Source organism: Natator depressus, chromosome 6 (genome assembly GCF_965152275.1).
Source record: "Natator depressus isolate rNatDep1 chromosome 6, rNatDep2.hap1, whole genome shotgun sequence".
Lineage (NCBI taxonomy): Eukaryota > Metazoa > Chordata > Testudines > Cheloniidae > Natator > Natator depressus.
In genome coordinates this window covers 11384863-11516225 of record NC_134239.1, presented here as the reverse complement: position 1 = coordinate 11516225, position 131363 = coordinate 11384863, and the positions used below count along the sequence as shown (strand labels likewise).

General features: G+C 50.2%; 1 protein-coding gene, 1 long non-coding RNA gene and 1 pseudogene across 3 annotated transcripts; 2 read left to right on the top strand and 1 right to left on the bottom strand.

The window, feature by feature from the left end:
• The first annotated feature begins 49848 nt into the window (after nt 1–49848).
• On the top strand, nt 49849–81425 carry LOC141989687 (uncharacterized; annotated as a pseudogene).
• A 4558-nt stretch (nt 81426–85983) lies between these two features.
• Nucleotides 85984–97355, bottom strand: LOC141988629 (uncharacterized). 2 transcript variants are annotated; one of them, XR_012639794.1, is made up of 4 exons: nt 96542–97355; nt 95960–96173; nt 92739–92790; nt 85984–88344 (listed from the first exon to the last, which is right to left on the bottom strand). It is a non-coding gene; the product is annotated as an uncharacterized LOC141988629 (long non-coding RNA). The 2 variants fall into 2 exon arrangements; XR_012639793.1 differs by lacking the exon at nt 85984–88344 and having other exon boundaries at nt 90279–92790.
• Nucleotides 97356–106145: 8790 nt separating this feature from the next.
• On the top strand, nt 106146–130753 carry LOC141989686 (uncharacterized). Its single transcript, XM_074956622.1, is given in 8 exon segments — nt 106146–106974; nt 120327–120415; nt 120906–120980; nt 122488–122604; nt 125417–125533; nt 128274–129274; nt 129277–129345; nt 129347–130753. Coding segments are annotated over 8 exon segments (2274 nt in total). The 5' UTR covers nt 106146–106282; the 3' UTR covers nt 129461–130753.
• The last annotated feature ends 610 nt before the right edge of the window (nt 130754–131363 follow it).

The following is a 131363-nucleotide window of genomic DNA, read 5'->3' as shown; positions in this document are numbered from 1 at the left end:
TAGAGGAAATTTCTTCCTGTCTCCCAACAGGCAAGTTCAGTTCATACTCTGAAGCAGCAATATCTATGACCCGTCTCAATTTGCTTTGGGGACTTAGACATGGCAGGTGTCACCAGGTGTCACCGTTACACAGACTTATCAGTTCTTTTGCTTAGGATGCAAGTATTGGTCAACTGCACGGTTGTTAAGTTTATGATGTTCATTCTTTTTGGGGAGGTGGGGAGCTGTAACAAGCAGAAGAAGAGTTTTCTTCCTCCCTTATTTGCTCATGTGCTGTTTGGAACCAGCCCTGTACCACGACTGAGGTGAGGTAGGTAATGCAAGTAAACAAGTTACAACTAAGATTAGCCCCAGGCTCTGTAGCCCTGAGTTCTTCAACAGGAAGCCGAACTGAAAGAGGCTGTCATTTGACACTACTCAGCCATGGGGTGGCACATGCCAGGGGTGGCATCAAGGGAACACACACATTTGACAACTATGAGTAGAGATAAATTGGTCCTTACCCAAGGAAACGAGGGCCCGGTAATTCCTCAGCATCTGGTCCCGGTACAGCTGCTTCTCTGGCCGGGACAAGAGCTCCCACTCCTCCCGGCTGAAATACAGAGCCACGTCCTCAAACGCCACCCGCAGCTGCTGGCACAAGCGTTACACACTCAGCACCCTCCGCTCCAGCCCCAGCCCGGGCTCTCAGCAGGGGACGCGGGCTCTAGGGCAGCGGCCCCCGGGGAACCCCCAGCCCAGCAGCTGTGACCCAGGGAGACCCCCCCGCACAGCCCCCCGGGGACTCGGGCCCTGCTGGCCGGGGACAGGAGCCGCCCTCGGCTCCCCAGGGGGCTCTGGGGCGGGGCGCTGGGAAGGGCCCGAATCCCAGGGCAGGGACCAGGCTCCTCCCCCGGCCGGAGTCCCCGCCTCCGCCCCAGGCCTGTGCTCGGCCCCGCTCCCGCCCCCGGCTCGGCCGCCTCGGGGCTCCTCGGCCCGGCTCCGCGTGTCCGCCCGGCCCGGGGCCCCCAGCGCCGCTCCCCGGCCCCAGCGCTCCGGCTGCGGCAGCCCCCAGCCCCGGGGTCACTAGCGCGGGAGGGACCCGGCCCCGGCCCCCCTCGGCCCCAGCCGGGACCAGCCAGTGCCCGGCCGGGGAGTCCCCGCCCCGCGTCCTACCTGCGCCGGCCCCGCTGCAGCCATCGCCGGGCTCGGCTCCGGCCCCGGCCGCTTCCTCCGCCCGGGCAGCGACTTCCCGCCCCGCGGCTGGTGCCTCCCCGGGGCCGCCTCCCGCCCGCTCCCCTCCCGGCCCCAGCGCCTGCGCCGCCAGCTCCAGCAGCCGGGGGAGGCCCCAGCGCAGCGACCCTCCGGCCCAGCCCCCCGCCCCCGGACGCCTGGGTCCCGAGTCCGGCCGCTGGGGGCGCTCGCGGCACGTGTTCCCCGGGCGGCAGGAGCCCGTAACGGGTCAGCCCGGTCCCCGCCCCTGGGCTGTGCGCGGGGCCCCGCTGTGCCGTGGGGAGCTGGGAGCAGGGCAGGTGGGTGTTGGTTGTTGCTAGATTTCAGAGTAAGAGCCGTGTTAGTCTGTATTCGCAAAAAGAAAAGGAGGACGTGTGGCATCTTAGAGACTAACCGATTTATTTGAGCATAAGCTTTCGTGAGCTACAGCTCACTTCATCGGCTGCATACTGTGGAAAGTGTAGCAGATCTTTTTATACACAGAAAGCATGAAAAAATACCTCCCCCCACCCCACTCTCCTGCTGGTAATAGCTTATCTAAAGTGATCACTCTCCTGACAATGTGTATGATAATCAAGTTAGGCCATTTCCAGCACAAATCCAGGTTTTCTCTTCACCTCCCCCCACACAAACCCACTCTCCTGTTGCTAGGCTGTGTGAGGTTGGTGTGTGTATTTGAGGAGATCCCCCCCAGGCTGGGTCTGGGGTGTGGGTCTGAGTGGTACAGGAAGGCTGTGTGATGTGAGTGGTTTACAGATTACAACGTGACTGTGGAGTGTGTGTGTGTGTCACAGTAAGACAAGGGTCTGGCTGTGTGATGTTGGTGTGTGTGTTACTTCCAGGGGATCACACCCATGTCCCTTCCCAGCGCCCCGGGGAGGGCAGGTGCCCCATCAGATGCCATGTTCTGGCCTCGGTGCTGGCACTGAAGCAGCTGCCCCTGCCGCCCGTTCATTGTGCCGGGCCCTGCGCACCTCAGGTGCCCCCCCAGCCCGTCACAACAAATGGTCCAAGGTGAAGCACATCAAGGGCCTGCGGGACACCGAGTGCAGCCGGCTCTTCCAGAAGCTCGCCATGCTGCTGCGCTTTACCCGCAATGCTATCGTGGGGGGAGGAAGGGAAGGATCTTGTGCGTGACACAGCCCCAGCCAGAGGGAGTGCTACGGAGCCCTGCCAGCTTCCCCGTGCCCCACAGGCCCCGCTGCAGCTAGAGGGGGCATTACAGAGACTTCCCAGCCTCCCAGGACTTGACAGGGCCCAGCCAGAGGCTGTGGCTACAGAGCCCTGCCAGCCCAGCCTTGCCCACTAGCACTGACCCTGTTGCCCCTAACCACAGCACCCCCTAACCTCTGTTAACCCAAGGCCAGCATCCTTCTTGGCTGCTGGAGGAGAGGATGCTGGTCTGAGGGGTAGAGTCTCCCCTTCTCATCCTTTCTCCACTGGACCTTTCTTCTGTTTCACAGCACCTCCCCTATGGTGGCTGAGTCTTTCCCCATCTCTCGCAGATGTTTCGCATAAGAGGGGGCAGCCCAGTCTCTGTGGTTCAGGCGGCCTAAGATAACAGCTAACGGTGGCTGAAGAGGGGAAGGGCCCTGGAACAGGTAATTTGGGGCAGGGAGGGTCACCAGGAGCCCCAGGACTCCTGGGTCTCATCGCTACCTCTGCAATTGGATAGTGGGTTACAGCAGGGGGGGCACCTTGTTTCTATTCCTGGCTGTAGGAGGGTAGTGGATCGTGGTGGGTTAAAGCAGTGGGGGCTGGGAGTCAGGACTGCCCTCAAGTGGGGTCCCAGCTGTGCCTCCCTTGTGACGCTCCATCTCTGTCCTTTGCAGCAGGGGGACCCAACCCTGATATCAACACCAACCTGGCCAACCTCACTGAGCAGTGCCGGAGCATGGTCTTGACCAAAGCATCCACTGAGGTGGCCATCAAGGGAAGGGTACGTAGCTGCGTCCTGCCAGCTGGGCTCATGGGCTGCAGCCTTTTTGAATTCTCTGGGTCAGACCAGACCATGCCAAGGTGTTACAGGGAAAAATGAAAACCATCGTAAACCTATATGTTCCCCCTTCACAGGACGCAGGATCTTGTACCTGGTATCAGCGTCTATTGCTGTGGAAGCAGCTGGTGATGTTGGTCCCATCCTCCTTCCAGTGTAGTGCAAGGAAAGAGGACAGAGACAGATAGGTGTTCCAAAATAATATAATAACATTTAACATTCCTGTGATGGGAGGAACACGTCAACAGCCCAACACTCTAGCATTTAATTTCAGAAAGGGGAACTATACAAAAATGAGGGGGTTAGTTAATTAGAAATTAAAAGGTAGAGTGAATAGAGTGAAATCCCTGCAAGCTGTATGGACACTTTTCAAAGACACCATAATAGAGGCCCAACTTAAATGTATACCCCAAATTAAAAAACACAGTAAAAGAACTAAAAAAGAGCCTTAAGAAACAGTGAGAGATAAAAAGGCATCTTTTAAAAAGCGGACATCAAATCCTTGTGTGGTAAATAGAAGGGAGCATAAACACTGCCAAATTAAGTGTAAAAATGTAATAAGAAAAGCCAAAAAGGAGTTTGAAGAAAAGCTAGCCAAAAACTCAATAGGTAATAACAAAATGTTTTTTAAGTCCATCAGAAGCAGGAAGCCTGCTAAACAACCAGTGGGGCCCCTTGGACGATCGAGATACAAAAGGAGCACTTAAAGACGATAAAGTCATTGAGGAGAAACTAAATGAATTCTTTGCTTCAGTCTTCACGGCTGAGGACGTTAGGGAGATTCCCAAACCTGAGCTGTCTTTTGTAGGTGACAAATCTGAGGAATTGTCACAGATTGAAGTGTCACTAGAGGAGGTTTTGGAATTAATTGATAAACTGAACAGTAACAAGTCACCGGGACCAACTGGCATTCACCCAAGAGTTCTGAAAGAACTCAAATGTGAAATGCAGAACTATTAACTATGGTTTGTAACCTGTCCTTTAAATGAGCTTCTGTACCCAATGACTGGAAGATAGCTAATGTAACACCAATATTTAAAAAGGGCTCTAGAGGTGATCCCGGCAATTACAGACCGGTAAGTCTAACGTCAGTACTGGGCAAATTAGTTGAAACAATAATAAAAAGAAAATTGTCAGACATGTAGAAGAACATAAATTGTTGGGCAAAAGTCAACATGGTTTCTGTAAAGGGAAATCAGGTCTTACTAATCTATTAGAGTTCTTGGAAGGGGTCAACAAACATGTGGACAAGGGCGGTCCAGTGGACAGAGTGACCTTAGATTTCCAGAAAGCCTTTGACAAGGTCCCTCACCAAAGGCTCTTATGTAAATTAAGTTGCCATGGGATAAGAGGTGAAGATCCTTTCATAGATTGAGAACTGGTTAAAAGACAGGGAACAAAGGATAGGAATTAAAGGTAAATTTTCAGAATGGAGAGGGGTAACTAGTGGTGTTCCCCAAGGATCAGTCCTAGGACCAATCCTATTCAACTTATTCATAAATGATCTGGAGAAAGGGGTAAACAGTGAGGGGGCAACAAAATGGCAAATGGAATTTCATGTGGATAAATGTAAAGTAACGCACACTGGAATAAATAACCCCAACTATACATATGATACGATGGGGGCTAATTTCTTTACAACTAAGCAGGAAAAAGATCTTGGAGTCATCGTGGATAGTTCTCTGAAGACGTCCATGTAGTGTGTAGCGACAGTCAAAAAAGCACACAGGATGTTACGAATCATTACAAAAGGGATAGAGAATAAGACAGAGAATATCTTATTGCCCTTATATAAATCCATGGTATGCCCACATCTTCAATACTGCGTACAGATGTGGTCTCCTCATCTCAAAAAAGATATACTGGCATTAGAAAAGTTCAGAGAAGGTCAACTAAGACGGAGACTAAGGGGGTATATGCTCGAGGTATATAAAATTATGAATGGTGTAGAGAAAGTGAGTAAGAAAAAGCTATTTACTTCTTCCCATAATATAAAAACTAGGGGCAACCAAGTGAAATTAATGGGCAGCAAGTTTAAAACAAAGAAAAGTAAGTTTTTCACACAGCGCGCAGTCAACCTGTGGAACTCCTTGCCTGAGGAGATTATGAAGGCTAGGACTATAACAGGGTTTAAAAGAGAACTGGATACGTTCATGGAAATTAAGTCCATTAATGGCTATTAGCCAGGAAGGATAAGGAATGGTCTCCCTAGCCTCTGTTTGTCAGAGGGTGGAGATGGATGGCCACAGAGAGATCACTTGATCACCTGTTAGGTTCACTCCCTCTGGGGCACCTGGCATTGGCCACTGTCGGTAGACGGGATACTGGGCTGGATGGACCTTTGGTCTGACCCAGTATGGCCATTCTTATGTTAAAAAAAGGTAAGTGTATGTAGGTTGGTTTACAATAACTGGGGAAAAGGGGAAAAGGAAACACAACTGTCATAAAACCTAAGCAAACTGGGATCACAATACAAGGAGCTTGAAGCAAACGAAAATGATAAAATCCCCTAAAGTCCTGCTGCTGTCAGATGCTTTCTCCGGACAGGCTGGGTGTTGGAGTGCGTCGGACCCAGGACCTACTGCCCCCAGACCTGGTGATGGCCCGAAGGGAGGAACACTGGATCGTGCTGTAGCTGGACTTGGAGCCAACGGCAGGGGTACGGCCAGGAACGTGGATGGGATGCAGCAGGTACATGGATGGGATGGATGAGGATGAGTTGTCTCTCAGGATTCGCTGATCCGTGGTCTGAGGACCACGTGAACGCCACTGTGCTTGGCTGCCTCTGTGATGGACAGCATTGTGGTGATGTCACGCAGTTCCTTTTAACAGTTCTGTGACAGGAAAACCTGAGGTAGACTGAGGTAGTCAGTTACAAAACCAGTTCATTGTGGCCTGTTAGCTGCCCTTTCCCACCAAAGTTCAAAACGGCGCAAAACCACCACCACCCAGCTGAAACAAGATGGAGTCTTGTTGTTTGTGGCAAAGAGACACCATATTAAGTGTCCGACTCCCTATTGGATAATCGCCATTTTAGTGATTATGAGGGGATAACATCATAAAACCTCATTAAAAACGCTATAAAATCACAAGATACAACTATATTAAAACGGGGCGTTTGGAGCCTTGAATGAGGGAGCAAGGCTGGGCTTGTAATTATGGTGCTGGGCTGGACTACAGGACTCATGGTTTCTATTCCTAGTTCTGCCACTTGGTCCCTCTCTGACCTTGGGCAAATCACTCAGTCAGTGGTTCTCAACCAGGGGTAGAGATACCCCTGGCGGTATGCTGAGGGGGTACACCAGGCAGTACACCATCTCATCTAGAGAGTGGTCTAGTTTTACAACAGGATACAAAAAAAGCACTCGCAAAGTCAGTACAAACTAAACTTTCATACTGACAATGACTTGTTTATACCACTCTATATACTATACACTGAAATATAAGTACAATATTTATATTGCAATTGATTTATTTTATAATTATGTGGAAAAAAGGAGGAAGTCAGCATTTTGTCAGTACTAGTGTGCTGGGCGACTGGTATTTTTATGTCTTATTTTGTAAGCAATGGGGAGGTGGGTGAGGAGGCAGCGGGGGCCAGGGCAATGGGAAGATGAGGGGAATACAAGTGCAGTTCCCCTGAAACTGACAATATTTTATTTCATTTTTTCTTAAGACCCTCACCCGGCAGAGTACATGAATGAACTTAAATCCAAGCACTTGAGCAGTTCCATTGATTTCAGTGGGACTACTCACATGCTTATAGTTGACCATATGCTTAAGAGCTTGCTGGATTAGGCCTTAATGCTAGAATATATTATAAGAATATATTATTAAGAACTGGAAAGTCACACAATTCAACTTTGTAACGTTAATAGCATAAGTGGGTCAGTTGTGAAGCTTTGATCCAAATTCAAGCTCCTAATCTTCAGATCCAAACCCAAGTCACTTCACAAGAGTGTTGGGATTTGAGTTCTGAAATGGGCCACCATAAAAAGAAACCTGAGCTGTGAAGTTGAAATCTGTACCTGGATCTGACTTTCCTCATGTTTCTGAGCGGTCTGGATTCTGTGTCCTAGTTTGGGGCCCATCTCTAGTTAAAAGTGAACTGTAAAGAGAAAATGGAATTGTAGGCAGGCTCAGATAGGTGACTGGAATGTCTCTGCTCACTGGGCTGGGCACAGGAGATTGAGCACAGAAATCTGTTTTAATTTACGTTCCAAAAATTCTTTCAAACCACTCCCCTCCTGCCACGATACCTGTTTTTCCAGCTTTGCTATTGATGCCCCATGTTCAGAATTCTGTGATACTCTTTACAGTGTGTATGGTAACACCCATTCATGTTCTCTATGTATATAAATCTCCCCACTGTATTTTCCACTGAATGCATCCGATGAAGTGAGCTGTAGCTCACGAAAGCTTATGCTTAAATAAATTTGTTAGTCTCTAAGGTGCCACAAGTCCTCCTTTTCTTTTTGTGATGCTATAGATACCAGAAGAGAGACATCATAGTCCTCAGGAGGGTTAGCATGAGATTTCTGATACTTATGATGCCCAAGAGTACCAAGCTTTCCTTGTAAATCCAGCAGAGAGAGCGGATTCAAATGCAGAGGGGAAATAATTGTATATGGTTAAATTAGAACTGATTCCTGACATAATGATTGGGTGCTGATATTATCACAAGAGCCCCAAAACACCATATTAAAGGTTTAGTTTGCAAATATCTCTGTTCTTCAAATCGATACAGTACATCAGTGCAACCCAGAGCTGCTTCATGTGTAGCTCTCCTTTAGAACAGTCTCCGTTCTGCTATTGCATAGCTTCGTAAAACATGACATGGGGAAGGCCAACACTCACATCCAGGTAGATCATCAACCTACTCCTCTGTGCCAGGAGCAGGAAGGCCTCTGGTTCTTGCTCTCTTGGTAGCTGGAGCTGCTAAGTTGGGGGTGCAGTGGGCCCTTGGGCCACCCGTGGTCAGGGCAGTCAGTGCAGAGCAGTGTTTACCAGTTACCAATCCATGAGAGGACCGTATGATGTACCTGTATGGCACAATAATTCTTCAATGAATCAGTTGATTCCAATGCTTATTCTCTGGGGTTCAGACCCTCTGTTCTCCCCCTGAGTTGAGAGAACCCTACCCTGATTGTCACATCTGTCTTTCAGGCTCTGTCCCAGTCTCTCACACAGATATATCCCTCAGCCAGCCCAGCTCAGGGAGCCGTGGGAACAGGTCATCTCATCCTGTCAAACCAAGCAACATGGGTCCCATTGAGGCTCAGATGGAAGATCCCATGCACCTCCTGGAGGTAAGAACCGTTCACTTGTCCTGCCACTTGGGGCCCTTGCAACAAACGGAGCTCCTGCTACATAACCTGGTTGGGAGCTTTCCCTGTCCCTGAATCCTGGCCCTGGTACAGAGACCTATTTCTTATCATGATATCCTCATTTGATTCTCAGAGGATGTGTCCAGGATCCTGGAGACTGTTTCCTGCTGCTGGAGGTTTGAGCAGGGAGAGATCACTCACTGTCACGACCCAGGGGCCTTCAACCCGGGTCTGCAGGGTTCATGGGAGCAGCCACACTCCAACCCTCCACCCAGAAGCCTGCTGAAAATTGCTTACCTTGGACCCATGAAGTTCAGACCCAGTTTGAGGCTCCACTCCTGAGGTCCTATTGGGGAGTCCCAGAAAAGCTAATTGGCCCCCTGGCCCTGCTTAAGACAGCAGCGGGAACAGGAAGCTGACTGAACACCAGGGCTGCTCCCTGTTCTGGACCGTGTGGTGCCTGTTTCTGCTGCCGCTCCCCTGGCTTGGTTTCATAGAAAATCAGGGTTGGAAGGGACCCCCAGAAGGTCATCCAGTCCAACCCCCTGCTCGAAGCAGGACCAATTCCCAGTTAAATCATCCCAGCCAGGGCTTTGTCAAGCCTGACCTTAAAAACCTCTAAGGAAGGAGATTCTACCACCTCCCTAGGTAACGCATTCCAGTGTTTCACCACCCTCTTAGTGAAAAAGTTTTTCCTAATATCCAATCTAAACCTCCCCCATTGCAACTTGAGACCATTACTCCTTGTTCTGTCATCTGCTACCATTGAGAACAGTCTAGAGCCATCCTCTTTGGAACCCCCTTTTAGGTAGTTGAAAGCAGCTATCAAATCCCCCCTCATTCTTCTCTTCTGCAGACTAAACAATCCCAGCTCCCTCAGCCTCTCCTCATAAGTCATGTGCTCTAGACCCCTAATCATTTTTGTTGCCCTTCGCTGGACTCTCTCCAATTTATCCACATCCTTCTTGTAGTGTGGGGCCCAAAACTGGACACAGTACTCCAGATGAGGCCTCACCAATGTCGAATAGAGGGGAACGATCACGTCCCTCGATCTGCTCGCTATGCCCCTACTTATACATCCCAAAATGCCATTGGCCTTCTTGGCAACAAGGGCACACTGCTGACTCATATCCAGCTTCTCGTCCACTGTCACCCCTAGGTCCTTTTCCGCAGAACTGCTGCCTAGCCATTCGGTCCCTAGTCTGTAGCGGTGCATTGGATTCTTCCATCCTAAGTGCAGGACCCTGCACTTATCCTTATTGAACCTCATCAGATTTCTTTTGGCCCAATCCTCCAATTTGTCTAGGTCCTTCTGTATCCTATCCCTCCCCTCCAGCGTATCTACCACTCCTCCCAGTTTAGTATCATCCGCAAATTTGCTGAGAGTGCAATCCACACCATCCTCCAGATCATTTATGAAGATATTGAACAAAACCGGCCCCAGGACCGACCCCTGGGGCACTCCACTTGACACCGGCTGCCAACTAGACATGGAGCCATTGATCACTCCCCGTTGAGCCCGACAATCTAGCCAGCTTTCTACCCACCTTATAGTGCATTCATCCAGCCCATACTTCTTTAACTTGCTGACAAGAATACTGTGGGAGACCGTGTCAAAAGCTTTGCTCAAGTCAAGAAACAATACATCCACTGCTTTCCCTTCATCCACAGAACCAGTAATCTCATCATAAAAGGCGATTAGATTAGTCAGGCATGACCTTCCCTTGGTGAATCCATGCTGACTGTTCCTGATCACTTTCCTCTCATGTAAGTGCTTCAGGATTGATTCTTTGAGGACCTGCTCCATGATTTTTCCTGGCATCTGATTTGTGGTTGTGATCGCAAGTTTGTCTTTTGCTGCTGATCTTCCAGTATCCTGACCCAGCTGACTCTCGACTCCTGTCATGGGAGTTTGGACCCTGGCTCTGACCAGTAGACCTGACTGCCCTTGACCCAGCCGTGACCTTGACTTTTGTACAATTTCTCCAATGCCCTTTTCTGCTCTCCAGCAAGATACACCAGTCCCTTGGCTCCCAAAGTCCTAGTTGCCCGCTATTCAAGGGCTGAGGGGTAGTGCTTGTATTACCCCCACCCTCACCTCAGCTACTTTTCCGATGGGAATCTCCCTAGAGCAGAGGAGAAATCTGCCCTTCTCCTAGGATCAGTCCCAGCAGTAATTCCACCCACCCTGGCCTCAGCTCAGCTACTTTGTTTACCTGGGGTCAGGGACCACTTTTGAAGCCCTTAGCGTGTGGGTGGAGGTGGGAGCAGAGGTTGAAGCTCGAGCAGTTTCCACCAAAGAGCACCACCCTCTCTTTCTATGGTCTGGCTAGGGCTCACCATCCATCTTGAAGCTGAACACCAGATGGGAGCTGATAGATTGTCCTTGGCGGGCAGTGTTCTGTATGTGACGGAGCTGTGTGCCAGAGAGGGCCAGGAGCAGATGCACCACGCCTGGCCAGGACCGGGCTAAACAGCCTGTAATGCTAGGTGAGTCAAACCACGGCCACAATACAGACACCCTGGGCATCCATGGGGACTGAATCTGGGCCCTTCACTACCAAGAGCACAACTCATTCCAACTTGAGTCATGACAGTGGTGACCCCTGCCAGCCCCTCTGAGGTGGGTCAGTATTATCCCTGTTAGCTGGGGCATAGGGATAGAAAGCAACTGGCTGCAAGGCAGAGGTGAAAGTAAGCCGGTATGCCACGGTACGGCGTACCGGCAAGAGCCGGTGCACCGTAATGGGGCAGCCCGGCTTCCCCAGGGGGCAGTTTAATGGGCCTGGAGCTCCCAGCAGTGGCTGGAGCCCCAGGCCCTTTAAATTCCCTCCAGAGCCCCACTGCTGGAGCCCTGGGACAGTGGCTGCAGGGCTCCGGGAGCTATTTAAAGGCCTGGGGCTCCTCTGCTTCCACCGCCCAGGCCCTTTAAATAGCCACTGGAGCCCCGCCATCGCTACTCCAGGGCTCCAGCGGCTATTTAAAGGACTGGGGCAGTAGAAGCAGGGGAGCCGTGGGCCCTTTAAATAGCTCCCGGAGCCCTGGGGTAGCGGGGGCTCCAAGGGCTATTTAAAGGGCCGGGGCTCCAGCTGCCTCTGCCGCCCCGGTCCTTTAAATAGCCGCTGGAGCCCCGCCGCTTCCCCAGGGCTCTGGCGGCTATTTAAAGGGCCAGGGCGGTAGAAGAGGGGAGCCCTGGGCCCTTTAAATAGCCCCCGGAGCCCCGGGCTCCTGCTGCTACCCCGGTGGAGGGGGCACTTACCTTACAGGGTGGGCTGTGGCTGGCTCTGACCCCCTTAACCCCGCTCCTTCTGCCCTAGGCCCCGCCCCTTCCAGGGGACAGAGCTGGACCCAAAGTACCGGTAAGTCACTCAACTTACTTTCACCCCTGCTGCAAGGTCACACACAACATCACTGACAGAGGCAGGAAGGAAGCGTGGTACTGATACCGGTCCAGCTCCAACCACTAGACTCTTCCACCCACTTCCAAAGTCAGAGAACCCAGGAGCCCTGACTCTGACAGCTAGGCCTTAAATGACAAGACCAACCTCCCTCCCACTCAGGAAGCCGTAGAAGGGACCATCTGCTGAGCTCCCGTTTGCAATGCCACTCTGAGAGACCATTGCTAGTGGGTGCCAAGTGACTGAGCAGGGAACTCCTTGAGAGCCTCCTAGAGACTCGCAGGGGTTTCATTGGGACCCTCTGGGAGCCGTGGAAAGAGTGCTGCATTGAAGAGACTCTCCTGCTCTAACAAAGGATTTCTGTTCTCCTAGACAGTCAGCCAGTGAGGCCAGTTTGCAGAATGCGGAAGAGCCCTTTGGCGATGGGTTGGGGGATTCACCATGGAGGTGTCAGCAGCTGCAGTGCCTGGGGTCCCCATGGGCCAAGCCTCCACTCCTGACACTCCAGGCTAATCTCCCACTGCTCTCAGTGGGGCTTGGCTTTAGCTGCTGGGCCTGCGTGCCTAGACAGAGGACTCAGGTATTTCCATCAGGCTGCTCAATGGCACTCACTCTCCTCCTGGTAATAGCTCACCTTAAGTGATCACTTTCCTTACAGTGTGTACGGTAACACCCATTGTTTCATGTTCTCTGTGTATATAAATCTCCCCACTGTATTTTCCACTGAATGTATCCGATGAAGTGAGCTGTAGCTCACGAAAGCTTATACTCAAATACATTTGTTAGTCTCTAAGGTGCCACAAGTCCTCCTTTTCTTTTCTGGACTAGCCACCAGAGAAAGGACACGGTACATGTGGCCAAGGAAATAGAGAGGCAGTGTTGCCTGTTAATATGGCTCTTGTGGGGGAGCACGGCAGGTTACTTTGGACTAGGTAGGAGCCACATGTCTCCAAACCTGCACATCTCGAGGCTCCAGAGACCTCTCTCCAGATCCCAGAGCTTCCTCAGAGTCCTAAAGAGCCAGGTGGAATCTGGCCTCTCTCCCCCCACCTTAGCAGTCCAGAGAAAATTATTTGTAGACATATTATGTGTCCTCTCCTGCCACACTCACCTGTTGGTGACTAATGCAGTCACAGAGTCCAGGATCGGTGTCATGCATTTCTCTGGGCTGTGACAAGCCGGAGGACGTGAGCTGCAATGGATCCTCCTGTGCGTGGGCTGAGTGGGCAACCTCTCTACTGCCATATCTGGTTTCCAGCCCACACGCACTAAGGAGGAGGTGATGGACTTACCCCTAAGGTGGGGATGGGAAGAAGCAGAGTGAAGAGGTGATCAGAGAGCCATCCCCTAGCATTCCTCCTGGAGTCACTCCAACAACCACCTGGCTCCTTCCTGCCGTAGGCTGCAGCCCCTAGGTTCCACAGGGAATTTCTGAATTAACGCTCTAGAAAGCTGCCTCTGGCTTTCTACAAGCTCTCACGCAGCCCTGTCACGAGAGGTAAGGAATAAGGTCTTGCCTCCCCCAACTGCTCAGGAGGAATTCTCTCAGAGAATCAGTGCAGGGCTTTATGCATCTCTACAAACAGATCACTTTGCGTGGTGGCAGCGGAATCTGGGCAGTAAGGGAGAGGAGTTGGAAATTCTCCATGGGGAGGGGAAATGGGGAAACCCGGTGGGACGACGCCTCTGACTGGAATGTTCGTGTCGCTGGTTACAACCCATTGAGGTAGGGGAGAGAGGGTAAAAAAAGTGGTGGGCAGGGTGGCACTTTCCATTAGACCAGCAGTTCTCCAACTGTGGGTCAGGACCCCAAAGTGGGTTGCAACCCCATTTTAATGGGGTCCCCAGGGCTGGCTTAGACTTGCTGGGGCCTGGGGCCAAAGCTGAAGCCCAGGCCCCACTGCCTGAGGCCGAAGCCAAAGCCTGAGGGCCTCAGCCCTGGGCAGTCAGGCTCAGGTTGCAGGCCCCTTGTCTGGGGCTGAAGCCCTTGGGCTTCGATTTTGGCCTCCCCGCGCAGGGTGGGGGGGACTCAGGCTTTGGCTTTCCCCCAGACCCGGAGCAGTGGGGCTCGGGAGGGCTCAGGCTTCTGTTCCCCCTCCTGGGGTCGTGTAGTAAGTGTTGTGAGAAGGGGGTGGGAGTGCAGTGAAGTTTGAGAACCCCTGCATTAGACACATCATTACCTGTTTTCCGTTCTTGGTTCTTGAGAACCCCAGGACCTCGAATGGATAGGGATCAATCTGCTAACTAACACAGCCCAGCAGATGAACCGTTGCGGGGCTGGCACAGTTCACTGAATCCAAACCAGAGAGCAGGAAATGTTTCTCCTTTTGCAACTGTCTGTGACTTGTGGGAAGAAATTAGGTTAGCACGGGGGACTTCCTAGTGGGAGACAGACGGTGGAGGTCTCAAGTAGCCAGGAGTAAATCGTCCTTGGAGATTTTGAAAAATTATAGATACTTTTCTAATACAAAGTTTTGTACCCAACTAAGGGTGACTCTTGTGGGCCTGCTTGTGGAGGATAAAGAGGAACTGATCACTGGACTGGATGTCCATGGTTGTTCTGGGGCCAGTGATCATGACTTGACTATTCAGTAAGGACCAGTAAGAAGGTTTTGGAACAAATCGTTAAATTAAACAGCAATAAGTCACCAGAATCAGATGGTATTCACCCAAGAGATCTGAAGAAACTCAAATGTGAAATTGCAGTACTAATAAATAACTGTGGTATGTAACCTGTTGTCAGGGTTCCCTCCCCACTCTGAACTCTAGGATACAGATGTGGCAACCTGCATGAAAGCCCCCCTAAGCTTATTTCTACCAGCTTAGGTTAAAAACTTCCCCAAGGCACAAATCCTTTGTCCTTGGACAGTAAGCTGCCACCACCAAGTGATTTAGACAAAGAATCAGGGAAAGGACTACTTGGAGTTCCTATTGCCCCAAAATATCCCCCCAAGCCCTTACACCCCCTTTCCTGGGGAGGCTTGAGAATAATATCCTAACCAATTGGTTACAAAGTGAGCACAGATCAACCCCCCTGGGTCTTAGAACACTAAAAATCAATTAGGTTCTTAAAAGAAAAATTTTATTTAAAAAGAAAAAAAGGTAAAAGAATCACCTGTGCAAAATCAGGATGGAAGATAACTTTACAGGGTAACAAAAGATTCAGAAACACAGCAGAACTCCCTCTAGGCTTTGTTTCAAAGTTACAAAACCCAGGAATAAACCTCCTTCTAGCAAAGGGAAAATTCACAAGCTAAAACAAAAGATAATCTAACACACCTTGCCTTATTTACTTACTCTTTTTGCAATATTGAGACTCATTTTAGGAAGGTTTATAGGAGAAGGAGTTTTCTGACTTGATGCTTCTCTGCTTCCCAAGAAAACACTCAAACAAAGCCTCCCCCTCCCACCCCCCCACAATTTGAAAGTATCTTCTTTCCCATTGGTCCTTTTGGTCAGGTGCCAACCAGGTTATTTGAGCTTCTTAACCGCTTACAGGTAAGGAGGAATTCTAGGCTACCCTTAGCTGTATGGTTAGGACACTTGTCCTTTAAATCAGCTTCTGTACCAGCTGCCTGGAGGATAGCTAATATGATACCAATGTAGAAAAAGGGCTCCAGAGACGCTCCCGGCAATTACAGGCCACTAAGGCTAATTTCAGTACCAGGCAAATTGGGTAAAATTATAGTAAAGAGCACAATTATTAGACACAAAGATAAACACAATTTGTTGTGGAAGAGTGAACATGGTTTTTGTAAAGGGAAATCATGCCTCACGAATCTACTAGAATTCTTTGAGGGAGTCAACAAGCATGTGGATAAAGGTCATCCCGTGGATATCGTGTTCTTAGATTTTCAGAAAACCTTTGACAAGGTCCCTCCCCAAAGGCTCTGAAGCAAAATGGGATAAGAGGGAAGGTCCTCTCTGGGACAGGGAACTGGTTCAAAGGCAAGAAAGAAAGGGTCTGACTAAGTGCTCAGTTTTCAGAATGGAGAGAGGTAAATAGCGGTGTCCCCTGGGGTCTGTACTGCGGGGACCAGTTCTGTTCAACATACTCCTAAGTGATCTGGAAAAAGGGGTAAACAGTGAGGTGGCAACATCTGCAGATGATACAAACCAACTCAAGTTAGTTAAGTCCAAAAGAGAGTGCAAAGTGAGAGTGTAAAGGGATCTCACCAAACGGAGTGACTGGGCAACAAAAAGGCAGATGAAATTCATTGTTGATAAATGCAAAGTAATGCACATTGAAAAACATGATCCAAATTCTACATCTAAAATGATGGGGTCTAAGTGAGCTCTTACAACTTAAGAAAGGGATCTTGGTGTCATTGTGGATAGTTGTCTGAAAACGTCCACTCAATGTGCATCGGCAGTCAAAAAAGCGAACAAAATGTTGGGAACTGATTAGGAAAGGGATAGATAGCACGACAGAAATGTAATATTGCCTCTCTATAAATCCATGGCATGCCCACATCTTGAATACTGGAGCTGGTCCCCGCATCTCAAAAAGATATATTGGAATTGGAAAAGGTACAGAAAAGGGCAACCAAAATGATTAGGGGTATAGAACAGCTGCCGTATGAGGTGAAATTAATAAGACTGGGGGGAGTTTTCAGCTTGGAAAAGAAATGACTAAGGGGGATAGGATAGAGGTCTATAAAATGATGACGGGTATGGAGAAAGTAAATCAGGAAGTGTCATTTACTCCTTCTCATAACACAGGAACTAGGGGTCACCAAATGAAATGAATAGGCAGCAGTCTTAAAACAAACAAAAGGAAGTATTTCTTCACACAACGCACAATCAACCTGGGGAAACTCTTTGCCAGAGGATGTTGTGAGGGCCAAGACTATAACAGAGTTCAACAAAGAACTAGATAAGTTCATGGAGAATAGGTCCATCATTGGCTATTAGCCAGGATGGGCAGGGATAAAAAACCATGCTCTTAAAGTGTCCCTAGCCTCTGTTTGCCGGAAGCTGGTAATGGGCGACAGGGGATGGATCGCTTGATTTTTACCTGTTCTGACGATTCCCTCTGGGGCACCTGGCATTGGCCACTGTGGGAGGATAGGATTCTGGGCTGGCTGGACCATTGGTCTGATCCAGTATGGCTGTTCTTATGACCAATAGAGGGCAGTTCCAACCAGCAATATTTATATTGGGTGCACTGAAAGGGCTAACTTTCCAAAGCTGACCAAAATGATTAGTGAAAGTGGAGAAAAAAATTAAACAGAACAATGTGAATTAAAATTGGGAGCTATTCTTTAAGGAGCTTGTTAGATTGGGCATAAGCCACATTGTATAATTAGCTGAGCTTGCAATGGCCTTCCACTCAACTCGCTGACGTTTCTCCGTCTGCAAATGTGGTAACCATTTTAAAATCTAGATCCAATCAATTACAAAACGTCAGGGAAGATTCTAGGCATCAGTGGTCTGATCATTGTGTTGATGGCAGTAAACAAGAGATTCCCATAGGGCTCCCTCCCTCCCTCCCTCTTCCCAAGAGCCACCCTCATCCTCTCTCCCCTTTCTGCTCCCGCATCCTCTGCGAACTTTCAAAGATGGATGCCTCATCATGGCCTTCGCTCATAGGGATGTTGCCTAGTGGTCAGGGTTTCGGCCCTTCAGGGGGGAAGGGCGCGGCAGATGGTGGGGGAGCCTAGGGCCTCCCACTGGGCTCTGACCTAGGCCACTCTGAGGGCAATACAAGGGGGTGACACTTCCTAACACCCCGCTATTGTCCAAGTTCGCAGTTTATCACAGGAAGCTCTGAAGGGTGTCAACTCACTGCTTGGCACCTCTTCACGGCCAGGCGTGGCATGGCAGCTCTCTCCTTCTTAGGGTGACAGTTGCCTCTGTTACGCTGACAGACCCCGGTCGTCGGTGGGCGGGATCGAACCGGGGACCTCTGGAGCTTAGTGCATGGGCCTCTACAGCATGAACTAAAAGCCCCCTGGCTGTTAGCGAAGGCTGTAGAGAAGACTCGTTTTATCTCTCCCTCTAAGTGGTCTTGGTGCCACTAGCTGGGACACACCACCACACCCAGAAGGAAGGTGTGTGGGTTACATACTTCCCCTAGCTGAGGAAGCGCGTCCTGACCTTCAGAGACTTCCCAGTTGTAATCCCGGACGACCCCTGTAACGATGCGGCCTCTGGCGGGACACTACTGAGAGTCTCAATTCAGGACAAATTGCTTGGAGCAGGGCAGGCACAGCCCAAGGCTGGGGTTTTTCTACCTCTAAGGCAAACCAAACCGGCCAAACAGAGAAGACTTCAGTTTTACCCCACTAGCCCACCACAAGTCACACAAGCAATTTCCCTTGGGCACTGCAGTTTCCCAGAATCACTGCCAGTCCCACTCGTTTTGGGGATGAATGGCTATGAAAACCAATACCCCAATAAAAGACAAAGGGTTCTCTCAAAGGACCAAGCCCCAGACCCAGGTCAATATACTGTGACGGGGCAAGGCCAGATGGCTATAGAAAAGTAGTGGGAGATAGATATATTAGCTCCAGGCTAAACAAATCCCTGGTACCAGGTTAAGTGAAATGGCAGCTGCTCCAGGGCAATTAAGACACCGGGGGCCAATTAAGAACTTTCCAGAAGGCAGGGAGAATGCTAGGTTGATTGGGACACCTGAAGCCAATGTTAAAAGCCTCCCAGTTAGTCAGGTGGGTGTGCCTGTCAGAAGCTGTGGGAGGAAGTTGCGCTGTTGGAGAGACTGAGTAGTACACACCATATCAGCCACGAGGAAGGAGGCCCTGAGGTGAGGGTGAAGTGGAGCTTGAGGGCTGCTGTGGGGGAAGTAGCCCAGGGAATTGTACACGTCATGTTTCTAAAAGGTCAGCTACCATAGCTGATACTATTAGGGTCCCTGGGCTGGAGCCTGGAGTAGAGGGTGGGCCCGGGCTCCCCCCCACCTTTTCCCCCTGATTAATCACTGAGACTGGGAGACAACGGAGACTGTGCAAGGAAGGATAACTTCTCCTCACCTCCCTTGCTGGCTTATGATGAAAATGGCTCAGTAGACAGTGACCCTTGTCTCTAGAGAAAGAAGGGTTATGTGGAGGGTCACAGTGGGCCTCTGAGGCTAGCGAAATCCGCCAGGAAACGCGGGACCCACGGAGGCAAGGACAGAGCTTTGTCACAATACAAGTCAGATCTTACCCACAAATCACGCTGTTGCCAATCCTTTAGAATCTAAAATCTAAAGGTTTAGTCATGAAGGGAAAAAGATATAGATGAGAGCTAGAATTGGTTAAATGAAATCAATTACATACAGTAATGGCAAAGTTCTTGGTTCAGGCTTGTAGCAGTGATAGAATAAACTGCAGGTTCAAATCAAGTCTCTGGAGAACATCCACAGCTGGGATGGGTCATTCAGTCCTTTGTATAGAGCTTCAGTTTGTAGTAAAGTCCCTCCGGAGGTATGAAGCAGGATTGAAGACAAGATGGAGGCGAGGCAGCAGCCTTTTCTAGTCTCTTGCCATGTGGTCTTTGCTTTCTGTGTCCCAAGGACACTCTATTCAGCACGTGGCATAGAAAAACCTTAGAGTTCTGTCCAGAGGCAGGTCCCTGCATACCTTGCTGAGTCACAAGGTGTATCTGCCTTCTCTCAATGGGTCGATTGTATAGCTGATGGTTCTTAATGGGCCATCAAGCAGGCTAGGCAGAGCTGACACCAAATTGTCTGGGGTGTTCCCCGGAAGCAGAGCACAAGTTTGAAATACAGACAGTAAAGAGCCAATAGTCATAACTTCAACTACAAAAATGATACATATACACAGATAGCATAATGAGAATCAGCCCATCATAATCGCTCCTTAGACCCCTTACACGACAACCTTTATACAATATTGCCTGCAAATGTATAACAGTGGTCGCAACAGTGATCTATAGAGTTACAGATTATGTCAATAACATCACAGGAGGTGACACGGCATCAGTGGACTGATATTGGAATACGGCCTCCAGCTTTGTGTCCTCATTTCAAAAACATGTTGTGAAATTGGAGCTGGGGCAGCAAAGAGCCACTAAATGTTCTGCGGGCTGGAGAAAAACGCCTTCTCGGGAGCGACTGAAAGAGCTCGACCTGGTCAGCTTATCAAAAGGAGATTGAAAGGGGACTTCATTGAAGTGCCTTAATGGAGAGAAGCTATTGGGTATGAAAGGGCTCTCTAATCTAGCAGAGAAAGGCATAACAAGACCCAATGGCTGGACAGTGAAAAGAGACAAATTCATATGCCAAATAAGGCACAAATATTCAACAGCGAGGATGATTCACCACAGGAACAAGCTACCAAGGAAAGTGGTGGATTCTCCATCTCTTGATGTCATTTAATGAAGACTAGATCCTTTCTGGAATGTGTTTGCCCCAAAAGTAGCTGTTGTGTCATACAGGAGGCCAGTGATACGCAGGGGGTCAGATTAGATGCTCTAATGGTCTCTTCTGGCCACAAAGTCTACCAATTTCTGAAAAACTGAGTGGAGCATTCGGAGCAGCGTCTGATGTTTTATGGTCTAGCCGGCTTGCTTCCAAGAATGAACACTCCTTGAGTGGGGTGATCCACAGGGAGTAGCTCAAACCTCCAAAGTGCCTGGCCAGCGGCAGGACATTAGCACAGCAAGGGAGGGGTGCGGCAGTGACATCACAAAGGCCTTTTGCAGGACCTCAGACTATTGGTCCAAGGTGACGGGGAGGTAGTGACCTCACAGAGAGATGCTGACATCAGCCAAGCAGGACAGGGGCGAGGGGCCAGGGAAACCTCGCAGACCCCTGTGGCTTTGCTTCAGCAAGTCTTCTTCTCGAGGTCTCTCTTTGAGAGAGTATTAGGGTTCACGTACGTGAGCGCGAGGAGGAACCTCTTTCAAGTTTTCTCCTTTCCTTTTACTGATTTGAGTAGAAAACAGTCGTCCCCTGTTAAGAAGGTAAGAGCCTCCTCAAGTTTTCAGGTTTGAAACTTGTTCAGTCTGATCCATCTGGTGACAGCTGAATTCTAGGTGTGGAAAACACAAACTTAAGGAGGCAGAATTTTATTCCGCACCTAGAATGTTGTCCCTTAGAATCACTGGGGACATTAGGGTTTGTCCTTTTTGTTTCACCTTTTCCTCCATCCCTCCCTCCTTTCTCTTCTTCTCTTGCTTTTTTTGTCCTTTTTCCTGTTCCCCTCCCAACACCAGGAGGGCTGTGTGTGTGTGAGTGTGAGTGAGTGAGTGTCTGTGTCACGGGGGAGAGCTCTGCAGCTCCCACTGTGAGAGGTTCCCCCCAAAAATGTGGGGCTGAAATTGCGCTCGGGCAGTGATCCCCACCAGGCCATCCTTTGGGCTCTCTGGTGAGAACCCTCAGCCTCCCAGCCTCAGTCTCTACCCTGATTGCCTGAGCAGGGGGTTATTGACAGGGAGGAGACTCAGGTCCTTGTTGTTCTCTTTTAAGACCAAGTAAATAAGTCATAACCAGTCAGATGTTTGACGAATTTTGCTGCTTCTCTGCATTAATTGTCTCTGAGCAGTTCATGATTCTCTCTAACATTCCAGTTCTCCTAAAATACTTCCTGAATAATTCCTGTCTAGTGTTTCTGGTCTGGAGCTCATTTGAGAACACTTTATTCAGGTCATTCAATGTATGAAATTCAAGATCCGATGGTAAGTTTGAAAATCAGGGCTCTTGGGTCCTATTCCCAACTCTGCCGCTGACTGGCTGTGTGACCTAAGACAAGTCAATTCTCCTTTCTCAGCCTTAGCTTCTCCCTCTTTCAAGCAGGGATAATAATGATCCGCTCCTACCTACCTCTCGGTGGGTGGAGGATGGGGATCCATTGGAGAGTGTCACTAGGAGTAGTGCATAATAGGAGGTGTCCTATCACGTGTACTCAGATCAGATTATGACATCATAGAATAGCTGAAATATTCTATTTTATTGGTATTTTTTTATTTTGAAATTGTTAAGAGCAGCAACTACTTAGCTCAGACTGAAGCAGCTTATCTAATTTTCGAGATCTAAAGTGTTTCCTCTTTGCATGCGACGAGACAATTTAACACACTGTGACAAACAGGAGATGCTTTTGTTTTGCAACAAAATATTTGTGCAAAGAACTTTCATCCCACTTGTTATGATTTCAAGAAACAAACTGGTGTAGTCTGAATGGGATTTTCTGACAGAAACGGGGGTTTCAATGAAATTTCCCCACCATCTCAATTCCTGGGCTCTATCCCTGCCCCGGGGGGGTTTGTGGTCTGTTAGAACGGGAGTCAGGACTGGTGGCTTCTCTTTCTGGCTCTGCCACCGCCTTGCTGTGTAGGCCCTTGGGTAGGTCACTTCCCTTCTCTGTACCTCAGGCTCCTCCCCATCTGTCCAATGGGAACAGGGACAATTCTCGAACTCTGGGCAGTCGTGAGCCTGAGTGAGAGAAGGGGCGCTAAAGCCCTCTGTGAAGGAGACAGGGGAATTTCACGGTGTTTAGCACCAAGGAATTTTAAAGTTTGCTAAAACGTCTCGTCTGCGGAAACAAGAAATGGTCGGGGCCAAATTTTGTAACCACTGCCTTTTTTAAAGCCCACTCAGGGATGTGAGTCCCTGTCTTTTAGGTACCTGGGGTTCTTTACCAGCAGGAGAGAAGAGGTTCCTGCCTCCATTTTTGTGGCCTTAACAAACCAGGTGCTGTGCCCCAGTTCTCGTCTGAGATCCCTGAAAAAGAACATCTTCCCATCCATTCCCAAGACAGGACCTATCTTTAAAAGGGGAACAAAGAGAACCCTGAGACTTACAGACTAGCTAGCCTCACTTCCATAGCTGGAAAGATATTGGAATATATTCTTAAACAATCAGTTTGTCAGTACCTACAGGATAATTTGGTTTTTAGGACTAGTGAGCATGGATTCGTCAAGAACAAATCATTCCAAACCAATCCTATTTCCTTCTTTGGCAGCGTTACGCAGGGCCAGTGCAAGGATGTTTTGTGCCCTAGACGAAACTTCCACCTTGACCCCCCCATTTCCCCACTTCTTTCCCCTCCCCTCGTATTGCTTCACTACGGTACAAAGTGGCAATGACAACATCAATATGACAAATGTCAAAAACCTACACACGCATAGTCGCACATAAACATACACACTCAAATACTGAACATACCCACACAATTGACACGAAGCATTCGCGAAATGATACAGCAGCACTTGCCAGAGTCTGAGATCTGAAACAACTCCACAAAAATAGTTAGCCTCAGTTGACAACCTCTGAAAACTAGTCAACTTAGCACGATAAACAGCCTGTCTGAACGGGGTGACGGCCGCGTGCAATGGGGAAAATGACATCTCTCTCTCTCACACACACACACACACACACACAAAATCTGGGTACCCAGAGGGGGAGGTTTCCATGGTTGCTAACTATAATGCCTCATGGTGCCCGCTTGTCTCTGCATTGACCAGCTGTGGCTCCAGGTGAGCACTTCCCATAGAAATCCTGAGATGGTTAAACTGCCCCAAGAAATTTAAAAATGTCCTGGGCCAAATGTAGAATGAGGGGGGCAGGCAGGGGTCTCTGAGGCTGCTTGCTATGGGGAGCTGGGGCACCAGCAGGAAGGCTGCGGGGGGCACATGGGGAGGCAGCGGCAGGTACCCAGGTACCCTCAGGCTTTGGGCAAGGAGTCCCGCTCCATCCCGCTAGCGCCCACCTGCAGCTCCCATCTGGTCTCGTTGAGGCCCTGCTCAGCGAAGGGTCCCGCCTTAGGGGGACAAGCCTGGCACACCTTGTGGGCCCACAGGGGCTGTGCTCTGCCCCAGAGCAGGCCAGGCCCTGTGCTCCCTGCCCCAGAGGGGGCTGACCTGGCTCCCCACAGGGCCAGATTAACTTTTTGTGGGCCTGGCGCCAAACATATTTGTGGGCCCCCCTGCGGAATGAAGAGGCCAGGGGTAAGAGCACAGCAGGCAAGGTGGATTTGATTTAAATCATTACTTAAATCACTAGTTAGGAAGTCTTGATTTAATCATGGGTTTCTACATAAAAGTGCATTCATTCTTGTTGGTTGTTATAACCTTAATACATATTCTTCACAACTCAGAGATAGACATAGGTTTCATTTTTACAAGGTACACGCTATACATTTTTAAACCATGATTTATTTTGAAAACTTTTCGGATGAGTTTTACAGCTATATCAGAAAATGAATGATTGTTTGGTTATTTCCTTTATCAAAGATAATTGAAGCAGATATTTATGAAGTCATTGGGAGGTGAACTATCTCCAATTCAAGAGGTTAATCATTAATATTTGGAGGATTTTCTTGCCAGGCTGTATTAGGAGGAGAACACCACCTGACAGACATTTAAATTGTTTTACTTAACTAAAACAACAACGGTAAGTATTCTGGATTTTTTTCTTCAACAGCAAACGTTATATTTTAACAAAAAAGCATATGTCCCTCACTTCTCACATTTATCTCCAGGCTTCTTCTCCTTGTCCAGATCTATTCGGCCCCCAACAATCTTCTATTCATTGAACTTTTTGAAACTTTTCTCTTTTAAAGAGAGGTAAGGGGTTGACCCTGTGTACACAAATTTGCAGAGGGACAATAGGGTTGAGGTCTGTTATTTCTCACCTCTATACAGTATTTATTTAAAAACATTTTTGCTGTTAACAAGCATGTGACTTCTGGAGACACAAATCCACAGTTTGAGAACTGCAAAATTAAGCATCTTGATGGGGGCATTCTAGACTGAGCACTGAATCCCATTGGGTAGATAGAAAAATTAACCTAAATAATCTATACAGAAGCCCCTGGAACCCCATAAGATTGGGTCCCTAATGCATGAACTATTGGAACTCATTTACAAAACTTTTCTTAAACATTACATGAATATGTTGTCTCATACTATAGAATTAGAATTTATAATCCCTATTCCGTGATATAATGTATCTTAATTAATTAATCTTTAAATAGTTTTTTCCCTCAAAAATCCGATTTAAATTCAATTTTTTGATTTTTTTTTTTGAGTCATTGATTTTTATCCACCCTGACAGCTGGGCATGGTCGGGGGGAAGGATTGGTCCTCACCTGGAGCAAGGCAGGAGCCGGGGCAAGATGAACACAGTGGGTCATGGGGGGAGGATTAGTCCCTGCTGACTGGAGCAAGGCAGGGGCTGGGGGCAAAAGTACAGCAGGGCAGGAGCTAGGGTTGGTCCTTGGAGCAAGGGGGCGGCCGGGAGTAAACTGCAAGCGCAGCAGGGCTGGGGAGGGGGTAAACAGGATCCCCCCCACCCCTGTCCACATAGAGCAGGTACCTACCTTCTCCCTGGTTCTAACCCATTCCCTTCGTCTCTCTCCGCACCGAGCTGAGGGTGGGGGTGCAGGGTCTGGGAGGGAGTTAGGGTGCAGAAGCAGGCTGGGGGTTGTGGGTGCAGGGTCTGGCCAGGAGCTAGAATGAGGGAGGGGGCTCAGGGTTGGGACAGGGGGGTTAGGTGTGGAGCGCTTATCTGGGGAAGCTCCCATTTGGTGCGAGGGGTGCAGGTGAGTATGTGTATGGGGGGGTGCAGGAGCTCCCGTTTAGTGCTCAGTGTGGGGGTGGGGATGTGCAGGAGTCAGGGCATGAGGTGGAGGGGCTGGGTATATGTGGGGGTGCAGGAGTCAGGGCAGGGTTCTGGGGGGGTGTGAGGGGGTGCAGGAGTCAGGGCTGGGATCAAGGCGGTGTGTGTGGGGGTGCTGAAGTCAGGGCTAGGAGGTGTGGGGGGTGTAGGAGTCAGGGCAGGGGGCTGGGTGTGTGTGAGGGGGGTGCAGGAGTTAGGGCTGAGGGCCGGGGATGTGTGAGGGGGTGCAGGAATCAGGGCTGGGGTCATGGTGTGTGGGGGGGTGTAGGAGTCAGGGCAAGGAGGTGTGGGGGGTGCAGGAGTCAGGGCAGGGGGCTGGGTGTGTGTGAGGGGGGTGCAGGAGTTAGGGCTGGGGATGTGTGAGGGGGTGCAGAAGTCAGGGCTGGGGTCATGGCGGTGTGTGTCGGGGTGCAGGAGTCAGGACAGAGGGCTGGGGGCATGTGAGGGGGTGCAGGAGTCAGGGCTGGGGTCATGGTGTATGTGGGGGTGCAGGAGTCAGGGCTAGGAGGTCTGGGGGGTGCAGTAGTCAGGGCAGAAGGCTGGGTGTGTGTGAAGGGGTGCAGGAGTCAGGGCAGAGGGCTGGGGGTGTGTGAGAGGGTGCAGGATTCAGGAATGGGGTCATGTGGAGGTGTTGGGGGGTGCAGGAGTCAGGGCAGGGGGCTGGGTGTGTGTGAGGGGGGTGCAGGAGTTAGGGCTGAGGGCTGGGGATGAGTGAGGGGGTGCAGGAGTCAGGGCTGGGGTCATGGCGGTGTGTGGGGGAGTGCAGGAGTCAGGGCAGAGGGCTGGGGGCATGTGAGGGGGTGCAGGAGTCAGGGCTGGGGTCATGGTGTGTGAGGGGGTACAGGAGTCAGGGCTAGGAGGTGTGGGGGGTGTAGGAGTCAGGGCAGAGGGCTGGGTGTGTGTGAGGGGGGTGCAGGGGTCAGGGCAGAGGGCTGGGGGGGGTGGGCTGGGGTCGTGTGGATGCTCCCAACCCCTGTCCCGAGCAGCTCATGTCCTTCCAGGGCAGGAGGTGGAGGATCCCTGTATCAGCACCAGCAAGCTCTCGCCCCATGGGACAGCAGCAGTGAGTGGGACTCGGGCAGCAGCGAGGCCGACGGACGCTTCTGCTTTGTTCCAGGTGAGGAGCCAGGCTGGGCTCAGGGAGGGGTGAGGAGGGGGCTGTGAACCCCACTGACACTAGATGCTGCCACTTTGGTCCTTGGTGCTCCATTGGGCAGGGAGGCAGGAGGGCAGGTGGAGAGGCACCTCCCAGGGAGTCCAGGAGAGTGTGTGTGGGGGGGTGTCTCTTTGCTATGGGCTCCTGAAGGAGTTGGGGGCTGAAGGCATCACTGAGAGGGGGAAGGGTGGGGCCCGATCTGCCCTAGGTCCCGGAGGTGGGAAGGGGGCACATTGCCACCATGCCCCTGTCCTTCCCCTTAGTGGCAGCAGGAGTCACCCTGTCCCCTTCTCTCCCTGGTGCAGGGACCGCCAAGGACTCAGAGGACGAGGAGGAGGAGGAAAGGGTGGACGTGCTGACAGAGGAGGCTGCTCTCAAAAACATCCTAGAGCAGCTCCAGGGCCAAGAATAGGCACAAACATTCCCCAGCTGTGCTGGAACCAAGATTGTCCCGCTCCTTCCCAGCATCCCAACCCCCTGCAGAGGGTCTTGGCCCTCATGCGCCACCACCCCTAATGGGGACCTTTCTCCTCCATGATCTAGGACCCCCAAGATAAGGGTGTTTGTCACACACCAGCCGGGGTCTCCTCCCCCCACAGGCACTGTCCCAGTTCCTGACCCTGCTTGTGTAGGAGTCGTGGGGGATTTGGACAATGGGCGGGTCCGCACTATCCCCCATTCAGGCCTAAGTCCTGGAGCTGGTGTGGCTGGGGCAGGGAGGTCCCTGGCTAACTGGCTCTATCTTCCCTAACCCCACTCCTGGTGGGTGCAGGATGAGGCCCAGCAGCTCATGTTCCTGCACACCATCAACCCCGCGTGTCTCGCTGCACAGCAGAGAGGGCAGGACACACTGGAGCCGCACTGCTGCAAGGCGGCTGTGGTGGAGAGGATTCTGGTGAGCGAAACAGGGCGCCTGGCAGCTAGAGGGTGGACAGAGACATGGGAGGGACAGGGGTCTCCCTGGGCTGATGATCGGGGGATGGCTGGTGCTGGAGGGGCAGCTGAGGGCAGGGATTGCTGGGGCTGAAGATTGGGGAGAAGAGACAGGAGAAATAGTGGGCAAGAATCAGAGGAGTGGGAGGCAGGTGGGGGGATCCTGCTGGCTGCGTGAGGTGCTGGCTGTGTAATCTCCTCATTGGGAAGTGTCAGTGAGGCCCAAAGCTCACACGCTCCTTCGGGTCTCACAGGAGCTCATTGAGGAGCTTCCTGATGATTCTCCACCCAGCGCCGTCCTGGCCAACTCCCTGATTGCTGTGGGCAACCTCAGGTACGAAGACCCTCTTGCCCGGTTCCCCTAACCCTGGTGCTCCTCAGGCCCATGGCTGGGAGTCACTGCCCCTCCCACTCCTAGGTCACGTCCGAAGGGTGTCTCCTCTGTCAGAGGTGGTGGGAAGGTTCACTCTCTCTCCTGGATGCTCTGTTTTTTTTTCCCTCCGGTAACATTGCAATGGGTTTGGGGAGAGGCTGACTCCTAGGATCAGATACAGGAGGGGCAGCAGGGTCCAGGGAACAGGCACCATTCCTGCCCTGCCACTGTCTGTGTGGGAGACCTTGGCCTTATCAGTCCCTGGCTTGGTGCCTCAGTTTCCGTTCTCGCCCGCCTCTGCCTCTTTCCCTGCACTTTCACGTCCGTGTTGGTGCCAGTCCCACCCCTGCACTGCACAGTCTAATACCGGCTCCTCTCTCTTGCCAGCACCATGACACCTGCCCTTGAGCCAGAGCTGGAGACCCACCTCCTTCGAGCTGCCCTGCATGCAGTCTTCACTCTGGGCACAGAGGACACCACCCAAGTCCAGGTAGATCGTGCTGCATCCCGGATTGAAGAGCCAGCTGTCATCCTGCCACGAATCCTTGCGAATTGCCTGCAGTGGGATGTGAATGAGAGAGGCCAGGATATGTGTTTGGGGGTCTCACCAGTGCTTCCCAGAGACCCCCTCTTCCCATCCTGTGGCAGGTGTAGCCCCAGTTTCCCTAACTCTGACCCATGACTCTCCCTTGCTTTGCAGGATCTGCATAGGGTCTTGCCAGACCTCCTGGATGCCATGCAGGGGAACCTGCTGACAAAGTCCCCAGACACCAACAGGCTCCACTACATCTTGGAGGTGAGCCCCATGAGAGGGGTGGGGGCAATTCTCCCTTAACTCTTAGATCCCTTTTCCAGTCTGTCCTCCTAGCTGGGCCCTCAGTGCGCCGTCCTTGGTCAGGCCAGTCAGTGCAATGCAGTGTCAGGTCCTTCCTCCTTGAAGGACAGAGGAAGGAGCTGGGACTTCAAGCCAGAGTTCTGCCTGGTTCTGTTAAGCACTAACCATGGGGCCCCTGGCTGGCTTGGGGAGTGAGAGTCTGAACCCCTCCTGGGAGATCCAGAAGATGGTCCTCAGAGAAGAGTCACACGCTTGTTCCTCGAGAAATAGGAGGACTCCAGAGAATGAGCCCTTGTCTCTGACGGGCCCGAGATGCCTGGGGGAATTGTGCTCATACTCAGTCCGTTCACCCAACCAAGGACTTGAGGAAGGGAGGGGTGAGGGGTCTGTCTCCTTCCTGGTGAGCTTTTCAGGAATCAGGAGTTTAGGGAGGTTGGGACCAGCCCCGACACCAAGTATTGTCCCAATGTAGAGAGACAATGACAAGTTGTGACCTACAAGCATTGTCCTGGGCACAACAATCCCCTTTTAAAGCTCTGCGATCAATGAATCAGGTATTCCACCCTGCATACAATGTCTCAGCCCCCTGGGGATGGGGAGGGGCTCATTAGCACAACACATGCACCTGCCCATTGACCCTGAGCTGCCTCCTTTCCCCACAGCACATTAACTACTGGATCATTTCCAGGGTGTCGCGAGAGAGTGCCAGGGCCATTAGGAGCAGCACGGTCCTGCTCAGATCCACCATCACCTTCCCTGACTTTGACATAAGTGGCCTCTGACCCCAGCTTCCTGACTCCAGGCGTAGGTGGGCCGGCTCCAACGGGCTGTAGGATCTGCTGCTGCAGGGGCTGTGGGTTAGGAGTGCTCCTCCTGGGGAGGCAGAGTCGAAGCAGAGAATGAGCCTGGCTTGAGTCAAGTTCTTCTTGTCCTGGTTAAGTGCCAACTCTCACTTTTAAGGGGACCATGCTCCAGATTCATGCCTTCCTGTCATCCTGGAGCAGCTGGGGAAGCAAATCCTCATGTAGAGCCCTGCCTGCACCCCTGTGCTCCAGGCTTCCTTGCGGGCAGAGACAATTAAGGATCTCGCTCTAGCTCCTATCCTCTAGCATCTCCTGCAGAGGAGCTGAGGGGAAGGAGAGTCCTGGCCCAGGTGGGGACTGGGAGCTGACAGGAAAATGCTGATGAAGTTCCTGCTCCCTCTCCTTTCGATTAGAACTCAGTCAAATTCCCCAGGATGGGTCACTATGTGGCACAGCTGGCTCTGTTCATCGGTGACCCAGCCAAGGACATCACCTGGCAGGCCAAGGAGGCGGTTTAGCGGCTCTACCAACTGCTGCTGCAGCAGAGGGGTAAGGAACCCAGCTGGGAAATGGAAAAGGAGGACTTGTGGCACCCTAGAGACTAACCAATTTATCTGAGCGTAAGCTTTCGTGAGCTACAGCTCACTTCATCGGATCCATACTGTGGAAAGTGTAGAAGATCTTTTTATACACACAAAGCATGAAAAAATGGGTGTTTACCACTACAAAAGGTTTTCTCTCCCTCCACCCCACTCTCCTGCTGGTAATAGCTTATCTAAAGTGATCGCTCTCCTTAGAATGTGTATGATAATCAAGTTGGGCCATTTCCAGCACAAATCCAGGTTTTCTCTCTCCCCCCCACACACAAACCCATTCTCCTGTTGGTAATAGCTTATCTAAAGTGATCGCTCTCCTTACAATGTGTATGATAATCAAGGTGGGCCATTTCCAGCACAAATCCAGGGTTTAACAAGAACGTCTGGGGGGGGGTGTAGGAAAAAACAAGGGGAAATAGGTTACCTTGCATAATGACTTAGCTACTCCCAGTCTCTATTCAAGCCTAAGTTAATTGTATCCAATTTGCAAATGAATTCCAATTCAACAGTCTCTCGCTGGAGTCTGGTTTTGAAGTTTTTTTGTTGTAATATCGCAACTTTCATGTCTGTAATCGCGTGACCAGAGAGATTGAAGTGTTCTCCGACTGGTTTATGAATGTTATAATTCTTGACATCTGATTTGTGTCCATTTATTCTTTTACGTAGAGACTGTCCAGTTTGACCAATGTACATGACAGAGGGGCATTGCTGGCGCATGATGGCATATATCACATTGGTGGATGTGCAGGTGAACGAGCCTCTGATAGTGTGGCTGATGTGATTAGGCCCTGTGATGGTGTCCCCTGAATAGATATGTGGACACAGTTGGCAACGGGCTTTGTTGCAAGGATAGGTTCCAGGGTTAGTGGTTCTGTTATGTGGTATGTGATTGCTGGTGAGTATTTGCTTCAGGTTGGGGGCCTGTCTGTAGGCAAGGACTGGCCTGTCTCCCAAGATTTGTGAGAGTGTTGGGTCATCCTTCAGGATAGGTTGTAGATCCTTAATAATGCGTTGGAGGGGTTTTAGTTGGGGGCTGAAGGTGACGGCTAGTGGCGTTCTGTTATTTTCTTTGTGTAAGCAGTGTCAGGATGAGCTCCACCCTGACATCTGGTGATGAGGTGTGGCAAGTCATGGAAAAGAACTTCAGGGGCTGATCTCATTTGCATAGGCACACCCACGCCACCTAGAATGAGGCCATAGCTGCCCAAATGGTCACCTTGGCTGCTGTGGGATCCCCAGTGTCTCTGTTATTGGGGCAGGAAGAATAAATTGTTATTACCCTGATTATGGGAACTGTGCTTGGAACTGTACTTGGCCTTTTGTTATGATGGAGGGATTCACCATGAACTAAGTAGCACTCGCTAGGCAAGGGTCATGGGTTCCAAAACTCTGTGAATTGAGAGAGGCTGGGGACAAGTATTAATACTTGGTGGCATGGGCCCCTGGGTGACGGTCTTATATGTTAATTGTACTTTCTCCTCTCTCCACTGTGGAATATCAGAGCTAATTTTGATTCCATTAGGAGTCTAGTTACAGGCTGCTGAGCTCACTTTGGGCTAATGGTGCACCAGCCCTGAGACTCCCCTACTACAAACTGAATTCACCTAAGAGCTGAAATCACTGAGTATTGTGTTAAGTAGTGGGGGGAGCCTGAAGATATATTGTGGAGCAGTTTGCGGGACGGCTGGAGTGTCTTGTGGACAGGCTGGTGGAGCAGTTTGTGGGACGGCGGGAGCTGCTTGTGGGACGTGGAGTGGAGCAGTTCGTGGACCGGCTGGTGGAGCAGTTTGTGGGATGGCAGGAGCTGCTTGTGGGCAGTGGAGCGGAGCGAAGCCAAGTGAAGCAGTTCGTGGTGCGGCTGGCGGAGTGGAGCGAAGGCCTATGGAGCTGTGGGGTGGTCAGCTTCAGATCATGTAAGGTGCCCCTTACCTCTCTTCCCCACCCCCCGCATCTCCACCCAGGTTGGGAGGTAAAGCTCTGCAGATAAACTTTCGAACTCTGGGGCTGCCCTGACCAGGAAAAGAGACTTTGGGTGATTTGGGGTTGTTGGACTCAAGAACCAAAGGGAAAGAGCATGCCCCAATTTGTTTGGGGTGGGTTTTTACTCATGGGTTGTGTTACGAATCCCGTTCGTGCTGTTTCCCAACATAATGCCACATTGTTTCTCTCTGTTATTAAAAGGCTTTTGCTACACTCAGACTCTGTGCTTGCGAGAGGGGAAGTATTGCCTCTTGGAGGCATCCAGCGGGGGTGGTATATATTTGTCCCAGGTCACTGGGTGGAGGCTCGAGCCGGTTTGCCTTGTGTTATTGGAATGAATCCCCTAGATATTGAACGCGGCCCTTGTTGCTGCCAACTCTGATGGGCAGAAGGGTTACATTTGTTAGGCCTGTCCTGTAGTAGGTGACTTCTGGGAACTCTTCTGGCTCTATCAATCTGTTTCTTCACTTCCACAGGTGGATATTGTAGTTGTAAGAATGCTTGATAGAGATCTTGTAGGTGTTTGTCTCTGTCTGAGGGGTTGGAGCAAATGCGGTTGTATCGCAGAGCTCGGCTGTAGACAATGGATCGTGGTCAGGGTGAAAGCTGGAGGCATGTAGGTAGGAAAAGCGGTCAGTAGGTTTCCGGTATAGGGTGGTGTTTATGTGACCATCGTTTATTAGCACTGTAGTGTCCAGGAAGTGGATCTCTTGTGTGGACTGGACCAGGCTGAGGTTGATGGTGGGATGGAAATTGTTGAAATCATGGTGGAATTCCTCAAGGGCTTCTTTTCCATGGGTCCAGATGATGAAGATGTCATCAATATAGCGCAAGTAGAGTAGGGGCATTAGGGGACGAGAGCTGAGGAAGTGTTGTTCTAAGTCAGCCATAAAAATGTTGGCATACTGTGGGGCCATGCGGGTACCCATAGCAGGGCTGCTGATTTGAAGGTATACATTGTCCCCAAATGTAAAATAGTTATGGGTAAGGACAAAGTCACAAAGTTCAGCCACCTGGTTAGCCGTGACATTATCGGGGACAGCTGGGAAATGGCACCTGAGAGAAGAGTGTGACTGGGACCCCAGCCAATTTCTCTCAGACTGACCCCGGCTGGAGGATGAGTCTCTCTCTCTCTCTTTCTGTCTTATACACCACCCCCTGCAATTGGGTTGGACCAGGCACACAGCGAGGACTCCACTCACTGTGCAGCCACCAATGGGATTGGAAGGACACAAGCACTGCAGCCAGAATGACAAATGTCATTCTCTCTTTCCCAGGCCTGACCGTCCATGAGGCCAAAGACCTAACCCTGCCAAAGAAGGAAATAGGATTGGTTTGGAATGATTTGTTCTTGACAAATCCATGCTCACTAGTCTTAAGAACCAAATTATCCTGCAGGTGCTGACAAACTGATTGTTTAACAATATATTCCAGTATCTTTCCAGCTATGGAAGTGAGGCTAGCTCGTCTGTAAGTCCCAGGGTTCTCTTTGTTCCCCTTTTAAAGATAGGTCCTGTCTTGGGAATGGATGGGAAGATGTTCTTTTTCAGGGATCTCAGACGAGAACTGGGGCACAGCACCTGGTTTGTTAAGGCCACAAAAATGGAGGCAGGAACCTCTTCTCTCCTGCTGGTAAAGAACCCCAGGTACCTAAAAGACAGGGACTCACATCCCTGAATGGGCTTTAAAAAAGGCAGTGGTTACAAAATTTGGCCCCGACCATGTCTTGTTTCCGCAGACTAGATGTTTTAGCAAACTTTAAAATTCCTTGGTGCTAAACACCGTGAAATTCCCCTGTCTCCTTCACAGAGGGCTTTAGCGCCCCTTCTCTCACTCAGGCTCACGACTGCCCAGAGTTCGAGAATTGTCCCTGTTCCCATTGGACAGATGGGGAGGAGCCTGAGGTACAGAGAAGGGAAGTGACCTACCCAAGGGCCTACACAGCAAGGCGGTGGCAGAGCCAGAAAGAAAAGCCACCAGTCCTGACTCCCGTTCTAACAGACCACAAACCCCCCTGGGGCAGGGATAGAGCCCAGGAATTGAGATGGTGGGGACATTTCATTGAAACCCCCGTTTCTGTCAGAAAATCCCATTCAGACTACATCAGTTTGTTTCTTGAAATCATAACAAGTGGGATGAAAGTTCTTTGCACAAATATTTTGTTGCAAAACAAAAGCATCTCCTGTTTGTCACAGTGTGTTAAATTGTCTCATCGCATGCAAAGAGGAAGCACTTAGATCTCGAAAATTAGATGAGATGCTTCAGTCTGAGCTAAGTAGTTGCTGCTCTTAACAATTTCAAAATAAAAACATACCAATAAAATAGAATATTTCAGCTATTCTATGATGTCATAATCTGATCTGAGTACACGTGATAGGACACCTCCTATTATGCACTACTCCTAGTGACACTCTCCAATGGATCCCCATCCTCCACCCACCGAGAGGTAGGTAGGAGCGGATCATTATTATCCCTACTTGAAAGAGGGAGAAGCTAAGGCTGAGAAAGGAGAATTGACTTGTCTTAGGTCACACAGCCAGTCAGTGGCAGAGTGGGGAATAGGACCCAAGAGCCCTGATTTTCAAACTTACCATCGGATCTTGAATTTCATACATTGAATGACATGAATAAAGTGTTCTCAAATGAGCTCCAGACAAAAACACTAGACAGGAATTATTCAGCAAGTAGTTTAGGAGAACTGGAATGTTAGAGAGAATCATGAACTGCTCAGAGACAATTAATGCAGAGAAGCAGCAAAATTCGTCAAACATCTGACTGGTTATGACTTATTTACTTGGTCTTAAAAGAGAACAACAAGGACCTGAGTCTCCTCCCTGTCAATAACCCCCTGCTCAGGCAATCAGGGTAGAGACTGAGGCTGGGAGGCTGAGGGTTCTCACCAGAGAGCCCAAAGGATGGCCTGGTGGGGATCACTGCCCGAGCACAATTTCAGACCCACATTTTTGGGGGGAACCTCTCACAGTGGGAGCTGCAGAGCTCTCCCCCGTGACACAGACACTCACTCACTCACACACACACACACACACCCCTCCTGGTGTTGGGAGGGGAACAGGAAAAAGGACAAAAGAAGCAAGAGAAGAAGAGAAAGGAGGGAGGGATGGAGGAAAAGGTGAAACAAAAAGGACAAACCCTAATGTCCCCAGTGATTCTAAGGGACAAAATTCTAGGTGCGGAATAAAATTCTGCCTCCTTAAGCTCGTGTTTTCCACACCTAGAATTCAGCTGTCACCAGATGGATCAGACTGAACAAGTTTCAAACCTCGAGGAGGCTCTTACCTTCTTAACAGGGGACGACTGTTTTCTACTCAAATCAGTAAAAGGAAAGGAGAAAACTCGAAAGAGGTTCCTCCTCGTGCTCATGTACGTGAACCCTAATACTCTCTCAGAGAGAGACCTCGAGAAGAAGACTTGCTGAAGCAAAGCCACAGGGGTCTGCGAGGTTTCCCTGGCCCCTCGCCCCTGTCCTGCCTGGCTGATGTCAGCATCTCTCTGTGAGGTCACTACCTCCCCATCACCTTGGACCAATAGTCTGAGGTCCTGCAAAAGGCCTTTGTGATGTCACTGCCACACCCCTCCCTTGCTGTGCTAATGTCCTGCCGCTGGCCAGGCACTTTGGAGGTTTGAGCTACTCCCTGTGGATCATCCCACTCACGGAGTGTTCATTCTTGGAAGCAAGCCGGCTAGACCGTAAAACATCAGACACTGCTCCCAGTGCTCCACTCAGTTTTTCAGAAATTGGTAGACTTTGTGGCCAGAAGAGACCATTAGAGCATCTAATCTGACCCCCTGCGTATCACTGGCCTCCTGTATGACACAACAGCTACTTTTGGGGCAAACACATTCCAGAAAGGATCTAGTCTTCATTAAATGACATCAAGAGATGGAGAATCCACCACTTTCCTTGGTAGCTTGTTCCTGTGGTGAATCATCCTCGCTGTTGAATATTTGTGCCTTATTTGGCATATGAATTTGTCTCTTTTCACCGTCCAGCCATTGGGTCTTGTTATGCCTTTCTCTGCTAGATTAAAGAGCCCTTTCATACCCAATAGCTTCTCTCCATTAAGGCACTTCAACACTTCAATGAAGTCCCCTTTCAATCTCCTTTTGATAAGCTGACCAGGTCGAGCTCTTTCAGTCGCTCCCGAGAAGGCGTTTTTCTCCAGCCCGCAGAACATCTGGGGCTCTTTGCTGCCCCAGCTCCAATTTCACAACATCTTTTTGAAATGAGGACACAAAGCTGGAGGCCGTATTCCAATATCAGTCCACTGATGCCGTGTCACCTCCCATGACGTTACTGACATAATCTGTAACTCTATAGATCACTGTTGCGACCACTGTTATATATTTGCAGGCAATATTGTATAAAGGTTGTCGTGTAAGGGGTCTATGGAGCGGTTATGATGGGCTGATGATAATTATGCTATCTGTGTATATGTATCATTTTTGTAGTTGAAGTTATGACTATTGGCTCTATACTGTCTGTATTTCAAACTTGTGCTCTGCTTCCGGGGAACACCCTCAGACAATTTGGTGTCAGCTCTGCCTAGCCCGCTTGATGGCCCATTAAGGACCATCAGCTATACAATCGACCGATTGAGAGAAGGCAGATACACCTTGTGACTCAGCAAGGTATGCAGGGACCTGCCTCTGGACAGAACTCTAAGGTTTTTCTATGCCACGTGCTGGATAGAGTGTCCTTGGGACAAAGAAAGCAAAGACCACATGGCAAGAGACTAGAAAAGGCTGCTGCCTTGCCTCCATCTTGTCTTCAATCCTGCTTCATACCTCCGGAGGGAATTTACTACAAACTGAAGCTCTATAAAAAGGACTGAATGACCCATCCCAGCTGTGGATGTTCTCCAGAGACTTGATTTGAACCTGCAGTTTATTCTATCACTGCTACAAGCCTGAACCAAGAACTTTGCCATTACTGTATGTAATTGATTTCATTTAACCAATTCTAGCTCTCATCTATATCTTTTTCCCTTCATGACTAAACCTTTAGATTTTAGATTCTAAAGGATTGGCAACAGCGTGATTTGTGGGTAAGATCTGATTTGTATTGTGACAAAGCTCTGTCCTTGCCTCCGTGGGTCCCGCGTTTCCTGGCGGATTTCGCTAGCCTCAGAGGCCCACTGTGACCCTCCACATAACCCTTCTTTCTCTAGAGACAAGGGTCACTGTCTACTGAGCCATTTTCATCATAAACCAGCAAGGGAGGTGAGGAGAAGTTATCCTTCCTTGCACAGTCTCTGTTGTCTCCCAGTCTCAGTGATTAATCAGGGGGAAAATGTGGGGGGGAGCCCGGGCCCACCCTCTACTCCAGGCTCCAGCCCAGGGACCCTAATAGTATCAGCTATGGTAGCTGACCTTTTAGAAACATGACGTGTACAATTCCCTGGGCTACTTCCCCCACAGCAGCCCTCACTTCCTCATGCTCCACTTCACCCTCACCTCAGGGCCTCCTTCCTTGTGGCTGATATGGTGTGTACTACTCAGTCTCTCCAACAGCACAACTTCCTCCCACAGCTCCTGACATGCACACCCACCTGACTAACTGGGAGGCTTTTAACTAGTTTCAGCCAGCCCCTGATTGGCTTCAGGTGTCCCAATCAACCTAGCATTCTCCCTGCCTTTTGGAAAGTTCTTAATTGGCCCCCAGTGTCTTAATTGACCTGGAGCAGCTGCCATTTCACTTATCCTGGTACCAGGGATTTGTTTAGCCTGGAGCTAATATATCTATCTCCCACTACTTTTCTATAGCCATCTGGCCTTGCCCCGTCACAGTATATTGACCTGGGTCTGGGGCTTGGTCCTTTGAGAGAACCCTTTTTCTTTTAATGGGGTATTGGTTTTCATAACCATTCATCCCCAAAACGAGTGGGACTGGCAGTGATTCTGGGAAACTGCAGTGCCCAAGGGAAATTGCTTGTGTGACTTGTGGTGGGCTAGTGGGGTAAAACTGAAGTCTTCTCTGTTTGGCCGGTTTGGTTTGTCTTAGAGGTAGAAAAACCCCAGCCTTGGGCTGTGACTGCCCTGCTCCAAGCAATTTGTCCTGAATTGAGACTCTCAGTAGTGTCCCGCCAGAGGCCGCATTGTTACAGGGGTCGTCCGGGATTACAACTGGGAAGTCTCTGAAGGTCAGGACACGCTTCCTCAGCTAGGGGAAGTATGTAACCCACACACCTTCTGGGTGCGGTGGTGTGTCCCAGCTTGTGGCACCAAGACCACTTAGAGGGAGAGATAAAACGAGTCTTCTCTACAGCCTTCGCTAACAGCCAGGGGGCTTTTAGTTCATGCTGTAGAGGCCCATTCACTAAGCTCCAGAGGTCCCCGGTTCGATCCCGCCCACCGACGACCGGGATCTGTCAGCGTAACAGAGGCAACTGTCACCCCAAGAAGGAGAGAGCTGCCATGCCACGCCTGGACGTGAAGAGGTGCCAAGCAGTGAGTTGACACCCTTCAGAGCTTCCTGTGATAAACTGCGAACTTGGACAATAGCAGGGTGTTAGGAAGTGTCACCCCCTTGTGTTGCCCTCAGAGTGGCCTGGGTCAGAGCCCAGTGGGAGGCCCTGGGCTCCCCCACCATCTGCCGCACCCTTCCCCCCTAAAGGGCCGAAACCCTGACCACTAGGCAACATCCCTATGAGCGAAGGCCATGATGAGGCATCCATCTTTGAAAGTTCGCAGAGGATGCGGGAGCAGAAAGGGGAGAGAGGATGAGGGTGGCTCTTGGGAAGAGGGAGGGAGGGAGGGAGCCCTATGGGAATCTCTTGTTTACTGCCATCAACACAATGATCAGACCATTGATGCCTAGAATCTTCCCTGACGTTTTGTAATTGATTGGATCTAGATTTTAAAATGGTTACCACATTTGCAGACGGAGAAACGTCAGCGAGTTGAGTGGAAGGCCATTGCAAGCTCAGCTAATTATACAATGTGGCTTATGCCCAATCTAACAAGCTCCTTAAAGAATAGCTCCCAATTTTAATTCACATTGTTCTGTTTAGTTTTTTTCTCCACTTTCACTAATCATAGAATCATAGAATATCAGGGTTGGAAGGGACCCCAGAAGGTCATCTAGTCCAACCCCCTGCTCGAAGCAGGACCAATTCCCAGTTAAATCATCCCAGCCAGGGCTTTGTCAAGCCTGACCTTAAAAACCTCTAAGGAAGGAGATTCTACCACCTCCCTAGGTAACGCATTCCAGTGTTTCACCACCCTCTTAGTGAAAAAGTTTTTCCTAATATCCAATCTAAACCTCCCCCATTGCAACTTGAGACCATTACTCCTTGTTCTGTCATCTGCTACCATTGAGAACAGTCTAGAGCCATCCTCTTTGGAACCCCCTTTTAGGTAGTTGAAAGCAGCTATCAAATCCCCCCTCATTCTTCTCTTCTGCAGACTAAACAATCCCAGCTCCCTCAGCCTCTCCTCATAAGTCATGTGCTCTAGACCCCTAATCATTTTTGTTGCCCTTCGCTGGACTCTCTCCAATTTATCCACATCCTTCTTGTAGTGTGGGGCCCAAAACTGGACACAGTACTCCAGATGAGGCCTCACCAGTGTCGAATAGAGGGGAACGATCACATCCCTCGATCTGCTGGCTATGCCCCTACTTATACATCCCAAAATGCCATTGGCCTTCTTGGCAACAAGGGCACACTGTTGACTCATAATCATTTTGGTCAGCTTTGGAAAGTTAGCCCTTTCAGTGCACCCAATATAAATATTGCTGGTTGGGACTGCCCTCTATTGGTCATAAGAACAGCCATACTGGATCAGACCAATGGTCCAGCCAGCCCAGAATCCTATCCTCCCACAGTGGCCAATGCCAGGTGCCCCAGAGGGAATCGTCAGAACAGGTAAAAATCAAGCGATCCATCCCCTGTCGCCCATTACCAGCTTCCGGCAAACAGAGGCTAGGGACACTTTAAGAGCATGGTTTTTTATCCCTGCCCATCCTGGCTAATAGCCAATGATGGACCTATTCTCCATGAACTTATCTAGTTCTTTGTTGAACTCTGTTATAGTCTTGGCCCTCACAACATCCTCTGGCAAAGAGTTTCCCCAGGTTGATTGTGCGTTGTGTGAAGAAATACTTCCTTTTGTTTGTTTTAAGACTGCTGCCTATTCATTTCATTTGGTGACCCCTAGTTCCTGTGTTATGAGAAGGAGTAAATGACACTTCCTGATTTACTTTCTCCATACCCGTCATCATTTTATAGACCTCTATCCTATCCCCCTTAGTCATTTCTTTTCCAAGCTGAAAACTCCCCCCAGTCTTATTAATTTCACCTCATACGGCAGCTGTTCTATACCCCTAATCATTTTGGTTGCCCTTTTCTGTACCTTTTCCAATTCCAATATATCTTTTTGAGATGCGGGGACCAGCTCCAGTATTCAAGATGTGGGCATGCCATGGATTTATAGAGAGGCAATATTACATTTCTGTCTTGCTATCTATCCCTTTCCTAATCACTTCACAACATTTTGTTCGCTTTTTTGACTGCCGATGCACATTGAGTGGACGTTTTCAGACAACTATCCACAATGACACCAAGATCCCTTTCTTAAGTTGTAAGAGCTCACTTAGACCCCATCATTTTAGATGTAGAGTTGGGATCATGTTTTTCAATGTGCATTACTTTGCATTTATCAACAATGAATTTCATCTGCCTTTTTGTTGCCCAGTCACTCCGTTTGGTGAGATCCCTTTACACTCTCACTTTGCACTCTCTTTTGGACTTAACTAACTTGAGTTGGTTTGTATCATCTGCAGATGTTGCCACCTCACTGTTTACCCCTTTTTCCAGATCACTTAGGAGTATGTTGAACAGAACTGGTCCCCGCAGTACAGACCCCAGGGGGACACCGCTATTTACCTCTCTCCATTCTGAAAACTGAGCACTTAGTCAGACCCTTTCTTTCTTGCCTTTGAACCAGTTCCCTATCCCAGAGAGGACCTTCCCTCTTATCCCATTTTGCTTCAGAGCCTTTGGGGAGGGACCTTGTCAAAGGTTTTCTGAAAATCTAAGTACACGATATCCACGGGATGACCTTTATCCACATGCTTGTTGACTCCCTCAAAGAATTCTAGTAGATTCGTGAGGCATGATTTCCCTTTACAAAAACCATGTTCACTCTTCCACAACAAATTGTTTTTATCTTTGTGTCTAATAATCGTGCTCTTTACTATAATTTTACCCAATTTGCCTGGTACTGAAATTAGCCTTAGTGACCTGTAATTGCCGGGAGCGTCTCTGGAGCCCTTTTTCTACATTGGTATCATATTAGCTATCCTCCAGGCAGCTGGTACAGAAGCTGATTTAAAGGACAAGTGTCCTAACCATACAGCTAAGGGTAGCCTAGAATTCCTCCTTACCTGTAAGCGGTTAAGAAGCTCAAATAACCTGGTTGGCACCTGACCAAAAGGACCAATGGGAAAGAAGATACTTTCAAATCGTGGGGGGGTGGGAGGGGGAGGCTTTGTTTGAGTGTTTTCTTGGGAAGCAGAGAAGCATCAAGTCAGAAAACTCCTTCTCCTATAAACCATCCTAAAATGAGTCTCAATATTGCAAAAAGAGTAAGTAAATAAGGCAAGGCGTGTTAGATTATCTTTTGTTTTAGCTTGTGAATTTTCCCTTTGCTAGAAGGAGGTTTATTCCTGGATTTTGTAACTTTGAAACAAAGCCTAGAGGGAGTTCTGCTGTGTTTCTGAATCTTTTGTTACCCTGTAAAGTTATCTTCCATCCTGATTTTGCACAGGTGATTCTTTTACCTTTTTTTTTTTTTTTAAATAAAATTTTTCTTTTAAGAACCTAATTGATTTTTAGTGTTCTAAGACCAAGGGGGGTTGATCTGTGCTCACTTTGTAACCAATTGGTTAGGATATTATTCTCAAGCCTCCCCAGGAAATGGGTGTAAGGGCTTGGGGGGATATTTTGGGGCAATAGGAACTCCAAGTAGTCCTTTCCCTGATTCTTTGTCTAAATCACTTGGTGGTGGCAGCTTACTGTCCAAGGACAAAGGATTTGTGCCTTGGGGAAGTTTTTAACCTAAGCTGGTAGAAATAAGCCGGGTTGAAGGCCCCTGGGTCGTGACAGTGAGTGATCTCTCCCTGCTCAAACCTCCAGCAGCAGGAAACAGTCTCCAGGATCCTGGACACATCCTCTGAGAATCAAATGAGGATATCATGATAAGAAATAGGTCTCTGTACCAGGGCCAGGATCCAGGGACAGGGAAAGCTCCCAACCAGGTTATGTAGCAGGAGCTCCGTTTGTTGCAAGGGCCCCAAGTGGCAGGACAAGTGAACGGTTCTTACCTCCAGGAGGTGCATGGGATCTTCCATCTGAGCCTCAATGGGACCCATGTTGCTTGGTTTGACAGGATGAGATGACCTGTTCCCACGGCTCCCTGAGCTGGACTGGCTGAGGGATATATCTGTGTGAGAGACTGGGACAGAGCCTGAAAGACAGATGTGACAATCAGGGTAGGGTTCTCTCAACTCAGGGGGAGAACAGAGGGTCTGAACCCCAGAGAATAAGCATTGGAATCAACTGATTCATTGAAGAATTATTGTGCCATACAGGTACATCATACGGTCCTCTCATGGATTGGTAACTGGTAAACACTGCTCTGCACTGACTGCCCTGACCACGGGTGGCCCAAGGGCCCACTGCACCCCCAACTTAGCAGCTCCAGCTACCAAGAGAGCAAGAACCAGAGGCCTTCCTGCTCCTGGCACAGAGGAGTAGGTTGATGATCTACCTGGATGTGAGTGTTGGCCTTCCCCATGTCATGTTTTACGAAGCTATGCAATAGCAGAACGGAGACTGTTCTAAAGGAGAGCTACACATGAAGCAGCTCTGGGTTGCACTGATGTACTGTATCGATTTGAAGAACAGAGATATTTGCAAACTAAACCTTTAATATGGTGTTTTGGGGCTCTTGTGATAATATCAGCACCCAATCATTATGTCAGGAATCAGTTCTAATTTAACCATATACAATTATTTCCCCTCTGCATTTGAATCCGCTCTCTCTGCTGGATTTACAAGGAAAGCTTGGTACTCTTGGGCATCATAAGTATCAGAAATCTCATGCTAACCCTCCTGAGGACTATGATGTCTCTCTTCTGGTATCTATAGCATCACAAAAAGAAAAGGAGGACTTGTGGCACCTTAGAGACTAACAAATTTATTTAAGCATAAGCTTTCGTGAGCTACAGCTCACTTCATCGGATGCATTCAGTGGAAAATACAGTGGGGAGATTTATATACATAGAGAACATGAATGGGTGTTACCATACACACTGTAAAGAGTATCACAGAATTCTGAACATGGGGCATCAATAGCAAAGCTGGAAAAACAGGTATCGTGGCAGGAGGGGAGTGGTTTGAAAGAATTTTTGGAACATAAATTAAAACAGATTTCTGTGCTCAATCTCCTGTGCCCAGCCCAGTGAGCAGAGACGTTCCAGTCACCTATCTGAGCCTGCCTACAATTCCATTTTCTCTTTACAGTTCACTTTTAACTAGAGATGGGCCCCAAACTAGGACACAGAATCCAGACCGCTCAGAAACATGAGGAAAGTCAGATCCAGGTACAGATTTCAACTTCACAGCTCAGGTTTCTTTTTATGGTGGCCCATTTCAGAACTCAAATCCCAACACTCTTGTGAAGTGACTTGGGTTTGGATCTGAAGATTAGGAGCTTGAATTTGGATCAAAGCTTCACAACTGACCCACTTATGCTATTAACGTTACAAAGTTGAATTGTGTGACTTTCCAGTTCTTAATAATATATTCTTATAATATATTCTAGCATTAAGGCCTAATCCAGCAAGCTCTTAAGCATATGGTCAACTATAAGCATGTGAGTAGTCCCACTGAAATCAATGGAACTGCTCAAGTGCTTGGATTTAAGTTCATTCATGTACTCTGCCGGGTGAGGGTCTTAAGAAAAAATGAAATAAAATATTATCAGTTTCAGGGGAACTGCACTTGTATTCCCCTCATCTTCCCATTGCCCTGGCCCCCGCTGCCTCCTCACCCACCTCCCCATTGCTTACAAAATAAGACATAAAAATACCAGTCGCCCAGCACACTAGTACTGACAAAATGCTGACTTCCTCCTTTTTTCCACATAATTATAAAATAAATCAATTGCAATATAAATATTGTACTTATATTTCAGTGTATAGTATATAGAGTGGTATAAACAAGTCATTGTCAGTATGAAAGTTTAGTATGTACTGACTTTGCGAGTGCTTTTTTTGTATCCTGTTGTAAAACTAGACCACTGTCTAGATGAGATGGTGTACTGCCTGGTGTACCCCCTCAGCATACCGCCAGGGGTATCTCTACCCCTGGTTGAGAACCACTGACTGAGTGATTTGCCCAAGGTCAGAGAGGGACCAAGTGGCAGAACTAGGAATAGAAACCATGAGTCCTGTAGTCCAGCCCAGCACCATAATTACAAGCCCAGCCTTGCTCCCTCATTCAAGGCTCCAAACGCCCCGTTTTAATATAGTTGTATCTTGTGATTTTATAGCGTTTTTAATGAGGTTTTATGATGTTATCCCCTCATAATCACTAAAATGGCGATTATCCAATAGGGAGTTGGACACTTAATATGGTGTCTCTTTGCCACAAACAACAAGACTCCATCTTGTTTCAGCTGGGTGGTGGTGGTTTTGCGCCGTTTTGAACTTTGGTGGGAAAGGGCAGCTAACAGGCCACAATGAACTGGTTCTGTAACTGACTACCTCAGTCTACCTCAGGTTTTCCTGTCACAGAACCGTTAAAAGGAACTGCGTGACATCACCACAATGCTGTCCATCACAGAGGCAGCCAAGCACAGTGGCGTTCACGTGGTCCTCAGATCACGGATCAGCGAATCCTGAGAGACAACTCATCCTCATCCATCCCATCCACGTACCTGCTGCATCCCATCCACATTCCTGGCCGTACCCCTGCCGTTGGCTCCAAGTCCAGCTACAGCACGATCCAGCGTTCCTCCCTTCGGGCCATCACCAGGTCTGGGGGCAGTAGGTCCTGGGTCCGACGCACTCCAACACCCAGCCTGTCCGGAGAAAGCATCTGACAGCAGCAGGACTTTAGGGGATTTTATCATTTTCGTTTGCTTCAAGCTCCTTGTATTGTGATCCCAGTTTGCTTAGGTTTTATGACAGTTGTGTTTCCTTTTCCCCTTTTCCCCAGTTATTGTAAACCAACCTACATACACTTACCTTTTTTTAACATAAGAATGGCCATACTGGGTCAGACCAAAGGTCCATCCAGCCCAGTATCCCGTCTACCGACAGTGGCCAATGCCAGGTGCCCCAGAGGGAGTGAACCTAACAGGTGATCAAGTGATCTCTCTCTGGCCATCCATCTCCACCCTCTGACAAACAGAGGCTAGGGAGACCATTCCTTATCGTTCCTGGCTAATAGCCATTAATGGACTTAATTTCCGTGAACGTATCCAGTTCTCTTTTAAACCCTGTTATAGTCCTAGCCTTCATAATCTCCTCAGGCAAGGAGTTCCACAGGTTGACTGCGCGCTGTGTGAAAAACTTACTTTTCTTTGTTTTAAACTTGCTGCCCATTAATTTCACTTGGTTGCCCCTAGTTTTTATATTATGGGAAGAAGTAAATAGCTTTTCCTTATTCACTTTCTCTACACCATTCATAATTTTATATACCTCGAGCATATACCCCCTTAGTCTCAGTCTTAGTTGACCTTCTCTGAACTTTTCTAATGCTAGTATATCTTTTTTGAGATGAGGAGACCACATCTGTACGCAGTATTGAAGATGTGGGCATACCATGGATTTATATAAGGGCAATAAGATATTCTCCGTCTTATTCTCTATCCCTTTTGTAATGATTCCTAACATCCTGTGTGCTTTTTTGACTGTCGCTACACACTACATGGACGTCTTCAGAGAACTATCCACGATGACTCCAAGATCTTTTTCCTGCTTAGTTGTAAAGAAATTAGCCCCCATCGTATCATATGTATAGTTGGGGTTATTTATTCCAGTGTGCGTTACTTTACATTTATCCACATGAAATTCCATTTGCCATTTTGTTGCCCCCTCACTGTTTACCCCTTTCTCCAGATCATTTATGAATAAGTTGAATAGGATTGGTCCTAGGACTGATCCTTGGGGAACACCACTAGTTACCCCTCTCCATTCTGAAAATTTACCTTTAATTCCTATCCTTTGTTCCCTGTCTTTTAACCAGTTCTCAATCTATGAAAGGATCTTCACCTCTTATCCCATGGCAACTTAATTTACATAAGAGCCTTTGGTGAGGGACCTTGTCAAAGGCTTTCTGGAAATCTAAGGTCACTATGTCCACTGGATCGCCCTTGTCCACATGTTTGTTGACCCCTTCCAAGAACTCTAATAGATTAGTAAGACCTGATTTCCCTTTACAGAAACCATGTTGACTTTTGCCCAACAATTTATGTTCTTCTACATGTCTGACAATTTTCTTTTTATTATTGTTTCAACTAATTTGCCCAGTACTGACGTTAGACTTACCGGTCTGTAATTGCCGGGATCACCTCTAGAGCCGTTTTTAAATATTGGTGTTACATTAGCTATCTTCCAGTCATTGGGTACAGAAGCTCATTTAAAGGACAGGTTACAAACCATAGTTAATAGTTCCGCAATTTCACATTTGAGTTCTTTCAGAACTCTTGGGTGAATGCCAGTTGGTCCCGGTGACTTGTTACTGTTCAGTTTATCAATTAATTCCAAAACCTCCTCTAGTGACACTTCAATCTGTGACAATTCCTCAGATTTGTCACCTACAAAAGACAGCTCAGGTTTGGGAATCTCCCTAACGTCCTCAGCCGTGAAGACTGAAGCAAAGAATCCATTTAGTTTCTCCTCAATGACTTTATCGTCTTTAAATGCTCCTTTTGTATCTCGATCGTCCAAGGGGCCCCACTGGTTGTTTAGCAGGCTTCCTGCTTCTGATGGACTTAAAAAACATTTTGTTATTACCTATTGAGTTTTTGGCTTTTCTTATTACATTTTTACACTTAATTTGGCAGTGTTTATGCTCCCTTCTATTTACCACACAAGGATTTGATGTCTGCTTTTTAAAAGATGCCTTTTTATCTCTCACTGTTTCTTAAGGCTCTTTTTTAGTTCTTTTACTGTGTTTTTTAATTTGGGGTATACATTTAAGTTGGGCCTCTATTATGGTGTCTTTGAAAAGTGTCCATGCAGCTTGCGGGGATTTCACTCTATTCACTGTACCTTTTAATTTCTAATTAACTAACCCCCTCATTTTTGTATAGTTCCCCTTTCTGAAATTAAATGCTATAGTGTTGGGCTGTTGACGTGTTCTTCCCATCACAGGAATGTTAAATGTTATTATATTATTTTGGAACACCTATCTGTCTCTGTCCTCTTTCCTTGCACTACACTGGAAGGAGGATGAGACCAACATCACCAGCTGCTTCCACAGCGATAGACGCTGATACCAGGTACAAGATCCTGCGTCCTGTGAAGGGGGAACATATAGGTTTACGATGGTTTTCATTTTTCCCTGTAACACCTCGGCATGGTCTGGTCTGACCCAGAGAATTCAAAAAGGCTGCAGCCCATGGCCTTCCCTTGATGGCCACCTCAGTGGATGCTTTGGTCAAGACCATGCTCCGGCACTGCTCAGTGAGGTTGGCCAGGTTGGTGTTGATATCAGGGTTGGGTCCCCCTGCTGCAAAGGACAGAGATGGAGCGTCACAAGGGAGGCACAGCTGGGACCCCACTTGAGGGCAGTCCTGACTCCCAGCCCCCACTGCTTTAACCCACCACGATCCACTACCCTCCTACAGCCAGGAATAGAAACAAGGTGCCCCCCTGCTGTAACCCACTATCCAATTGCAGAGGTAGCGATGAGCCCCAGGAGTCCTGGGGCTCCTAGTGACCCTCCGTGCCCCAAATTACCTGTTCCAGGGCCCTTCCCCTCTTCAGCCACCGTTAGCTGTTATCTTAGGCCGCCTGAACCACAGAGACTGGGCTGCCCCCTCTTATGTGAAACATCTGCGAGAGATGGGGAGAGACTCAGCCACCGTAGGGGAGGTGCTGTGAAACAGAAGAAAGGTCCTGTGGAGAAAGGATGAGAAGGGGAGACTCTACCCCTCAGACCAGCATCCTCTCCTCCAGCAGCCAAGAAGGATGCTGGCCTTGGGTTAACAGAGGTTAGGGGGTGCTGTGGTTAGGGGCAACAGGGTCAGTGCTAGTGGGCAAGGCTGGGCTGGCAGGGCTCTGTAGCCACAGCCTCTGGCTGGGCCCTGTCAAGTCCTGGGAGGCTGGGAAGTCTCTGTAATGCCCCCTCTAGCTGCAGCGGGGCCTGTGGGGCACGGGGAAGCTGGCAGGGCTCCGTAGCACTCCCTCTGGCTGGGGCTGTGTCACGCACAAGATCCTTCCCTTCCTCCCCACCACGATACCTTTGCGGGCAAAGCGCAGCAGCATGGCGAGCTTCTGGAAGAGCCGGGTGCGCTCGGCGTCCCGCAGGCCCTTGATGTGCTTCACCTTGGACCATTTGTTGTGACCGGCGGGGGGGTCACCTGAGGTGCGCAGGGCCCGGCACAATGAACGGGGGGCAGGGGAAGCTGCTTCAGTGCAAGCACCGAGGCCACATCTTATGGGGCACCTGCCCGCCCCGGGGCGCTGGGAAGGGACATGGGTATGAGTGCCTGAAACACACCCCAGGCTGTGATCCCCTGGAATTAACACATACACCAACATCACACAGCCAGACCCTTGTCTTACTGTGACACACACACACTCCACAGTCATGTTGTGATCTGTAAACCACTCACATCACACAGCCTTCCTGTACCACTCAGACCCACACCCCAGACCCAGCCTGGGGGGGATCTCCTCAAATACACACACCAACCTCACACAGCCTAGCAACAGGAGAGTGGGTTTGCGGGGGGGAGGGGGGGGAGGAGGGGAAGAGAAAACCTGGATTTGTGCTGGAAATGGCCTAACTGGATTATCATACACATTGTAAGGAGAGTGATCACTTTAGATAAGCTATTACCAGCAGGAGAGTGGGGTGGGGGGAGGTATTTTTTCATGCTTTCTGTGTATAAAAAGATCTGCTACACTTTCCACAGTATGCAGCCGATGAAGTGAGCTGTAGCTCACGAAAGCTTATGCTGAAATAAATCGGTTAGTCTCTAAGGTGCCACACGTCCTCCTTTTCTTTTTGCGAATACAGACTAACACGGCTGTTACTCTGAAATCTAGCAACAACCACCACCCACCTGCCCTGCTCCCAGCTCCCCACGGCACAGCGGGGCCCCGCGCACAGCCCAGGGGCGGGGACCGGGCTGCCCCGTTACGGGCTCCTGCCGCCCGGGGAACACGTGCCGCGAGCGCCCCCAGCGGCCAGACTCGGGACCCAGGCGTCCGGGGGCGGGGGGCTGGGCCGGAGGGTCGCTGCGCTGGGGCCTCCCCCGGCTGCTGGAGCTGGCGGCGCAGGCGCTGGGGCCGGGCGGGGAGTGGGCGGGAGGCGGCCCCGGGGAGGCACCAGCCGCGGGGCGGGAAGTCGCTGCCCGGGCGGAGGAAGCGGCCGGGGCCGGAGCCGAGCCCGGCGATGGCTGCAGCGGGGCCGGCGCAGGTAGGACGCGGGGCGGGGACTCCCCGGCCGGGCACTGGCTGGTCCCGGCTGAGGCCGAGGGGGGCCGGGGCCGGGTCCCTCCCGCGCTAGTGACCCCGGGGCTGGGGGCTGCCGCAGCCGGAGCGCTGGGGCCGGGGAGCGGCGCTGGGGGCCCCGGGCCGGGCGGACACGCGGAGCCGGGCCGAGGAGCCCCGAGGCGGCCGAGCCGGGGCCGGGAGCGGGGCCGAGCACAGGCCTGGGGCGGAGGCGGGGACTCCGGCCGGGGGAGGAGCCTGGTCCCTGCCCTGGGATTCGGGCCCTTCCCAGCGCCCCGCCCCAGAGCCCCCTGGGGAGCCGAGGGCGACTCCTGTCCCCGGCCAGCAGGGCCCGAGTCCCCGGGGGGCTGTGCGGGGGGGTCTCCCTGGGTCACAGCTGCTGGGCTGGGGGTTCCCCGGGGGCCGCTGCCCTAGAGCCCGCGTCCCCTGCTGAGAGCCCGGGCTGGGGCTGGAGCGGAGGGTGCTGAGTGTGTAACGCTTGTGCCAGCAGCTGCGGGTGGCGTTTGAGGACGTGGCTCTGTATTTCAGCCGGGAGGAGTGGGAGCTCTTGTCCCGGCCAGAGAAGCAGCTGTACCGGGACCAGATGCTGAGGAATTACCGGGCCCTCGTTTCCTTGGGTAAGGACCAATTTATCTCTACTCATAGCTGTCAAATGTCTGTGTTCCCTTGATGCCACCCCTGGCATGTGCCACCCCATGGCTGAGTAGTGTCAAATGACAGCCTCTTTCAGTTCGGCTTCCTGTTGAAGAACTCAGGGCTACAGAGCCTGGGGCTAATCTTAGTTGTAACTTGTTTACTTGCATTACCTACCTCACCTCAGTCGTGGTACAGGGCTGGTTCCAAACAGCACATGAGCAAATAAGGGAGGAAGAAAACTCTTCTTCTGCTTGTTACAGCTCCCCACCTCCCCAAAAAGAATGAACATCATAAACTTAACAACCGTGGAGTTGACCAATACTTGCATCCTAAGCAAAAGAACTGATAAGTCTGTGTAACGGTGACACCTGGTGACACCTGCCGTGTCTAAGTCCCCAAAGCAAATTGAGACGGGTCATAGACATTGCTGCTTCAGAGTATGAACTGAACTTGCCTGTTGGGAGACAGGAAGAAATTTCCTCTAAGGAAGGTTTATTTCATTACTCTCCTGCTTGGGATCTCCTGCGCTTTCCTCTCAAGCAGCATCCGAGATTGGGGCCCCATCATGCCAGGTGCTGTGCAGACACACCTTGACTGAGATCGGGGTCCTGTTGTGCTGTTTAGCTGTTAGCACTCAAGAAAGAGAACTCGGAGTCATGGTGGATAGTTCTCTGAAAACATCCACTCAATGTGCAGCGGCAGTCAAAAAAGCAAACAGAATGTTGGGAATCATTAAGAAAGGGATAGATAATAAGACAGAAAATATCATTTTACCGCTCTATAAATCCATGGGACGCCCATATCTTCAATACTATATGCAGATGTGGTCGCCCCATCTCAAAAAAGATATATTAGTATTGGAAAAGGATCAAGAAAAGGCAACAAAAATGATTAGGGGTATGGAACGGCTTCCGTATGAGCAGAGATTAATAAGACTGGGACTTTTCAACTTGGAAAAGAGACAGCTAAGGGGAGACTGAGGTCTATAAAATCATGACTGGTAGAGAAAGTAGGTAAGGAAGTGTTGTTTACTACTTCTCATAACACAAGAACTAGGGGTCACGAAATCAAATGAGTAGGCAGCAGGTTTAAAACAAATAAAAGGAAGTATTTCTTCACACAATGCACAGTCAACCTGTGGAAGTCCTTGTCAGAGACTGTTGTGGAGGCCAAGAGTATAACGGGGTTCAAAAAAGAAGCAGATACATTCATGGAGGATAGGTCCATCAATGGCTATTAGCCAGGATGGGCAGGGATGGTGTCCCTCGCCTCTGTTTGCCAGAAGCTGTGAATGTGAATCCAGGAAATGGATCACTTGATGATTACCTGTTCTGTTCATTCCTTCTGGGGCACCTGGCACTGGCCACTGTCAGAAGCCAGGACACTGGGCTTTGGTCTGACCCAGTAGGGCCATTGTTTGGTCTGCACCAACATATAAATGAGTCCCTGTCCCCAAAACTTCAGTAATAAAACTGATTCTTTCCCCCCAAACAGGCTATTCAGGTTCCACACCAGATTTAATCCACAGAATTGAGATAGAGGAGGCAGAGCTCTGGATCCGGGATGCCGAGGACTCCAGGGAAAGCTCGGGGCCTGAGAGCCCCTCCCAAGGTGAGTCATCATAACCCAGTCTGTGGCGGTTCAATGACAAGACGGGACACAGCTTTTAGCAAGCAAGCGGCTGGTCTGCTAACAGGCTTCTGCCTGTCAGCTTTCCACCTTCCCCTTTATTCTCTCTCTCCCCCCGCGCATTACATTCTCCAACAGATAAAAGGAATACACTGGCTTTGTTTAACATTCTTATTTACCAATTTCTATCTACCGCGTTCCTTGCTCTCGGGCCTTGAGCCCAGTCCTGAGAGGCTTCCCACGGTTCATGTCATTTGGGCGAGATTCCAAGGTTGATGCCCTTGAGAGGAGCTGTGTGTGCACAGGTCCAGCACAACACTCCGGGTGTGCCCTGAATGTTGCCAAGCGCATGAACCTTGTATGAATCCTACACCCAGTCCCTTCTGATTTACATACCTGCTAGCAGAGGGCTCCTTCATGTAGAAGGCAAAGGCCAAGTGAGATGCACTGGCTGGGAGCAGAAGGGGACAAATGGAGACTGGGAATTAGGGGCCAGTGTTTATCTGGGAGGGGAATGAACCACTGGGAGAGCTCCTCACTGGAAGCCTGTCAGTGGAAATGGGGTGTGACTTTCTCAAAGCTTTGTTCTTGTTGAGCCAGGAGGTAGGAATCACGGGGAGGAGATTCTTTGGCTGGGATAGGCAGGAAGCCAGGCTGGATGGGCACAATGAGCCTGTCTGGCCTTGATATCTGAATCCTGGAAATCTTAGAAACATAGAATTAGAAGGCACCTCAGTAAGTCATCTAGTCCAGTCAGTCCCCTGCACTGAAGCAGGACTAAGTATTATGGAGTCCATGCCTGACATGGTCTTAAAAACTTCCCATGATGGAGATTTCACAACCTCTCCAGGTAATTTGTTCCACTGCTTAACTACCCTTACAGTTTGGAAGTTTTTCCTAATGTCCAACCTAAATCTCCCTTGCTGCAATTTAAGCCCATTACTTCTTGTCCTGGCCACAGTGGATAAGAACAACAATTTATCACGCTTCTCTTTGTAACAACCTTTTATGTTCTTGAAGATTGTTATCAAACCCTTTCTCCCCCTCCCCCGCCCCCCGCCGTCTTCCCTTCTCCAGACTAAACAAACCCAATTTTTTTCAATCTTACCTCGTAGGTCATGTTTTCTAGACCTTTAGTAATTCTTGTTGCTCTCCTCTGACCCTGTCCAGCTTGTCTACATCGTTTCTGAAGTGTGAGGCCCAGAACTGGACACAGTATTCCAGTTGAGGATTCACTTTGTTGACTCACTTAGTTTGTGATCCACTATAACCTCCAATGGTTTTCTGCAGTACTCCTTCCTAGGCAATCATTTCAATTCCGACCATTTCTCCATTTTGTCAAGATCATTTTAAATTCTAGTCCTGTCCTCTAAAGGGCTTGCAACCCCTCCCCAGCTTTGAATCATCCATAAACTTTATGAGTGCACTCTCCATGCCATTGTCTAAATCATTAATGAAGATACGGAATAGAACCGGACCCAGGACAGATCCCTTTGGGATGCCACTCAAGATACCCTTTCAGCTCATTAGAGAACGATAAGAACCACTCTCTCAGTGCAGTTTTGCAACCAGTTGCGAACCCACCTTACAGTAGCTTTGCCTCGGCTATATTTCTCTAGTTTATTTATGGGAAGGTCATGTAAGACGGTATCAAAAGCCTCACTAAATTTGAGATGTGATATCTACTGCGTCCGCCCAGTCCAAAGCTTGTTACCCGTCAAAGAAGGATGTTAGGTTAGTTTGACATAATTTGTTATTGACAAATCCATGCTGACTGCTAGTTATTACTTTATGTCCTTCTAGGTGCTCACAAATAGAATGTTTGATTACTTGGTCTATAACTCCCTAAGCCAAAGGCCTTAGCCTAAGAACAGGGCCTCAGACTGTCACAGTAAGAGAAGGCCCTTACACTGGCAGACAGTGATTTTGATTCTTTCTTTTATACCTCTAACTAGCCAAGTGGTAAAAATACACCTAAATTCTTAGAGTATAGGCCTTTACAGACAGGTCTGAATATCTATATCCTAACAGTGATGAACTTGGAAGAGATGTGGGGTGATGGATGTGATGGGTTGGATCACAGAAACCCCCTTGGGGTTGCCAACTGATGTGCCAAGGCTACTTCTGAACCTGCTTTCCCTGCCCTGGCAGCTTGGGACTTCAGTGCCCTGCCTGGTTTGAGCCAGACCCGCTAGCCTGCTGCAAACCCAGACCCAGGTCTGAACCACGCCCCCTAACAGCTGTAGGCTTAAACTGAAAGCAGCTTAAGAAGTGTTCCTGTCAAGATTCCATACCACCATTAATGGTCCACACTTTGCATAATTACAATAGGCCCTCAGAGTTATATATTATATTTCTAGTTTCAGATACAAGAATGAGACAGTCATACAAATAGGATAAACACATTCAGTAGATTATAAGCTTTGTAATGATACCTTACAATGAGACCTTTTGCATGAAGCATGCCTCAGTTACATTATAGTCACACTCATTAGCATATTTTTATAAAATCATATAGAGTGCAATGTCACAGTGGATTTGAGAGACGCTGAGGGAAAGAGAGAGGTCTCTGTGGTGGGGGAGCATATGAGGACTGCATTTCCCTAGTGGGTAGGACTTTGCAGCAGGATTCAAAACATCTTATTTTGGTTCTAGAAGTGAGTCACTGTAACTCCCCCATGCCTCAGTTACCCCACCTGTGTAACGGAGAGGGCACTGGGGCTGTGAGGATAAAATATGTGTGTGTCAGTGGATCTGGCACTGGGGGGCAGACAAGCACCTGGGTAGAAAGACACTTCTACTGGTCCATAGACCACAACACCTTCTTCTAGGCTTTCTGCACCTCAGAAAATCATACCGAGCCGGGGGCATCCTAGACATTTTTCAGATGGGTTTCATGCCTCTGCCCCTCCTGACTCAAGTTGTGTGCGCTGGTGTTCTCTGGCCCTGGGCACCTGCATCCAGACATAGCTCAGACAGGCAAAAACCTGCTTGCAGCCTGGGAGAACATCCCCAAGTCACTGGCCCTTGGCAGAGAAGGCGCTGTCCTCTCCAGGTTCCCACCCCACCCCCTCTCTGCCACTTCACATCACACGTGACCTCTCAGACTGGAGAAACATGTCCCCGGCGAGCAAGAAGAAAGCTGGGAATGACTCAGGGCAGGATCAGTCATGTACGATGAGTGCGGAGGACGCCATTTTGTAGAGCAGGTCTCCAGTATTTGCAGCGTTTCACTGTAATGCTCTAAAACTGCCCCACGTGCCAGGCAGCTGCTGCTGGGGGCACGAACGCACATGGGAGCCAGAGGAAATTATCCTGTGTAGCACGACTTGGAGTATCCTGGTGTATGGGCTGGGTGTGAGGGAGAGGGGGTGGGATGGCCTTTGTCACATCCCCCTTTCCTCCTGCTCTCTCAGTGGCACAAAATCATTGTCACTTACATTGCTTCAGTGTCAATGCTTAGCACAGCCCTCAGCCTTAACATGGTCTGTGACAGTCTGTAGATCAAAGGCCTGCTGGGTGGCAGCCGTTCACCCCTTCCAGCTCAGCAGTGTCACTGATTGTCTTGTGACACAATAGAGACCTGTTTTTCAGGTTACATCACACAAACCCTGAGTGACTGGTCATCCCCTCAAACCTCCCCCCAACCCTCTTGAGGTTTTAGTTTAGTTTTGCACAAAGAGTGAAACAGGCTCAGGGTAGATGACATCTTTAGAAGGAATTCCTTGAAAAGGACTCACTCCTGCACAGGAATAAGCTACGCTGATGTGAGCAGCTTTATACCAGTCTCAATGTGTCCACGAGGGGATTGTAGATCCTAAACTGGTTTCAAACTAATATAGTTTAAACAGAGCAAATACTGGGGAACAAGAGACGTACTGTCGCCTGTTTTACAGCACAGAACCAGCAACGTGTAAATAAACCCCTCTGATGGAAATAAAACCAAAATCAGTGAAAACAAAACCCGGATCCTGTGTGTTAGCACTTAGTTCTGGATGAGGGCCCCGTTGTGCCAGACGCTGCCTGTATCCTGGGCAGGCTACAATTTAAGCATCGAACAAGACTCAAGAGGTGCATGGCGCACGTGGGAGCAGGTGCTAGGTGCTGCACAAACAGCATAAGGTAGAACCACCCTGAGTCAGGCTGCAGATTTGTGTCAGCATTTCCTATCGGAAATTACGGAGCAGTTGTAGTAAATTTAGTAAGTCACAGGTCACTAAATGTACTGTGACCGCTCCATGATTTTTCACAAAACCTGCCCTCCTCCTCGCCCTGCCCAGGAACCCTCCAATACTGCAACCCTAACCGCAGGCTGATGCAGAGGCGTTGAGGCAGGCTGGAGAAGATATGAGTGGCAAGTCCATTCACTGAAGTTTGCCCCACCTCCCCCACCATCATGACTCGGGGCGGGGGCAAATCTGAGTGGCACTGTAAGTCCGCAGGCCAGGTCTCAGTACCCAGAGCGAGACTTTGGGTCCAGCCCTGTGGGACAGGAGCCACCATTGCTGGGTGAGGCACCCATCCAAAAAACAGTCACAGACAAATGGGGAAATCGCTCCATCCTTGAAATTTTTCCTTCCTTGACAAACCTGTAGCCTTAACTATGAGCTAACACTGGGATTGCCTCTGCTCTCTCCAGCAGGGCTCGGGATACTGGGGGGACCGAGGACACCGTCTGAGTGTGGGGAGAGCGCGGCAGGAACGCAGGATCCCACAGCCCACAAAAGGATCCATGCACAGGACGCAGTCCGTCCCCCGAATAAACTCAGCCAGAGACTCCCCATGGGCCGGTGTCCCTATCGCTGTGCTGACTGTGGCAAGAGCTTCAGACAGTCCTCAATCCTGAGAATACACTGGTTTACGCACACTGGGGAGCGGCCGCACCACTGCTCTGACTGCGGGAAGAGCTTTGCACAGAGCTCACACCTGAGAGCACACCAGCGCACGCACACCGAGGAGCGACCGTACCACTGCTCTGACTGCGGGAAGAGCTTTGCACAGAGCTCATACCTGAGAAGACACCAGCGCACGCACACCGGGGAGCGACCGTACCACTGTGCTGACTGCGGGAAAGGCTTTGCAGAGGGCTCAAGCCTGAGAACACACCAGCGCACGCACACCGGGGAGCGACCGCATCGCTGTGCTGACTGCGGGAAGAGGTTTTCACGGAGCTCACTCCTGAGAAGACACCAGCGCACGCACACCGGGGAGCGACCGCACCGCTGTGCTGACTGCGGGAAGAGGTTTTCACGGAGCTCACACCTGAGAAGACACCAGCACACGCACACCGGGGAGCGACCGCACCGCTGTGCTGACTGCGGGAAGAGGTTTTCACGGAGCTCACACCTGAGAAGACACCACAGCACGCACACCGGGGAGCGACCACACCGCTGTGCTGACTGTGGGAAGGGCTTTGCACGGAGCTCAAGCCTGAGAAGACACCAGCGCACACATCAGGGCGCAGCCGCATCATTGTAACGATTCTAGTAAGAACTTCAACAGAACCAGTGCACTGATCAAGCACCAGTGCACGCACACTGCCGGGGAGGACATTCCGATGCATTGGCTGAAGCAGGAACTTTGCTCGGGCCTCCTCCTTGCTATCACATTAGTTCATTCACAGCCGAGAGTGGCCAAACAGCTGTGCTGTCTGGGGCAAGCACTTCGCTAGATTGGCCCACCTCTCAGCACCCGGTCATGCACCCCAATGCCCTTCTGCCACCTGCAGGGCCTCAAGGGCTTCTGGCAGTCAGTGGGCCTGACACAGCTCCAGCAGATGCAGGTCAGGACATAGTCCTGTCCCCAGGATGCCCAGCAGAGAGATGGGGGGGAGGGGGACAGGGAAGGGGACTTGGCTTAGCAGTGTGTGGAAGAGCAGACAGGTGGAGTGTATTTAGAGCAGATGGTCACAGCCTACTGCATTAGATGGGATCCAACCCGGTCTCTCTCTTTCTGTCCCACACTCACTCCCCCTCTCCCCCTCCCCCCGTCTCAATGGGACCAAGCTAGGAACTTCCCCCACACACCTACCTTGGTTCCAGCCAGAGGATTACTCTTGGATGACATCTAGAGGTGGGATTTGCAGTCCTGTCTCAGCATGGATTGGGCTGAAGGGCAGGACAACCTAGTGCAGGGGTGGGCAAACTTTTTGGCCCGAGGGCCACATCGGGGTGCAAAGCTGTATGGAGGGCTGGGTAGGGAAGGCTGTGCCTCCCTAAACAGCCGGGCCCCCACCCCTGAGGGCCCCTCTCAGAACCCCCGACCCATCCAATGCCCCCTGCTCCTTGTCCCCTGACCGCCTCCTCCCGGGACCCCCCGCCCCAACCGCCCTCCCCGGGACTCCACCCCCTATCCAACCCCCGCTGCTCCCTGTCCCCTGACTGCACTGACCCCATCCACAGCCCCAGCCCCTGACAGGCTCCCCAGGACTCCCATGCCTGTCCAACCCCCCCACCCCGTTCCCCGTCCCCTGACCTCCAGCCCCCCCCGAACCTCCGCCCCATCCAACCCCCCTGCTCCCTGCCCCCTTACCATGCCGCTCAGAGCTGCAGGACTAGCAGCCGCACCGCCCGGCCGGAGCCAGCCATGCTGCCCATGCAGCTGCGGGGGAAGGGGGACAGTGGGGGAGGGGCCGGGGGCTCAAGGGCCGGGCAGGACGGTCCCGCGGGCCAGATGTGGCTCACAGGCTGTAGTTTGCCCACCTCTGACCGAGTGTGTGTGATTGAAAAAAGACTCAGGAACTGCTCATGCCGTCTATTCTAAATAGAAATGTAACAAAGAAGAATTATGTACCTAATGTGTAACAGAGGGCTGTCTAACCCAGTGTTTCTTTCCTATTAAAGAAGCTGATGCATTCACACAGCATGTGGAGAAGCCAGTGTAAACAGTGTAACCAATCAAAATGTTCTCGGGCCCAACTGCCCATGAGGCCTGATGAACTGTGTGACTGGCAGGCGCACAGAGAGAGTTTCCCATTACTCCTGGGGGAATTCAACGCCTAAAAATTCTCCAAACAAAATTTTAAAATTCTGCATATTCTGTTTGTCCAAATAACACAATATAATCACACTGGTTTCAATTATTTTGGTAATTTATTTCAAATGTCGGCAAGTATGTCTGTAACAATACAAAAAAGATTCAGTACTTGTGGCACCTTAGAGACCCACAAATTTATTTGAGCATAAGCATAAAGTGAGCTGTAGCCCACGAAAGCTTATGCTCTCATAAATTTGTTAGTCTCTATGGTGCCACAAGTCCTCCTTTTCTTTTTGCGGCTGCAGACTAACACGGCTGCTACTCTGAAAAAAGATTCCGTTAGTGTTTTTTGACAAATAGATTCTTTACTAGGCATATTAACACAGAACTTTGAGTAAGAAGTCGTGTAAACTACCATACAGAACCATGCCCCTCAGAAGCAGTGCAAAGGCTTGAGGGACTCAGGGGTAATGGAGAAGCTCAGGGAAAGGGAAGTAATTGCCAGGAAGGAGCCTGGGAGTGAAGCAGGAGGGTTATTGGGTGTCTTCCCCCCCCGCCAGCCCTTCTGAATCGCACCTGGAGCTGCAGCTAGCAAGAGATGTCAAGAGTAACAAGAAGGGTTTCTTCAGGTATGTTGGCAACAAGAAGAAAGCCAAGGAAAGTGTGGGCCCCTTACTGAATGAGGGAGGCAACCTAGTGACAGAGGATGTGGAAAAAGCTAATGTACTCAATGCTTTTTTTGCCTCTGTTTTCACTAACAAGGTCAGCTCCCAGACTGCTGCGCTGGGCATCACAGAATGGGGAAGAGATGGCCAGCCCTCTGTGGAGATAGAGGTGGTTAGGGACTATTTAGAAAAGCTGGACGTGCACAAGTCCATGGGGCTGGACGAGTTGCATCCGAGAGTGCTGAAGGAATTGGCGGCTGTGATTGCAGAGCCCTTGGCCATTATCTTTGAAAACTCGTGGCGAACGGGGGAAGTCCCGGATGACTGGAAAAAGGCTAATGTAGTGCCAATCTTTAAAAAAGGGAAGAAGGAGGATCCTGGGAACTACAGGCCAGTCAGCCTCACCTCAGTCCCTGGAAAAATCATGGAGCAGGTCCTCAAAGAATCAATCCTGAAGCACTTACATGAGAGGAAAGTGATCAGGAACAGTCAGCATGGATTCACCAAGGGAAGGTCATGCCTGACTAATCTAATCGCCTTTTATGATGAGATTACTGGTTCTGTGGATGAAGGGAAAGCAGTGGATGTATTGTTTCTTGACTTTAGCAAAGCTTTTGACACGGTCTCCCACAGTATTCTTGTCAGCAAGTTAAGGAAGTATGGGCTGGATGAATGCACTATAAGGTGGGTAGAAAGCTGGCTAGATTGTCGGGCTCAACGGGTAGTGATCAATGGCTCCATGTCGAGTTGGCAGCCGGTGTCAAGTGGAGTGCCCCAGGGGTCGGTCCTGGGGCCGGTTTTGTTCAATATCTTCATAAATGATCTGGAGGATGGTGTGGATTGCACTCTCAGCAAATTTGCGGATGATACTAAACTGGGAGGAGTGGTAGATACGCTGGAGGGGAGGGATAGGATACAGAAGGACCTAGACAAATTGGAGGATTGGGCCAAAAGAAATCTGATGAGGTTCAATAAGGATAAGTGCAGGGTCCTGCACTTAGGATGGAAGAATCCAATGCACCGCTACGGACTAGGGACCGAATGGCTAGGCAGCAGTTCTGCGGAAAAGGACCTAGGGGTGACAGTGGACGAGAAGCTGGATATGAGTCAGCAGTGTGCCCTTGTTGCCAAGAAGGCCAATGGCATATTGGGATGTATAAGTAGGGGCATAGCAAGCAGATCGAGGGACGTGATCGTTCCCCTCTATTCGACACTGGTGAGGCCTCATCTGGAGTACTGTGTCCAGTTTTGGGCCCCTCACTACAAGAAGGATGTGGATAAATTGGAGAGAGTCCAGCGAAGGGCAACAAAAATGATTAGGGGTCTAGAGCACATGACTTATGAGGAGAGGCTGAGGGAGCTGGGATTGTTTAGTCTGCAGAAGAGAAGAATGAGGGGGGATTTGATAGCTGCTTTCAACTACCTGAAAGGGGGTTCCAAAGAGGATGGCTCTAGACTGTTCTCAATGGTAGCAGATGACAGAACGAGGAGTAATGGTCTCAAGTTGCAATGGGGGAGGTTTAGATTGGATATTAGGAAAAACTTTTTCACTAAGAGGGTGGTGAAACACTGGAATGCGTTACCTAGGGAGGTGGTAGAATCTCCTTCCTTAGAGGTTTTTAAGGTCAGGCTTGACAAAGCCCTGGCTGGGATGATTTAACTGGGAATTGGTCCTGCTTCGAGCAGGGGGTTGGACTAGATGACCTTCTGGGGTCCCTTCCAACCCTGATATTCTATGATTCTATGAACCCCAGTCTATGTGACCTTACAGAAGTCCTGTGTGCCCTGCTCTGTCTGTGTCCCCCCCTCATCTTGCATGTTTCCTCACAGGTTGCTGTGAGGAATGCCACTTCTGCTATGGCTGTGAGTTGGCTATCCTCTATTCTGGCACCACAATAGCTCCTGGTGGGCAAAAGGTGTAACTGCAGCGCCTCTCTGACAAAATGTATTTTCTGCAGAGGAAAAAAAAATCTGCGGGGGACATGAATTCTGCGCCTGTGCAATGGTGCACAATTTCCCCAGGCCTATACAGGAGACCATTGTGATCATTTAGCCTGAGCGCCTGTATAACACAGGCCAAAGAACTTCCCTGAGTTAATACCTGTTTGAACTAGAGCAGAGCTTTGATTTTTTTAAAATCTAAACTTGACTTAAAAATTGCCAGAGATGGAGAATCCACCAGGATGCTTCGGAAATGATAAATTGTACATGCATGGTTAAAAGTAGGGAAAGAGGTTTGGTTTTATTTTACCATCTGCCTGTTTAGAAGAGCCTGAAGTTGCCACTTCCCCCTCCGACAGCTCACACTGCAAATGAATTCTCTTTTGTAAAAACAACTTATGCACACGAGGGAGGGAAATGGTTGTGGATGTTCTCCGAGGGAGAGTCAAACAGCACAATGCCTCTTGCAGGGGAGCAGCCATTGCACCAGATGTGCAAAGGTGGGCTGAAGGCAGCAGTAGCCGGCTGCACAGTGTGGGCTTCATCCCCCTAGGGCACCAGCTGCTTTTTCCCTTCCATGAAAGTCTGTCTGATGCTTTGATTGCCCCACCGCTTACACAGTAGCTCCTTGATTGGATTGACACAGCCCACTCTGACCTGTGCTTTGGGGCTGGAGAAGGAAAAAAATGCCTCACAACATATGGAGTTTAGAGGAGGGAGAGTTGTTTGCCTTGGTTTTAGTTGAAATATATTATTCTTTTGAGATAATTTAAAGATGGGGGGCCTCTGTACATCTTAAAGTGCATTACAAAGCAGCTTAGTGTCTCAATCCCCATTTTACAGATGGGGAAACCAAGGCACAGAGAGCCTCACCCAAGGTCAGTCAACAGGCCAGTGGCGAGCTGGGAATGGAACTCTGGTCTCCTGGCTCCCAGCCCATAGCTCAGCCCACTGAACCACACTGTCTTTAAAAACAGCTCTTCAGTGTGTAATGTCTTGCTGTGCTTTTAAATGAAAACACTAAGCTTCACACACCCCTTTGTACAGCATGAAAGAGTAACAGCCCCCCCACAACCTCCCCAATGTCACTGCCACACTGGGCAAGGAGAGATCTGACCATCCAGAACCCCCCAGCTTTTAATGAGATGAAAGGAGGGGGCAGTTCCACAGTATGTGCTTATTGTATGACTGGTAGGGTTGCCACCGGTCCAGGTTTTGGCTTCTGTGTCCGGGTGCCATTTAGGGTTGCCGGGTTTCTTGTTTTTGGGACCTGGTAACCCTAAATGGTGCCCGAACCTTTTGGTTACAGGACAGGAGAAGGCAGCAGTGCTTAGCAAACGTAAAGGAGCTGAGTATCAGAAGGCAAGGGAAGCAAACATGTGGTCTGGTGTTGCAACTAAGACCTGACGCTTCTGTAAGGAGTTGGACGCCATCCTTGGCCACCGCACCTGCACTACCAAGAGCCCCATGGATACTTTGGCGGGGCTGGAGGTGGTGGATGGGGGCTCGAGCCTGAGGACAAAATCATGGACAAGGAGGTCGAGTTGGAGGATGTTGGGGAGCCCATGGCCGGCTTGTCCGGTGGCACGGCAAGTCAGGAATTCTTCTCCACTGCAGAGGGGTCTAGCCAGTCTCAGAAGTCTGTTTGTGGCCCACGTGACACAGGAAAAGAGAACCATGGAGTTCATTTTGAAGTTCATGATGCTCGGTTATACGAGGTAGAGCTGTTCTTTCCTATGTGTATTGTGGAAGTGGGTGAAGAGATAGAAATGTACAAGACTAGCTGTCCTTACCCATAACTATTTTACATTTGGGGACAATGTATGCCTTCAAATCAGCGGCACTGCTATGAGTACCCGCATGGCCCCACAGTATGCCAACATTTTTATGGCTGACTTAGAACAACGCTTCCTCAGCTCTCATCCCCTAACGCCCCTACTCTACTTGCTCTATATTGATGACATCTTCATCATCTGGACCCATGGAAAAGAAGCCCTTGAGGAATTCCACCATGATTTCAACAATTTCCATCCCACCATCAACCTCAGCCTGGTCCAGTCCACACAAGAGATCCACTTCCTGGACACTACAGTGCTAATAAACGATGGTCACATAAACACCACCCTATACCGGAAACCTACTGACCGCTATTCCTACCTACATGCCTCCAGCTTACACCCTGCCCACACCACACGATCCATTGTCTACAGCCAAGCTCTGTGATACAACCACATTTGCTCCAACCCCTCAGACAGAGACAAACACCTACAAGATCTCTATCAAGCAGTCTTACAACTACAATATCCACCTGCGGAAGTGAAGAAACAGATTGATAGAGCCAGAAGAGTTCCCAGAAGTCACCTACTACAGGACAGGCCCAACAAAGAAAATAACAGAACGCAACTAGCCGTCACCTTCAGCCCCCAACTAAAACCCCTCCAACGCATTATCAAGGATCTACAACCTATCCTGAAGGATGACCCAACACTCTCACAAATCTTGGGAGACAGGCCAGTCCTTGCCTACAGACAGCCCCCCAACCTGAAGCGAATACTCACCAGCAACCACATACCACACAACAGAACCACTAACCCAGGAACCTATCCTTGCAACAAAGCCCGTTGCCAACTGTGCCCACATATCTATTCAGGGGACACCATCACAGGGCCTAATCACATCAGCCACACTATCAGAGGCTCGTTCACCTGCACATCTACCAATGTGATATATGCCATCATGTGCCAGCAATGCCCCTCTGCCATGTACATTGGTCAAACTGGACAGTCTCTACGTAAAAGAATAAATGAACACAAATCAGACGTCAAGAATTATAACATTCATAAACCAGTCGGAGAACACTTCAATCTCTCTGGTCACGCGATTACAGACATGAAAGTTGCGATATTACAACAGAAAAACTTCAAAACCAGACTCCAGCGAGAGACTGTTGAATTGGAATTCATTTGCAAATTGGATACAATTAACTTAGGCTTGAATAGAGACTGGGAGTGGCTAAGTCATTATGCAAGGTGACCTATTTCCCCTTGTTTTTTCCTACCCCCCCCTTCCTCAGACGTTCTTGTTAAACCCTGGATTTGTGCTGGAAATGGCCCACCTTGATTATCATACACATTGTAAGGAGAGTGATCACTTTAGATAAGCTACTACCAACAGGAGAGTGGGTTTGTGGGGGAGGTGGGGAGAAAACCTGGATTTGTGCTGGAAATGGCCCAACTTGATTATCATACACATTGTAAGGAGAGTGATCACTTTAGATAAGCTATTACCAGCAGGAGAGTGGGGTGGGGGGAGAGAAAACCTTTTGTAGTGGTATACACCCATTTTTTCATGGTTTGTATGTATAAGAACATCTCCTGTATTTTCCACAGTATGCATCCGATGAAGTGAGCTGTAGCTCACGAAAGCTTATGCTCAGATAAATTGGTTAGTCTCTAAGGTGCCACAAGTACTCCTTTTCTTTTTGGTTTTAAATAACCACTCATCATTAAGTCTAGTGTCTGGGTGGTGAAACAAGGACTGGGATACCTAACGAGGCTGCAATTCTGACTTCTTGTTAGCCAGTGTAGTGAGACAGAAGTTTTACTTCTGTTGCTGGTGTGGCATAACTTATGGAAGAACAACCACCAGTTCTGACATGTGTCTGCCCTATTTCTCAGCAGTTTGTCCTGATTCTGGTATTCTCAGGTGTGACCCACTGAAGCACAGTGACACGAGCACAGGATGATTATCCCCACATCTGCTACTCCGGGATTCTTACACCAACCTCTGCAGCCTCTGGTGCTGGAAACAGGACACTGGAGTGGACACACCTCTGCACTGATCCCGTCTGGCAATTCCCTATGACCCAAGTGATTTGCCCATGGTCACAGAGGCAGCAAGTGGCAGAGCTAGGAATAGACACCAGGAGTCCTGTAGCCCAGCCCAGCACCGTAGCCACAACCCCAGCCTCGCTCCCTCCCTCAAGGCTCCCAATGCCCCTTGGCAGGATCTGGCCTGGCCCATAGAATGCAGCAAGGGCCCCTCTGCCCCCTGAGATGAGCTGGCAGGACCCAGCTACTTACCCCTCCTTTGATGGCGTCCTCATTGGATGCTTTGGGCATGCTCTTTCTCCAGCACTGCTTGATGATGTTGGCCAGGTTGGTGTCGAGATCAGGGTTGGGTCTGCAGGAAGTGTCACAAGGGAGACATGGCTGGGATCCCATTCCAGGCCAGTCCTGGCTCCCAGCCCCTATTACTTTAAACCACCAGCCTCCACTCCTCTCCTCTCCAAGAGCCAGGGGTAGGACCCAGGCATCTTGACTCTAACTATCCCCCTCCCAGAGCCAGGGATAGAACCGAGGAGTCCTGAGGCCCCTGGTGACTCTCCCTGCCCTAAACCACCTGTCCCAAACCCTTCCCCTCTTCAGCCACGGTTAGATGTTATCTTAGGCCGCCTGAACCACAGGGACTGGGCTTCCCCCCACTTATGTGAAGTAGCTGCAAGAGCGGGACAGAGACCCAGTCACGTTAGGGGAGGTGTTGTGAGACAGAGGAAAGGTACAGTGGAAGAAGGATGAGAATGGGAGACACTACCCCACAGACCAGCATCCTCTGTTCCAGCAGCCAGGGACGGTGCGGGCCTTGGGCTAATAGAGGTTAGGAGGTGCTGGGGTTAGGGGCAACAGGATCAGTGCTACTCAAGGTGGATAAAAATCAATGATTTTTTTAAAATAAAAAAATTCAGATTTTTTTTAATTTAAATCAGATTTTTTTGATGTAAATCAGATTTTTTTTGAAAAAATGCTTTTTGAGGAAAAAAAGTTTTAATTAAGATACATTATAGCTCAAAGATATTTCATAATGGAATAGGGATTATAAATTCTAATTCTATAATATGAGACAATATATTTATGTAATGTTTAAGAATTTTATAGTATGAGACAATATAGTATGAGAAAATATATTCATGTAATGTTTAAGAAAAGTTTTGTAAATGAGTTTTGTAAATGAGTTCCATGGATTAGGGACCCAATCTTATTGGGTTCCAGAGGCTTCTGTATAGATTATTTAGGTTAATCTTTCTATCTACCCAATGGGACTTAGTGCTCAGTCTAGAAGATACCATCAGAGATGCTTAGTTTTGCAGTTCTCAAACTGTGGATTTGTGTCTCTAGAAATAACATGCTTATTAACAGCAAAAATGTTTTAAATAAATAAATGATATATAGAGGTGAGAAATAACAGACCTCAACCCTATTGTCCCTCTGTAAGTTTGTGTACACAGAGTCAATCCCTTACCTCTCTCTAAAAGTGCAAAGTTTCAAAAAGTTCAACGAATAGAAGATTGTTGGGGGCGGAATAGATCTGGACAAGGAGAAGAAGTCTGGAGATAAATGTGAGAAGGGAGGGACAGGAAGTAGAAACAAAAGTGAAACTGTTTGAGCAGCATATTCCAGAAGTCTTGAGCTCTTTCTGAGTGTAGCCTTCATTGATTCGAGCTCTACCATACCATTCCCTCACTAGAAGGGAAAACCTATAATGGCAGCAGGCCATAAAAGAGACCCAGTTTGGGAATATTTTAATGAAGTTCCTCTACCTGTGGGTAGGACAGGCATGCGTGCAAAATGCAAACAGTGCAACAGAAATGCAAGGCCTAGCTGCCCGAATGAATGAACACTGGCAATGGGTCACTGAGGCGAGGTTGGCTTATGGGATTGGGATCCCCTGGGAGGGGAGGACCCTAAACCATGGGAACTGTGGTCCGGGAGGGATGCAGGGCCTGAACTGGTGGAGATAAAGGGACTGTGGAGGGGCAGGTAAGGGCAGGGGAGAAACTGGACAGAGGAGGGCGATCCTGAGCGGGATGAGCTAATTCCTGGACTGACCAGCAGGAGGCGCTGCAGCGGTGAGTGCTCGCCTTGCTACAGGGGACGACACTTCGGTTGCACAAGATTCCCTCAGGGTTTTCATAACGCACCCACAATTTGTCACTCCCATGTGGTTAAGATGTGGGAAAAATTGACACCTGATGAGCAAAAGAGAGTAATTTCTTAAGTTGATGATCTATTGGTGCATGGGGACAATAGGTTGGTAGGATCACTGAGGAGGTGTTACAGATCATCCAAGATACCGTATTCAAGGCTAGCAGAGCCAAGGCCCAATCGGGACACCAAGAGGTAAAATATTTAGGGGTCATATTGGGAAAGGAAGGATGAGCCTCAGCTGCACAATGGGTGGAGTTGATTAGAAAACTTCCCACCCCTACTGATGTGGCATCCTTAAGAGCCCTTTTGGAAACTCTGAACTTCTCAAGAGATTTTATTGAAATGTATGCTGACAAGAGTCACCCACTGTATTTTCTCCTAAAGAAAGGGTGGCAATAGTACATTCTGCCGCCTGCCCGCCTCCCTCCCCCACTCCCAGCGCAAGAGGGGTCCTGGGGGTGGCCCCCTGGCCCAAGTTTTAGTTAGGGGCTGGAACAAAAATCATGGACAGGTCATGGTTACTAAAAATACCTGTGACTAAAACACAGCCTGACCTATAATATCCTGAACAAACCGTATGGAATTATGATACACTTTAGTGAATTAAGTTAAACTGTATTGAATTAGGGTTAATATCTTTGGGGTACATTATACTAAAAATGCAGCTGTGTATGCATTATTGTTACCTTGCTCGTACCTTCTCTAGTAGGGAGGCTAATATCCTTCCTCTGTTATCCCACCCCAGAGAGATCTGCATGTACTAGTTCAGACTGGATTCTCTAGGGACCAAACCACAAAGAAGGGTTTTGTGAATAACTAGCCTGGTTTCAAACAGGCTCAGGGCCTTCTTCCTGATCCATCAAATGGACAGGACTCCTGACCCACGCAGAACTTCGGGCCTTAGGGGAGGGCTGGAAGGACTGGGTGCTAGTTTTGAGCTGAAACTGGGAAGAGTTGGTAACCACAAGGAACACAATTGGGCAGGGGTTTGAAGGACTGCTTCTGCCAGAATCCATGGCAGGTTGGGGAATCCTGGTCTTGTTAGCATGAGTGTAGGTTTCTTATTTTTATTTGATTTATTTTGTGTGTTTTCTCTGTAGTTCTTTGTGCCTTAAGAAGAAAGCAGACTTGCTAGGAAATGCTGGGTGGTACTTTATACCTGTCGCACTGCATCTATTAACAATTTCTGAAAAGAAAGTCCTTGGGCAGCCTGTCTGTGCTGGGATAACACAGGGAAGGGAGAACGGTGCAACCTGGAAATACCCCTATCAGAAGGGAGAGGGGCAAGTGTCTTCAGCCAAGAGAGGGAACAACTGGGGAGCTGGAAGCCTGACAGCGGGTGCCCTGGTTGGGCCACTGAGGGCTAATACAAGTGCAGTCACTCTGAACTGACATCCAGAGCCCAGCCTGGCCCCTGGCAGCCTCTCCCTGGGTAAGCTCAGGGGTATGCAACCAGGTAAGTGGTTCCTCCTCCCTCTCATCTGCCACCTGCTCTAGTCCTCCTGCCCCTCTCCACTCCTTGTGTCCTACCCAAGCCTACCTGCCCCAACCCCATGGCTCCTGCCCCCTATATCCTAACACCACTGCCCTAGCCTTCCTGTCCACATCTCCCCGGCCTCCCGTATTCTAGTGCATCTGCATCCTGCCCCTTCTGTGTGCCCCCAGGTCCAGCCCCCTACTGTGGCAATCTGCCCCACAGTGGCCTGCTCTCATCTGTCCCCAGGTCCTGACCCCCATCCCATGGGCCCCCTTCTCTAGCATTCTGCCCGATCTGCCCCCATGTTCTATTCCCACCCACCATCTGCTCCTTCCCTACCGTTTTTCTAGCCCCTCCCCTCTGCCCACTGGGTCCCAGTCCCCCCATCCCATTTCTCACTAGGGCTGACAACCCTTGGGCCTGGAGTTTCCAAGAATTAAAAATTAATCTTTAATTAAAGAGTGTCAGAAAAAGAAATCTACTGGCAACCCCTTTTCTCTCCCAGTGTGTTTCAAATCGCACCGCATCAGTCCCATGTGTCCTTGCCTTAGGGCGACCAGATGTCCCAATTTTACAGGGACAGTCCTGATTTCGGGGTCTTTTTCTTACATAGGCCCCTATTACCTCCCACCCCCTGTCTGATTTTTCACATTTGATGTCTGGTCACCTTACTTGGCCCCGATCCCCACCCTCTGTCCATCCCCTTGTATTACAGCCCCCCACCCCCGTTATGCCACCCATGGATTTCATGCCCCTGCTTCCCCAGCCTCATGTGGGGGACCTTCTCTCTCTGGCTTGTCGCAGCTCCATCTGCACCCCAGGCTGGCCTTCAGCTTGACACCCAGAGGGGTTCGCTCAGGATGGGAGGGGGGGCAGAGGGAGCCCCCAGAGACACGAGTTCCAGCACATGCTGCTCTTGGGGACAGAGCCCCACCGCAGGGCTCCGGGATCCTCGCGGTGAAGTGGGAGTCCGGGGGGCTGGGCCAGAAGGTCCCTGCGCTGGAGCCTCCCCCGGCTCCCCGACAGAGCCGGTGGGGCGGCCGGGGAGGGCAGCGGGACTGGAGCGGGGCGGGGCCTTCCCGGCCCCCTGGATCCCAGCCCGCCTCGTGCGCAGGGAAGCGGCCCGGGGAGGCACCAGCCGCGGGGCGAGAAGTCGCTGCCCGGGCGGAGGAAGCGGCTGGGGCCGGAGCTGAGCCCGGCGATGGCTGCAGCGGGGCCGGCGCAGGTAGGACGCGGGGCGGGGACTCCCCGGCCGGGCACTGGCTGGTCCCGGCTGGGGCCGAGGGGGGCCGGGGCCGGGTCCCTCCCGCGCTAGTGACCCCGGGGCTGGGGGCTGCCGCAGCCGGAGCGCTGGGGCCGGGGAGCGGCGCTGGGGGCCCCGGGCCGGGCGGACACGCGGAGCCGGGCCGAGGAGCCCCGAGGCGGCCGAGCCGGGGCCGGGAGCGGGGCCGAGCACAGGCCTGGGGCGGAGGCGGGGACTCCGGCCGGGGGAGGAGCCTGGTCCCTGCCCTGGGATTCGCGCCCTTCCCAGCGCCCCGCCCCAGAGCCCCCTGGGGAGCCGAGGGCGGCTCCTGTCCCCGGCCAGCAGGGCCCGAGTCCCCGGGGGGCTGTGCGGGGGGGTCTCCCTGGGTCACAGCTGCTGGGCTGGGGGTTCCCCGGGGGCCGCTGCCCTCGAACCCGCGTCCCCTGCTGAGAGCCCGGGCTGGGGCTGGAGCGGAGGGTGCTGAGTGTGTAACGCTTGTGCCAGCAGCTGCGGGTGGCGTTTGAGGACGTGGCTCTGTATTTCAGCCGGGAGGAGTGGGAGCTCTTGTCCCGGCCAGAGAAGCATCTGTACCGGGACCAGATGCTGAGGAATTACCAGGCCCTCGTTTCCTTGGGTAAGGACCAATTTCCCTTCATTTATTCACATCTGTAAAACATTTGGGTTTCCTATGTGGCACCCTGTCACTGAGTGGTGGCAAATGCCAGCCCCTTTCAGGTCAGCTCGCTGTTGGAGGAGAACTCAGGGCTACAGAGCCTGGGGCTAATCTTGGTGTAACTGGTTTATTTGAATTACCTGCCTCAGTCGTGGCACATCCCTGATGGTAGCAAAGAGCCCATGAGCAACCATCTCTTCCCGGAATCCCAGCCAGAGGTTGAGGGCAGCAACTCTGCCTCAGGAGCTGACTCTAGTCAGACAAATAAGGCAGGGGGAAAACACTGCTGCTGCAACAGCTCCCTACCTCCCCCAAAAGAATGAACATAGTAAATTTAACAACTGTCCAGTTGAACAATGCAAAAGAACTGGAATGTCTGTGTAACAGTGACACCTGCCATGACACGTTGTGGCCGATTTGCCTTAATGACATGCCCGAAAATTTTCAACAGCTATAAGGTGGCAAAGGAGCAAAGTTCCCTTCTTCCAAAGTCTTCCCCATGATCCATGTTGCAGGAGACAGTTGGGTAAGTGAAATAATGACCAGAAAGAAGGTGGTGGAGGATTTTCTATTCACCCTGTCTCTTAATCTGAAACTAATGGGTGTTCACTGGTGTTTCTGTAGGAAGGAAGGAAGACAAGGAAATCCATGTCACACAGTTGTCCTATGGAACGTACTGCCACAAGATAGCGTAGAGGCCAAGGTGTTAGCAGAATGGGATATTTCTATGGAACATCTAGAGCGGGGTGGGCAAACTACGGCTGGCCACATCCTGCCCAGCCCCTGAGCTCCCGGACAAGGAGCTAGTCCCCAGCCCCTCCCCTGCCTTCTCCCCCTCCCCCGGAGCCACGCCACCACGTGGGCAGCGCTCTGGGGGGCAGGGCTGTGCACTCCTGCGGGGCAGCATGTCTGGCTCCGCGTGGTCGCCCGGCACGCTGCTCTGAGCAGCTTGGTAAGGGGGCCGGGGCCAGGGGGTTGGATAAGGGGCAGGGAGCGGTTGGATGGGACAGAGATTCTGGGGGAGTGGTCAGGGGATGGAGAACAGGGTGTGTGGATAGGGTGTGGGAGTCCTGGGGGCTTGTCAGGGGGCTGGGGTGTGGATAGGGGTCGGGACAGTCAGGGGACAGGGAACGGGGGGTTGGGGTCCTGGGGGGGCAGTTAGGGTGGGGAGGTCCTGGGGGGGCAGTCAGGGGACAAGGAGCAGGGGGGCTTAGATAAGGGGTGGTTAGGGATGGGGGGGTCTCTGGAGGGGCGGTCAGGGAACAAGGAGCAGGGGGGTTTGGATAGGTCGGAGATTGTGAGGGGGCAGTTAGGGGGTGGGAAGTGGGAGGGGACGGATAGTGGGCGAGGCCAGGCTCTTTGGGGAGGCACAGCCTTCCCTAGCCGGCCCTCCATACAATTTTACAACCCCGATGTAGCCTTTGGGCCAAAAAGTTTGCCCACCTCTGATTTAGAGTTACCCCAGCAAGGCTTTAAACTTGGCTCCCACTGCAAAGTGAGAAGGGTTGTAGATGTTGCCAATTCAGAGTACAAGTGAGAGACAGAAAGAAATCTCCTCTAAGAAAGGTTTATTTCAGGGGTTCCCCACTCCCCCTCTCCCCAACGCGCCGCATCCCTGCTCCTCTGCTTACCTCCAGGTGCTTAGCGCTTTCCAGGAGGGAGGGGGGAGGAGCCCGGAGCCGCGTGCTTAGGGGAGGAGGTGGGGCAGAGGCGTGGATTTGGGGAAGGGGTTGGAATGGGGGGCAGGGGCAGTGGGGGGGGTGTCAGTGATGCGGCCCTTGGGCCAATGTACTAGTACTCGTGTGGCTCTCCTGGTGATTGGAGTTTGAGATCCCTGGTTTATTTCATTATTCTCCTGCTTGGGATCTCTTGCGCTTTCCTCTGAAGCAGTGTCCGAGATTGGAGCCTCATCGTGCCAGGTGCTGTGCAGACACACCCTGACCGAGATGTGGGCCCTGTTGTGCTGGGCTGCACCGACACACAAACGAGTCCCTGCCCCCAAAACTTTAGGAATAAAACTTTCCCCCAAAACAGGCTCTTCAGGTTCCAAACCAGACTTAATCCACCGGATCGAGGTAGGGGAGGCAGAGCTCTGGATCTGGGATGCCGAGGGCTCCAGGGTACACTCTGGGCCTGAGAGCCCCTCCTCAGGTGAGTCCTAATAATCCAGTCCCTTCTGATTTACACACCTGCTAGCGGAGCGCTCCTTCATGTAGAAGGCAAAGGCAGAGCGAGATTCACTGGCTGGGAGCTGAAGAGAGACAAATTGAAGCTGGGAATTAGGGGCCAGTGTTTAGACCAGTCAAAATATATATGCATTACAGAAAGTACCAAGAAGTAACGACAATATTACAAGTATGTGTTCAGAGGTGAGTGTGAAAGAGCCAGAGACTGTGTGTGTGTGTAACACAGAATCAGTCTGTGTGCTGGCTGCTGGCGAAGTTTCTGAGAGACGCTGGGTGCTCTCTCTAAGACATTCACTGAAAGCTCTCCTGAGCCCTGTCTCCCCTGCCCTCGCTCTGAGGAGATGGGGTAAATGGACTGGTGTGGGGGAGGAGGGGAGAGAAAGATAGAGACTGTGTGAACTGGCTGATGGGGGCCAAACAAGCACCTGGGTAGAAAGACAGGCCTGTCCAGTCATAGAACACAACACCTGCTAGGCTTCCCACACCTCAGAAAATCATACCAAGGTAAGGGGCGCCCTAGAGATTTTTTCAAATGGCTTTTCATGGCTCTGCCCCCTGCAAGAGCATCCCAGAGTCGCTGGCCCTTGGCAGAGAAGGTGCTGTTCTCCCCAGGTTCCCACCCCACCCCCTCTCTGCTGCTTCACTTCGCATGTGACCTCTCAGACTGAAGAAACCTGTCCCCAGCGAGCAAGGAGAAAGCTGGGAATGACGCCGGGCAGGGTCAGTCACATACGACTAGTGTAAGGTGACGCCATGCAGAGGCGCCATTGTGTAGAACAGATCTCTAGCACCTGCAGCACTTCGCTGTAATGCTCTAAAACTGCCCCGCGGGCCAGGCGGCTGCTGTGGGGGGAGTGGACACATTTAGGGGCCAGATTAAATTGTCCTGCGGGCCATGACTTGGAGTACCCTGGTGTATGGGCTGGCTGTGAGAGAGAGGGTGGTGGTATGGCCTTTGTCCCATCCCCTCTCCTCCTGCTCTTTGTGGCATGAAACCTTTGTCACTTACATTGCTTCAGTGTCAATGCTTAGCACAGCCCTCAGCCCTATCGTGTCTGTGACTGTCTGTAGACCAAAGGTTGGGTGGCAGCCATTCACCCCTTCCAGCTCAGCAGTGCCAGGGAGCGGGTTGTGACACAATACAGACATGTTTTCCAGGTTACATCACACAAACTCTGAGTGACTGGTCATCCCCTCAAATCCTTCACACACAGACACCCCCAAAACCCTCATCTTCTTGAGGATTTTAGTTTAGTTTTCGTTTCACATAAAGACTGAAACCTCAGGCCGAGAGTAAATGATTTCTTCAAAGGAATTCCTAGAAAAGGACTCACACCCCCACAGGAATAAGCTAGATTGTTCTAAACAGCTTTAAACTGGTCTCACTGCGTCCACATGAAGGGATTGTAGCCCCTCAACTAAACTAGTTTCAAACCAATATAATTATAACAGCAAAAAAACTGGGGAACAGGCCTCATCCTACAAAACAGGAGAAAGTGAAGAACTAATACCACATAAATAAACCCCTCTGATTGCAATAAAGAGAAAATCAGTTTGGAAACAAAACCAGGCCCTGCTGTGCCAGGCGCTGCCTGTATCCTGGGCAAGCTACAATTTCAGCTTAAACCAAGACCCAAGACATGCATAGCCCCTGTGGGAGCAGGCGCTAGGTGCTGCGGAAACACCATAGGGTAGAACCACCCTGAGTCAGGCTGCAGATTTGTCACACACTTTTTTTTATCAAAAATTATGGAGCGGTTACAGTAACTTTAGTAAAATCACAGGTCTGTAAATTTACTGTGACTGCTCCAGGATTTTTAATAAACCCTGCTGTCAAGGTTGATTCCCTGCTCTGGCACTTCGACTGCACAAGGTGGGTGTTGGAAGAAGAACAGGCTGACCCAGGGGCGGATTTGAGTAGATGGGCTTCTTTATTGCGGTACTTGTTCCCCTGGACCCAATTGTCCAGTAAGCACTGGATTAGTTACATCATACTCTTTTTATTTACATTAGTATGTAAATTCCTACATTTATTACAACACCCCCAAAAGCCTTATGGAGTAATATGAACGCCCACACAATCCTAGAATCATAGAATATCAGGGTTGGAAGGGACCTCAGGAGGTCATCTAGTCCAACCCCCTGCTCAAAGCAGGACCGATCCCCAATTAAATCATCCCAGCCAGGGCTTTGTCAAGCCTGACCTTAAAAACTTCTAAGGAAGGAGAGTCCACCACCTCCCTAGGTAACGCATTCCAGTGTTTCACCACCCTCCTAGTGAAAAAGTTTTTCCTAATATCCAACCTAAACCTCCCCCACTGCAACTTGAGCCCATTACTCCTTGTTCTGTCATCTGCTACCACTGAGAACAGTCTAGAGCCATCCTCTTTGGAACCGCCTTTCAGGTAGTTGAAATACAATGAGTATTGATAACCCTATACTGAGTGACAGATGTCAGAGTAGCAGCCGTGTTAGTCTGTATCTGCTAAAAAGAAAAGGAGGACTTGTGGCACCTAAGAGACTAACAAATTTATTTGAGCATAAGCTTTCGTGAGCTACAGCTCACTTCATCGGATGCATTCAGTGGTGAAGTGAGCTGTAGCTCACGAAAGCTTATGCTCAAATAAATTTTTTAGTCTCTAAGGTGCCACAAGTCCTCCTTTTCTTTTTGCCTATACTGAATATAATTATTCCCGCCCCTGATTACTATTTACCTCATTAGCATATTTGCCTATAAGTTTTACTTTGAAGATACACTTTTTTGCTATAATTGCAGTAATGAACTCCTTGGATCAGCAGTTTGCAGGGGAGGGAGAAAACGACCATGACCCAGGGCTTGCTTATGTAGCTGGGAAAGGAAGGGAGGAGGAGATAACGCTTCTTTACCCAAAAGGTATTCTTTAGATCCCCACAATTCTTATGCAGCTGCAACACTTCTTAATTCTTCACAAGGAGAAGGGAGGGGAAAGGGGTAACACTTTATCTGTTAGGCGAAGGAATAGTGCGTGCCTGTGTCTACTCCCTGATACCATGCCAGCACACCAGCGGTTTTCCATGTCTTTACTTAACCCTTATATATCCCAACAGTGGGGGCCCGCAAGGACTTTAAAACTTAATACTGGCCACTCCAGGCTTGTATTAAACTCCCAAGGTTAGAGATCCGCCTGGTCTTGGGTTGGTAAATGCTGCCCCCCCCCCAAGTGCAGAACCCCTCTGAGAGCCCAGGAAGGTGCACTTGGGAATTCCTTCCTGTGGGGCACCGCCAAACTCTTTCAGCTCCCCCTATGGGGAAGAGCTGAGAAAAGGAAAAGAAAAAGAAATCAGCTGTTGCCACCAGCTAATAGAAAAACATGTGCACGGACCTCTTAAGACAGAGAAATCCAATCCTCTAAAAAAAAAAGTAAGTTTTATTGAACAAACAAAAAAGCAAGAAAACACATCTGCAAAATTAGGCTGCTGTTAGATATATATAGTACAGAAATGCAACTGCAAGGATTAAACACCAGGAATGGCTTTCTTGGGGTCCAGCTTAAAGGTTACAAAAACAAAACAAAAGCACCTGTGTTAGCACAGACGAATCCACAAGCCCAAAGTAAAGAGAGAAACCTGATCGCGTCTGTCTAAACCAGGGGTGGGCAAACTACGGCCTGCAGGACCCTCCTGCCTGGCCCCTGAGCTCCCGGCCGGGGAAGCTCCCCCCAGCCCCTTCCCTGCTGTTCTCCCTCCCCCGCAGCCTCAGCGCACCGCGCTGCCGGCGCAATGCTCTGGGCGGGGGGGGGGGGGGGCTGCAGAGCTGCGGCTCGACCCGGTGCTCTCTGCTGCGCAGCGCATGGCTGCCTGTCCTGGTGCAGCCGGGCCGCCAGCCACCCGTGCTCCAGGCAGCGCGGTAAGAGGGCAGGGAGCGGGTGGGTCGGAGGTTTGGATCGAGGGCAGGGGAGTTCGGGAGGTAGTCAGGGGGCGGGGGTGTGGATAGGGGTTGGGGCAGTCAGAGGGCGGGGAACAGGGGGGTTGAATGGGGGCAGGGATCCCCGGGGGGGCAGTCAGGAATGAGAGGAGGGGTTGGATGGGGCGGCAGGGGGCAGTCAGGGGTGGGGGTTCCGGGGGTGGTCAGGGGACAGGGAGAAGGGGTGGTTGGATGGGGCAGGTGTCCGGGGGGGGGGGGGGGGCCTGTCAGGAAGGAGAGGAGTTGGATGGGGTGGCGGGGGGTCCAGAGGTGGTCAGAGAGCAGAGGGAGTGGATGGGGCTGTGGTTCCAGGGGGGCCGTCAGGAAGGAGAGGGGGGTTTGGATGGGGTTTCCGAAATTGTATGGAGGGCCGGTTAGGGAGGGCAGTGCCACGCCTGGCTGTTTGGGGAGGCACAGCCTCCCCAACCGGCCCTCCATACAATTTCGGAAATCCAATGTGGCCCTCAGGCCAAAAAGTTTGCCCACCCTTGGTCTAAACATTCCTGTTCTACCTACATATCTGTCGCTTCAAATGCGGGGAGGAGCAGGAACGCAGTGTGCTCAGAGGAGGAGGCGGGGTCAGGGCTGGGATTTGGGGAAGGGGTTGGAATAGGTGTAGGGAGGGGGTGGAGTTAGGGCAGGGAACGGTGAATCTTGCCCATATGCTCAGGGTTCAGCTGATCACCATATTTGGGGTCGGGAAGGAATTTTCCTCTAGGGCAGATTGGAAGAGGCCCTAGAGGCTTTTCGCCTTCCTCTGTAGCATGGGGCACGGGTCACTTGCTGGAGGATTCTCTGCTCCTTGAAGTCTTTAAACCATGATTTCAATAGTTCAGACATAGGTGAGAGGTTTTTCGCAGGAGTGGGTGGGTGAGATTCTGTGGCCTGCGTTGTGCAGGAGGTCGGACTAGATGATCATAATGGGCCCTTCTGACCTTAGTATCTATGAAAGGGGTTAGGATGGGGCAGGGGTGGAGTCAGGGCGGGGCCAGAGCAGGTAAAGCACCCACCGGTGCCAGCAGAAGTTGGCGACTATGGGCCCCAAGCTTCTTACAGCATAGCTGGTGCCCTCTCTCTCCAGCTGAGAAAACAACAGAGAGACAAAGGGGAATTTTTTTCTCAATTTTAAAAAGTTCTAGCCTTCCCATTGGCTCTTTTGGCCAGGTCCACACTCGCTTCCTCTTACCTAAGCATCGCAGTGAGAGTCCTTAACCCTTTATAGGTAAAGCAAAGAGAACAGCTACTAAGGATTTTTATAGCTAACTGACTGGCTGGGTGTACTCCCCCCCCCCCCTCAATTTACAACACCTGCCCTTCTCCTTGCCCTGACCAGGGGGAACTTGCTGCCCAGAGAAGCACCCTTCTCCCAGCACTGCATCCCTAACTCCAGCCTGGTGCAGAGGGGTTGGTGTGGGGTAGAGAACATATGGGTGGCAAGGCCAGTCACTGAAATTTGACCTGCCTCCCCGACCATCGTGACTGGATGCAGGGGCAAATCTGAGTGGCACTGTAACCCCACAGGCCAGGTCTCAATGCCCACAGCAAGGTGTTGGGTGCACCCCTGTGGGAAAGGAGCGGCCATTGCAGGGTGAGGGGAAATTGCTCCATTCGTGACATTTTCCTGTCCTTGACATATCTGCAGCCCTAACCGTGAGCTAACACCGGGATTCCCTCTGCTCTCTCCAGCAGGGCTCAGGATCCTGGGAGGAACGAGGACACAGTCTGAATGTGGAGAGAGCACGGCAGGAACGCAGAATCCCACAGCCCACAGATGGATGCATGCACAGGACGCAGTCCATCCCCTGGGTAGACTCAGGCAGAGACCGGACCTGGCTACGCACCAGAGACTCCCCATGGGCTGGTGTCCCCATCACTGTATCGACTGCGGCAAGAGGTTCAGCAACCCCTCTGCACTGACCCAGCACCAGTGCGTGCCCACCGGGGAGCAGCCGTATTGCTGTGCTGACTGCGGCAGAAGATTCAGATGGTCCTCAAAGCTGAGAACACACCAGCGCACACACACTGGGGAGCGGCCGCACCACTGTGCTGATTGCGGAAAGGGCTTTGCACAGTTTGCCCACCTGAAAAGACACCAGCGCACTCACACTGGGGAACTGCCTTACAATTGTACTGAGTGCGGCAGGAGCTTTGCCCAGAGCTCAAATCTGAGACCACACCAGCACACACACACCGGGGAGCGGCCGTACCGCTGCTCTGACTGTGGAAAGAGCTTTGCAGCGAGCTCGAAGCTGAGAATACACCAGCGCACGCACACCGGGAAGCAGCCGTACCGCTGCACTGACTGTGGAAAGAGCTTTGCAGCGAGCTTGAAGCTGAGAATACACTGGCGCATGCACACCGGGGAGTGGCCGTATCGCTGCACCAACTGCGGAAAGGGCTTTGCAAAGAGCTCAACCCTGACAACACACCAGCGCGCGCACACCGGGCAGGAGCTGCACCACTGCTCTGACTGTGGCAAGAGCTTTGCGGAGAGCTCAAAGCTGAGAACCCACCAGCGCGCACACACCGGGGAACGGCCTCACCGCTGCACTGACTGCGGCAAGGGCTTTTTCCAGAGCTCAACCCTGAAAACACACGAGCGCACGCACACAGGGGAGTGGCCCTACCACTGTGACGATTGCAAGAAAAGCTTCGGCAATGCCAGTACGCTGACCAGACATCTTCGTGCACACACACAGGGGAGCAGCCGTACCGCTGTGCTGACTGGGGTAAGAAGTTCAGTCGTGGCAACAAGCTAATACCTGGGAATACACCAGCGCATTCACGGCGGGGAGCGGCTGTACAGGTGTGCTGACTGTGGCAAATGCTTTGCTCACTTGGGCAACCTCACCTGGCCCCAGTTGACTCACTAACACCACTCTGCCACCACCAGATCCTGAGGGGCTGCTGGCGGGCCTGGCACAGTGCCAGCAGAATCAGACCAGCGGGTGGTCCTGTCCCCAGGATGCCCAGCAGAGACTGTGTGGAGTTTGGGAATGGGACTTAACTGAGCAGTGTGGGGAAGAGCAGCCAGGTGGGGCGATCTTAGAGTAGGTGGTCACAGCCTTTCCCAGGAACCCTGTGTGTCCCATTCTGTCCATCTCCCCCATACTCCTTGTCTCCACACCTGACCCCCACGGGCAGAGCACTGTGATGCATCCTCTGACCCCCTCCCTCTCTGTGGCTGGCTGCTCCCGCCGTAAGCCAGCTGCCCTCTCTTCTGGTGCCATAACAGTCCCCAGGGGGGAAAGGTGTAATTGCAGCGCTGCTCCATCCAAATCAATTATTCTGGGGTGACAAATAACTTGTGGGGCACATGAAGTTTGTGCTTGCGCAGTGGTGCAGAATTCCTCCGTGAGTCTCGCATATGAAGTGACATCACACATGTAATCATTGATGGGTACAGAAAAATCAAGCCCTGGCACAGAGGTGCGTAGAGCTGTTCGTGTTCTTTCCTCAACTGTTCTCTCCTGTTAGCCATGCCCACAGACTACGCAAATGAGTCAAATCCCTGTATATGTCTCTGGGATGAACTACTCTCCAAGGACGGAGCCACCCAGGAGTGGAAAGAGACTTTCCATAGAGATTGTTCGAACTTCTAGATGGAAATTTCTGCTAGGGATGTAAATACAATTTTAAAAGTTAACTGTTTAAACCAGCAGTGTCCAATAGCAATTTGATGCTAGCCGCACTTGTGGTTTGAAATTCGATGCTAGCCACACTTTTGGTTTTGAATGTTTCTTACTCACCACATTATAAAAAAGGATTTAAAAACATATTACAGACGACCTTTCAAATCATTAACAGGTACTGCTAACACAAAATTACTGTAGCCTAGCCACGTTAAGCTGTATATCGAAGCCCGCAACCTGTCTTCCAGTGCTGCTGTCTTCTATACACCAACGCATTGCTCATGCATAGCCTATTGAATTGTGGCTAATTTGCCACATGCGGCTAGTGGTGAACGTATTGGACACTGCTGGTTTAAACAAGTAAAATATGGCATTTATGGGCCTGCTCTGGCTGGCTGGTGCTGTTCCGGCTGGGCTCGCTCCAGCTGGCGCGGAGGTTAACGGTTAAGGCGGCTAACTGGTAAGACTATGCTTACCGGTTAACCACTTTACCTTTTACATCCCTAATTTCTGCACACAGCTCAGAGTGCTGATGGAAGGAGCATGGAGTCACGCAAAGCTGGCCAAAGGAGCACAGGGCAGGGAGCCCATGGAAAGTAGCTTGTGGAGGTAGGTTACTGACTGGAGCTGAGGTTCACTCCACGACCCCACAGGTCTGACACCAACTGGGACGGCACAAAGTGTTTTACATGGGGATACTGGAGTTTTCCAAAGTCTCAAGAGGCCTCTGGGATGGAATATACCCCTGTATTCAAACCCTACACACTGCTATAATAATCTTTGTACAAAATATGCCTTACATGATAGGTATCATTTGAAAACTTATAACTTACTGGCCAGTATTATCATAGTGAAATGTATGCAGCAACTTTGTATTAAAAAATTAGGAACAGAAGCTGAAATTGCAACTGAAGTGTGTTGACCAGACATGTCTCGGGAGTGGGTAAAAGTGTTTCTCAAAAACAAAGGAGAAGTTAACACCTCTAGCCGAGCATGAAACCTCTTTCCCACCATGTTCACGTCTTCCCGCTCAGCTGAGAACTTTATTTAGGGGTTGCTTTGAGAAAAGTCTGCATTTCAAAGGGTGATTGAACTATAAAAGAGAGGGGCAGAAACACCTCTTGTTATTTCTCCCTGTTCATCTCTCCTTATCACCTAAAAGGACAAAAAGGGAAAAAAAAAAAAAAAAAAAAAAAGCAGCCCTTGGACCTCAGGAACTGATCCTGAACTGGAAACTTGGTCAGCAGTGCTACTGGAAACCTGTGGCAAGGGACTTCACTTTGCACCACGTCTAGTTTGTTCAGTTTAGTACTAGGAAGTGTTTTTATTTTTATTTTTCTTGAGACCATTTCTGACTTTGATGCCTCATCACTTGTACTCACTTGAAATCTACCTTTGTGATTAAATAAATTTGTTTTCTTCTTTAATTGAAATGAAGTGAACTGTGTGGGCAGCTCCATTTGGGGTGGGAAAAATGACTGTATATTGATCCCCCTTAGAGGGGCAATGGACCTATTCTATCAGGACTGTCCAGGAGAAGGCTGGACAATACAGGCCACACATTTCTGGGGGAAATCTGGGACTGCATGTGTATTGGGATCACCCTGCAGTAATAACCAAGGCTGTGAAAGCCAGAGTGTGAGCTGAACATGGCTGGCAGGCAGCAGCTACACACAGACACCTGGGGTAAGACCGGATGCTGGAGGCTGTTTGTGAGTGGTCCAGGTTGGGAGCTACAGCAGCAAATCATTACTGGGCACCCCAGGTTACAGGGCAGGCGGTGACATGCCCCCCCACCTCTCCTCACTAGTTTGGGTTACACCCTGGATTGTGATAGCCTCATTGTCTCCTTGGATAGTGAGAATGGACACAACTCATATCCTAGTTCGATGTTCCAAGATTCTGCCATGAGTATGGGTCATTTCCTGATTGGCCCAGGCCAGCTTTGCCCAGCAGCGTGACCAGGCTGCACCATCCAACAGAAATGGTATAAAATGTCCCATGTTGTTCAGCACGTCGCTTCCTCAAGTCAAAATGTCTGTACGAAGGAGACGTGAGTGGGACCAGCAACGCCTGGCCATAGAGGACACCGTCTGCTGGGTAACAACTTTAGTCTGGTTGCTGACAAGCACCCTACTAACTCCCTCCTGTAAAGTCTGATCTTGGGCAACCACTGAGAAATCCACCCAGAGAACAGGCGTATGGATGTCACAGCACCTTGAGTGAATCGCCTGAATGAACTCCCTCTCCGTCTCTAGAACCAGCCACTGCAACGGTGAAGCTGAGCTAGAGAAGTCACCTCCATGCCAGCTCCAACAGATATGTAAAAAAAAAAAAAAAAAGTCATTTTGCTGTATATTGGTTAATGAACCATATTTACACACTGGTTAATGAATTGACAGCGTGGTTGTGTTAAGCGAACTGCTTCATACCTGAGTTAACACCCTCTGGGCGCCTAAAATGTCTGATGTGCAGAGGCGACTGGTAACTGCTGGCAGTGGTGAGGGGCACAATGTAAAGGCTCTGGTGGTGTGCTGCAGGTTCAGGGCAGGTACTCAAGCGACAAAGGAGTTTTGATTTCTAGACCTACTTTTGATGTCATTGGGTCGGGTTGCCCCCCACCGCCCGGGAGGCCCCCTGATATATTGGGGTACCAATGAGCCCACCTATTCCATCAGCCTGGGCTCCCTTACCCTGTCCTGCTGAGCCAGGCCCTCCAGCCTCCTTCAGCACACACAGGTACGGCCACACCCAACTGCAGAGAGACACCAACACTGAAATCAGCACTGCATGGGAAGGCTTCAACTAAGGAATTGCTCAGCACTCAAGAGCACAACCCCTCTGGAGTGTAAACCCAAACTTACATAGTTGTGCACTGCATAGAGAACTATACGGCATAAGCTCATGAAATTCGCCTCCTTCCTCAGTGTGGAGGAAGATACGTACAGCTTTTGCCCATCAGTTATAAATTTCAGAAACTGGTTTTAGCAAAAACAAAACCAAGTTTATTAACGACAAAAGATCGATTTTAGTGATTATAAGAGAGAGCAAACAGATCAAAACAGATTACCTATCAACTAAAACAAACATGCAAAATAAACTCAATACGCTAAAGAAACTAGTTATCAGCATCAATTTCTCACAGCATCTTGGGCAGGGATTCAGTGAAAAACAAACACTGATTAGGTTGCTCCCCTGCCTTAAATAGGTTTCACATATGGCCGGAATCCCTTGATTTCCAGTGTGAGTCCATCCCCAGTCAGTGGAAAAGTACTAATTTTAACATGGAGTTCAGTATCTGGCAACGTGATCACATGACCCTGCAGCCACAACTCAAAGTCTGTTTGCTGGGTCCACTGGAAGGCTTTCCAAGAAGGTGGGATATTGGAATCTTAAAAGACCTATTGTTTTTCCTCGTAGCCCATCCAGACTGATTGCATTGTCTGGTGGGCGTTCCCCAGGTGAAAACCCACTTGTAATTGATTCATAATCAGTATTCCTAACTTCAGATACCAAAATGAGACATGGTTACAAATAGGATAATCATATCCAGTAATCATAACCTTTCCAGTGAGACCTCACATAACCCATCTTGCATAAAATACATCTCAGTTATGCTATAATCATGTAATAACAATATTGCTATGAAGAATATGGGGCATAGCGTCACCATCATGTTTTACGAAACTATGTAATAGCAGACAGAGACTGTTCGAAAACAGAGCTACACATGAAGCAGCTCTGGGTTGCACTGATGTACTGTATCAATTTGAAGGACAGAGATATTTGCAAACTAAACCTTTGATATGGTCTTTTGGGGCTCTTGTGATAATATCAGCACCCAATCATTATGTCAGGAATCAGTTCTAATTTAACCATATACAATTATTTCCCCTCTGCATTTGAATCCACCCTCTCTGCTGGATTTACAAGGAAAGCTTGGCTCTCCTGGGCATCACAAGTATCAGAAATCTCATGTTAACCCTTCTGGGGACTATGACGTCTCTCTCCTGGTATCTATAGGTTCACAGAATGCTGAACATGGGGCGTCAGTAGCAAAGCTGGAAACACAGGTATCATGGCAGCAGGGGAGGGGTTTGAAAGAATTTTTGGAACATAAATTAAAACAGATTTCTGTGCTCAATCTCCTGTGCCCAGCCCAGTGAGCAGGGACGTTCCAGTCACCTATCTGAGGTTGCCTACAATTCCGTTTTCTCTTTACAGTTCACTTTTAACTAGAGATGGACCCCAAACTAGGACACAGAATCCAGGCCACTCAGAAACATGAGGAAAGTCAGATCTAGGGGCAGATTTCAACTTCACAGCTCAGGTTTCTTTTTATGGTGGCCCATTTCAGAACTCAAATCCCAACACTCTTGTGAAGTGACTTGGGTTTGGATCTGAAGATTAGGAGCTTGAATTTGGATCAAAGCTTCACAACTGACCCACTTGTGCTATTAATGTTACAAAGTTGAATTGTGTGACTTTCCAGTTCTTAATTATTACTCCTTATAATATATTCTAGCATTAAGGCCTAATCCAGCAAGCTCTTAAGCATATGGTCAATTATAAGCATGTGAGCAGTCCCACTGAAATCAATGGAACTGCTCAAGTGCTTGGATTTAAGTTCATTCATGTACTCTGCCGGGTGAGGGTCTTAAGAAAAAATGAAATAAAATATTGTCAGTTTCAGGGGAACTACACTTGTATTCCCCTCATCTTCCCATTGCTCTGGCCCCCACTGCCTCCTCACCCACCTCCCCATTGCCTTGGTCCCACTCCTCCCCCGCCCCCAGGCTCTGGCAATCCCCTCTTACCCCTTCTGTCTTCCCCATGCACATCCCCATCATCCTGGTTCCCTGCTGCGTCCTCCCATCTCCCCAGCTATCCATTCTGGCCCACGATGCCTCCCCCAGGCTCCCCAGCCATCCCCACATTACCCCTGGCCCGTCCAGCTTCCTGCGGGCTCCCCCCACCCCCAGATTTGCTCAAGCTTCCTTCTGCAGTCAGCCAGCCACACCACCACTGTTCTCACCAGCCTGGATTATCACAATGTGACCCCAACACACCCCCAATCCCAGATTTTCCCTCAGAAATGTATGTTCTGTCATGTCCAACCCTTTCCCAGGCAGTCGAGAAACGCTAAACTTGTTATTCCTTTAAAGGGAATAACATACACCAGCTTATTTCCATAAACAAAGTTACTCTGACACTTTATTTAAACACACTGGGTTAGATGAAACCATGAATCAAGTTTATTAACGACAAAGAGAGATTTTAAGTGAGTACAAGCAATGAGGCATAACAGTCAGAAATGGTTACAAGAATAATAAAAATAAAACACTGTCTTGTGCCTACTTGAGCTATATTAGATTAGATTACTGACCAATCAATTTAGGTCAGGACCCCTCCTCTAGAGTCCAATCGCTGTTTCCTTTGTCTTCTCAGATGCAGAGAATGAGATGGGCAGGGGGAGGGAAGAGTGGTGTCTTGGGGTGTTTGCCCCTCCTTTTTATACTTTCTGTTCCTCTTTGGAAAGCATTTGCAGGTAAGACCAAGAGACAGGTGGACTGGTTAAGGAAGGAGACTTCATGGTATTTCTTTGCTAAAATGAAGATCTATTTGTCCCTGCCCTCCTTTTCTTGCCAAAGAATGGCTGCTTGACAGGTAATGACCCATCAGTGGTTCTCAACCTTTCCAGACTACTGTACCCCTTTCAGCAGTCTGATTTGTCACTAGAAAGTGACCCTCTTAAACTGTGTAACGTTAATAGCACAAGTTTCACCTCACTTAAAAACGTTAATATGCCCAAGTTTTACCTCACTTTAAAACGATACGCTTAGAAAATCAGACATAAAAATACAAAAGTGTCCCATCACACTAGTACTGAAAAAATGCTTGTTAGGGGGCTTATTCCTTCACCCACTTACTTCCCTGGTCCTTCTCGCATGAACAGAGAGCAACAATACCCGAAGTCCAAAGGTGCAAACAATTTGATGTTTATTGGGGTGAACTTCCAGCAAGCATGATTCCAGTTTCCTTCCTTAGTATCCTCCTTCCCAGCTCTGACACCACAGAGCCTTACACCTGTGTCCTTGTTCCCATTCCTGCCCTTAGCCAAACATGATTCCAATTTCCTTACCCCCATTCCCTGTTCCCATCACCCACACCCACCCACTCACTCACTTCCTCACTGACTACAGATTATATAGTAAAACTTGAGTTCTGCTTAGCTATACCTTAACCAATCATTTTCCTGAAATTTAACTCACCAATCCTAACATATTGTAACATGATTATGTAACCAATTATATCCCACCACCTTAATTAGTTTACACCCAGCAAAATTAATTATACAGCAGACAGGAACAATCACAGAACCAGACAGAGATTATACAGACAAACAATAGCAAAGTAGGAACTATAATGACAAAACAATACAGAAGTGAGGATTTCACATCCCAGCTATTGATAAGTGAGTTCTTGCCGGACAGGATGCTATCAAACTAAGTTTCCTTTTACATTTTCTAGGCACTTCCCTTTCTCTGGAGGTGATAGGAATACAATCCTGTCCTGATAGTGCCTAACAGCCCAATAGCACCTTCTTTCAATGTGACTGGTTTGGAATGTGAGGATGTGACTGTTCACTTCCCAGCTTATGGCTGCCTCTGCTGCTTAGCCAAAGGCCTTAGCCTAAGCACAGGGCCTCAGACTGTCACAGTAAGAGAAGGCCCTTACACCAGCAGACAGTGATTTTGATTCTTTCTTTTATACCTCTAGAACTAGCCAAGTGATAAGAATACACCTAAATTCTTAAAGTACAGGCCTTTGCAGACAGGCCTGAATATCTTTATCCTAACAATGCTTATTTTCTCATTTTTACCACATAATGATAAAATAAATCAACTTCAGTATATATATTGTACTTATATTTCAGTGTATTATAGAGCGGTATAAACTAGTCATTGTCAGTATGAAAGTTTAGTTTGTACTGACTTTGCAAGTGCTTTTTATGTAGCCTGTTGTAAAACTAGACCACTATCTAGAGGAGATGGTGTACCCCTGGTGTACCCCCTCAGCATACTGTACTAATAGACTGTGCAGGAGTGTAACAACATATTCAGGAAACAGAAGGGTGCAGCTGCAGACTTGGGAGTCCCGCAGTCATGGGCGCTGGCATCCGTGGTGGGTTCTAGACCAGACGTACGGGCATTAGGAAGCACGGACATGGTAGTCCAGCTGCCTGGTCAGCTGGCATCACGGGAGGCTAGTAACCCCAATACCAGAGCCATGGGGGAGGCAGCAAAGAGGGACGGGACCCTTCTGCCTCTTTCCAAGGGGAGGTGAGGACCTCTCTCGGCTGGAGAGGGCTCTCACCAAGGTGGGATACAATCCCTGGGGTTCCATGATGGAGCTTCAGAGAAGTGTGCATTCTTGGCAGGATTCGTTGCACCTATAAACCGAGTATGAAAAGCAGAATGGTAAAAACCTAGCGGCAGCTGTGGGATCAATTTGGACTGCAGCAACTATGTGGTTGTGATGGGTGCACCCCATGAGGCTTTAAGGGGATATGATTATAAATGATTTATGACATAAGTGGAATATGTTTTATGCTACATATGCCATGTAACATATCTCTGTAAAGGTTTTGATCTACTGAATATATTCATCCTATTTGTATGCATGTGTCATTTTTGTGTTCAAAGTTATGAATACTGGCTATGTACTTGGTTAATTTTAAATAGCCTCAGTGAAGCAGTTGGTCAGCTGCCTAAGCAAAGACTATTCTCAGTAAGTGCTCAATCAAGAACCAATTAAGCCAACAATGAACTTGGAGACACCAATCCACATCTGAGCTTTCCCAGGAATGTGGCTTGGCTGGTAAGGAACTCAATCTTGCAGGGACATGTGACTCCAAAACTCCATTTTGCAACTGGATTCTACATCGGTCCTGCTTTGAGCAGAGGGTTGGACTAGATGACCTCCTGAGGTCCCTTCCAACCCTGATATTCTATGATTCTATGATGGGGGAAGGAGAGGTGTCCACCCACAGGAGAAAGTCTATTTAAACCCCTGGGAGACCCCTCCATTTTGTCTTCAGCTGGCTTAAGGGATAGCCTCTCCACCCCCAAGGATACCTGAAAGAAACTGGAACAAGGGACAATAACTATAGGGGGTGTGAGTGACTGCTAGACCCAGGCTAGAAGGAGTCCAGTCTGTACAAGGAAGCTTACTGGTAGGGTTTTTATCTATATTCAGTTTTTATCACTGTATTAGAGATGGATTTGCATGTTTTGTTTTATTTTATTTGGTAAGTCACTTTGTTCTGTCGGTCACTACTTTGAACCACTTAAATCCTACTTTCTGTACTTATTAAAATCACTTTTTACTTCTTAATTAACCTGCAGTACGTCTTAGTACCTGGGGGAAGAGGGGGCAAACAGCTGTGCATAGCTCTCTATCAGTGTTATAGAGGGCGAACAATCTATGAGTTTTCCCTGTTTAAGCTTTATACAAGGTAAAACGGATTTATTTAGGGTTTGGACCCCATTGGGAGTTGGGTATCTGAGTGTCAAAGGCAGGAACACTTCTCAACTGGCTTTCATTTAAGCCTGCAGCTTTGAGGCACGTATTTCAGGCCCTGGGTCTGTGCTGGCGCAGACTGGCGTGTCTGGCTCAGTAAGACAGGATGCTGACATCCTAAGCTGGCGGAGAAAGCAGGGGCAGAAGTAGTCTTGGCACATCAGGTGGCAGCCCCAAAGGGGGTTCTGTGATACCAACCCCTCACAATAATCACAGTAGTTTCAATTATTTTGATAATTTATTTCAAGCCACCTATTAGCATCTATGTTCGAAACAATACAAACAAAAAAAGATTGAGAAAGTGATTTTTCACAAAGAGATTTGTTACTAGACCTTTTAACAGAGAACTTTGAGTAATAATTCATGAAAACTACAATATAGAAATGTATTTCCCGCACCCCTCAGAAGCAGTGCAAAGACTTGGGAGAGCCAGGGGTAATGAAGGAGCGGAGGGAGAGGGAAGTAATTACTGGGAAGGAGCCTGGAGTGAACTTTGAGAGTTGTTGGGTGTGGGTGGGAGAAGTATGGAAGAGGGGGATTTGGGGGGAGGGGGAAGAGTGATTGATAGAGAGTTGCGAAGCCTCCCGTATGGAACCCTGGCTCACCCTTGGCCTCTCCCATTGAGTAAGGCACATCTGCCCTCTCTCCCCATGTGTCCCTGCATCCCCCCATCCTTGTGTGTCCCTGCCCCCCCTTCCACTCCTATGTGTCCCTGCATCCCCACTTGCATTCCACCCCTGGATCACTGTTACCTCACTAGCTCCAGTGAGACCCCAGGAGCCCTGTATGCTCCATTCTGTCCATCTCCCCCATACTCCTTGCCTCCACACCTGACCCCACTGTGAAGGATCCTCTCACCCCCTCCCCCTCAGGGGCTGGCTGCTCCAGCTGTAAGCCAGCTGCCCTCTCTTCTGGTGCCACAGGAGTCCCTAGTAGGAAAAAGGTGTAATTGCAGAATAAAATCAATTATTTTGGAGTGAAAAATAATATGTGGAGCACATGAATTTTGTGCTTGCGCAGTGGTGCAGAATTCCTCCGTGAGTATCACATGTGAAGTGACATAACACATGTAATCATTGACGGGTATGGCAAAATCAAGCCCTGGCACAGAGGTGCGTAGAGCTGTTTGTGTTCTTTCCTCAACTGTTCTCTCCTGTTAGCCATGCCCACAGACTACGCAAATGAGTCAAATCCCTGTATATGTCTCTGGGATGAACTACTCTCCAAGGACGGAGCCATCCAGGAGTGGAAAGAGACTTTCCATAGAGATTGTTCGAACTTCTAGATGGAAATTTCTGCTAGGGATGTAAATACTGTTTTAAAAGTTAACCGTTTAAACAAGTAAAATATGTCATTTAAAGGGTTAACCATTTAAGCGGCAGCGCCATTTAACAGAAATGGTATAAAATGTCCCATGTTGTTCAGTACGTCGCTTCCTCAAGTCAAAATGTCTGCATGAAGGAGATGTGAGTGGACCAGCATCAGGGAGAACACCACCTGCTCGGTAATAACTTGAGTTGGTTGCTGACAAGCACCCTATTAACTCTGTCTGTTCTAGTCCGGTCTTGGGCAACCACTGAGAAATCCATGCAGAGAACAGGTGTCTGGCTGTCACAGCACCTTGAGTAAAAAACTTGAATGAACTCCCTCTCCGTCTCTAGAACCAGTCACTGCAACGGTGAAGCTGAGCTAGAGAAGTCACCTCCATGCCAGCTCCAATGGATATGTAGAAAAAAATCATTTTGCATATTTACATATTGGTTAATGAACCATATTTACATACTGGATAATAAACTGACAACATGGTTGTGTTAAGCTAACTGCTTCGTATGTGAGTTAACATCCTCTGGGCGACTAAAATGTGTGAGGCGCAGAGGCGACTGGCAGGGCCGTCCCTAGCTATTCTGGGGCCCTATGCAGCCCGCTCACAGGGCGGGGTGTGTGGGGACCCAGGTCTCCATGATGTGGGGGGACAGCTGGCTTGGAAGTCAGGGGGGGAACATTAGAATCTTAAAAGACCTATTGGTTTTCCTAGGAGTCCATCCATAGAATTATAGAATATCAGGGTTGGAAGAGACCTCAGGAGGTCATCTAGTCCAACCTTCTGCTCAAAGCAGGACCAATCCCCAACTAACTCATGCCAGCCACGACTTTGTCAAGCCTGACCTTAAAAACCTCTAAGGAAGGAGATCCCACCACCTCCCTAGGTAACCCATTCTAGTGCTTCATCACCCTCCTAGTGAAAAAGTTTTTCCTAATATCCAACCTAACCTCCCGCTCTACAACTTGAGACCGTTACTCCTTGTACTCTCATCTGCTACCACTGAGAATAGTCTAGATCCATCCTCTTTGGAACCCCCTTTCAGCTAGTTAAAAGCAGCTATCAAATCCCGACTCATTCTTCTCTTCTGTAGACTAAACAATCCCAGTTCCCTCAGCCTCTCCTCCAGCCCCCTAATCATTTTTGTTGCCCTCCGCTGGACTCTTTCCAATTTATCCACATCCTTCTTGCGGTGCGGGGCCCAAAACTGGACAAAGTACTCCAGATGAGACCTCACCAATGCCGAATAGAGGGGAATGATCACGTCCCTCGATCTGCTGGAAATGCCCCTATTTATACAACCCCAAATGCCGTTAGCCTTCTTAGCAACAAGGGCACACTGTTGACTCGTATCCAGCGTCTCGTCCATTGTAACCCCTAGGTCCTTTTCTGCAGAACTGCTGCCTAACTATTCGGTCCCTCGTCTGTAGCAGCACATGGGATTCTTCCATCCTAAGTGCAGGACTCTGCACTTATCCTTGTTGAACCTCATCAGATTTCTTTTGGCCCAATCCTCTAATTTGTCTAGGGCCCTCTGTATCCCATCCCTACCCTCCAGGGTATCCACCACCCCTCCCAGTTTAGTGTCATCTGCAAACTTGCTGAGGGTGCAATCCACGCCCTCCTCCAGATCATTAATGAAGATATTGAACAAAACCGGCCCCAGGACCGACCCTTGGGGCACACCGCTCGATATCGGCTGCCAACTAGACATGGAGCCATTGATCACTATCCGTTGAGCCTGACAATCTAGTCAGCTTTCTAGCCACCTTATAGTCCATTCATCCAGCCCATACTTCTTTAACTTGCTGGCAAGAATACTGTGGGAGACTGTATCAAAAGCTTTGCTAAAGTCAAGGAATAACATGTCCACTGCTTTCCCCGATCCACAGAGCCAGTTATCTTGTCACAGAAGGCAATTAGGTTAGTCAGGCATAACTTGCCCTTGGTGAATCCATGCTGACTGGTCCTGATCACTTTCCTCTTCTTTAAGTGCTTCAGAATTGATGAAACCATGAATGAAGTTTATTAATGACAAAGAGAGATTTTAAGTGAGTACAGCAATGAGGCATAACAGTCAGAAATGGTTACAAGAATAATAAAAATAAAATGCTGTCTAGTGCCTACTTGAACTATGTTAGATTAAAAAGACAAGGAGTACTTGTGGCACCTTAGAGACTAACCAATTTATTTGAGCATAAGCTTTCATGAGCTACAGCTCACTTCATCGGATGCATACTGCGGAAAGTGTAGAAGATCTTTTTATACACACAAAGCATGAAAAAATACTCCCCCCACCCCACTCTCCTGCTGGTAATAGCTTATCTAAAGTGACCACTCTCCTTACAATGTGTATGATAATCAAGGTGGGCCATTTCCAGCACAAATCCAGGGTGTAACAAGAACGTCTGGGGGGCAGGGGGGTAGGAAAAAACAAGGGGAAATAGGTTACCTTGTATAATGACTTAGCCACTCCCAGTCTCTATCTGGACCCATGGAAAAGAAGCCCTTGAGGAATTCCACCATGATTTCAACAATTTCCATCCCACCATCAACCTCAGCCTGGTCCAGTCCACACAAGAGATCCACTTCCTGGACACTACAGTGCTAATAAACGATGGTCACATAAACACCACCCTATACCGGAAACCTACTGACCGCTATTCCTACCTACATGCCTCCAGCTTTCACCCTGACCACACCACACGATCCATTGTCTACAGCCAAGCTCTGCGATACAACCGCATTTGCTCCAACCTCTCAGACAGAGACAAACACCTACAAGATCTCTATCAAGCATTCTTACAACTACAATACCCACCTGCGGAAGTGAAGAAACAGATTGATAGAGCCAGAAGAGTTCCCAGAAGTCACCTACTACAGTACAGGCCTAACAAAGAAAATAACAGAACGCTACTAGCCGTCACCTTCAGCCCCCAACTAAAACCCCTCCAACGCATTATCAAGGATCTACAACCTATCCTGAAGGATGACCCAACACTCTCACAAATCTTGGGAGACAGGCCAGTCCTTGCCTACAGACAGCCCCCCAACCTGAAGCGAATACTCACCAGCAACCACATACCACACAACAGAACCACTAACCCAGGAACCTATCCTTGCAACAAAGCCCGTTGCCAACTGTGCCCACATATCTATTCAGGGGACACCATCACAGGGCCTAATCACATCAGCCACACTATCAGAGGCTCGTTCACCTGAACATCCACCAATGTGATATATGCCATCATGTGCCAGCAACGCCCCTCTGCCATGTACATTGGTCAAACTGGACAGTCTCTACGTAAAAGAATAAATGGACACAAATCAGATGTCAAGAATTATAACATTCATAAACCAGTCGGAGACCACTTCAATCTCTCTGGTCACGCGATTACAGACATGAAAGTTGCGATATTACAACAGAAAAACTTCAAAACCAGACTCCAGCGAGAGACTGCTGAATTGGAATTCATTTACAAATTGGATACAATTAACTTAGGTTACCTTGCATAATGACTTAGCCACTCCGAGTCTCTATTCAAGCCTATTTCCCCTTGTTTTTTCCTACCCCCCCCCCCCTCAGACGTTCTTGTTAAACCCTGGATTTGTGCTGGAAATGGCCCACCTTGATTATCATGCTGGAGGCATGTAGGTAGGAATAGCGGTCAGTAGGTTTCCGGTACTGCTGATTTGGAATTCATTTGCAAATTGGATACAATTAACTTAGGCTTGAATAGAGACTGGGAGTGGCTAAGTCATTATGCAAGGTAACCTATTTCCCCTTGTTTTTTCCTACTCCCGCACCCCCTCCAGACGTTCTTGTTAAACCCTGGATTTGTGCTGGAAATGGCCCACCTTGATTATCATACACATTGTAAGGAGAGTGATCACTTTAGATAAGCTATTACCAGCAGGAGAGTGGGGTGGGGGGAAGGTATTTTTTCATGCTTTGTGTGTATAAAAAGATCTTCTACACTTTCCACAGTATGCATCCAATGAAGTGAGCTGTAGCTCACGAAAGCTTACGCTCAAATAAATTGGTTAGTCTCTAAGGTGCCACAAGTACTCCTTTTCTTTTTGCGAATACAGACTAACACGGCTCTTACTCTGAAACCTATGTTAGATTAGATTACTGACCAAACAAATGAGGCCTCTGCTCTGATCCAGTCTGACTTAAGTCACAGGGAATAGCCAGTGGCTCTCAACCTTTCCGGACTACTGTACCCCTTTCAGCAGTGTGATTTCTTTTGCGTATGCCAAAGTTTCACCTCACTTAAAAACCACTTGCTTACGACATCAGACATAAAAATACAAAAGTCTCCCAGCACACTAGTACTGACAAAATGCTTACTTCGTCATTTTTATCATATAATTATGAATCAACTGCAATATAAATATTGTACTTATATTTCAGTGTATAGTATATAGAGTGGTATAAACAAGTCATTGTCAGTATGAAAGTTTAGTTTGTACTGACTTTGCGAGTGCTTTTTGTATCCTGTTGTAAAACTAGGCCACTCTCTAGATGAGATGGTGTACTGCCTGGTGTACCCCCTCAGCATACCCCCAGGGGTATCTGTACCCCTGGTTGAGAACCATTGACCTCAGTGATTTGCTCAAGGTCAGAGAGGGACCAAGTGGCAGAACTAGGAATAGAAACCACGAGTCCTGTAGTCCAGCCCAGCACCATAACTACAAACCCAGCCTCTCTCCTTCATTCAAGGCTGCGAACGCCCCCTGTTAAGAGTTTGAATATATTTGTATCTTGTAATTTTATAGTGTTTTTAATGAGGTTTTATAATGTTATCCCCTCATAATCACTAAAATGGTGATTATCCAGTATGGAGTCAGACATTTAATATGGCATCTCTTTGCCACAAGCAACAAGACTCCATCTTGTTTCAGCTGGGGGGTGGTGGTTTTGCACCCTTTTTGAACTTTGGCAGGAAAGGGCAGCTAACAGTCCACTCTGAACTGGTTCTGTAACTGACAGTTTACCTCAGGTCTTCCCGTCACAGAACCGTTAAAAGGAACTGCGTGACGTCACCACAATGCTGTCTGTCACAGAGGCAGCCGATCGCAGTGGCGTTAGCACGGTCCTCAGATCACGAGTCAGCAAATCCTGAAAGACAGCTCATCCTCATCCATCCCATCCACGTACCTGCCGCATCCAGGGTGACACCTGTAACACCTTGGCAAGGTCGGGGCTGACCCAGAGAATTCAAAAAGGCTGCAGCCCATGAGCCCGGCTGACAGGACGCAGCTACGAACCTTCCCTTGATGGCCACCTCAGCGGATGCTTTCGTCAAGACCATGCTCTGGCATTCCTCAGTGATGTTTGCAGGTTGGTGTTGAAATCAGGGTTGGTCCCCCTGCTGCAATGCAGAGATGGAGTGTCACAAGGGAGATACAGCTGGGACCCCACTCGAGGGCAATCCTGACTGTGAGCCCCCTCTGCTTCAACCCACCACGATCCACTCCCCTCCCAGAGCCTGGGATAGAATCAAGGTGTCCTGACACTGAGCCCTCTGCTATAACTCACCATCCCCTTGCAGAGCGGAGATGGGACCCCGGAGTCTTGAGGCCCCTGGTGATCCTCCCTGCCCCAAACTACCTATTCCAGGGCCCTTCCCCTCTTCAGCCATCGTTAGCTGTTATCTGGGAAGCTGGCAGGGCTCTGCAGCACTCCCTCTGGCTGGGGTTGTGTCACACAGACACAGGATCCATCCCTTCCTCCCCATACCTTTGTGGGCAAAGTGCAGGAGCATGACAAGCTTCTGGAAGAGCGGGTTGTGCTTGGCGTCCCGTGGGCCCTTGATGTCGTCACCGGCGGGGGTGGCACCTGAGGTGTGCAGGGCCCGGCACAATGAGCGGGGGGCAGGGGCAGCTGCTTCAGCGCCAGCACCGAGGCCAGAACACGCCATCTGTATGGGGCACCTGCCCTCCCCATGGCACTGGGCAGTGATATGGGTGTGAACTCCTGAAACACACATACACACTACAGCCACGTGTGAGCTCCTGTAACGCTCATAAACACACCACCCTCCTCTAACTCACACACAGTTGTCGTTTAACACACACATTACAGGGGATCACACCCCAGGCTGTGATCCCCTATAAGTAACACACACACCAACATCACACAGCCTAGCAACAAACACAGCACACATCCAGAGCCTTGTCTTACTGTGACATACACACACTCCACAGTCACATTGTGATCTATAAAAAACTCACGTTACACAGCCTTCCTGTACCCCTCAGACCCACACACAGCCTGGGGGTTGATCTCTTCAAATGCACACACCAACCTCACGCAGCCAAGCAGGAACCACAGCCCGACCCGTGTGTTACTGTGACACTCCCACGCTGCACAGCCTGGCCGAGGCCCTCTTGTACCCACTAGTCCCCGCTCCCCTCCCAGAGCCGGGAGAGAACCCAGGAGTCCGGGCTCCGGGCTCCCAGCTCCGCACGGCACAGCGGGGCCCCGCGCACAGCCCAGGGGCGGGGACCGGGCTGCCCCGTTACGGGCTCCTGCCGCCCGGGGAACACGTGTCGCGAGCGCCCCCAGCGGCCGGACTCGGGACCCAGGCGTCCGGGGGCGGGGGGCTGGGCCGGAGGGTCGCTGCGCTAGGGCCTCCCCCGGCTGCTGGAGCTGGCGGCGCAGGCGCTGGGGCCGGGCGGGGAGCGGGCGGGAGGCGGCCCCGGGGAGGCACCAGCCGCGGGGCGGGAAGTCGCTGCCCGGGCGGAGGAAGCGGCCGGGGCCGGAGCCGAGCCCGGCGATGGCTGCAGCGGGGCCGGCGCAGGTAGGACGCGGGGCGGGGACTCCCCGGCCGGGCACTGGCTGGTCCCGGCTGGGGCCGAGGGGGGCCGGGGCCGGGTCCCTCCCGCGCTAGTGACCCCGGGGCTGGGGGCTGCCGCAGCCGGAGCGCTGGGGCCGGGGAGCGGCGCTGGGGGCCCCGGGCCGGGCGGACACGCGGAGCCGGGCCGAGGAGCCCCGAGGCGGCCGAGCCGGGGCCGGGAGCGGGGCCGAGCACAGGCCTGGGGCGGAGGCGGGGACTCCGGCCGGGGGAGGAGCCTGGTCCCTGCCCTGGGATTCGGGCCCTTCCCAGCGCCCCGCCCCAGAGCCCCCTGGGGAGCCGAGGGCGACTCCTGTCCCCGGCCAGCAGGGCCCGAGTCCCCGGGGGGCTGTGCGGGGGGGTCTCCCTGGGTCACAGCTGCTGGGCTGGGGGTTCCCCGGGGGCCGCTGCCCTCGAACCCGCGTCCCCTGCTGAGAGCCCGGGCTGGGGCTGGAGCGGAGGGTGCTGAGTGTGTAACGCTTGTGCCAGCAGCTGCGGGTGGCGTTTGAGGACGTGGCTCTGTATTTCAGCCGGGAGGAGTGGGAGCTCTTGTCCCGGCCAGAGAAGCATCTGTACCGGGACCAGATGCTGAGGAATTACCGGGCCCTCGTTTCCTTGGGTAAGGACCAATTTATCTCTACTCATAGCTGTCAAATGTCTGGGTTCCCTTGACGCCACCCCTGGCATGTGCCACCCCATGGCTGAGTAGTGTCAAATGACAGCCTCTTTCAGTTCGGCTTCCTGTTGAAGAACTCAGGGCTACAGAGCCTGGGGCTAATCTTAGTTGTAACTTGTTTACTTGCATTACCTACCTCACCTCAGTCGTGGTACAGGGCTGGTTCCAAACAGCACATGAGCAAATAAGGGAGGAAGAAAACTCTTCTTCTGCTTGTTACAGCTCCCCACCTCCCCAAAAAGAATGAACATCATAAACTTAACAACCGTGGAGTTGACCAATACTTGCATCCTAAGCAAAAGAACTGATAAGTCTGTGTAACGGTGACACCTGGTGACACCTGCCGTGTCTAAGTCCCCAAAGCAAATTGAGACGGGTCATAGACATTGCTGCTTCAGAGTATGAACTGAACTTCCCTGTTGGGAGACAGGAAGAAATTTCCTCTAAGGAAGGCTTATGTCATTACTCTCCTGCTTGGGATCTCCTGCGCTTTCCTCTCAAGCATCATCCGAGATTGGGGCCCCATCATGCCAGGTGCTGTGCAGACACACCTTGACTGAGATCGGGGTCCTGTTGTGCTGTTTAGCTGTTAGCACTCAAGAAAGAGAACTCGGAGTCATGGTGGATAGTTCTCTGAAAACATCCACTCAATGTGCAGCGGCAGTCAAAAAAGCAAACAGAATGTTGGGAATCATTAAGAAAGGGATAGATAATAAGACAGAAAATATCATTTTACCGCTCTATAAATCCATGGGACGCCCATATCTTCAATACTATATGCAGATGTGGTCGCCCCATCTCAAAAAAGATATATTAGTATTGGAAAAGGATCAGAAAAAGGCAACAAAAATGATTAGGGGTATGGAACGGCTTCCGTATGAGCAGAGATTAATAAGACTGGGACTTTTCAGCTTGGAAAAGAGACAGCTAAGGGGAGACTGAGGTCTATAAAATCATGACTGGTAGAGAAAGTAGGTAAGGAAGTGTTATTTACTACTTCTCATAACACAAGAACTAGGGGTCACGAAATCAAATGAGTAGGCAGCAGGTTTAAAACAAATAAAAGGAAGTATTTCTTCACACAATGCACAGTCAACCTGTGGAAGTCCTTGTCAGAGACTGTTGTGGAGGCCAAGACTATAATGGGGTTCAAAAAAGAAGCAGATACATTCATGGTGGATAGGTCCATCAATGGCTATTAGCCAGGATGGGCAGGGATGGTGTCCCTCGCCTCTGTTTCCCAGAAGCTGTGAATGTGAATCCAGGAAATGGATCACTTGATGATTACCTGTTCTGTTCATTCCTTCTGGGGCACCTGGCACTGGCCACTGTCAGAAGCCAGGATACTGGGCTAGATGGACCTTTGGTCTGACCCAGTAGGGCCATTGTTTGGTCTGCACCAACATATAAATGAGTCCCTGTCCCCAAAACTTCAGTAATAAAACTGATTCTTTCCCCCCAAACAGGCTATTCAGGTTCCACACCAGATTTAATCCACAGAATTGAGGTAGAGGAGGCAGAGCTCTGGATCCGGGATGCCGAGGACTCCAGGGAAAGCTCGGGGCCTGAGAGCCCCTCCCAAGGTGAGTCATCATAACCCAGTCTGTGGCGGTTCAATGACAAGACGGGACACAGCTTTTAGCAAGCTAGCGGCTGGTCTGCTAACAGGCTTCTGCCTGTCAGCTTTCCACCTTCCCCTTTATTCTCTCTCCCCCCCTGCGCATTACATTCTCCAACAGATAAAAGGAATACACTGGCTTTGTTTAACATTCTTATTTACCAATTTCTATCTACCGCATTCCTTGCTCTCGGGCCTTGAGCCCAGTCCTGAGAGGCTTCCCACGGTTCATGTCATTTGGGCGAGATTCCAAGGTTGATGCCCTTGAGAGGAGCTGTGTGTGCAGAGATCCAGCACAACACTCCGGGTGTGCCCTGAATGTTGCCAAGCGTATGAACCTTGTATGAATCCTACACCCAGTCCCTTCTGATTTACATACCTGCTAGCGGAGGGCTCCTTCATGTAGAAGGCAAAGGCCAAGTGAGATGCACTGGCTGGGAGCAGAAGGGAACAAATGGAGACTGGGAATTAGGGGCCAGTGTTTATCTGGGAGGGGAATGAACCACTGGAAGAGCTCCTCACTGGAAGTCTGTCAGTGGAAATGGGGTGTGACTTTCTCAAAGCTTTGTTCTTGTTGAGCCAGGAGGTAGGAATCACGGGGAGGAGATTCTTTGGCTGGGATAGGCAGGAAGCCAGGCTGGATGGGCACAATGAGCCTGTCTGGCCTTGATATCTGAATCCTGGAAATCTTAGAAACATAGAATTAGAAGGCACCTCAGTAAGTCATCTAGTCCAGTCAGTCCCCTGCACTGAAGCAGGACTAAGTATTATGGAGTCCATGCCTGACATGGTCTTAAAAACTTCCCATGATGGAGATTTCACAACCTCTCCAGGTAATTTGTTCCAGTGCTTAACTACCCTTACAGTTTGGAAGTTTTTCCTAATGTCCAACCTAAATCTCCCTTGCTGCAATTTAAGCCCATTACTTCTTGTCCTGGCCACAGTGGATAAGAACAACAATTTATCACCCTTCTCTTTGTAACAACCCTTTACGTTCTTGAAGACTGTTATCAAATCCTTTCTCCCCCTCCCCCGCCCCCGGCCGTCTTCCCTTCTCCAGACTAAACAAACCCAATTTTTTTCAATCTTACCTCGTAGGTCATGTTTTCTAGACCTTTAGTAATTCTTGTTGCTCTCCTCTGACCCTATCCAGCTTGTCTACATCGTTTCTGAAGTGTGAGGCCCAGAACTGGACACAGTATTCCAGTTGAGGATTCACTTTGTTGACTCACTTAGTTTGTGATCCACTATAACCTCCAATGGTTTTCTGCAGTACTCCTTCCTAGGCAATCATTTCAATTCCGACCATTTCTCCATTTTGTCAAGATCATTTTAAATTCTAGTCCTGTCCTCTAAAGGGCTTGCAACCCCTCCCCAGCTTTGAATCATCCATAAACTTTATGAGTGCACTCTCCATGCCATTGTCTAAATCATTAATGAAGATACGGAATAGAACCGGACCCAGGACAGATCCCTTTGGGATGCCACTCAAGATACCCTTTCAGCTCATTAGAGAACGATAAGAACCACTCTCTCAGTGCAGTTTTGCAACCAGTTGCGAACCCACCTTACAGTAGCTTTGCCTCGGCTATATTTCTCTAGTTTATTTATGGGAAGGTCATGTAAGACGGTATCAAAAGCCTCACTAAATTTGAGATGTGACATCTATTGCGTCCGCCCAGTCCAAAGCTTGTTACCCGTCAAAGAAGGATGTTAGGTTAGTTTGACATAATTTGTTATTGACAAATCCATGCTGACTGCTAGTTATTACTTTATGTCCTTCTAGGTGCTCACAAGTAGAATGTTTGATTACTTGGTGTATAACTCCCTGAGTTGTCCTTATCCCGTTTCTGTACCTAGGTACTATATTTGCCCTTTTCCCATCCTCAGGTCTCTCAACCATCCTCCACACATTGTTAGAGATAATCACTAATGGCTCAGAGATCTCGTCATCCAGTTCCTTAAGTATTCTAGGATGTATTTCATCAGTCCCTGCCAACTTGAAGACCTCTAACTTGTCTAAGTAATTCATAACTATTTTCCTTGCCTATTTCAGGCGCAGATCCTACCCCATTGACACTGATGTTGACTGTGTTAGTCAGCTGATCACAGCTAACTTTTTTGGTGAAAACTGAAACAAAAGAGGCATTTAACTGTTCGGCCATTGCTGCGTTTTCTCTTATTCTCTTTCCCTCCATTTAGGAATGGGCCTAGGCTGTCCTTGTTTAACTCTGCCTTCCCATGTATTTGTAAAATGCTTTGTTTTTTCTCTTTATATTACTGCCTAGTTTAATTCGCTTTTTTGCCTTGGCCTTTCTAATTTTGTTCCTACATGCTTGTGGGTTTGTTTGGGTTTTTTTTTTGTTTGGATTTTTTTTAATATTCATCCTTTGTAATTTGACCTAGTTTCCACTTCTTGTATGACTCTTGTTTTGAGTTTCCGGTCATTGAAGATCTCCTGGTTAAGCCAGGGAGTCTTACTATCATACTTCCCATCTTTCCTACTCATTGGATATCTGTGATCTACGATGGGACCTAAAAATGATGGGACCTCAAAGCTGTGACAGAAATGGATCAGAGATGGGGAGGTGATTATTAGGGGGCTTATTCCTTCACCCCCTTACTTTCCTGGTCCTTCTCGCATGAACAGAGAGCAACAATACCCGAAGTCCAAAGGTGCAAACAATTCGATGTTTATTGGGGTGAACTTCCAGCAACCATGATTCCAGTTTCCTTCCTTAGTGTCCCCCTTCCCAGCTCTGACACCACACAGCCTTACACCTGTGTCCCTCTTCCCATTCCTGCCCTTAGCCAAACATGATTCCAGTTTCCCCATCCCCATTCCCTGTTCCCATTTCCCCCTTTAGCAAAACATTATTTCAGTTTCCTTACCCCCATTCCCTGTTCCCGTTTCCCCCCACCCACTTCCTGATTGACTGCAGACTATACAGTAAAACTTGAGTTCTGCTTAGCTATACCTAAACCAATCATTTTCCTGAAATTTAACTCACCAATCCTAACATATTGTAACATGATTATGTAACCAATTATATCCCACCACCTTAATTAGTTTACACCCAGCAAAATTCATTATACAGCAGACAGAAACAATCACAGAACCAGACAGAGATTATACAGACAAACAATAGCAAAGTGGGAACTATAATGACAAAACAATACAGAAGTGAGGATTTCACATCCCAGCTATTGATAAGTGAGTTCTTGCCAGACAGGATGCTATCAAACTAAGTTTCCTTTTACATCTTCTAGGCACTTCCCTTTCTCTGGAGGTGATAGGCATTATCAGAACAGGATTGTATTCCTAACAGCCCAATAGCACCTTCTTTCAATGTGACTAGTTTGGAATGGGAGGATGTGACCGGTCGCTTCCCAGCTTATGGCTGCCTCTGCTGCTTAGCCAAAGGCCTTAGCCTAAGAACAGGGCCTCAGACTGTCACAGTAAGAGAAGGCCCTTACACTGGCAGACAGTGATTTTGATTCTTTCTTTTATACCTCTAACTAGCCAAGTGGTAAAAATACACCTAAATTCTTAGAGTATAGGCCTTTACAGACAGGCCTGAATATCTATATCCTAACAGTGATGAACTTGGAAGAGATGTGGGGTGGTGGATGTGATGGGTTGGATCACAGAAACCCCCTTGGGGTTGCCAACTGATGTGCCAAGGCTACTTCTGAACCTGCTTTCCCTGCCCTGGCAGCTTGGGACTTCAGTGCCCTGCCTGGTTTGAGCCAGACCCGCTAGCCTGCTGCAAACCCAGACCCAGGTCTGAACCACCCCCCCAACAGCTATAGGCTTAAACTGAAAGCAGCTTAAGAAGTGTTCCTGTCAAGAGTCCATACCACCATTAATGGTCCACACTTTGCATAATTACAATAGGCCCTCAGAGTTATATATTATATTTCTAGTTTCAGATACAAGAATGAGACATTCATACAAATAGGATAAACACATTCAGTAGATTATAAGCTTTGTAATGATACCTTACAATGAGACCTTTTGCATGAAGCATGCCTCAGTTACATTATAGTCACACTCATTAGCATATTGTTATAAAATCATATAGAGTGCAATGTCACAGTGGATTTGAGAGATGCTGAGGGAAAGAGAGAGGTCTCTGTGGTGGGGGAGCATATGGGGACTGCATTTCCCTAGTGGGTAGGACTTTGCAGCAGGATTCAAAACATCTTGTTTTGGTTCTAGAAGTGAGTCACTGTAACTCCCCCATGCCTCAGTTACCCCACCTGTGTAACGGAGAGGGCACTGGGGCTGTGAGGATAAAATATGTGTGTGTCAGTGGATCTGGCACTGGGGGGCAGACAAGCACCTGGGTAGAAAGACACTCCTACTGGTCCATAGACCACAACACCTTCTTCTAGGCTTTCCGCACCTCAGAAAATCATACCGAGCCGGGGGCATCCTAGACATTTTTCAGATGGGCTTCATGCCTCTGCCCCTCCTGACTCAAGTTGTGTGCGCTGGTGTTCTCTGGCCCTGGGCACCTGGATCCAGACATAGCTCAGACAGGCAAAAACCTGCTCGCAGCCTGGGAGAACATCCCCGAGTCACTGGCCCTTGGCAGAGAAGGCGCTGTCCTCTCCAGGTTCCCACCCCACCCCCTCTCTGCCACTTCACATCACGCGTGACCTCTCAGACTGGAGAAACATGTCCCCAGCGAGCAAGGAGAAAGCTGGGAATGACTCAGGGCAGGATCAGTCATGTACGATGAGTGCGGAGGACGCCATTTTGTAGAGCAGGTCTCCAGTATTTGCAGCGTTTCACTGTAATGCTCTAAAACTGCCCCACGTGCCAGGCAGCTGCTGCTGGGGGCACGAACGCACATGGGAGCCAGAGGAAATTATCCTGTGTAGCACGACTTGGAGTATCCTGGTGTATGGGCTAGGTGTGAGGGAGAGGGGGTGGGATGGCCTTTGTCACATCCCCCTTTCCTCCTGCTCTCTCAGTGGCACAAAATCATTGTCACTTACATTGCTTCAGTGTCAATGCTTAGCACAGCCCTCAGCCTTAACATGGTCTGTGACAGTCTGTAGATCAAAGGCCTGCTGGGTGGCAGCCGTTCACCCCTTCCAGCTCAGCAGTGTCACTGATTGTCTTGTGACACAATACAGACCTGTTTTTCAGGTTACATCACACAAACCCTGACTGAGTGGTCATCCCCTCAAACCTCCCCCCAACCCTCTTGAGGTTTTAGTTTAGTTTTGCACAAAGAGTGAAACAGGCTCAGGGTAGATGACATCTTTAGAAGGAATTCCTTGAAAAGGACTCACTCCTGCACAGGAATAAGCTACGCTGATGTAAGCAGCTTTACACCAGTCTCAATGTGTCCACGAGGGGATTGTAGATCCTAAACTGGTTTCAAACTAATATAGTTTAAACAGAGCAAATACTGGGGAACAAGAGACGTACTGTCGCCTGTTTTACAGCACAGAACCAGCAACGTGTAAATAAACCCCTCTGATGGAAATAAAACCAAAATCAGTGAAAACAAAACCCGGATCCTGTGTGTTAGCACTTAGTTCTGGATGAGGGCCCCGTTGTGCCAGACGCTGCCTGTATCCTGGGCAGGCTACAATTTAAGCATCGAACAAGACCCAAGAGGTGCATGGCGCACGTGGGAGCAGGTGCTAGGTGCTGCACAAACAGCATAGGGTAGAACCACCCTGAGTCAGGCTGCAGATTTGTGTCAGCATTTCCTATCGGAAATTACGGAGCAGTTGTAGTAAATTTAGTAAAAGTCACAGGTCACTAAATGTACTGTGACCGCTCCATGATTTTTCACAAAACCTGCCCTCCTCCTCGCCCTGCCCAGGAACCCTCCAATACTGCAACCCTAACCGCAGGCTGATGCAGAGGCGTTGAGGCAGGCTGGAGAAGATATGAGTGGCAAGTCCATTCACTGAACTTTGCCCCACCTCCCCCACCATCATGACTGGGGGCGGGGGCAAATCTGAGCGGCACTGTAAGTCCGCAGGCCAGGTCTCAGTACCCAGAGCGAGGCTTTGGGTCCAGCCCTGTGGGACAGGAGCCACCATTGCTGGGTGAGGCACCCATCCAAAAAACAGTCACAGACAAATGGGGAAATCGCTCCATCCTTGAAATTTTTCCTTCCTTGACAAACCTGTAGCCTTAACTATGAGCTAACACTGGGATTGCCTCTGCTCTCTCCAGCAGGGCTCGGGATACTGGGGGGACCGAGGACACCGTCTGAGTGTGGGGAGAGCGCGGCAGGAACGCAGGATCCCACAGCCCACAAAAGGATCCATGCACAGGACGCAGTCCGTCCCCCGAATAAACTCAGCCAGAGACTCCCCATGGGCCGGTGTCCCTATCGCTGCGCTGACTGTGGCAAGAGCTTCAGACAGTCCTCAATCCTGAGAATACACTGGTTTACGCACACTGGGGAGCGGCCGCACCACTGCTCTGACTGCGGGAAGAGCTTTGCACAGAGCTCACACCTGAGAGCACACCAGCGCACGCACACCGGGGAGCGACCGCACCGCTGTGCTGACTGCGGGAAGGGCTTTGCACAGAGCTCACACCTGAGAAGACACCAGCGCACGCACACCGGGGAGCGACCGTACCACTGCTCTGACTGCGGGAAGAGCTTTGCACAGAGCTCATACCTGAGAAGACACCAGCGCACGCACACCGGGGAGCGACCGTACCACTGTGCTGACTGCGGGAGGAGGTTTTCACGGAGCTCACTCCTGAGAAGACACCAGCGCACGCACACCGGGGAGCGACCGCACCGCTGTGCTGACTGCGGGAAGAGGTTTTCACGGAGCTCACTCCTGAGAAGACACCAGAGCACGCACACCGGGGAGCGACCGCACCGCTGTGCTGACTGCGGGAAGAGGTTTTCACGGAGCTCACACCTGAGAAGACACCAGAGCACGCACACCGGGGAGCGACCACACCGCTGTGCTGACTGTGGGAAGGGCTTTGCACGGAGCTCAAGCCTGAGAAGACACCAGCGCACACATCAGGGCGCAGCCGCATCATTGTAACGATTCTAGTAAGAACTTCAACAGAACCAGTGCACTGATCAAGCACCAGTGCACGCACACTGCCGGGGAGGACATTCCGATGCATTGGCTGAAGCAGGAACTTTGCTCGGGCCTCCTCCTTGCTATCACATCGGTTCATTCACAGCCGAGAGTGGCCAAACAGCTGTGCTGTCTGGGGCAAGCACTTTGCTAGATTGGCCAACCTCTCAGCACCCGGTCATGCACCCCAATGCCCTTCTGCCACCTGCAGGGCCTCAAGGGCTTCTGGCAGTCAGTGGGCCTGACACAGCTCCAGCAGATGCAGGTCAGGACATAGTCCTGTCCCCAGGATGCCCAGCAGAGAGATGGGGGGGAGGGGGACAGGGAAGGGGACTTGGCTTAGCAGTGTGTGGAAGAGCAGACAGGTGGAGTGTATTTAGAGCAGATGGTCACAGCCTACTGCATTAGATGGGATCCAACCCGGTCTCTCTCTTTCTGTCCCACACTCACTCCCCCTCTCCCCCTCCACCCGTCTCAATGGGACCAAGCTAGGAACTTCCCCCACACACCTACCTTGGTTCCAGCCAGAGGATTACTCTTGGATGACATCTAGAGGTGGGATTTGCAGTCCTGTCTCAGCATGGATTGGGCTGAAGGGCAGGACAACCTAGTGCAGGGGTGGGCAAACTTTTTGGCCCGAGGGCCACATCGGGGTGCAAAGCTGTATGGAGGGCTGGGTAGGGAAGGCTGTGCCTCCCTAAACAGCCGGGCCCCCACCCCTGAGGGCCCCTCTCAGAACCCCCGACCCATCCAATGCCCCCTGCTCCTTGTCCCCTGACCGCCTCCTCCCGGGACCCCCCGCCCCAACCGCCCTCCCCGGACTCCACCCCCTATCCAACCCCTGCTGCTCCCTGTCCCCTGACTGCACTGACCCCATCCACACCCCCAGCCCCTCACAGGCTCCCCAGGACTCCCATGCCTGTCCAACCCCCCCACCCCGTTCCTCCCGCCCCCCCCGAACCTCCGCCCCATCCAACCCCCCTGCTCCCTGCCCCCTTACCATGCCGCTCAGAGCTGCAGGACTAGCAGCCGCACCGCCCGGCCGGAGCCAGCCATGCTGCCCATGCAGCTGCGGGGGAAGGGGGACAGCGGGGGAGGGGCCGGGGGCTCAAGGGCCGGGCAGGACGGTCCCGCTGGCCAGATGTGGCTCACAGGCTGTAGTCTGCCCACCTCTGACCGAGTGTGTGTGATTGAAAAAAGACTGAGGAACTGCTCATGCCGTCTATTCTAAATAGAAATGTAACAAAGAAGAATTATGTACCTAATGTGTAACAGAGGGCTGTCTAACCCAGTGTTTCTTTCCTATTAAAGAAGCTGATGCATTCACACAGCATGTGGAGAAGCCAGTGTAAACAGTGTAACCAATCAAAATGTTCTCGGGCCCAACTGCCCATGATGCCTGATGAACTGTGTGACTGGCAGGCGCACAGAGAGAGTTTCCCATTACTCCTGGGGGAATTCAACGCCTAAAAATTCTCCAAACAAAATTTTAAAATTCTGCATATTCTGTTTGTCCAAATAACACAATATAATCACACTGGTTTCAATTATTTTGGTAATTTATTTCAAATGTCGGCAAGTATGTCTGTAACAATACAAAAAAGATTCAGTACTTGTGGCACCTTAGAGACCCACAAATTTATTTGAGCATAAGCATAAAGTGAGCTGTAGCCCACGAAAGCTTATGCTCTCATAAATTTGTTAGTCTCTACGGTGCCACAAGTCCTCCTTTTCTTTTTGCGGCTGCAGACTAACACGGCTGCTACTCTGAAAAAAGATTCCGTTAGTGTTTTTTGACAAATAGATTCTTTACTAGGCATATTAACACAGAACTTTGAGTAAGAAGTCGTGTAAACTACCATACAGAACCATGCCCCTCAGAAGCAGTGCAAAGGCTTGAGGGACTCGGGGGTAATGGAGAAGCTCAGGGAAAGGGAAGTAATTGCCAGGAAGGAGCCTGGGAGTGAAGCAGGAGGGTTATTGGGTGTCTTTCCCCCCCCCCCCCAGCCCTTCTGAATCGCACCTGGAGCTGCAGCTAGCAAGAGATGTCAGGAGTAACAAGAAGGGTTTCTTCAGGTATGTTGGCAACAAGAAGAAAGCCAAGGAAAGTGTGGGCCCCTTACTGAATGAGGGAGGCAACCTAGTGACAGAGGATGTGGAAAAAGCTAATGTACTCAATGCTTTTTTTGCCTCTGTTTTCACTAACAAGGTCAGCTCCCAGACTGCTGCGCTGGGCATCACAGAATGGGGAAGAGATGGCCAGCCCTCTGTGGAGATAGAGGTGGTTAGGGACTATTTAGAAAAGCTGGACGTGCACAAGTCCATGGGGCCGGACAAGTTGCATCCGAGAGTGCTGAAGGAATTGGCGGCTGTGATTGCAGAGCCCTTGGCCATTATCTTTGAAAACTCGTGGCGAACGGGGGAAGTCCCGGATGACTGGAAAAAGGCTAATGTAGTGCCAATCTTTAAAAAAGGGAAGGAGGAGTATCCTGGGAACTACAGGCCAGTCAGCCTCACCTCAGTCCCTGGAAAAATCATGGAGCAGGTCCTCAAAGAATCAATCCTGAAGCACTTACATGAGAGGAAAGTGATCAGGAACAGTCAGCATGGATTCACCAAGGGAAGGTCATGCCTGACTAATCTAATCGCCTTTTATGATGAGATTACTGGTTCTGTGGATGAAGGGAAAGCAGTGGATGTATTGTTTCTTGACTTTAGCAAAGCTTTTGACACGGTCTCCCACAGTATTCTTGTCAGCAAGTTAAGGAAGTATGGGCTGGATGAATGCACTATAAGGTGGGTAGAAAGCTGGCTAGATTGTCGGGCTCAACGGGTAGTGATCAATGGCTCCATGTCGAGTTGGCAGCCGGTGTCAAGTGGAGTGCCCCAGGGGTCGGTCCTGGGGCCGGTTTTGTTCAATATCTTCATAAATGATCTGGAGGATGGTGTGGATTGCACTCTCAGCAAATTTGCGGATGATACTAAACTGGGAGGAGTGGTAGATACGCTGGAGGGGAGGGATAGGATACAGAAGGACCTAGACAAATTGGAGGATTGGGCCAAAAGAAATCTGATGAGGTTCAATAAGGATAAGTGCAGGGTCCTGCACTTAGGATGGAAGAATCCAATGCACCGCTACAGACTAGGGACCGAATGGCTAGGCAGCAGTTCTGCGGAAAAGGACCTAGGGGTGACAGTGGACGAGAAGCTGGATATGAGTCAGCAGTGTGCCCTTGTTGCCAAGAAGGCCAATGGCATATTGGGATGTATAAGTAGGGGCATAGCAAGCAGATCGAGGGACGTGATCGTTCCCCTCTATTCGACACTGGTGAGGCCTCATCTGGAGTACTGTGTCCAGTTTTGGGCCCCACACTACAAGAAGGATGTGGATAAATTGGAGAGAGTCCAGCGAAGGGCAACAAAAATGATTAGGGGTCTAGAGCACATGACTTATGAGAAGAGGCTGAGGGAGCTGGGATTGTTTAGTCTGCAGAAGAGAAGAATGAGGGGGGATTTGATAGCTGCTTTCAACTACCTGAAAGGGGGTTCCAAAGAGGATGGCTCTAGACTGTTCTCAATGGTAGCAGATGACAGAACGAGGAGTAATGGTCTCAAGTTGCAATGGGGGAGGTTTAGATTGGATATTAGGAAAAACTTTTTCACTAAGAGGGTGGTGAAACACTGGAATGTGTTACCTAGGGAGGTGGTAGAATCTCCTTCCTTAGAGGTTTTTAAGGTCAGGCTTGACAAAGCCCTGGCTGGGATGATTTAACTGGGAATTGGTCCTGCTTCGAGCAGGGGGTTGGACTAGATGACCTTCTGGGGTCCCTTCCAACCCTGATATTCTATGATTCTATGAACCCCAGTCTATGTGACCTTACAGAAGTCCTGTGTGCCCTGCTCTGTCTGTGTCCCCCCCTCATCTTGCATATTTCCTCACAGGTTGCTGTGAGGAATGCCACTTCTGCTATGGCTGTGAGTTGGCTATCCTCTATTCTGGCACCACAATAGCTCCTGGTGGGCAAAAGGTGTAACTGCAGCGCCTCTCTGACAAAATGTATTTTCTGCAGAGGAAAAAAAAATCTACGGGGGACATGAATTCTGCGCCTGTGCAATGGTGCACAATTTCCCCAGGCCTATACAGGAGACCATTGTGATCATTTAGCCTGAGCGCCTGTATAACACAGGCCAAAGAACTTCCCTGAGTTAATACCGGTTTGAACTAGAGCAGAGCTTTGATTTTTTTAAAATCTAAACTTGACTTAAAAATTGCCAGAGATGGAGAATCCACCAGGATGCTTCGGAAATGATAAATTGTACATGCATGGTTAAAAGTAGGGAAAGAGGTTTGGTTTTATTTTACCATCTGCCTGTTTAGAAGAGCCTGAAGTTGCCACTTCCCCCTCCGACAGCTCACACTGCAAATGAATTCTCTTTTGTAAAAACAACTTATGCACACGAGGGAGGGAAATGGTTGTGGATGTTCTCCGAGGGAGAGTCAAACAGCACAATGCCTCTTGCAGGGGAGCAGCCATTGCACCAGATGTGCAAAGGTGGGCTGAAGGCAGCAGTAGCCGGCTGCACAGTGTGGGCTTCATCCCCCTAGGGCACCAGCTGCTTTTTCCCTTCCATGAAAGTCTGTCTGATGCTTTGATTGCCCCACCGCTTACACAGTAGCTCCTTGATTGGATTGACACAGCCCACTCTGACCTGTGCTTTGGGGCTGGAGAAGGAAAAAAATGCCTCACAACATATGGAGTTTAGAGGAGGGAGAGTTGTTTGCCTTGGTTTTAGTTGAAATATATTATTCTTTTGAGATAATTTAAAGATGGGGGGCCTCTGTACATCTTAAAGTGCATTACAAAGCAGCTTAGTGTCTCAATCCCCATTTTACAGATGGGGAAACCAAGGCACAGAGAGCCTCACCCAAGGTCAGTCAACAGGCCAGTGGCGAGCTGGGAATGGAACTCTGGTCTCCTGGCTCCCAGCCCATAGCTCAGCCCACTGAACCACACTGTCTTTAAAAACAGCTCTTCAGTGTGTAATGTCTTGCTGTGCTTTTAAATGAAAACACTAAGCTTCACACACCCCTTTGTACAGCATGAAAGAGTAACAGCCCCCCCACAACCTCCCCAATGTCACTGCCACACTGGGCAAGGAGAGATCTGACCATCCAGAACCCCCCAGCTTTTAATGAGATGAAAGGAGGGGGCAGTTCCACAGTATGTGCTTATTGTATGACTGGTAGGGTTGCCACCGGTCCAGGTTTTGGCTTCTGTGTCCGGGTGCCATTTAGGGTTGCCGGGTTTCTTGTTTTTGGGACCTGGTAACCCTAAATGGTGCCCGAACCTTTTGGTTACAGGACAGGAGAAGGCAGCAGTGCTTAGCAAACGTAAAGGAGCTGAGTATCAGAAGGCAAGGGAAGCAAACATGTGGTCTGGTGTTGCAACTAAGACCTGACGCTTCTGTAAGGAGTTGGACGCCATCCTTGGCCACCGCACCTGCACTACCAAGAGCCCCATGGATACTTTGGCGGGGCTGGAGGTGGTGGATGGGGGCTCGAGCCTGAGGACAAAGTCATGGACAAGGAGGTCGAGTTGGAGGATGTTGGGGAGCCCATGGCCGGCTTGTCCGGTGGCACGGCAAGTCAGGAATTCTTCTCCACTGCAGAGGGGTCTAGCCAGTCTCAGAAGTCTGTTTGTGGCCCACGTGACACAGGAAAAGAGAACCATGGAGTTCATTTTGAAGTTCATGATGCTCGGTTATACGAGGTAGAGCTGTTCTTTCCTATGTGTATTGTGGAAGTGGGTGAAGAGATAGAAATGTACAAGACTAGCTGTCCTTACCCATAACTATTTTACATTTGGGGACAATGTATGCCTTCAAATCAGCGGCACTGCTATGAGTACCCGCATGGCCCCACAGTATGCCAACATTTTTATGGCTGACTTAGAACAACGCTTCCTCAGCTCTCATCCCCTAACGCCCCTACTCTACTTGCTCTATATTGATGACATCTTCATCATCTGGACCCATGGAAAAGAAGCCCTTGAGGAATTCCACCATGATTTCAACAATTTCCATCCCACCATCAACCTCAGCCTGGTCCAGTCCACACAAGAGATCCACTTCCTGGACACTACAGTGCTAATAAACGATGGTCACATAAACACCACCCTATACTGGAAACCTACTGACCGCTATTCCTACCTACATGCCTCCAGCTTACACCCTGCCCACACCACACGATCCATTGTCTACAGCCAAGCTCTGTGATACAACCACATTTGCTCCAACCCCTCAGACAGAGACAAACACCTACAAGATCTCTATCAAGCAGTCTTACAACTACAATATCCACCTGCGGAAGTGAAGAAACAGATTGATAGAGCCAGAAGAGTTCCCAGAAGTCACCTACTACAGGACAGGCCCAACAAAGAAAATAACAGAACGCAACTAGCCGTCACCTTCAGCCCCCAACTAAAACCCCTCCAACGCATTATCAAGGATCTACAACCTATCCTGAAGGATGACCCAACACTCTCACAAATCTTGGGAGACAGGCCAGTCCTTGCCTACAGACAGCCCCCCAACCTGAAGCGAATACTCACCAGCAACCACATACCACACAACAGAACCACTAACCCAGGAACCTATCCTTGCAACAAAGCCCGTTGCCAACTGTGCCCACATATCTATTCAGGGGACACCATCACAGGGCCTAATCACATCAGCCACACTATCAGAGGCTCGTTCACCTGCACATCTACCAATGTGATATATGCCATCATGTGCCAGCAATGCCCCTCTGCCATGTACATTGGTCAAACTGGACAGTCTCTACGTAAAAGAATAAATGAACACAAATCAGACGTCAAGAATTATAACATTCATAAACCAGTCGGAGAACACTTCAATCTCTCTGGTCACGCGATTACAGACATGAAAGTTGCGATATTACAACAGAAAAACTTCAAAACCAGACTCCAGCGAGAGACTGTTGAATTGGAATTCATTTGCAAATTGGATACAATTAACTTAGGCTTGAATAGAGACTGGGAGTGGCTAAGTCATTATGCAAGGTGACCTATTTCCCCTTGTTTTTTCCTACCCCCCCCTTCCTCAGACGTTCTTGTTAAACCCTGGATTTGTGCTGGAAATGGCCCACCTTGATTATCATACACATTGTAAGGAGAGTGATCACTTTAGATAAGCTACTACCAACAGGAGAGTGGGTTTGTGGGGGAGGTGGGGAGAAAACCTGGATTTGTGCTGGAAATGGCCCAACTTGATTATCATACACATTGTAAGGAGAGTGATCACTTTAGATAAGCTATTACCAGCAGGAGAGTGGGGTGGGGGGAGAGAAAACCTTTTGTAGTGGTATACACCCATTTTTTCATGGTTTGTATGTATAAGAACATCTCCTGTATTTTCCACAGTATGCATCCGATGAAGTGAGCTGTAGCTCACGAAAGCTTATGCTCAGATAAATTGGTTAGTCTCTAAGGTGCCACAAGTACTCCTTTTCTTTTTGGTTTTAAATAACCACTCATCATTAAGTCTAGTGTCTGGGTGGTGAAACAAGGACTGGGATACCTAACGAGGCTGCAATTCTGACTTCTTGTTAGCCAGTGTAGTGAGACAGAAGTTTTACTTCTGTTGCTGGTGTGGCATAACTTATGGAAGAACAACCACCAGTTCTGACATGTGTCTGCCCTATTTCTCAGCAGTTTGTCCTGATTCTGGTATTCTCAGGTGTGACCCACTGAAGCACAGTGACACGAGCACAGGATGATTATCCCCACATCTGCTACTCCGGGATTCTTACACCAACCTCTGCAGCCTCTGGTGCTGGAAACAGGACACTGGAGTGGACACACCTCTGCACTGATCCCGTCTGGCAATTCCCTATGACCCAAGTGATTTGCCCATGGTCACAGAGGCAGCAAGTGGCAGAGCTAGGAATAGACACCAGGAGTCCTGTAGCCCAGCCCAGCACCGTAGCCACAACCCCAGCCTCGCTCCCTCCCTCAAGGCTCCCAATGCCCCTTGGCAGGATCTGGCCTGGCCCATAGAATGCAGCAAGGGCCCCTCTGCCCCCTGAGATGAGCTGGCAGGACCCAGCTACTTACCCCTCCTTTGATGGCGTCCTCATTGGATGCTTTGGGCATGCTCTTTCTCCAGCACTGCTTGATGATGTTGGCCAGGTTGGTGTCGAGATCAGGGTTGGGTCTGCAGGAAGTGTCACAAGGGAGACATGGCTGGGATCCCATTCCAGGCCAGTCCTGGCTCCCAGCCCCTATTACTTTAAACCACCAGCCTCCACTCCTCTCCTCTCCAAGAGCCAGGGGTAGGACCCAGGCATCTTGACTCTAACTATCCCCCTCCCAGAGCCAGGGATAGAACCGAGGAGTCCTGAGGCCCCTGGTGACTCTCCCTGCCCTAAACCACCTGTCCCAAACCCTTCCCCTCTTCAGCCACGGTTAGATGTTATCTTAGGCCGCCTGAACCACAGGGACTGGGCTTCCCCCCACTTATGTGAAGTAGCTGCAAGAGCGGGACAGAGACCCAGTCACGTTAGGGGAGGTGTTGTGAGACAGAGGAAAGGTACAGTGGAAGAAGGATGAGAATGGGAGACACTACCCCACAGACCAGCATCCTCTGTTCCAGCAGCCAGGGACGGTGCGGGCCTTGGGCTAATAGAGGTTAGGAGGTGCTGGGGTTAGGGGCAACAGGATCAGTGCTACTCAAGGTGGATAAAAATCAATGATTTTTTTAAAATAAAAAAATTCAGATTTTTTTTAATTTAAATCAGATTTTTTTGATGTAAATCAGATTTTTTTTGAAAAAATGCTTTTTGAGGAAAAAAAGTTTTAATTAAGATACATTATAGCTCAAAGATATTTCATAATGGAATAGGGATTATAAATTCTAATTCTATAATATGAGACAATATATTTATGTAATGTTTAAGAATTTTATAGTATGAGACAATATAGTATGAGAAAATATATTCATGTAATGTTTAAGAAAAGTTTTGTAAATGAGTTTTGTAAATGAGTTCCATGGATTAGGGACCCAATCTTATTGGGTTCCAGAGGCTTCTGTATAGATTATTTAGGTTAATCTTTCTATCTACCCAATGGGACTTAGTGCTCAGTCTAGAAGATACCATCAGAGATGCTTAGTTTTGCAGTTCTCAAACTGTGGATTTGTGTCTCTAGAAATAACATGCTTATTAACAGCAAAAATGTTTTAAATAAATAAATGATATATAGAGGTGAGAAATAACAGACCTCAACCCTATTGTCCCTCTGTAGGTTTGTGTACACAGAGTCAATCCCTTACCTCTCTCTAAAAGTGCAAAGTTTCAAAAAGTTCAACGAATAGAAGATTGTTGGGGGCGGAATAGATCTGGACAAGGAGAAGAAGTCTGGAGATAAATGTGAGAAGGGAGGGACAGGAAGTAGAAACAAAAGTGAAACTGTTTGAGCAGCATATTCCAGAAGTCTTGAGCTCTTTCTGAGTGTAGCCTTCATTGATTCGAGCTCTACCATACCATTCCCTCACTAGAAGGGAAAACCTATAATGGCAGCAGGCCATAAAAGAGACCCAGTTTGGGAATATTTTAATGAAGTTCCTCTACCTGTGGGTAGGACAGGCATGCGTGCAAAATGCAAACAGTGCAACAGAAATGCAAGGCCTAGCTGCCCGAATGAATGAACACTGGCAATGGGTCACTGAGGCGAGGTTGGCTTATGGGATTGGGATCCCCTGGGAGGGGAGGACCCTAAACCATGGGAACTGTGGTCCGGGAGGGATGCAGGGCCTGAACTGGTGGAGATAAAGGGACTGTGGAGGGGCAGGTAAGGGCAGGGGAGAAACTGGACAGAGGAGGGCGATCCTGAGCGGGATGAGCTAATTCCTGGACTGACCAGCAGGAGGCGCTGCAGCGGTGAGTGCTCGCCCTGCTACAGGGGACGACACTTCGGTTGCACAAGATTCCCTCAGGGTTTTCATAACGCACCCACAATTTGTCACTCCCATGTGGTTAAGATGTGGGAAAAATTGACACCTGATGAGCAAAAGAGAGTAATTTCTTAAGTTGATGATCTATTGGTGCATGGGGACAATAGGTTGGTAGGATCACTGAGGAGGTGTTACAGATCATCCAAGATACCGTATTCAAGGCTAGCAGAGCCAAGGCCCAATCGGGACACCAAGAGGTAAAATATTTAGGGGTCATATTGGGAAAGGAAGGATGAGCCTCAGCTGCACAATGGGTGGAGTTGATTAGAAAACTTCCCACCCCTACTGATGTGGCATCCTTAAGAGCCCTTTTGGAAACTCTGAACTTCTCAAGAGATTTTATTGAAATGTATGCTGACAAGAGTCACCCACTGTATTTTCTCCTAAAGAAAGGGTGGCAATAGTACATTCTGCCGCCTGCCCGCCTCCCTCCCCCACTCCCAGCGCAAGAGGGGTCCTGGGGGTGGCCCCCTGGCCCAAGTTTTAGTTAGGGGCTGGAACAAAAATCATGGACAGGTCATGGTTACTAAAAATACCTGTGACTAAAACACAGCCTGACCTATAATATCCTGAACAAACCGTATGGAATTATGATACACTTTAGTGAATTAAGTTAAACTGTATTGAATTAGGGTTAATATCTTTGGGGTACATTATACTAAAAATGCAGCTGTGTATGCATTATTGTTACCTTGCTCGTACCTTCTCTAGTAGGGAGGCTAATATCCTTCCTCTGTTATCCCACCCCAGAGAGATCTGCATGTACTAGTTCAGACTGGATTCTCTAGGGACCAAACCACAAAGAAGGGTTTTGTGAATAACTAGCCTGGTTTCAAACAGGCTCAGGGCCTTCTTCCTGATCCATCAAATGGACAGGACTCCTGACCCACGCAGAACTTCGGGCCTTAGGGGAGGGCTGGAAGGACTGGGTGCTAGTTTTGAGCTGAAACTGGGAAGAGTTGGTAACCACAAGGAACACAATTGGGCAGGGGTTTGAAGGACTGCTTCTGCCAGAATCCATGGCAGGTTGGGGAATCCTGGTCTTGTTAGCATGAGTGTAGGTTTCTTATTTTTATTTGATTTATTTTGTGTGTTTTCTCTGTAGTTCTTTGTGCCTTAAGAAGAAAGCAGACTTGCTAGGAAATGCTGGGTGGTACTTTATACCTGTCGCACTGCATCTATTAACAATTTCTGAAAAGAAAGTCCTTGGGCAGCCTGTCTGTGCTGGGATAACACAGGGAAGGGAGAACGGTGCAACCTGGAAATACCCCTATCAGAAGGGAGAGGGGCAAGTGTCTTCAGCCAAGAGAGGGAACAACTGGGGAGCTGGAAGCCTGACAGCGGGTGCCCTGGTTGGGCCACTGAGGGCTAATACAAGTGCAGTCACTCTGAACTGACATCCAGAGCCCAGCCTGGCCCCTGGCAGCCTCTCCCTGGGTAAGCTCAGGGGTATGCAACCAGGTAAGTGGTTCCTCCTCCCTCTCATCTGCCACCTGCTCTAGTCCTCCTGCCCCTCTCCACTCCTTGTGTCCTACCCAAGCCTACCTGCCCCAACCCCATGGCTCCTGCCCCCTATATCCTAACACCACTGCCCTAGCCTTCCTGTCCACATCTCCCCGGCCTCCCGTATTCTAGTGCATCTGCATCCTGCCCCTTCCGTGTGCCCCCAGGTCCAGCCCCCTACTGTGGCAATCTGCCCCACAGTGGCCTGCTCTCATCTGTCCCCAGGTCCTGACCCCCATCCCATGGGCCCCCTTCTCTAGCATTCTGCCCGATCTGCCCCCATGTTCTATTCCCACCCACCATCTGCTCCTTCCCTACCGTTTTTCTAGCCCCTCCCCTCTGCCCACTGGGTCCCAGTCCCCCCATCCCATTTCTCACTAGGGCTGACAACCCTTGGGCCTGGAGTTTCCAAGAATTAAAAATTAATCTTTAATTAAAGAGTGTCAGAAAAAGAAATCTACTGGCAACCCCTTTTCTCTCCCAGTGTGTTTCAAATCGCACCGCATCAGTCCCATGTGTCCTTGCCTTAGGGCGACCAGATGTCCCAATTTTACAGGGACAGTCCTGATTTCGGGGTCTTTTTCTTACATAGGCCCCTATTACCTCCCACCCCCTGTCTGATTTTTCACATTTGATGTCTGGTCACCTTACCTGGCCCCGATCCCCACCCTCTGTCCATCCCCTTGTATTACAGCCCCCCACCCCCGTTATGCCACCCATGGATTTCATGCCCCTGCTTCCCCAGCCTCATGTGGGGGACCTTCTCTCTCTGGCTTGTCGCAGCTCCATCTGCACCCCAGGCTGGCCTTCAGCTTGACACCCAGAGGGGTTCGCTCAGGATGGGAGGGGGGGCAGAGGGAGCCCCCAGAGACACGAGTTCCAGCACATGCTGCTCTTGGGGACAGAGCCCCACCGCAGGGCTCCGGGATCCTCGCGGTGAAGTGGGAGTCCGGGGGGCTGGGCCAGAAGGTCCCTGCGCTGGAGCCTCCCCCGGCTCCCCGACAGAGCCGGTGGGGCGGCCGGGGAGGGCAGCGGGACTGGAGCGGGGCGGGGCCTTCCCGGCCCCCTGGATCCCAGCCCGCCTCGTGCGCAGGGAGGCGGCCCCGGGGAGGCACCAGCCGCGGGGCGGGAAGTCGCTGCCCGGGCGGAGGAAGCGGCCGGGGCCGGGGCCGGGGCCGAGCCCGGCGATGGCTGCAGCGGGGCCGGCGCAGGTAGGACGCGGGGCGGGGACTCCCCGGCCGGGCACTGGCTGGTCCCGGCTGGGGCCGAGGGGGGCCGGGGCCGGGTCCCTCCCGCGCTAGTGACCCCGGGGCTGGGGGCTGCCGCAGCCGGAGCGCTGGGGCCGGGGAGCGGCGCTGGGGGCCCCGGGCCGGGCGGACACGCGGAGCCGGGCCGAGGAGCCCCGAGGCGGCCGAGCCGGGGGCGGGAGCGGGGCCGAGCACAGGCCTGGGGCGGAGGCGGGGACTCGGGCCGGGGGAGGAGCCTGGTCCCTGCCCTGGGATTCGGGCCCTTCCCAGCGCCCCGCCCCAGAGCCCCCTGGGGAGCCGAGGGCGGCTCCTGTCCCCGGCCAGCAGGGCCCGAGTCCCCGGGGGGCTGTGCGGGGGGGTCTCCCTGGGTCACAGCTGCTGGGCTGGGGGTTCCCCGGGGGCCGCTGCCCTAGAGCCCGCGTTCCCTGCTGAGAGCCCGGGCTGGGGCTGGAGCGGAGGGTGCTGAGTGTGTAACGCTTGTGCCAGCAGCTGCGGGTGGCGTTTGAGGACGTGGCTCTGTATTTCAGCCGGGAGGAGTGGGAGCTCTTGTCCCGGCCAGAGAAGCATCTGTACCGGAACCAGATGCTGAGGAATTACCGGGCCCTCGTTTCCTTGGGTAAGGACCAATTTCCCTTCATTTATTCACATCTGTAAAACATTTGGGTTTCCTATGTGGCACCCTGTCACTGAGTGGTGGCAAATGCCAGCCCCTTTCAGGTCAGCTCGCTGTTGGAGGAGAACTCAGGGCTACAGAGCCTGGGGCTAATCTTGGTGTAACTGGTTTATTTGAATTACCTGCCTCAGTCGTGGCACATCCCTGATGGTAGCAAAGAGCCCATGAGCAACCATCTCTTCCCGGAATCCCAGCCAGAGGTTGAGGGCAGCAACTCTGCCTCAGGAGCTGACTCTAGTCAGACAAATAAGGCAGGGGGAAAACACTGCTGCTGCAACAGCTCCCCACCTTCCCCAAAAGAATGAACATAGTAAATTTAACAACTGTCCAGTTGAACAATGCAAAAGAACTGGAATGTCTGTGTAACAGTGACACCTGCCATGACACGTTGTGGCCGATTTGCCTTAATGACATGCCCGAAAATTTTCAACAGCTATAAGGTGGCAAAGGAGCAAAGTTCCCTTCTTCCAAAGTCTTCCCCATGATCCATGTTGCAGGAGACAGTTGGGTAAGTGAAATAATGACCAGAAAGAAGGTGGTGGAGGATTTTCTATTCACCCTGTCTCTTAATCTGAAACTAATGGGTGTTCACTGGTGTTTCTGTAGGAAGGAAGGAAGACAAGGAAATCCATGTCACACAGTTGTCCTATGGAACGTACTGCCACAAGATAGCGTAGAGGCCAAGGTGTTAGCAGAATGGGATATTTCTATGGAACATCTAGAGCGGGGTGGGCAAACTACGGCTGGCCACATCCTGCCCAGCCCCTGAGCTCCCGGACAAGGAGCTAGTCCCCGGCCCCTCCCCTGCCTTCTCCCCCTCCCCCGGAGCCACGCCACCGCGTGGGCAGCGCTCTGGGGGGCAGGGCTGTGCACTCCTGCAGGGCAGCATGTCTGGCTCCGCGTGGTCGCCTGGCACGCTGCTCTGAGCAGCTTGGTAAGGGGGCCGGGGCCAGGGGGTTGGATAAGGGGCAGGGAGCGGTTGGATGGGGCAGAGATTCTGGGGGAGTGGTCAGGGGATGGAGAACAGGGTGTGTGGATAGGGTGTGGGAGTCCTGGGGGCTTGTCAGGGGGCTGGGGTGTGGATAGGGGTCGGGACAGTCAGGGGACAGGGAACGGGGGGTTGGGGTCCTGGGGGGGCAGTTAGGGTGGAGAGGTCCTGGGGGGGCAGTCAGGGGACAAGGAGCAGGGGGGCTTAGATAAGGGGTGGTTAGGGATGGGGGGGTCTCTGGAGGGGCGGTCAGGGAACAAGGAGCAGGGGGGTTTGGATAGGTCGGAGATTGTGAGGGGGCAGTTAGGGGGTGGGAAGTGGGAGGGGACGGATAGTGGGCGGGGCCAGGCTCTTTGGGGAGGCACAGCCTTCCCTAGCCGGCCCTCCATACAATTTTACAACCCCGATGTAGCCTTTGGGCCAAAAAGTTTGCCCACCTCTGATTTAGAGTTACCCCAGCAAGGCTTTAAACTTGGCTCCCACTGCAAAGTGAGAAGGGTTGTAGATGTTGCCAATTCAGAGTACAAGTGAGAGACAGAAAGAAATCTCCTCTAAGAAAGGTTTATTTCAGGGGTTCCCCACTCCCCCTCTCCCCAATGCGCCGCATCCCTGCTCCTCTGCTTACCTCCAGGTGCTTACCGCTTTCCAGGAGGGAGGGGGGAGGAGCCCGGAGCCGCGTGCTTAGGGGAGGAGGTGGGGCAGAGGCGCGGATTTGGGGAAGGGGTTGGAATGGGGGGCAGGGGCAGTGGGGGGGTGTCAGTGATGCGGCCCTTGGGCCAATGTACTAGTACTCGTGTGGCTCTCCTGGTGATTGGAGTTTGAGATCCCTGGTTTATTTCATTATTCTCCTGCTTGGGATCTCTTGCGCTTTCCTCTGAAGCAGCGTCCGAGATTGGAGCCTCATCGTGCCAGGTGCTGTGCAGACACACCCTGACCGAGATGTGGGCCCTGTTGTGCTGGGCTGCACCGACACACAAACGAGTCCCTGCCCCCAAAACTTTAGGAATAAAACTTTCCCCCAAAACAGGCTCTTCAGGTTCCAAACCAGACTTAATCCACCGGATCGAGGTAGGGGAGGCAGAGCTCTGGATCTGGGATGCCGAGGGCTCCAGGGTACACTCTGGGCCTGAGAGCCCCTCCTCAGGTGAGTCCTAATAATCCAGTCCCTTCTGATTTACACACCTGCTAGCGGAGCGCTCCTTCATGTAGAAGGCAAAGGCAGAGCGAGATTCACTGGCTGGGAGCTGAAGAGAGACAAATTGAAGCTGGGAATTAGGGGCCAGTGTTTAGACCAGTCAAAATATATATGCATTACAGAAAGTACCAAGAAGTAATGACAATATTACAAGTATGTGTTCAGAGGTGAGTGTGAAAGAGCCAGAGACTGTGTGTGTGTGTAACACAGAATCAGTCTGTGTGCTGGCTGCTGGCGAAGTTTCTGAGAGACGCTGGGTGCTCTCTCTAAGACATTCACTGAAAGCTCTCCTGAGCCCTGTCTCCCCTGCCCTCGCTCTGAGGAGATGGGGTAAATGGACTGGTGTGGGGGAGGAGGGGAGAGAAAGATAGAGACTGTGTGAACTGGCTGATGGGGGCCAAACAAGCACCTGGGTAGAAAGACAGGCCTGTCCAGTCATAGAACACAACACCTGCTAGGCTTCCCACACCTCAGAAAATCATACCAAGGTAAGGGGCGCCCTAGAGATTTTTTCAAATGGCTTTTCATGGCTCTGCCCCCTGCAAGAGCATCCCAGAGTCGCTGGCCCTTGGCAGAGAAGGTGCTGTTCTCCCCAGGTTCCCACCCCACCCCCTCTCTGCTGCTTCACTTCGCATGTGACCTCTCAGACTGAAGAAACCTGTCCCCAGCGAGCAAGGAGAAAGCTGGGAATGACGCCGGGCAGGGTCAGTCACATACGACTAGTGTAAGGTGACGCCATGCAGAGGCGCCATTGTGTAGAACAGATCTCTAGCACCTGCAGCACTTCGCTGTAATGCTCTAAAACTGCCCCGCGGGCCAGGCGGCTGCTGTGGGGGGAGTGGACACATTTAGGGGCCAGATTAAATTGTCCTGCGGGCCATGACTTGGAGTACCCTGGTGTATGGGCTGGCTGTGAGAGAGAGGGTGGTGGTATGGCCTTTGTCCCATCCCCTCTCCTCCTGCTCTTTGTGGCATGAAACCTTTGTCACTTACATTGCTTCAGTGTCAATGCTTAGCACAGCCCTCAGCCCTATCGTGTCTGTGACTGTCTGTAGACCAAAGGTTGGGTGGCAGCCATTCACCCCTTCCAGCTCAGCAGTGCCAGGGAGCGGGTTGTGACACAATACAGACATGTTTTCCAGGTTACATCACACAAACTCTGAGTGACTGGTCATCCCCTCAAATCCTTCACACACAGACACCCCCAAAACCCTCATCTTCTTGAGGATTTTAGTTTAGTTTTCGTTTCACATAAAGACTGAAACCTCAGGCCGAGAGTAAATGATTTCTTCAAAGGAATTCCTAGAAAAGGACTCACACCCCCACAGGAATAAGCTAGATTGTTCTAAACAGCTTTAAACTGGTCTCACTGCGTCCACATGAAGGGATTGTAGCCCCTCAACTAAACTAGTTTCAAACCAATATAATTATAACAGCAAAAAAACTGGGGAACAGGCCTCATCCTACAAAACAGGAGAAAGTGAAGAACTAATACCACATAAATAAACCCCTCTGATTGCAATAAAGACAAAATCAGTTTGAAAACAAAACCAGGGTCCTGTTGTGCCAGGCGCTGCCTGTATCCTGGGCAGGCTACAACTGAAGCTTAAGCCAAGACCCAAGACATGCATAGCCCCTGTGGGAGCAGGCGCTAGGTGCTGCGGAAACACCATAGGGTAGAACCACCCTGAGTCAGGCTGCAGATTTGTCACACACTTTTTTTTATCAAAAATTATGGAGCGGTTACAGTAACTTTAGTAAAATCACAGGTCTGTAAATTTACTGTGACTGCTCCAGGATTTTTAATAAACCCTGCTGTCAAGGTTGATTCCCTGCTCTGGCACTTCGACTGCACAAGGTGGGTGTTGGAAGAAGAACAGGCTGACCCAGGGGCGGATTTGAGTAGATGGGCTTCTTTATTGCGGTACTTGTTCCCCTGGACCCAATTGTCCAGTAAGCACTGGATTAGTTACATCATACTCTTTTTATTTACATTAGTATGTAAATTCCTACATTTATTACAACACCCCCAAAAGCCTTATGGAGTAATATGAACGCCCACACAATCCTAGAATCATAGAATATCAGGGTTGGAAGGGACCTCAGGAGGTCATCTAGTCCAACCCCCTGCTCAAAGCAGGACCGATCCCCAATTAAATCATCCCAGCCAGGGCTTTGTCAAGCCTGACCTTAAAAACTTCTAAGGAAGGAGAGTCCACCACCTCCCTAGGTAACGCATTCCAGTGTTTCACCACCCTCCTAGTGAAAAAGTTTTTCCTAATATCCAACCTAAACCTCCCCCACTGCAACTTGAGCCCATTACTCCTTGTTCTGTCATCTGCTACCACTGAGAACAGTCTAGAGCCATCCTCTTTGGAACCGCCTTTCAGGTAGTTGAAATACAATGAGTATTGATAACCCTATACTGAGTGACAGATGTCAGAGTAGCAGCCGTGTTAGTCTGTATCTGCTAAAAAGAAAAGGAGGACTTGTGGCACCTAAGAGACTAACAAATTTATTTGAGCATAAGCTTTCGTGAGCTACAGCTCACTTCATCGGATGCATTCAGTGGTGAAGTGAGCTGTAGCTCACGAAAGCTTATGCTCAAATAAATTTTTTAGTCTCTAAGGTGCCACAAGTCCTCCTTTTCTTTTTGCCTATACTGAATATAATTATTCCCGCCCCTGATTACTATTTACCTCATTAGCATATTTGCCTATAAGTTTTACTTTGAAGATACACTTTTTTGCTATAATTGCAGTAATGAACTCCTTGGATCAGCAGTTTGCAGGGGAGGGAGAAAGCGACCATGACCCAGGGCTTGCTTATGTAGCTGGGAAAGGAAGGGAGGAGGAGATAACGCTTCTTTACCCAAAAGGTATTCTTTAGATCCCCACAATTCTTATGCAGCTGCAACACTTCTTAATTCTTCACAAGGAGAAGGGAGGGGAAAGGGGTAACACTTTATCTGTTAGGCGAAGGAATAGTGCGTGCCTGTGTCTACTCCCTGATACCATGCCAGCACACCAGCGGTTTTCCATGTCTTTACTTAACCCTTATATATCCCAACAGTGGGGGCCCGCAAGGACTTTAAAACTTAATACTGGCCACTCCAGGCTTGTATTAAACTCCCAAGGTTAGAGATCCGCCTGGTCTTGGGTTGGTAAATGCTGCCCCCCCCCCAAGTGCAGAACCCCTCTGAGAGCCCAGGAAGGTGCACTTGGGAATTCCTTCCTGTGGGGCACCGCCAAACTCTTTCAGCTCCCCCTATGGGGAAGAGCTGAGAAAAGGAAAAGAAAAAGAAATCAGCTGTTGCCACCAGCTAATAGAAAAACATGTGCACGGACCTCTTAAGACAGAGAAATCCAATCCTCTAAAAAAAAAAAAAAAAAAAAAGTAAGTTTTATTGAACAAACAAAAAAGCAAGAAAACACATCTGCAAAATTAGGCTGCTGTTAGATATATATAGTACAGAAATGCAACTGCAAGGATTAAACACCAGGAATGGCTTTCTTGGGGTCCAGCTTAAAGGTTACAAAAACAAAACAAAAGCACCTGTGTTAGCACAGACGAATCCACAAGCCCAAAGTAAAGAGAGAAACCTGATCGCGTCTGTCTAAACCAGGGGTGGGCAAACTACGGCCTGCAGGACCCTCCTGCCTGGCCCCTGAGCTCCCGGCCGGGGAAGCTCCCCCCAGCCCCTTCCCTGCTGTTCTCCCTCCCCCGCAGCCTCAGCGCACCGCGCTGCCGGCGCAATGCTCTGGGCGGGGGGGGGGGGGGCTGCAGAGCTGCGGCTCGACCCGGTGCTCTCTGCTGCGCAGCGCATGGCTGCCTGTCCTGGTGCAGCCGGGCCGCCAGCCACCCGTGCTCCAGGCAGCGCGGTAAGAGGGCAGGGAGCGGGTGGGTCGGAGGTTTGGATCGAGGGCAGGGGAGTTCGGGAGGTAGTCAGGGGGCGGGGGTGTGGATAGGGGTTGGGGCAGTCAGAGGGCGGGGAACAGGGGGGTTGAATGGGGGCAGGGATCCCCGGGGGGGCAGTCAGGAATGAGAGGAGGGGTTGGATGGGGCGGCAGGGGGCAGTCAGGGGTGGGGGTTCCGGGGGTGGTCAGGGGACAGGGAGAAGGGGTGGTTGGATGGGGCAGGTGTCCGGGGGGGGGGGCCTGTCAGGAAGGAGAGGAGTTGGATGGGGTGGCGGGGGGTCCAGAGGTGGTCAGAGAGCAGAGGGAGTGGATGGGGCTGTGGTTCCAGGGGGGCCGTCAGGAAGGAGAGGGGGGTTTGGATGGGGTTTCCGAAATTGTATGGAGGGCCGGTTAGGGAGGGCAGTGCCACGCCTGGCTGTTTGGGGAGGCACAGCCTCCCCAACCGGCCCTCCATACAATTTCGGAAATCCAATGTGGCCCTCAGGCCAAAAAGTTTGCCCACCCTTGGTCTAAACATTCCTGTTCTACCTACATATCTGTCGCTTCAAATGCGGGGAGGAGCAGGAACGCAGTGTGCTCAGAGGAGGAGGCGGGGTCAGGGCTGGGATTTGGGGAAGGGGTTGGAATAGGTGTAGGGAGGGGGTGGAGTTAGGGCAGGGAACGGTGAATCTTGCCCATATGCTCAGGGTTCAGCTGATCACCATATTTGGGGTCGGGAAGGAATTTTCCTCCAGGGCAGATTGGAAGAGGCCCTAGAGGCTTTTCGCCTTCCTCTGTAGCATGGGGCACGGGTCACTTGCTGGAGGATTCTCTGCTCCTTGAAGTCTTTAAACCATGATTTCAATAGTTCAGACATAGGTGAGAGGTTTTTCGCAGGAGTGGGTGGGTGAGATTCTGTGGCCTGCGTTGTGCAGGAGGTCGGACTAGATGATCATAATGGGCCCTTCTGACCTTAGTATCTATGAAAGGGGTTAGGATGGGGCAGGGGTGGAGTCAGGGCGGGGCCAGAGCAGGTAAAGCACCCACCGGTGCCAGCAGAAGTTGGCGACTATGGGCCCCAAGCTTCTTACAGCATAGCTGGTGCCCTCTCTCTCCAGCTGAGAAAACAACAGAGAGACAAAGGGGAATTTTTTTCTCAATTTTAAAAAGTTCTAGCCTTCCCATTGGCTCTTTTGGCCAGGTCCACACTCGCTTCCTCTTACCTAAGCATCGCAGTGAGAGTCCTTAACCCTTTATAGGTAAAGCAAAGAGAACAGCTACTAAGGATTTTTATAGCTAACTGACTGGCTGGGTGTACTCCCCCCCCCCCCCAATTTACAACACCTGCCCTTCTCCTTGCCCTGACCAGGGGGAACTTGCTGCCCAGAGAAGCACCCTTCTCCCAGCACTGCATCCCTAACTCCAGCCTGGTGCAGAGGGGTTGGTGTGGGGTAGAGAACATATGGGTGGCAAGGCCAGTCACTGAAATTTGACCTGCCTCCCCGACCATCGTGACTGGATGCAGGGGCAAATCTGAGTGGCACTGTAACCCCACAGGCCAGGTCTCAATGCCCACAGCAAGGTGTTGGGTGCACCCCTGTGGGAAAGGAGCGGCCATTGCAGGGTGAGGGGAAATTGCTCCATTCGTGACATTTTCCTGTCCTTGACATATCTGCAGCCCTAACCGTGAGCTAACACCGGGATTCCCTCTGCTCTCTCCAGCAGGGCTCAGGATCCTGGGAGGAACGAGGACACAGTCTGAATGTGGAGAGAGCACGGCAGGAACGCAGAATCCCACAGCCCACAGATGGATGCATGCACAGGACGCAGTCCATCCCCTGGGTAGACTCAGGCAGAGACCGGACCTGGCTACGCACCAGAGACTCCCCATGGGCTGGTGTCCCCATCACTGTATCGACTGCGGCAAGAGGTTCAGCAACCCCTCTGCACTGACCCAGCACCAGTGCGTGCCCACCGGGGAGCAGCCGTATTGCTGTGCTGACTGCGGCAGAAGATTCAGATGGTCCTCAAAGCTGAGAACACACCAGCGCACACACACTGGGGAGCGGCCGCACCACTGTGCTGATTGCGGAAAGGGCTTTGCACAGTTTGCCCACCTGAAAAGACACCAGCGCACTCACACTGGGGAACTGCCTTACAATTGTACTGAGTGCGGCAGGAGCTTTGCCCAGAGCTCAAATCTGAGACCACACCAGCACACACACACCGGGGAGCGGCCGTACCGCTGCTCTGACTGTGGAAAGAGCTTTGCAGCGAGCTCGAAGCTGAGAATACACCAGCGCACGCACACCGGGAAGCAGCCGTACCGCTGCACTGACTGTGGAAAGAGCTTTGCAGCGAGCTTGAAGCTGAGAATACACTGGCGCATGCACACCGGGGAGTGGCCGTATCGCTGCACCAACTGCGGAAAGGGCTTTGCAAAGAGCTCAACCCTGACAACACACCAGCGCGCGCACACCGGGCAGGAGCTGCACCACTGCTCTGACTGTGGCAAGAGCTTTGCGGAGAGCTCAAAGCTGAGAACCCACCAGCGCGCACACACCGGGGAACGGCCTCACCGCTGCACTGACTGCGGCAAGGGCTTTTTCCAGAGCTCAACCCTGAAAACACACGAGCGCACGCACACAGGGGAGTGGCCCTACCACTGTGACGATTGCAAGAAAAGCTTCGGCAATGCCAGTACGCTGACCAGACATCTTCGTGCACACACACAGGGGAGCAGCCGTACCGCTGTGCTGACTGGGGTAAGAAGTTCAGTCGTGGCAACAAGCTAATACCTGGGAATACACCAGCGCATTCACGGCGGGGAGCGGCTGTACAGGTGTGCTGACTGTGGCAAATGCTTTGCTCACTTGGGCAACCTCACCTGGCCCCAGTTGACTCACTAACACCACTCTGCCACCACCAGATCCTGAGGGGCTGCTGGCGGGCCTGGCACAGTGCCAGCAGAATCAGACCAGCGGGTGGTCCTGTCCCCAGGATGCCCAGCAGAGACTGTGTGGAGTTTGGGAATGGGACTTAACTGAGCAGTGTGGGGAAGAGCAGCCAGGTGGGGCGATCTTAGAGTAGGTGGTCACAGCCTTTCCCAGGAACCCTGTGTGTCCCATTCTGTCCATCTCCCCCATACTCCTTGTCTCCACACCTGACCCCCACGGGCAGAGCACTGTGATGCATCCTCTGACCCCCTCCCTCTCTGTGGCTGGCTGCTCCCGCCGTAAGCCAGCTGCCCTCTCTTCTGGTGCCATAACAGTCCCCAGGGGGGAAAGGTGTAATTGCAGCGCTGCTCCATCCAAATCAATTATTCTGGGGTGACAAATAACTTGTGGGGCACATGAAGTTTGTGCTTGCGCAGTGGTGCAGAATTCCTCCGTGAGTCTCGCATATGAAGTGACATCACACATGTAATCATTGATGGGTACAGAAAAATCAAGCCCTGGCACAGAGGTGCGTAGAGCTGTTCGTGTTCTTTCCTCAACTGTTCTCTCCTGTTAGCCATGCCCACAGACTACGCAAATGAGTCAAATCCCTGTATATGTCTCTGGGATGAACTACTCTCCAAGGACGGAGCCACCCAGGAGTGGAAAGAGACTTTCCATAGAGATTGTTCGAACTTCTAGATGGAAATTTCTGCTAGGGATGTAAATACAATTTTAAAAGTTAACTGTTTAAACCAGCAGTGTCCAATAGCAATTTGATGCTAGCCGCACTTGTGGTTTGAAATTCGATGCTAGCCACACTTTTGGTTTTGAATGTTTCTTACTCACCACATTATAAAAAAGGATTTAAAAACATATTACAGACGACCTTTCAAATCATTAACAGGTACTGCTAACACAAAATTACTGTAGCCTAGCCACGTTAAGCTGTATATCGAAGCCCGCAACCTGTCTTCCAGTGCTGCTGTCTTCTATACACCAACGCATTGCTCATGCATAGCCTATTGAATTGTGGCTAATTTGCCACATGCGGCTAGTGGTGAACGTATTGGACACTGCTGGTTTAAACAAGTAAAATATGGCATTTATGGGCCTGCTCTGGCTGGCTGGTGCTGTTCCGGCTGGGCTCGCTCCAGCTGGCGCGGAGGTTAACGGTTAAGGCGGCTAACTGGTAAGACTATGCTTACCGGTTAACCACTTTACCTTTTACATCCCTAATTTCTGCACACAGCTCAGAGTGCTGATGGAAGGAGCATGGAGTCACGCAAAGCTGGCCAAAGGAGCACAGGGCAGGGAGCCCATGGAAAGTAGCTTGTGGAGGTAGGTTACTGACTGGAGCTGAGGTTCACTCCACGACCCCACAGGTCTGACACCAACTGGGACGGCACAAAGTGTTTTACATGGGGATACTGGAGTTTTCCAAAGTCTCAAGAGGCCTCTGGGATGGAATATACCCCTGTATTCAAACCCTACACACTGCTATAATAATCTTTGTACAAAATATGCCTTACATGATAGGTATCATTTGAAAACTTATAACTTACTGGCCAGTATTATCATAGTGAAATGTATGCAGCAACTTTGTATTAAAAAATTAGGAACAGAAGCTGAAATTGCAACTGAAGTGTGTTGACCAGACATGTCTCGGGAGTGGGTAAAAGTGTTTCTCAAAAACAAAGGAGAAGTTAACACCTCTAGCCGAGCATGAAACCTCTTTCCCACCATGTTCACGTCTTCCCGCTCAGCTGAGAACTTTATTTAGGGGTTGCTTTGAGAAAAGTCTGCATTTCAAAGGGTGATTGAACTATAAAAGAGAGGGGCAGAAACACCTCTTGTTATTTCTCCCTGTTCATCT